Source organism: Panthera tigris, chromosome D4, assembly GCF_018350195.1.
Source record: "Panthera tigris isolate Pti1 chromosome D4, P.tigris_Pti1_mat1.1, whole genome shotgun sequence".
Lineage (NCBI taxonomy): Eukaryota > Metazoa > Chordata > Mammalia > Carnivora > Felidae > Panthera > Panthera tigris.
The window spans coordinates 27,734,735-27,878,913 of NC_056672.1; positions in this window are offsets into that span (position 1 = coordinate 27,734,735).

The window sequence follows — 144,179 nt, forward strand, 5'->3', positions numbered from 1 at the left end:
GGTACTTAAGTGCTGTCTGTCGTTTGCACAATGTTCAGTAACTCCTTCTCAAAGATGTTCGCAGATTCTAAAATAAGAACAAATTATGTACATGTGCATAATGTCTGTACAAATAAAATAAGCACACTCATAACTTCTGTGTAGGAATCGTGCCCATTATGGTGTCTGACTCACTAATGTTTGCCAGCATACGAGTTTATCTGTTTCTCTTAAATCATTTTATTTTTTGCGTATTTCAAGTCTACATTGTTAAGAACATCGAGATTCATCCCTGATCACACGTCCTTTGTGAACTATAAATTTTCCCAAATTGAAATGACTCTTTTTCTCATCAAATGCTTTCCCCAGAGACATTATCTTTACCAGCGATCCGTATTCCTGTGCTTGGCTTTTCTTTGGTCAGAAGCTGCCTGTTCTTTTTCCTTGTAACCTTCTTGGGTTGTTTTATTTTCGGTGCATTCATATTGAACAGCATATGGCTGCATTTTAGTGGTGGTGGTGACCGAGTTTTGCTGTAGTTTGGGTTTGGTCTGCCTTCTCTGGGGCTTTCAGCTTTGCTCAGGAGGACAGTGTCCCTGGTCCTCCATACTTAGCAGTGATATCCTCTACCTGTCTGTGCAAACAGCGACTCTCATGGCCCCATCCTGGATCTTCTCGTGACCTGTAGCTACACCACCTCCAGCAGCTCACGTTTAAACACCTGACTGTCTGATCACTACGGCCACTCCTGGTATCAGTCGTCAACCAGTCCTGACCCCCCGCTAGGACCCCAGACCCCTGAGCACACTCCTTTGTCACTTCTCACCCTTTCAAATGAGACTCTAGACACTGTCACTCTCAACTCTGTGCACACATGGCCCCGTCCTCTTTTCCTGTCTCTCCCCACCAGAGACCCTTGGCAAATACAACCCTGGTTAAAGCCAGCTTTGCTGATCCTTCACCTGCGCCCAAGCATTGAAACTCAGATGAACTTGGAGCATCACCGAAATCACTTTTACCTCTCACAGTGATGTTCTCCTGTGGCCGCTTGGCACCTACATTTTCTGCCGTCTGGTTTCTCTCGAAATATAACCATGTGCTCTCTCACATTCCAGGACCAAAATTTCTGGCTCTCTGGTGATGGAATCTATCCTTGTATCAAAGGAGTTATTATTTTTTTTACATTTATTCATTTTTGAGAGACAGAGACAGAGCACAAGCAGGGGAGGGGCAGAGAGAGAGGGAGACACAGAATCCGAAGCAAGCTCCAGGCTCCGAGCTGTCAGCACAGAGCCCGACGCAGGGCTCGAACTCACAAACCACGAGATCATGACCTGAGCTGAAGTTGGACGCTCAACCGACTGAGGTGCCCCAAAGGAGTTACTTTTTTGTCAGCTTTTCCTACCACTTTGAGAACTGGAAAGGTAGGAGACAGATATGTTCAGCTCATTGCCTTAACCCGTCTTCTATAAAGTCATATAAAGGTTAGTAACACACTAAGAACAAAACAAATGCTTTTTCATTTCAGTTAAAGAGGATGGAACAGATACTAAGCAGGCAGGCTGGATAGTAAGAGCTAACTAGGGGATGGGCTTCATCCCCTGTGGCCCTTTTGGTGACAGAAGCAAAGAGAAGTCCATCTAGAGAAAGAACCAGCAAGGGCCCTATATCTATTCCCATGAGCCAACATACTGTAATAGCAAAATTATTTTGCCCTCAGGGAAAAGAGAAAAGTAACTAGGCCTCTGAAGAAAAATAGAGCAGAAAAACATATTACCCAGCCACATTAAGAACAGTTTTTTCTTTTAAATGATCAGTCCCTAGAATAAACATTAAATTTAAAAGGTTTTATTATTTTACTTGGTTTCACTACCTTAAAATATATCTGCAAAATAGATCGGCTATATCCTTTATTGCAGGCTTAATGGAATTTTGGCATCGAAAGCCTGATCCATTTTTGGTCCTTACCTTATAAAACTTCATGTCTATCAGATCCCTTAATGGACAGAGAAGGTCATTAAAGCTCCAGGCATTTTGCAGGCTGGCCCTGGAAAGTGGCAAAGCCCATTTTTGAAATTTAGTGATAGCCAGTGTGTTATAAGCCAACCCTAGAGATCTAATTGGATTGAGAACCTCATTTCTGCTGAAGGCCTTTTTGAACCTGCTTTTGTAATTCATGGCTCATGAAGGCAAGCCCCCACTCAATGGACATTTTTAGCAACAAGGGGGAAAAATGATTCACCATTTTCCAGCCAAAAGAAGGTGGGTCTTCAGAGCAGGGCGGACCTAGTTGGAAGAGTGGATCCTACAGCCCTTAACGTTCATTAAATTGGGCTTTGGTCAGAGGAGTCTCCACAGAGAGAAGCAGCCCAAACATTCTTTTCCATCATGACTGTCCTTCAGGTACTGGGATAAGGTTGGCCTAATCAGCATGACTGCAGAAACGCCACATGACAGCAGTACAATAAAAAGATCGTTGTGTTTGGGATCAGTTGGTGGCTCCAAGGGTGGCCTTGCAGTGTGTTTCCCGGACAGAGTCTGGAGGAGAAGATTGGGAATCAACACAGCATAACCAGCTTTGGAGTTAGATGTACTGACACCTCCCTACTGCTGCTCATTAGCTGTTGGCCTCAAGCAAGACACCTTGCCTCTCTGAGCTTCAGTACAATGGAGATAGTAGCACTTACATGCAAGTTGTTCAGTGAGATTACAATGGAAAGCACATACTAAAGAATGTGCTCAATCAATCCGTACTCTTCAGTTGACATTTGACCCATTCCAAAGTCTCCAGTAGCCAACAACTCTGAATGTCTCACTTCTTTTTCCTGTGTGTCAACAAGGTGGCAGGAGTCAGGGACTTGCGCACAGGAAATGCTAACGAGTTTGGTTTAATTTAACTGTATCCTCAACCCTGATTAAACTCCCATTATTGCTCTCGGGCATAATAGACTGTGCAGCCTCCAGAAAGAGCAGACTGAGCCTAAAGCTTCCAAAATCAGTCAGGAGATGAGAAGTTTGGGCAGAGGGGCTCAGGAACAGAACAATAAATCAAGAGGAGCACTGTCTGGGGCTGAAATGGGGTCTAATAATTAGTGTCCCAGGAACATGGATAAGGACTAGCAACATCCTCGGTGATGGCCATTCCTCTAGCAAATTCCCCATGACCCACTTTAATTCAGACTTTTCAGAACCCTCTAGATGCCCCAAAATTCCTAAAATTATCCCAGAATTTAGGAGTGAAACTTGATCACCCCACTGGCCAGCCAGTCGCCTAAAATGACCAAAGCCGTTTTGTCATCTACTGGTGAGCTGGACACCGTAAACTGTATGGTCTCCTTTGTGCTGTGACTTAGGAGTAAATGGACCAGTCTGAGGGAGGAATTTTTTTCACATTCTGACCTATAATAGCGGACACATGGAACGATCACATTCACCCATTCTGATTTAATGTTTATAATTTTATTATTGTGAAAGCCAAAGATCATTGCTATGAGAGTCATGATAAAATCCAACTAAAATCAGTTATTTCTTTTTCTAGTTGTGGTCAGCTGAGTTCAGCTTACACTGAAAACTAGAGACTTGATTTCTTGCAGAGCCCCAATCATACAAGGTTAGACAATTAGTGGAGATATTTAATGTTCCCATAAACCTTTTGCTCCATCACGTAGGTTTGGAATCCAAGTAAAAATGAAAAGGAAAGCCATCCCACAGATTCTTTTCAGTCACTTTATTGGCCCCAACAGTTAGCCAGGAACGCAGGCCAGGTGGACACTCCCCTCATGGGAATTCAGCTATCACTCCATGTGCCTTTCAGAACTGGCTGCAGCCCAGTCATGAGGGCTCAGCTTACAAGCATTAGAATTCACACCTGTTATTCGAATGATCACAAAGCAGATCTCACTCTCACCCACAAAGAGGATGGGGGGATGGGGAAACTGGGTGAAAGGGAATGGGGCATATGGGCTTCCAGTTATAAAGGGAATAAGTCAGGGGGGCACCTACCTGGCTCAGTCAGTACAGCATGTGACTCTCGATCTTGGGGTTGTGAGTTTGAGCTCCACACTGGGTGTAGAGAATGCTTAAAAATAAAATCTTTACCAAAATTAAAATAAAATAAAATACAATAAGTCAGGGGAATAAGAGGCACAACATTAGAAATACAGCCAATGATATTATAATAGTATTGTATGGTGGCAGATGGTAGCTACCCTTGTGATGAGCATAGCATCACATATAGAGAAGGTGAATCACTATGTCCTGTTGTATACCTGAAACTAATGTAACATGGTGTCAACTCTATGCAAATAAAAATTAAGACATAAAGTGACTGATGGATTAAAAAAACAAGACTCATCTATGTGACTACAAGAGACTCACTTCAGACCTAAAGACACAGATCAAGAGTGAAGGAATTAAAAAGATATTTCATGCAAATAGAAGCAAAGGAGAAGAAGAAGAAGAAGAAGAAGAAGAAGAAGAAGAAGAAGAAGCAGCTAGGTAAGCAATACTTCTATCAGACAAAGTAGACTTTAAAACAAAGACTGTAGCAAGAGACAAAGATGATCCCTGCAGAATGCTTGAGGGATCAGCTCAAGAAGGGGATAGAATAATTGTAAAGCAAACAAAATATAAAGCAAGCAAACAGACAAAAATCAGACTCTTAAATACAGCGAACAAACTGGTGGCTACTAGAAGGGATGTGGGTGTTGGGTGGGCAAAACAGGTGAAGCGAATTACAAGATGCAAACATCTAGCTATAAAATAAAGAAGTCATGGAGATTAAAAAAAAAGTACAGCATAAGAAAGACAGTCAACAATATTGTAATAATGCTGGAGGATGACAGATGACAACTTACCATGGTGGGCATCAAATAATGTTTAGAATTATTGAATCACTACATTTCACATCTGAAATGGAAACAAAATATGACATGGCATGGCAATTCTACTTCAATGACACATTTTTTAAAAAGAAAAAAATAATTGTATAGCTCATTAGTGGCCAAATATCAGCTTGAGGACAGAGAGTGCTCTTTGGCAAAGTTCACCCCAACCTGCCTTCAAATAAGGGAAGGTAGAAAAATATCAAGTACTGCATAGCTAAATTTAAGGTTATTCAAAGGATGTTAAAATACACATAACTGTCCATTCATCTATGAGAAGTAATGACATCAAATAGTGGTTATGGCTTCTTAAGTCTTTACTTTCTAAAACAAAAAACTGGCAATCCTATGTTATATTCTTACACACCCACACCCACACCCACACACCCACACGCAAACACACACACTGACACATACATGCACACACTTCCATTAAAAAAAAAAACTTGCTGGTCCTTAAAATTCAGAAATGTGGAATATCTGGAGGAAATAAAAAATTGTATGGTGTCCATGTTGTAAACCAGCTGTGGGATCTCAAGCAAACCACTGAGATTCTTTGGTCCTTATTTTCTTCATCCAGAAATTGGGGGTGAATGGGACCAGTGTATCCACCAAAGGTGAACATGCTCCTGGCTTGGTAACATGCGCAAAGTCAAGCCTTGGAATCTCCTGTGGGTCACACACATAGTAAGTAGTAATTTTTTAGACTTTTTGCTGATGAAAATTAATTAGGTAAAATTTCAATATCCATAGCATTAAGAATTTTTCACAAGAGACAAATGTTGAGAGTTTTCTTTTCTTTTTTCTCATACTGCCTGTGACAAACCCCCACCCCGACCTCACTTTGCTATCGCTAGTCTTCTTTTGTTTCTTATGCCAAAAGTGCAGACATTGGCACCAAAGTTTGTGTGCGGAGGCGCAGCCCTGTCTGCAACCTTTCTGGCTGTCCTGTTCTCTGCCCGAATTTTACTTGGGAGCTGGTGATTAATTGGCCCCCGCAGCAGTGCTTGTAGCGCTGGCCAGTTCTCCCCTACTGCAATCAAGAGCTCATAAATCTAACGAGGTAAAGGACAGAGGGCAGCCAACAAACCCCTTTTGGAAAGAGCTGGGAGTGTTGAGGCAAGATCTCTGGGAATATTATGGATGCAATCCTGGCTTCAGCTTTTTGTTGCAATCAACTAGCTAAAGATTCATAATCCAAAATTGGCATCTAAACATGTGCTCAGCACATACCTCAGACTTTCAGCTCTTCAGATCCCAGAGCAGGAGTTCCCTGTGAAGCTTAATATCCTTTGAATCTCCAAGGCCTCAGAATCTTGAGACAGAGCCCAGGAAACAAGATGCACTGGGTTCAAATCCACTTACCACTGGGTTCTGTTGCTTACCAGCCATGTGACCCTCAGCAATTTACTTAATTCGATTCAGGGCCAGTTTTCTTATCATGCAAGTGGGATACAACAATGGTGTGTCTTCAATGAGATGAGATGAGATCACCGTTCAATGAGATGATGCCAAGAAAGCTCTTAGCACAGTATCGGGCATATGGAACGTATTCAAAACATGTGTTGTTATTGTTATCTCAAGATTTGTCTGTTATAAAAGTTCTCAAATTTTTGGTCTCAGTATCCCTTTATGCTTTAAAAATTATGAAGGACCCCAAAGAACTGTTGCTTATAAAGGTTATATCTATAGATATTTACCATATTTCATCTTAAAACTAAAAAAAGAAAAAAAAAGTCTAAAACGCAAAAATTCAGAGCCCACATCCCATTAGCCACAGGGAAATGACATCATCATGTGTCATCTAGCTTCTGGAAGACTCCACTGTGCGCTCTAAGACAGTGGCAATGGAAAAAGCAAAAAAACAGCTTAAAATGATAGCTTTGATCTTCACAGACCTCACATCACACATTGAAAACCATGGGTGTATTATATTCTTCTCTTTTCAGGCAATAATATACTTTAAAATTCCCCACACCGTGCGCTGTCCTGCTTGTTTAAATGTCATCAGGCGAAGAAGCCAAGTCTTCTTTTAATAAGCTATTCACAATTGGTGCAAAGAGTTCTCCTTTACATTGTAATCTGCCTAATTAGGACTATCATTTGTCTCATTTCTTATAATTCTCTTCTTAGTAGAAGTGGGCAACATACAATAACAGTAATTACTACTGCTGTATATGGGGCACTGTACCAGGAGCATAAAAACCAAGTTACCTGATTTGATATTCACAGTCACTCTACAATGTACCCATTGTTATTCCAACTTTACAATTTTTTTCTAAGGAAACAGACAACTGAAGTAACTTACACAAAATCTTATTAGCAACTGGGGCACTCAGAAGGAACCCAGACCTCCCTGACTCTAAACATGCTCTATAATTTATGCTGCCTCCCTGGCTCACTATACAAACACTTCACAGTTGTTTTGTCTTCTTATTTTTTAAGATAAATGTAATAGCAGTGGTTGAGTCATAATCTCTTCTTCTTTTTAAAACAAATGTAATTCACTATCAAGTTCTCGGCTGCCGTTTTTGCAGAAATTGACAAGCTGATCTAAAACTCATATGGAAATGCAATGAATTCACAACAACGAAAGCTATCTTGAAAAAGAAGTTGGAGTCCTTCATACTTCCTAATTTCAAAACTCACTACAAAACTACAATAATCAAGACAGTGTGGTACTGGCCTAATGATAGACACAAAGGTCAGTGAAATAGAATTGAGAGTCTAAAAATAAATTTAGATTTTCAATGCAAATGCCAAGACAATTTAATAGGGAAAAAATAGTCTTTTCAACAAATGGCGCTGGAACAACTGAGTATGGACTACAAAAGACAGAAGGTGGATCCCTACTTCATACAGTATAAAAATATTAATTCAAAATGGACCAAAGACTCAAATGTAAGAGTTAAAACTATAAACCATTAGAAGAAAACATAGGAGTAAATACTCAGGAATTTGGATTGGGCAATGATTTTTTAGCTATGACACCAAAAACACAAAGGACAGGGCTGCCTGGGTGGCTCAGTCAGTAGAGCGTGCAACTTCCACTCAGGTCATGATCTCACAGTTTGTGAGTTCGATCCCCACATCAGGCTCCCTGCTGTCAGCCTGTCAGCCTGTCAGCCTGATCCAGATCCTCTGTCCTCCTCTCTCTCTGCCCCTCTCCAGCTCACGCTCGCTCTTTCTCTCTCTCTCTCCCTCTCAAAACACACACACACACACACACACGACGAAAGAAAAAGTAGATAAATCTGGGTTCATCAAATTAAACAATTTCACGTTTTAAAGGAAACCACTAAGAAAATGAAAAGACATCCCACAGGATGGGAGAAAATGTTTGCAAATCATATATAAGGGATAGTATCCAGAATATAGAAAGAACTCTTGCAATTCAACAATAAAGAGACAAATGACCCAATTTAAAAATGTGTAAAAGATGTGAATAGACATTCCTCCAAAGGAGATATACAAAGGTAGCCAGGGGAACCTGGGTGGCTCAGTTGGTTAAGCAGCTGACTCTTAATTTCAGCTCAAGTCATGGTCTCATGGTTCATGAGATTGAGCCCCATGTTGGGCTCTGCACTGACTGCGTGGAGCCTGCTTGGGATTCCCTCTCTTCCTCTCTTTCTGCCCCTCATCCACTCATGCACTCTCTCTCTCTCTCAATAAATAGAATTTAAAATTTTCAAACAAGAAGATATACAAACAGCCAACAACATATGAAAAGACGCTCAACTCTGTTAGCCATCAGGGAAATACAAGTCAAAACCACCATGAAACACCAGTCCATACACACTAGAATGGCTAAAATAAAAAAGAAAGCTAATAACAAGTGTTGGCAAGGATGCAGAAAAATTAGAACTCTCATACGAACTCCTGGTAGGAATATAGGAGGATGCAGCTACTCTGGAAAACAACCAGACCGTTGCTCAAAGGCTAGAGCTATCTCATGACTCAACAATTCCACCCATAGGTATATACCCAAGAGAACTGAACACATGTTCACACTAAACTTACACTTGGATGTGTGTAGCAGTTATTCATAACCAAAATTGTCCACAAATATCCATCAACTGATAAATTACTCTATAACTTCATTTATAGACTATGTCCATATTAGGCAAATCCATAGGGACAAAAATAGATTAGTAGTTGACAGGGGCTGGGGGAGAAGTGATTGGGGGGGTGTCTGCTAATGTGTACCAGATTTCTTTTTGGGGTGCTGAAATGGGGTGATGAAAATGTTCTGAAATTAAATAGTCGTGATGGTTGCACAACTTTGTAAATATACTAAAAACTACTGAATCATACACTGTTAAAAAATTTTATGGTATGTGAAATATATCTCACTAAAGCTGTTATTTAAAAGATATTAAATGCTATCCTTGAATTGGCTTTTATATAATTGCATTCCTTCTGTTTTTCTTGACCTTCTAGTCCACCTCAGGCAGTGAATCTGGAAACAAGTTATTAATTTTATTTAGTTGAAGTAATCTGTATTGCTAAAGGCTGAAGAAATACAGCTTAAACCCAAGAAAACCATATCATAAATTAAAGCTAGAAAGTACATGTAAATAAAACCAGTAATGATTCAAGATTTCAGCTTGTGAGTGTAGGCGTTATCCAGAGGAAATGTGTTCCATGGGTGGAGAAAAGATGGGCCTGCTTTTCACGGGCAGGGTTGAACCATTTTAAGCAAAGCATAAATAAATACCAAGTCCCCATTTTTTTTTTTTGCCTTCTTGTTGTTTTACACAGATTCCAGTTTCCCCCTGAATTCGCCCATATTCTATAAGCTCCCAGAGACGTTGTTGAAGGCAGCTGATGCCCAAGAGCCAGTGCCAGGGTCCTGCCTTCTGTTAGCAGCCTGGGACCCACTGAGGAGCCATGGACCCGCCAGTCTCTCGGATACCAGCTGTCCCCCAGGACTTCCTGCTGAGGCCAGTTCTCCAAGCCAGCAGTCTGGGAGCCAAACGCTTCCTGACACTGGTCAAAATCGCAAAATCTGGAAAAGTTGAGCAAGTTCATTTGGGAAGGTAGAATAACAGGAGAATGAGATAAAATGAGATATTTGGAAAAATGAAGGAGGAAAAGTCCAATTGCCCAACAGACTCAAAGCTGACGGGTCGTAAATACTCTTGGTATGCTTTAGCCCGTAAAAAATATTACAGATTCTTTAAACTTGTAACTTTGAAGCTAATTTTTTTCAAAGCAATGGCAAGATGGAGTTTAGTGTTTGTGCAGGGGGAAGGAGGGGAGAGCTAATAAGGATGGGAGGGTGGCTAGTGGTGATGTTCTTGTGTCTTACCATTATTTCTAGTACCGAAGCACCCATATTCGCTCTAAGAACTACCAACAAAAAGATGAGTCAAGAAATCAGAGAAGTTGTAAAAGGTTTCCAAGCCCCACCTCTGGCTTCTAAACAGCCCCAGCATTCCTTATGGGAAATGCATCGTGTCCCACTTTGGGAATGTTGATGTTCTGACAAAATCTGAGCCTCTCAAAGTGCAAATATTTTATTGTCCATGAAAGGGACATTCATTAAATGAAAGCCAAAGAAAGGAAATGGAGAAAAAATTCATGAAGTGCAATGAGAATTAAAGAGATGGGAAAAAAATAAATAACTCTGACCAAACACCATTTTGCTGACTTAACATACAAATAATCAGAAACATACTGCACAGATTAAATCTTCCTTTGATTTTGAATAGGCGAAGTGTTCTGCAAAACTAAACCCCAAACAGCAAACATGTATGGGATTTTGCCAGCCCTCAAAATAGCTTAAAAAATTTAAAAAGCTTAAGATTTTGTTTCTCCCAAAATATCTAGATGCCTTCAGGATAACAATTTCCCCTGCCAACGGTGACTAACATAAGCGAAACTGGGAAGCCAAACCTCTCTCCCTATCCAAATCTGGATCCGTTTACTGTGAAAGTTTTCGCTAACCTTATTTAAACTATTTTAACCCATTTGTTTATAAATGTAATGCTTTTTTAAAAAGAGAGGAGCTTCTTTTATGAACTAATACTATATGTAAGTCAAAACAAAAAAAAAGGTGATATAAGTTTCCTTCTGGAGAAGAGAAGAGAAAATTTGTGAAAAAAGTTGACTAGAGACCATATGAGGCCCTTTGGTCAAGATTCCACTTGCCCGTGCTCCTTGAAAATTCCCTTGATCTCAATCACGATGGTTCATGCCTGAGCATACCCAATCCAGTTCGTTCTGCCATAATGCATATTTCTGCAACATATGCTATTTTGTATGTGATTAACAAATAATGGAATAATGTATGCGGGAGTTTCGTGGGTTCATATGTGATTTGCCCCAGCGTGTTAAAGTCAAACCCAACGGAACACCAAGTACAATAACAGCGCTGAATGCTGCAGACCACAAAGGAATACAAGATGTGCAAGATGTCCACTCACCCCACATTCTTCCTCTTTGCTCAGTTTGACCGTATGCTCCTTAAAACAAAGGCATACTGCTCTGTTCTCCCCAAGCTTTGTGCATGGTGCCCCTGTCTTCACAACTCAGCAGGCTTTCCTTGCCTTATATCTCTTTCAATCAAGCCACCTTCATCTTTTTTTGCGAGGTAAAGTACCGTATCTTAGTATTATTTCTATTTTTTTAAAAACAGTGTCTTTAAAATGTTAGTATTGTTATGACGATTATTTGTGTTGTCTAGTTGCAAAGGTGCAAAGGTAAAAACAAGCCCTGTTCTTTGAAGTGCTCAATTCTGCAGAACTCAACCTTCTTTGGAATGACATGACATGTCATGACTCCCATGACAGCAAAAACCTCTGTGCCGGTGAAATAGAAAAATCATTTGCCTATTTATCTAGGATGACATCTAATCTTGTTCTAGGGAATCCATGACATTTGTTGGATTGTTTAACTTGGCACTTTGAGTTTCTATGTTAACTAAAGAAATCAGATTAGTGCCTTTCCCAAATTCATTTTATAGCACACATTTGGTCAGGTGAAAGAAGGCAAAATAGATGAAATGTTCTTTCTCCCCCTTTCCTGCCAAGAGAATTGGTAAAATGCTGGGGAAGAATGGGCAGATAAGGAGCAATCCAACAATGTGTGTTGCAAATTATCCTGGTGAATTTGGAATATTCCTAAGTGCAATGTCTGGAACATTGATAGTTTTGCATACAAACCTCTAAACTGACTCAGCTATTAAAAGGCACTGGCAAGTTTTTTCCATGAGACCTAGTTTAGTCTAGTTTAGCTAATAATTTGGAATTCTGTCTAGTTAGGGGGTAAATATTGCCTCCCACTCTTTCATTGACATCAGTCTAGAGTGGATTGGGAGGTTGCCAACAACAGTGGATCTGAGCCGAAAGGGCATCACCAAACACCCCTTGATATCCCAGCTTGACTCCTGACCCCACAACGCCCTTTTGTTTCAAGGCATCACAGCTAACAAGCTATGGAAGGCAAAGAAGGCAAAGCTACGTTCATATCTAAGGAAGGCGGTGATCTAGCCAGTGGCACAACTTTCTTCGAAACATCAGTCGTTCTGCAGGAGCAGAAGGGTGGGTCTGTTCCCCTATAAATGCAAATCATGTGCCTTACCTCTCGAGGGGGTAGGGCCTGGAAGAAGATGAAGCAGACACAGCTCTGACCAGCAAGAAGCTTGGGATCTCCTGTCTGGGCAGTGACAGATATTGACACATATGTGTCCACCTGTCACGAGCCTGAGTGCCTCCTTACATCGTACCCTCCAGGGGCTTTGCTTGCCTCCCCTGTAGAGTGGATACACACTACACACACACACACACACACACACACACACAACCTCAGCGTGATACGTACTACATAACTTGCCCAGGTTTCTCTTTTTCTTCAGCCAAAATTGGTCCCAGTCATTGTTCTTCATCTCAAAAATGAGGATTGTTCTTCATCTCAAAAAAACGTCTCAAAGGCACCAGGACAGAAAGTAGGGTCTAACTCCAAAGCCTGTGCTTTTCTGCAGCATAGGGTAACTTTTTGTTAACTAATGGCCCAATACATGCATATGTATATAATAGATGTACATAAGATTCTATGCCTATTACACTAGATATGTAAGATATTATGTTTATTATAATACATATAAGATACTATGCCTATTACACATAGGCCTAATATATTAATGTATTATATTATATAGACTATTTTATATATTATATCACATATTGGCTATATTGATATGTATAAATAATTGGTATTATGTTATATAAAATATAAAATAAAATATATTATATTATATATTAATATAGTTATTTATTATATTATATATTAGTTTATATAAATAATGGCCTAATATATGTGTACATAATATATGTATATGTATACATATACAGCCTATGTGTGTATAATATATGTATATGTATATAACATATGTATGTAATGGGTGTATATATATAATATATGTATGTAATGTGTGTGTAATGCATACGTATATGCATGCGCACGTGTGTGTGTGTGTGTGTGTGTGTGTGTATCAGGGCCATTCTTAGGGTAGCTGTCCTCCATGTGATGACTCAGTGTCACTTCTGATGTTTCCACACTTGTTGAAGCAGGGAAAGAGATTGAAGAGGTGACAACCACCAATGAAAGATCTTCTCTGGGAAGAGACATGTGTCACTCCCACTCACATTTCACTGGTCAAGGCAAATCACATGGCATGTCTGACTTCAAGCAGGCAGAAGTGTACAGTCATCCTAGATGCCCAGAAGCAGAGGGAAATCAGACACTGATGAAGAGTAGGAACATGAGCCATACCACTCACCAGAGTGAGAAGTTGAAGGACAGTGCAGTGACTCAGAAAGGGAGGTGGTAACTGGCCATCCTTATTCCCTCTCCCTTGTGCTAATAAAAGAAAGCTTCCCACCCACCCCCCCAAAAAATATTACAACTGGTCTCTAGGCTTAATCCACCATTTATTCAAGCAATAATGACAAGACATATACTGACAACCACAATAAAAACCACAACTAATATTTACAGAGTGTCTTACAATTTACCTAACATTTTTATACATATTAGCTCTATCAGGCAGCATGAGAAGTCTCTCAAAAAACTTTGAAATGTTCCTTTCCTTCAGATTCTCACAATTTGCTATGAAATAAACACCAAGGGCTAGTGTGAGTCCTAAATCTAAGTACAAAGGGATTTGAGGGGAAAGTGGTCAGTGTGAGTCCAACAGCACACAGAGCTTCACAAGAGGACAACTCGAGACCACACTATGGGCTGAGCCCCTGGTCTCCTTCATTCTGAAGTTTGCCAATGGTATCATACAAACCAGAGTTGAAAAGTCATGGTCTCTGAGGTGAATCTGACCTCAGGATATATTTCGTTTGTCCCACAATTTTAATAAATGAATCGCCATCGAATTTTCTTTTAGAATTATTGTACTTTATTTCTTGAAATGTATTTCCATTTTAAAGAGAATTTGAAAGACACTCACCACTCTTACCAATTTTCCCACCTCCTTCCATACCTCTCAATCTTTAAAAAAAAAAATTGTGTGAAAAAATACTATACTTTCATTGCAAGCATAGTGCAACTATTTTTTAAGTTATATACTTGTATAATTTTTAAGTAAATAATTAAATAAAGATTCTTTATGGTTCCAGTGAGGAAATAAGCAGAGCTCACTGGCAGAAGAAACCCTAAAATTCTTCTAAGGGTCAAGGAAAGAAATTGTGACCTAAGACCAACTATACAATCAAGTCCTTATTGCATTAAGTAAACATCAGGCATTCTTAATTATTCCGACTTTCAGGAAACTTCACATGCATGAGACAGTCATAAATAAGTAAATAAATAAGTAAACAACAAAGTAAAACTATTTGAACATAAACTTGGGTCAATTGAGTCAATCAAGTCAATAAACTCGATTGAGTCAGTCAAAAGATGAATATAAAAAAGGAAAGGCAAGGATTACGTTTAGAGTACAGAATGTGAGTGTTACAAGATTTGACAGCAATTGACATTTTAAAATTGGAAAATTTCACATAAGAATTCAGGCTATCCAGCTTCTCTCCTCGACAGCACTGGCCATCCACTCCCATTGGTGTACATCCTACAGAGCATGGGCCACTAGAGTGCACAGACTGTTCTGGTGGGTGAGACCCTCTCGTCCAGGACATGGCTTCAGGCTGCCTTCCCCAGGTCAACCTCACTGGTGTGAATGGCTTCTGTAAGATTTTTGCTCACAACCCCTCCAGCAGGCCAGCAGTGGAACCGTGTTGAGAAACAAATTCACTGTTTCATTTCCATTAACAATTTACCCAAGTGTCCACCTCAGCCCCTGTACAATCGTAGTCACCCTAAGCCACTCTTCCACCAGATGCCTGCAGGCTGCCCGACCATACCTCCTGCAACTCTGCCCAAACATCTCCATTGGATGGGCCTACCACCAAACCCCATGACCCCTGGTTCCTGCATTCTCCACAGCAGTCATCATCCAACTTCCCAATCACTCCCTAAGTTCTTTATTGTCACAATTACTGCTTATTCTCTGCTCCCTGCAGCTGCCACTGATATGCAATAAAAGTTGCACAAAACCAGAGATCTTTATCTACTTTATTTAACCAGTGAATCTCAAGTGCTTGGGAGAGTCCTGGCACAACAGTACGTGCTCAGTCAATATCTGTAGAACGAATGAATGCCCCCAATTTACTTCACATAAGATCTCTATTGTTGTTAACATTTTATTCTGTTATGTTACTTCAATGTACATTCTGCTATGGAGACAGATGTTGCCATTATTACAATAAAAAGTCTTAATACATTTACTATCACTTAAAAAAGGGATATTTCATACATTGATTATTAAGCATTTTTGCATATATCATCCTCCCTGAGTACCAAAACTCGTCCCTGAGGCTGACTAGAGTGATAGGCTGAAGAGTAGCCCTCAAAGATATCAGGTCTCAATTTCTGGAACCTATAAATGTTCCCTTAGGCAGCAAAAACTTGCAGATGTAAGTTAAAGGTCTTGAAGAAAGAGAGTCCCATGGGTTATGAGGTGGGCCCTGAATGTAATCACCAGGGTCCTTATTAGAGGGAGGCAGAGGGAACTTGACACACACGGAAGAGTAGAAGGCAGTGTGACCACAGAGGCAAAAACCAGAGTGAATGTCAACTGCCTCTGGAACTACTGCACATGACAGCAGAACTTCTTGCAGGAGACCATGGGAAGCAGCCTGCCATGATTTACAACAGGAAAAACACACCAAAATCCTTGCAAGTCATGGGTAAAAGCAGGGTGGTGGGGTGGGAACGACTTGAGGGAGAAAGTTCTGGAAGAAACATGCCAGGCTGCTCCTTGTCACCCACAGAGTGCTCTTGGGGAGACCCTTCAAATCCCTGGGCCTCAGTTTCCTCACGAATCACAGGAAGAAGTTGGGCCACATCCCTGGTTCTCAAAGACTCCCAATTTGGGGGTTTTGTGAGGACTGAGGGAACCCCCCGCCCAGGAGGTGTCACCCCTGGTGCCCTTCAGTCTGAAATGACTCTTCCTCAGCTTTCCATACTGCACTTCTGCACCACCTTTCTTTTCAACAGTTGTCTCCACAGCTAAAGTTGAGTTTGAAAACCACTGCAGCCACCATCGCTAAGGCCGCAACTTCCAGTCTCAAATCTTTATGGTTCTAGAAATCCACATGGAACGGCAGCAACCAGTCCACTGTTGCTGTTTGTCCAGAGACGGCGTCCCAGCTAGCAAGACGGAGAGGATCTTCCCAGGAGTCAGAAAGCACTTAAGGGGCGTTAACTGCCAAGTCATTCCACTTTTGTGGTCTGTGTCCATGGCACGTGGAAGAACTCTGTTCACAGGCCCTGGGTCATAGCTCTTTTATCATAAAAGTGACCTGAGCCAGCCCTCATCAGTGGCCACTTAAGGATGCGAGGCACTGTTCTGGGGCTGCACAGGACCGTCAGAGTCCTCCTTAATGCTCGGGCAGGGCCTAGGGCTCCTCAGCTCACACAGGGACATGACCACTCTAGCGAACACACACCAAATCCAGACGGCAAGTGGCCCAGGACAGGAAAGCACACCTCCTTTTCTTGTGACCAGGCCTCTGACGTCAAAGAGAATCTGTTGGTTTCCCTTTAAGTGACGGACCCTGACACTTCCATGGCCATTCTCCCCAGTCCATTCAGACACTGGGGAGAAAGCATATGATTAAAAGCAATCAATGCATTATGAAAATGAATTGAGCAAGCCATAATTTTATTGGTTGTGAGGCCAAGTAATAAAGAGGTAAATGTGAACAGGTGTGCTGGTTAATGTCCCTGGATAATTGAGTAAGTATGGTAACCCCCGAGAATCTGCCTCTGTTCAACTCGTACAATTTAAACTGCAGAAAGTAGGAAGTGCAAAATATGCACACTTTTTAAAGCTCTTAAAAAAAAAAAAAAGCTTATTATATGGTCCCCACCTGGGCCATGATTAAGCACTCATTATTGCAGTAACAATGGCCCCATTGTTTCCTTTTTTATCCTAATAACCATATTTAAATTACAGAAATTTTTGAGAGCTATAGCCATAATGAAACTGGGGCCCAAAAAGGTTGATTGGTTTTCCCAAGGTCACAGAGGGGCAGAGCCAGAGCAGCCTAACACACAGCTCCAAAGTCTCAAACCAGTAATTGCTCTAATACACAAAACAAGGGGTCATTCACTACTGTCCTAACCCTTGAGCTTATTCAATTCAGTGGCACAAAGAATATACGCAGCAAACCTTATTATCTGTAATAGTCTGGGTTCTCCAGAGAAATAGAACCAACAGGCTTATAAACACACACACACACACACACACACACACACACACACACACATGTGTGCATACAGAGTCAGAAAGAGAAAGAGAGATTAAGAGATTTTAAGGAACTGGTTCATACAATTGTAGAGGCTTGGCAAGTCCAAAATCTGCTGGGGTAGGCCACCAGGCTGGAGACTAGAGGAAGAGTCATAGCTACAGTCCAAAGACCATCAGCTGGCAGAATCCCTTCGTGCCCTCGGGAGGTCAGTCTTTGTTCTATTAAGGCCTTCAACTAATTAAATAAGGACCACCCGCGTTATGGAGGATAATCTTCACCCAAGAGCACCAATTTCAATGTCAGTATCATCCAATAAATGCCAGCACAGAAACATCCAGAATAATGTTTGATCAAATATCTAGACACCATGGCCTAGTCAAGTTGACACATAAAACTAACCATCACACCATTTCACCAAATGCCTCCACTTGTTTGGACTTAAGAGTATCCCGAGGCATTATAGGAGGAACAGGGGTGGGGGGTTGTCCATATGGGGTAACCAAGAAGAATTCATGCAAAGTTATGGCATCACTGATGCTAGGTGACCTACAGCTGAGATGCTGGATCCTGGTGAAGTAAAGTTGCCACCAGGATTTATGGAGCTGGGATCAAGTATAGAGGGTGAGATCCTCGGCAGAGGAAGCTTCAGTTTCTCTGCAGCTCCTGGGCATGCAAACAGTGCAGTGTTTTGGTTACCAATTACTGCAAAACAAACTATTGAAATTTAGTGGCTGTCTCATACCAATATTCACTGTATTATTCCTCAGGATTCTCTGGTCAGGAATTCAGTCAGTGTACGGGGGATAGCTTGTCTTTGTCCTATATGATGTCTGCAGGGGCTTGTTCACTCATACTTCTACTGCCTCCATTAGAATGGCCCGAACACATGGAAGCTGGCTGAGCCACTGACAGACATCATAGGTCCTATGACCACAATTCTCATTGTTGGGTTCCCAGGTTTCCTCCACGTAATTTCAGGGCTTCTTCTTCTCCACATACATGGCCCCTCCATGTGGTCTGTCCGGTAGGATACCTACATTTATTATATGGTGGCTCATGACACCCAAGAATACACCATAGTAACTGCCAGCCCTTCTTAAAACTGAGGTCCATCGAGGACAGTGCAGTACCTCTGTATCATCCTATTGGTTAAAGCAACTCCCAGTCTGACCAGCTCAGATCCGATTCAAGAGGCAGAGACAACACAAGTGTGTGAATGCTTTGAGGCCTGGTTCATCGAGAGTCACAAAAGTGATAATAGACTCCATCATCCATGACAGTCTTTTGCTCAGTCCATATACCCATCCAAGTCTTCCCAGGGTGAGGATCCTCATTCCTTGGGTAACATCTCTCAGCTTAGCCCCACTCTCCTGGATACCCCTCTGTAATTCCTCTTCTTCTCCCCCTTCCTCTGACCTCATTTTGCCTTAGAGATCATGTCCCACTTCCAAAGGCATCTGCATCTCAAGCTCACATTTCATCTAGTTCTTTCATACTCGGATGGCCCATTAGACCTGAAACCTCCCTCAAAGCAAAATTCGTTTCCTTCTCCTCGAGAGTCTACAAGATGTACCATCCAAATTTTGCAGAGGGGTTGGGGCAGGAAAGATAGTGCTTTCCATTTTTCTGATGCAAAAACAACGGGGGAAAAAACCACAACAAATGGGTCACCTTTCCATTTTCAGAGACAGGCAAGTAGGGTGGCTAAGACGGCTCACGTCAGGGCCAGATTGTCACAGATCAGCCAGCTCCGTGTCCTCACCGATAAGTGGGAATTGTCCATCCCAGGGGGCCGCAGGGAGGATTACACGAGTGAAAGAAGGAAACGTGCTTAGAACAAAGCACAATTAATTGTTTGCTGTGCTCACATCAACAGTTGTGCCCCATCACACACATCAAGCATTTTCCTCCAATTTCCTGGTGTGATGATTAGGTAACTCAAGGAGATAGAATTTCTAAGATATTCCTCTTAATCCTTTTTCTGGGAAAAGGAAACTCCATCAAGATGCAAAAACTGCTTAGATCCTTCTTCTAGAGAAGGAATATGAGTCAGTATCAGGCTGTCCCAAAAATGTCTAGGTATCAGGTTCCAGAGAAAACATATTTTGGGGTATTTTCAACAACAATAAATGTATATAGAGACATATACATATAAAACATAAATGATAGATTTTCAGACTTGCCCCAGAAATATGTGGAAGGCCTCATGCACCCAGGGTGCACCCACTTGGGGGTTCTCCCAGCCCCTCTTCCCAGCTACCTACCCAGTCATGGGCTTTGGGAGACCCCGGCTCTGAGTCACCACCAGCCACCATCCACGTGGCGGGGGTGGGAGGGCAGCTAAAGAAGGTGAAGGGAGAAACTAAGGTCCATAAGAGGGACCCCCGGGGAGAAGGTAAACTTGAATGAGGCTCCACCACCCAAACCACTTCCCTGCCTGTCCCCATTCTCCTCATCCACAGACTGAAGGTTAAGCTGTTAAGACACTGTTTTAACTTTCTCTTAAAATGCCACTCACTAGACAGACTTTTTTTTTTTTAAGTTTATTTATTTATTTTGAGAGAGACAGAGACAGTGCAAGTGAGGGCAGAGCAGAGAGAGAGGAAGAGAGAGAGAATCCCAAGCAGGCTCTGCACTGTCAGCACAGAGCCCCACACGGTGCTCAAACTCACAAACCATGAGATCATGACGTGAGCCGAACCAAGAGTCAGACGCTTCACTGACTGAGCCCCTCAGGAGCCCCATAGACAGACTTTAAAAAATAATAATAACAACATAGCCAGAGGCACCCGAATGGCTCAGTCAGTGAAGCGTCTGACTCTTGGGTTTCGGAGCAGGTCATGATCTCATGGTTTGTGAGTTTGAGCACCGCGTGGGGCTCTGTGCTGACAGTGCGGAGCCTGCTTGGGATTCTCTCTCTCCCTCTCTCTGCCCCTCCCCCAGTTACAGTCTCGGTCTCTGTCTCTCTCTCTTTCATTCTCTCGCTCTCTCTCAAAAACAAATAAATAAACTTAAAAGAAAAAACATACTCAGATGAGTCCTTTCATCTTTTTCTTGCCTCCATGGTTTCAGGGCAACCATGTTCTCTAACGGGTCTGGCCTCACCATGGGACACGTGTCAAGTAGACAAATCTACAAGCAGTGGACCAGGGGCCCATCGGAGGCCACTTCATAGACATCCTTAGTTGCTGCCTATGCTTTCCAATCCTATTTTGTGCTTGTGGCTTCCATTTCCTTTGGAACTTACTGATGGATGTGGGTTCTCTAACTGTGATCCTCTGTCTCCTGTGACTGAACCTTCCCCTGACCGACTGGGATCTGTCCCCCACCAGCTTCCTAGGCCCCCACTGGCTTGTAACCCCTCTCTGGCCACTCTGGCCCTTCATGAGGTAAAATCAAACTAGGATAAACAACAGGTCACTTTCTGGGCTCCAGCCAGCCAGATGGCCATGCAGTTGACAAAAGTTCCAACACTCTTTCTTATTCTGAGCTGAAGTGAAGCCCGTGAGAAGATCCAAGAAGGCTTCCGCACAAGCAACTGATTCCTGAAACAGCATCTTCCATGGCGGATGTCATTTCTACAGTACCTCAAAGTTAAAATTACATTTAATTATGTGAAGCGACTAACTTCTGTTTTATAAATGAATCACAAACATTGGTTTTATTTCTGAGTAGTAGCTAATGAGTTTCATAGCAATCTTTTCACAGAACCAAGAAGAAGCGATGACTCACAAGGATAATAAAACAGGGTTCTTTCACTCGCCTTGGCAAAGCAGATAGTCTCCATAAGTCAATCTTTCTGAATTACCATGTGTTTTGTTTTGTTTAGCCAAGAAAATAATCTGAAAGTGAACACAGCTACGGGCCATGAGCTTCTCTAAGGCCCACAAGCAAATCTCTCAGTCTCCATATTGCATTTTTTCTCAGAAGAGATCTCTAAGAGACTTTTTCCCTCTCTCTGGGGTTATAAATGACTCATTTACTTTTTTCATCCTTGATATTTTTTGTGTGTTGAATATAGTTTGCCCAAAGTCATTTTAAGTCAGGGAAAACTGGCTTAGTTGTTTTTGTTTTTGTTTTTTTCCTTAGCTTTTTGGATTTATCTGGAGACCTCTTTTATCAACAGGCAAAGTGGGGTTCACATATCATCAAAGCCAAGATAATACAGTAAAGCTAGGGTATTTGAAACAGCTGCGAAAGTGGCAATAAAAAAGGGGAGGAGAAACTTTTGAAGACAATCCAGGAAGATAGGGCATGTTCAGAGATGTTAATAAAAATACGGAGAAAATGAAACCAGTAACAAAGTTCAATTTTGTACAACGCGGCATGTTTCTCACAGATACTATTTCTGATGTCCAGATTCACTTCGTCAGGCTGAAACCGACATCATTATCTTGAGGGCTTTTGACAGAATTCCCCATGTGAAGGCATATTTAAAAGAAGTTCATTTTCATTTCTTTTCTTGTGTCTGTGCTGTAGTCATGCAACTCTTCAGAGGACTAACTTTGACTTTTCTCTCTGGGTCTCAAGTGAAAACACTTCTAATTCTGATCACTGGAACAACTGCCTGGCTATTTTATATCGCGATCTCACCTTGACAGGATCTTCCTGCTTTGTTTGCTCCTCATTCATCCAGCTAAGGCTAGAGGACTCTGCTATCGACAGGCAGCACATCAAGTCTGTGACTGAGTCTGTGGCTTCTAGAGCCAGACTGCCTGTTTCTCACCATCTCTGTGACCTTGGGCGGTTCACTTGCCTCTCTGTGGCTCTGTTTCCCAGCTACAAAATAAGGATGATGATGTTCCCAACGTTGGCTATTCCCAACACTACAGGATCAGGATGAGGTTAAATGAGTCAGTACTTACGACAGACTTTGTACTTTGCAAGCCCTCAATGAACATGAACTATTGCTGTCTGCAACTAACTTTCAGGTGGTTCTGGATAATGCTGAAGGGAGTGCAGAGAGAAGAAAAACAATGTTCTTTACCTTCCCTGGGGAGATGTGTCACCACCTACATTCAACAAGTTAGTGCTTTAAATCAGTGCAGCTAAATGTTTATATTGCCTTTTTGAATGTAATTTTATCTGACTATTATAAAATTATAGTGCATTTAGAAATCTGGAAACCCTGTGCATAAGTAATTTTATCTTTATACCTTATGTTGATGTTGGAGCCTGAACACAAGCTCCAGGGCTCATCTCTATCTTTATTAAGGAAATGGCTCCCCTTAGTGGAATTACTGAGTAATTACACATACTCCCCCTCAAGTTTAAGAGCAGAAGTCCTGCTTGGCGCTGGCCATGAACATCAATAGCTACAGCCATTTAATAGCATTAAGTAAATTGTGTTTAAATTTATTTTCCCAAAGATTCATTTCACCCCCTCAAACCCATTACAATCTCATCCCATTGCGATGTTCTATCAGAAAAGAGAATCAGTGTTTAGCTGTACCAACAAAAGGCAAAGATGGGTTTTCACTTAATTAAAATGACATCTATTCGCCTAAAGGTGTTTGGAAGGCATCAAAGTGGCTTACACATTTAATTCTAAGTATGCTTTACTGTCAATCTGGGCCCTTCAAGAAGCATCTGAGCTCTGGTCGAATGGGTCTACTGACTGCTAGAAAATCAGGGGCAGCAATGAAAGAATCAGCTATTATACTTTTCCAGATGCCGAAACAGATGCGGAGATTATTGTGACTTTCCGTATTTGAATTGGCATTTCATAAAGTATTTGCAGGGTCTTCCCGTTGTTGGCTATGTGAGCTAGGAAATCAAGACATGCCCTCCAGATTTTCTCGTCTTCTTTTGTGGTATTTGGAGATGGGGCGAGATCCCTTTACACTTCTGGAAGGAACTAGAAATGGGTGAATTTTCTACAGGTGTATTAGTTGATGTATACTTTCATGGAACTCAGTCATGGCACAGATGATGGTGGTGATGATGGTAGCTAACACTTAACACAGTACTTACTATGTGTCAATCATTGTGCTACGTACATCACATGGATCATATCATATTACCCTCACCATAACTCCTTACAGTAAGTGCTCTTATATTCTTACTTTACAGATAAGAAACAGTAACAGAGTTTCTTGACAATTTGCCAGAGGGCACAGGGTTAGTAAGCCACTGAGCTGCGGCTGGAACCCTGTTCCTGTCCCTAACTACCACACTACTCTGCATCCTCTCTAACAATTAGAAACAAAAATTTTGAATTGTCTGTGAACATCCATTTGTAGAGTTGAAATTAATGACATTTATTAAGCATATGGTGGGACACTGAGGTGGTTCAGTCGGTCCGACTTCAACTCAGGTCATGATCTCATGGTTCCTGGGTTTCAGCCCCGCATGGGGCTCTGTGCTGACAGCTCAGAGCCTGGAGCCTGCTTCAGATTCTGTGTCTCTCTCTGTCTCTCTGCCCCTCCCCCACTAGTGCTTGCTCTTGCTCTTTCTCTCTCTCTCTCAAAAGTAAATAAACATTAAAAAAAATAAGCATATGGGTAATGAAAATGAAATCTTATTTGTAAGAAAACATTCCAAAAAAAAGAGAGATAACAAGTAAGCCCGTTAAACCATGTTCAACATCATTAATCATGAGGGAAATGCATGGTAAAATCACAATGAAATACCACTATTTATCTATTAGACTAGCTAAAACTTTTCTTTAAATTTGACTGTAACATGTGCTGCAAAAGAGTAGAGCAGCTGGTAAAATCACACATTGCTGGGGAAAATGCAAACTAGCACAGCCGTGGGGTTCCTCGCTCGCTGGCTCAGTCGATGAGGCATGAGACACTTCATCTCGGGGTTGTGAGTTCGAGCCCCACGTTGGGTATGGAAATTACTTAGAAAAATAAATAAAATCTTAAAAAAAAAACTAACACAACCTTTTTGAAAAAGCAGTTTGACTCTTTCTTACAAAGTTAAATTTTCACCTATCATAAGACCCAGCAATCCCACCCCTGGGCATTTTACCTAAGAAAATGAAAATAAATGTCCATACAAATACCGGGAGGCAAAGACTTATAGCAGTTTTTTTTCATAGTCATCAAAAAATTGTAAATATTACAAATATCCATCAACTGGCAAATGGATAGACAAACTGATACATATTCACACAATGGACTACTCCTCAGTCATAAACAGAAACAAGCCACCAGTACATGCAACAACCTGGGGAAATGTCACGTGAATCATTATGCTCAGTGAACGAAGACTGCTCAAAAGGCTACATACTCTTTGACTTCATTCATATGACATCCTCCACAAAGTAAAACCACAGGGAGGGAGAACAGATTGGTGGTCACCAGACGTTGGGGGTGGAAAAGACACAGTGAACTTCTTAGGGTGATGAAAATGTCTTTACCTTGATTATGGTATCATTAATCACATGTTAATTACAATGTAACATAATATATTACAACCATATGTTAATTATACCTCAACAAATCTGACATGAAAAGAAAAAGGAAGGAAGGAAGGGAGGGAAGAAGGAAGAAGCAGTAACAAGAGAATCAATGTGTGGGGCACCTGGATGGCTCAGTCAGTTGAGCATCTGACTCTTGATTTCAGCTCAGGTCATGATCCCAGGGTCATGGGATCAAGCCCTGCAACAACGTGGAGCCTGCTTAAGATTCCCTCTCTATTTGCAAATAACATATCAGATAAAGGGTTAGTATCCAAAAGCATGAAGAACTTATCAAACTCAACCCCCAAAAAACAAATAACCCAGTGAAGAAATGGGCAAAAGACATGAATAGACACTTCTCCAAAGAAGACATCCAGATGGCAAACCGACACATGAAAAAATGCTCCACATCACTCATCATCAGGGAAATACAAATCAAAACCTCGATGAGATACCACTTCACACCTGTCAGAATGGCTAACATTAACAACTCAGGCAAAACAGATGTTGGCGAGGATGCAGAGAGAGAGGATCTCTTTTGCACTGCTGGTGGGAATGCAAGCTGGTGCAGCCACTCTGGAAAACAGCATGGAGGTTCTTCAAAAATTAAAAATAGAACTACCCTACGACCCAGCAATTGCACTACTAGGTATTTATTCAAGGGATACAGGTATGCTTTTTCAAAGGGGCACTTGTACCCCAATGTTTATAGCCATGCTATCAACAATAGCCAAAGAATGAAAAGAGCCCAAAGTCCATCGACAGATGAATGGGTAAAGAAGCTGCAGCATGTATATATGTACAACGGAATATTACTCAGCAATCAAAAGGAATGAAATCTTGCCATTTGCAACATTGTAGATGCAACTAGAGGGTGTTATGCTAAGTGAAATTAGCCTGTCAGAGAAAGAAAAATATCATATGACTTCACTCATATGCAGAATTTAAGATACAAAACAGATGAACATACGGTATGGGAAGGCAAAAATAATATAAAAAAGAGGAGGGGGACAAAATATAAGAGACTCCTAAGTATAGAGAACAAAGAGGTTACTGGAGAGGTTTTGGGTAGGGGGATGGGCTAAATGGGAAAGAGGCATTAAGGAAGACACTTGTTGGAATGAGCACTGGGTGTCATACATAGGGGATGAATCACTGGATTCTACTCCTGAATCATTATTGCACTATATGCTAACTACCTTGGATGTAAATTAAAAAAGGAAGGAAGGAAGGAAGGAAGGAAGGAAGGAAGGAAGGAAGGAAGGAAGGAAGGAAAGCATTTATTACTGCTTTGAACAAATTAAGAAGATTCTCTCTCTCTCTCTCTCTCTCTCTCTCTCTCCCTCCTTCTCCCCACTCCCCCTGCCCTGCTCATGCAGGTGTGCTCTCTCTTGTTCTCTTTCAAAAAAGAGAGAGAAAGAGAGAATCAGAAAAGCAGTTAAAAGCATGGGCCAAAGTGTAGACTTCCTGGGTCCAAATACGGCTCAACCTCTGTGGGACTTGAGCTACATTCCTGAACCTCTCTGTGTCTCAATTTCCTCATCTGTAAAATAGGTTAATAATGCATCTTACTTCACAGTGTTCTTATGAGGATTAATTTAGTTGATATTTTTAAAGCACTTAGAGTAGTACCAGGTATTCAGTAGGTTCTCAATAAATAGGTACCATGAATCATCGAATCATAGACTATAATACAACCCACTCACTGGGCCAGTTACTCCAACTGTCAAGTAGGCAGAATCAGGGCTTGTTAAGCCATCTGCCCTGACCCTGTCCACTAACCTAAGCTGGTAATAGCCATCCAAGTCACATCATTCTCAATCTCTTGAATCTACAGCTAAAATTCTAGCTGATTATCACTGTAACAAACCAATCCCTAAACCAGGATCTCTGTGAGCACCAACTTTGTCTGCTGGAACCCCAGAGCTAAAGCCCAGGAAAGTAAATCTCTATGCTCCAATGTGCGGCATTTACAGAGTGTCACTTAAGCCCCCAGACCTCAATTGATTGTGAGTAGTCTCTCCACAAGCCGTCCACACTCCTCCCACCGTCTTATAAGAATACTTCAAAGCAGCCCCATGAAGCAGATAGAGAGATCAGCCCATGCAAATGCTGCTTCATACACACATCTCTGCCCCCAGCGCCTCCCCCCACCTCCCATCTCCCCAGCCCCCCCCCCAACCCCGCCCCTACCAAGGACAAGCAGTCTCTTCAAAGTGATCAAAGTGAGGCAGGGAAGAAGGGCACCAGCAGGGGTTGCTACTGGCTGCTGGGTGTAATGAGATCACCCTTCTAGAGGCCAAACTGCAGGGCAGTTAGTCCTGAGGGAGAAAGGAGAAGGTTATTCCACTGGCCCCTGTTCTCTATCACCAAAGGCTTGCCCTGTGGGCATCGACACATGTACATTGAGCAAGGGTCTGTTATGCCCACTTCCCAGTCCTGGGCTGCAGGCCAGAGGCAGGGAGCAGAGACAGGAGGGAAGCCTGTGCAAAGTCACTGGAGCTCTCGCAGAGCTGGTCACCATGGCAATCACCAGAAAAAACAGGTCAGGCCAACAGGCTCTAAACTGTGCATACATAAAAAGTATCTGAGTTTCCCCAACCCAGTACTTCTGCTCCCTGGTATATCTTGATACAGAGAAATCACACAGGGACACATAGGCTAAAATATTATTGTTGCATTATTATGCAACACAAAGAAAAAGTTGAAGGAGAAACAGGAGGAGGTAGAGAAGACTATCCGAACTGCTTACCATCCACCAATATGAGAATGGCTTATCAGTGTGCGGTATAACCAGAAAATGAAACACACAAGAGTGAAAGTGAATGAATTAGTGCCTCAGGGACCAACATGTACAATCTTACAAGAATTAGAATCACTGAAGGATCACCAAGGTGACTGGATATAAGAACAAAATGTAAAAATGAATTGCATTTCTCTATAGCAGCACCAAATGATTAACAATGCAATTTTCCCAGGAGCCTGGGTGGCTCAGACAGTTGAGCGTCTGACTTCAGGTCATGATCTCACAGTTTGTGGGTTCAAGCCCCACATTGGGCTCACTGCTGTCAGTGCAAAGCCTGCTTCGGATCCTCTGTCCTCCTGTCTCTCTGTCCCTTCCCCCACGCTCTCTCTCTTTCTCTATCTCAAAAATAATAAAACATTTTTTAATGCAATTTTCCCAGAAGATGCACTTATAATGGTAACAAAATTATAAAACAGAAATAATTCCCATATTTGGTCACCTTCTTTAATTCTGACTGTCAAAGGATACTGTCTAAAGATGACCAATTCAGAAATAAACACGTATATTTTTATTCCACATGAAGATAAACACTAGAATTAAAATACATATAATTAAGGAAAATAGTAGACACTGAGAGAGGAAAAGAGGATGTAGTGTACGTCAATAACAAAGAATGTCGGGGCGCCTGGGTGGCTCTGTCGGTTAGGCGACCGACTTCGGCTCAGGTCATGATCTCGCGGTCCGTGAGTTCGAGCCCCGCGTCGGGCTCTGTGCTGACAGCTCAGAGCCTGAAGCCTGTTTCAGATTCTGTGTCTCCCTCTCTCTGCCCCTCCCCCGTTCATGCTCTGTCTCTCTCTGTCTCAAAAATAAATAAACGTTAAAAAAAAATTTTTTTTTAAATAACAAAGAATGTCATTTGGGAACAACCGCTTGCTAATGAGGACACAATAAATACTGCTTAAATATACCAATCAAGAAAGAGGTATAAATATATTCAATTTATTTCTGCTGGCAACCACCAGCAGATCTGACACCAGAAACTATTGATTGTCTATGGAGAGTGGTGTTGGGTTTTTGAAGGAGGCAGGGCTTAAGCAGAGAGATTTTTATTTTATTATATTTTATTTTATTTTATGTCATTCTGGACTGTTTTAATTTCTTTTAATTTTTTTAATGTTTATTTATTTTTGAGAGAAAGAAACAGAGCTCAAGTGGGGGAGGGACAGCCAAAGGGGGAGACACAGAACCCGAAGCAGGCTCCAGGCTCCGAGGTGTCAGCACAGAGCCCAACGCAGGGCTTGATCCCACTAACCGTGAGATCATGACCTGAGCCAAAGTCCAACGCTTAACCCACTGAGCCACCCAGGTGACCCTGAACTGTTGAATTCTCACAGCACGTTAATCTTTAAAAACGAAGAAGAGGAAGAAGACACACACTGAAATGAAATGAGTGTGGTTTAGGGACCACTGTACTCACAGACATCCCACTATCCCGGTCACGATCAGCCAGAGAATATGCAACAATTTACAAGAAGGATATTTATAAGGAAAGAACCCCATGGTGACTCTTTATATTGCACACCAGTGCTAAATTTGACTTAGGTTCATGTTTTAAGCCCTATTTGTCCAACTTTTTTCCAAGAATTACTGCCCAACAGAAGGAAGCATCCCATTTTTTTCACATTGCATTCTCAGTAGATAGTAAAACATCTATTGCTTGAATGGGAAGTATTAATATGCCTTCGGTGTGCAGGATGAATCAGAAGAAAAGACAATGGGGAGGCTGTAGATATGTGACATTTATCTCCTCCACAATAGAAAATCAGCGCCCAATTCAATGTGATTCCTTGTTGCAAGAGATGATCATTACTCCCCAGCCCTGCTTGTTTCCAAAGGAGACCTGCACCCCCTCCAGTCTCCCCTGCCAGTGTGTACAGCCTCTTCTCCACTGACAGGCAGGCTTTATTCCCCCCCCCCCTCACCCTTTTAATCTGGGCTGGCCCCTTGCTCTGATGGCTCAAATACACCAGAAGAGAATTTGGAACCCAGACCTTCAGCTAGCCATGCGTACCTCCTTCCTCATCAAACATTCCTTCTTGAAACTCAGGCACCGAGTTTTGAGGACGTCTGTGCAGCTACATGTGAGGCCCATATGGGAGAGAACTGAGGTCCTTGGTCAACAGGCCTAACCGAGCTCCCAGCCAGCAGCCAGCACCAACAGCCAGACATGTGAGTGAGCCACCTCGAAGGTTCCATTCATGCACAGCCTTCAGAGGACCACAGTCCCAGCTACCATCTCTCTTTGCAGTCTCAGCTACCATGCTGAGTCCAGTCAACTTACACAACTCTGAGAGATAGTTACCTGGATGGTGTTTTAAGACACTGAGTTTTAAGGCTTATTTTGTTTAGGGCTTATTCTGCAGCAATAAAAAACTAAAACAAAGCCTGAGGTATCGTAACAGAAACCAAAAATATGCAGCTTTGGCTTTGGGATTCAGTGGCAGGTAAGGGCCAGACGGGCCTCCAAGAAACCACAGATGGAGCCTGAAAGGAGCGAGTGAGGAAGTTACCACTGGAGGCTGAAGAAAAGACAGTCCATGCCAAGGTTTAACAACTCTCGAAAATGTGGGCTACCTTGTCCACAGCAATGGATAAAACAGGACTAACAAACAGCACCTGGCTGTAGAGATTTCCAGGCAGAACACTCAAAGGGACAGCTAGTTTCTTCCAGTGGCCTCTGAAGAAAGGCAGAAATGAGCCCCCAAGAAAAGACAGTTCTGTTTGGGAAGAGAATTTAGAAAACACAAGACCCTAGACCCAAGAAAAAGTGGTCAAAGGAAGATTAGCCTTAAGCCAAAGATTAAGCCCAAATTTCTGCAAGTAAAGTGTGGTCTCAGAGTAAAGTCAAGCCAAGAATGCAGCTGTAAGACCCTTCTAAGACCACGGAAAGATCTAAGACAGTGTCTGAAGACCTTCTCAGACAGGCAATAGGACTTGAGAATCAAGAGGGAGTTTTTCCACAGCGTCCTGACTCACATTCCAAGGTTTAGAGGTGCCTGTCTCCAAGTGCCAATGGGCTAGGGAGTTTGTCTCATGGACCTAATGGAGTGAATTTTATAATTTGATACACAGGAAATCTATAAGGTTTTTAGAGGAACTATACTAATTTGTACCAAAAGGAATAGAAATGCTCAAAATGAGAAGAGATTTCTGGACCTCTAACCTCTTAGGGTGAGGAATAAGGCTGAGAAAGCTATTCAAATGCAAGCACAGGTCATTTCCAATGGAAAAGAAAGGACAATTCAGCAGGTTGAGTCGAGTCATAGAGAACAACTCCCTAGGAGGAGAACATCTTTTTTTCTAAAGACTTTTTTTTTCAATTTTTTAAAAGTTTATCTATTTATTTTGAGAGAGAGAGAGAGAACTTGAGTGAGCAGAGAAAGGCAGAGAGAGAAGGAGAGAGAAAGAGAGAATCCCAAGCAGGCTCCATGCTGTCAGCACAGAGCCCGACTCAGGGTTTGACCTCAGGAACTGCAAGATCACGCCTCAGCCAAAACCAAGAGTCAGACACTTAATTGACTGAGCCGCCTAGGCACCCCGTTTTCTAATTTTTAGTGTTTATTTATTTTTGAGAGAGAGACAAAGTGAGAACAGGGGAGGGGCAGAGAGAGGGGGAGACACAGAATCCGAAGCAGGCTCCAGGCTCTGAGCTGTCAGCACAGAGCCCGATGCGGGGCTCAAACCCATGAACCATGAGATCATGACCTGAGACAAAGTCGGACACCCAACCAACTAAACCCCCCAGGCACCCCATCTTTTTCTAATTTTTGAAGAATAAAAAAACCTGTCTACAAATGCATGGTGGGATTTCAGAATCTACGGACGAGTGAAAGTTACTCTTCATGTTGTACTTCCTGCAGTTATACTATCCCTTTCTCACACTGTAAGGTGTGTATGTGTAGGCCAGATAATGTCTTTTTGATTTACAAGACTCTACACCCACGAAACCATGGCAGAGATGCTGTACCCAAGGACCCCCATCCACACGTACACCTGATTTTGTTAATGTGATCCTGGACTTGGAGTTAATTCCATAATGCTGGGGGGTGGGGGGGTGGGATTGGAAAGGAGGAGGTGAGTATAGTTTGCACATGGGAGGGATGATGTAAATTATGGTGGTCAGAGGGCAAACCTTGGAGATAGTGTTCAAAGATGGAGAATTCTTACACATGCATGCCATTCTCACATTAACAATAGAGTTCATGTCCCCTCCTCTTAAATCTGGGATGGCCCCCTGAGTACTTTGACAAACAGAATGTGGTAAAAGTGAATCCAGCCCTAATAGGACTGGCAACTTCTGTTTCCATCCTCTTGAACACTTCACCTGGAGACTGAGTGGCCATGCTATGAGGAAGTCCAAACTGTGTTTAATAAGAGTCCAAGCCTCTTCTTAAACAAGAACTAAAGCCTCCCAGTCAACAGCAGCACCAATGGCCAGATCTATGAATGAGCCATTTTAGACATTTCAATACAACGAAGCACACAAATGATTGCAGCCCCGGTCAAATCATGTGGACTAGAAGCTTCTTTAAGTGAGCTCAGTCAACTTGTAGAATTGGGAAAGACAACAAAATTTATTTTTCTATCTATCTATCTATCTATCTATCTACCTATCATCTATCTATCTACCTTACAATTCAGGTAATTCTTTGTTTTCCTTTTCAGAATTGAAGTATAGGGGCACCTGGGTGGCTCAGTTGGTTGAGTGTCCAGCTTCAGTTCATGTCATGATCTCACAGTTCGTGAGTTCAATCTCTGCATCAGGCTCTGTGCTGACAGCTCACAGCTGGATCCTGCTTCAGATTCTGTGTCTCCCTCTCTCCTGCCACTCCCCTTCCTGCACTCTTTCTCTCTCTCTCTCTCTCTCAAAAGTAAATAAATAAACATAAAAAATAAATAAACATTAAATTAAATTAAATTAAGGTATATTAACATACAATGTTGTATTAGCTTCAGGTGTACAGCATATTGATTCAACAATTCTATACATTACTCAGTTTCCATGGTAAGTGAAAGTGACTTGTTTATTTTATATCTGGAAGTTTATGTTTCTTAATCTCCTTTACCTATTTGACCCCCCACCTACCTCTCCTCTGGCAACATTAGTTTGTTCTCTGTATTTAAGAGTTTCTTCCTTCCTCCCTTCCTCCCCTCCTTCTTTCCTTCCTTCCTTCCTCCTTTTCTTTATTTCTTTCTTTCTCCCTTTCTTATTTGTCTTTTTTCTTTTTTTTAGATTCCACACATAAGTGAAATTCATCTGGTATTTGTCTTTCTCTGCCTGACCTATTTCGTTTAGCATTATACCTTCTAGATCTATCCAGGCTGCTGTGAATGTAAGGTCCCATTTTTTTATGGTTGAATAATATTCCACTGACTATATATACCACATCATCTTTCTCCATTCATCCATCAGTGGACACTTGGGCTGCTTCCACATCTTGGCTATTGTAAACAATGCTGCAATATACATAGGGGTGCATACATTTTTTTGAAATCATTATTGTTTTAAGCCACTAAGTTTTAGGGTGGCTTGTTACTCAGCACAAGATAACTGAAACAAACTTTGGGCAGGTCTCCAATCATTGAGCAGTTGTGTGCCTTTGATCCCAAAGAGCATAATTTTAAGCTCATTTGTATCCCGTAATTGTTTAATTCCTCCTCAGATATAATTACAAATTATCTAAATCATGCTTGCAGGAGAATCAGGAAGAAAAAAAATCTTAATTTCATCAACCACCGATTTATTCACATCGATCTGATTCACATGCCAGTCTTTCCTTTAATGTTTCTTCAGATAGGAGATGAAAAACAAAGCTCAAAGTCAAAACAGTCAGGTAGGAACCAGTAAGTATTTGCTGAGTTCCAACTTCCTACAATGATAGACACTTTGCTTGGTGCTGAATACAGAATCCTTGTCCTCAGAGTTCTTACAATAGAGACAGTGAGCTGGGTTTCAGGGTCAGGGGGCACAGTCAAGCCATCACATTCACTCACTCTCATACACTGAACTTTCACTCGGACTGCTCACCGGCTATTGAGCTGTGACTGCTTACTATTTCCGGGAACATTTCCTGGAGGTCGCAGTGTTGAAGGCATAGGGCACCTGAGAGCCCAGGGCCCCTTCTAGGGTATCTTTTCTGCTAGGATTCTGAGCAGGTGGGTTCAGAGGTGCAGCTTTACAGACAGCTCTATATTTCCTCTGCTCCAGAGTCCTCCCTGCTCACCAGCCTGTTGCCTGATACCTGCTGTCATGTTCCTGGTCTCGGATGTTGGCCCACAGTGCTTGTAATCACCTCCAGACTCCCAACCTTCATGCTCTGTGGCCCTGTGTCCATACCCCTGCCTATATTCCCCAGGGAACTGGTCTCTGTCAACCTTCAGTCCAGCTTTTAGAGAAAGGCTTCGTAGCCCCATTATTTAGTGGCTAGTAACACTGTCTTTTCCTTCACGGCCTATCCTCCGTTAGAGTCCCAGCAATCTAGGGGTGAGTCTGTAGGCTTGGAGGGGATAATGCAAGGGGCTACCTTGACCTTCATAATGAGACCCACCCTTCCTTCCTTCACCCGGGGCTTCTTCCTCTGGTACATCTGCCATTCTTCAGAGCCCGCATCATGACCTGAAACTGTCTTGTGTGCTTAGTTGCACCTTTATTGACAGTTCCCTCTCATGAACACTGGTCCCTCCCTCCACTGAAACGAGGGAGACAGTGGGGCTGTTTGTTATCATGACCTCCAATGCACTGACACATAATAGGTGTTGAACAAATAAGTGTTTAATGAATTGGTACTTCTTCCTCCCTGGTGATTTTTCTTTCAGGAATTTGGTTGTTTTATCCTACAGACCACCAGAGGGCTCACTATGTCTGAAATTGACCAGTATGTAAAAAAGTCTCTTGCTCTTGTCCACATTGCAAATCAAGGAAAAGTATCTGGGAATTTTAGTGTCCTGGAACATCCTGGCATTCCTAGAGCATTCCATGAACAGGTGGAAGGCTGCTGTGTCCGGGACATGCAGAGGACTCTGGGGACAGTATACACCATCAGCTCTGATATACTCTGAGCCTGATCTGGCAGACCCAGCCCAGACACTTCATTACACACAAAGAGATAACTGACAGGCAAGCCATGGCTGCTAAAGGCTAAACAGAATGCAGCAGAAGAGACCTTAAACTTCAGCCCAGATTCTTAACCAGGAATGGTCTCAGAACCACAAAACCCCAATCCCAGAACAAGTGAATTCGATTCTCTGAATCGGAGGCTAGAACATGCATGTAAAATGCTTGCCAGGCAATTCTGATGCTCACCGCAGGTGAAGATCCACTGGCCTCAAGAAGTGCAAAGGAGGGAGAGGCTGATTTGCTAAGGCAAGTTTCACAGAGGAGAAGAGACTTGAAATGGTCCTGGAAGGGCAAATTAAATCTCATTAGCAGAGAAAAGAAACAAATAGATGTTCAGAATAGGGTAGCAGGAAGGGACAAAGCATGCCAGGCTGGCACAGAAAACAGTTCGTCAGCCTACAAGCAACCTACCAGAGGGTAGTGGGAGCTGCATCGGAGGGGAAGAGTGGGACCTTGAAAGTTTCCGGTTCAATTTTTATCCCCTGGGGAGTCTTGAAGGTTTTTGAAAGGAGAACATAATAAAGATGTTTTTGTTTAGAAGGAGTTAATACTCCTTCCCTGTTTGGACTGGATTGTCAAGAAAACTGGTTTTGCAGATTCCCTTCTTGGCCATAGGAACTTGGGTCCCCATTAAAATGCACCGGCTTCTCCAACTCTCCTTGCATTTCAGCTTCCTAAGGAGACTGTCCATGCAAAATCAAATATCAACTGATCTGAGTTTGGTCAAGTCAGGGGAGAAGCATTAAGAGGAAGTAATACTGGGAGCACCTAGGCGACTCAGTGGGTTAAGCATCCGACTCTTGGTTTCTGCTCAGGTCATGATCTCACAGTTCGTGGGTTTGAGCCCCATGCCTGGCTCTGCACTGACAGTGCCCAAGCGGAGCCTGCTTGGGATTCTCTCTCTCTGTTCTCTCTCTCTCTCTGCTACTCCCCCACTTGTGCTGTCTCTGTCTCTCTCAAAATAAATAAATAAACTTCAAAAAAAAAAAAAAAGGAAGTAATACTGATGCCCCATACTTTGCTTTCCAAGTTACTATCTAAACTGAGAAGTTTGCATTTGTAGAATGAATAATAACATCAATGGCATGAAGACGTTTTATTGAAAGACATCGTTGTGCTTTTCAATTTGCATTTCCCAGTATATGCTGTCTCCCAATTCTGCCAGAAACATCCATTTGCCTCTGAGAAGAATCAGAGTAATTACATCAAAAATGCACAAAAATAAAGAGTCAAATTTCTGGCTTTGACTACAAAAATTGTATTTTTGAGTCCCTAGAAATCTGATAGTTTTGACAATTCTGTGAGTGTCTAAGCCAGGCTTGGCAAAATTGGTTCTACAGGTTTGCCACAGGTCATAGGATAGAGAATGCAGGCCATAAGGTGACAGATGCGATGGAGGGGCACCTGGGTGGCTCAGTCAGTTAAGCATCTGACTCTTGACTCTTGGTTTCACTCAGGTCGTGATCTCACTGCCCATGAGTTTGAGTCCCGCACTGGGCTCTGTGCTAACAGTGCGTACAGAGCCTGCTTGGGATTCTTTCTCTCTCCCTCTCTCTCTGCCCCTTTCCCACTCACACTCTCTCTCTCTCAAAAATAAATAAATAAACTTAAAAAAAAAAAAAAGATGTGATGGAAAGGAAAGCCTAATACGCAGAAGAACGTTCTTCCCTTGAAGGAGCCTGGATAGAGAGAGATTAGAAACAGAGTGAAGGGGTTGATTGCCAGCGTTCTCAGTGTCTCTTCTCCACTCCCATGTCTGGGTCCATAAAGGTGGGGAACCTGACAATCCCGAGCACGTCCCGTGCATTAGGTGTGGCACCACCCCTAATGCAGTAGGATTAGCAATAGCAGTGGTGGATATGATGTCTACATAGATAGCCTGAGAGCATGTTAATGGTGTCCCGGCGCCCATACATGATCTGTACAAGGCTGAGAAGATTCCTTAGTAGAGAGATCCAGAAGTTATAAGAGAACTTCTGCCGGCCAAAAGTCACTGTGAAGGAGCCATGGGGTCTGTGGATCACAGTGGTTTGTGAGTCATTCCCAACATGATACCCAGAAAGCCAGAGAGGTCATTTGCCTCCAGCGGACTCCATGCAGGTGCCCAGAGAATGGTCCAATGCATCTACAACAAGAAGAGATTGGGCCGGTGCCCAGGGGCTCAAGTTCTCCTTCCTTACCTCCCCAAGGTCACATCAGTCTCTCATATAGGCAGATGTCATCGAGGCGGCAGCAGAGAGAAGAAATCTGAGCTCATAAACAGGGGCTCCCTTGTCTTTCCCACCACCCCTCACCCCCACCTGACCCCCCCACCCCCGCCTCCAACACATGGGGACTGGTAAAGAGACGCAGATGCTTTATATGAACTACAAAATCTAGATTTTCTTTATATATTCATGGTGGTGCATAAATTTACATACTCATCACAATTCATTTTGCCTACTGTAGGGTATTTTATGGACCGTTTTCCTAATGGAAACTGAGTAGGGGTCATCACACTTGTATATTATAACCAGGAAGTCCAAAGTCACATTGACATATTGACACGTTAACCAAATGGGTACCGCATTTTGCAAACGAATCCATCCTTGACCTCCAAATTATAAATACAGTTGTCAGCCGCAAGGTGGCCCTAGAAGCAACAAAATGCAGCCTCCAGACAGGCCCTGCCACTAAAAGGAGTGGATCTGAGTTGTTTTTGTTTTCCCATTTATGAGCAATTAATTGAAGAGGGGAAAAAAAAGGATTAAGCATTGTGCCAACAAAGGGACCCATGTCTTCGGTGTTCTTTTCCATCAAATACAGCAGAAATTGCAAATCACTGGGTGGAGACACAGCACACCTTGGCTGTGTCAGACCCCAAGGCACCTTGCGCGACTTCGAAGGCTTTTTGCCAAGATTTTAAACATGAAAAACAGTAGGGACAGTAAAGGAAAAGGCCCCAGAAGACTAGCAATTGTGCAAATAGGGTTAAAAAAAAAAAATAATAAAGAACAAACAAAAAAACCCAGGCTTCAGCCAACCCCAAATTCCAGATTGCCAGATTTCTTGATTGTGGCTTTTAATCAAAACACAGCCAGCTGCCTGTATTTAACGTTAATTGTTAAGTTGCAAATCTCAGCCAATCATCCTACTTCTGTGCTGGCAGTGTAGCAAGGACGACAAAAATGTGAAACTCTCTCCTGACCCAGTTTCGTGAGAGGGGGAGGGGTGAAGAGGAAGAAGAATCAATTCTAGGATTAGGTCAGCTCTCCTATGAAGACCATGCCTCTGGCTTTTTAAAAACAAAACGACATCTGCGCCTGGAAACTGGGCCGGCACCTTCCAGAGGAGCAGATAGTGTGTTTATTACCCTGGAACGCCCCTCCCTTGCCTCTTCCTCCCCAACTAAAAGCAGTGTTAGTGCTTCAAAGAGATGAGTATTTTGTTTGTGGTCAGCCAGAGGGATGCCCCCCCCCTCCCCCCCCCAGCAAGGAACCTTCTGGGTTTGTACTCTGGTCCCCTGTTTGCTGAGAACTCACTCTGTGCGGGTGGTTTCTCTCTCCTGGTCCCTTTGTGCGATTTGGACAGAGTTTCTTTCTCCTCCTAGATTGCTAACAGCTCCAAACAGCCTTTTTTCCCCTCAGGGAATGGATACCTTAGCTGCTTTCCCCGTTTGGAATGCAAAGAATGTGGCTTTATTTGAGTGAATGGAGAATTCTTGGTAAAAAGAAACAACCCCCCCCCCTGCCCCCTTCTCTCTCCTTCCATCTTTTCTCTCAGAAACCATAAATAACAGGCAAGATGGAGGTCTTCCTGACAATATCTACAAACACAGCTGGTCTTTAATCACCCAAGCACAGACTTGGTAGCTGGAGTGTCTCCCTCCAGAGAGCACAAACTCCCACAACCACTTCGATTTTGAGCCTGACCTTGAGATCTGGCACGAGGTTAGCCGGCAAGAATGGCAACGGGAATTGGTCACCGCGCCTAGCAACAAGTTTCCCTCTCTCCGGTCATTTACATATAGACGACAGCTAATATTCAAATCAGTGCAAGCAAGCCCGCAGTTGATTAAATTAAATCTCTTCTCTAGCTTGATTTGCATAACTTGCAATAATCAGAATGGGAAGCGAGAACCTAATTGAAAGGAGAAAATATATACTGCAGCTATTTGGAATTTGGCAGAGTTGAACTAAGCTGGGTAAGTTCTGATATTCTTGAAGGCAGAACTGGCCTAGGCTAACTTTAATGTTAAAATATCGAGGTCAGTGGGGAAGCACCTTTAATTAACAACAAGAAAAATGTATTTTTATTTTTTATTTAAATCCAAGTTAGTTAACATGTAGTGCAATAATGATTTCAGGAACAGAATTTAGTGATTCATCACTTACACATAACACCCAGTGTTCATCCCAACAAGTGCCGTCCTTAATGCCCATCACCCATTTAAACCATCCCCCACCCACCTCCCCTCCGGCAACCCTCAGTTAACAACAAAAAAAGTTTAATTTGTTTTTAAATGTTTATTTATTTTTGAGAGAGACAGAGACAGAATGTGAGTGGGTTAGGGGCAGAGAGAGGGAGACACAAAAACAGAAACAGGCTCCAGGCTCCGAGTGGTCAGCACAGAACCTGACGCGGGGCTCGAACTCGCGAGCCAGATTATGACCCGAGCCGAAGTCAGGCGCTCAACCGACTGAGCCACCCATGTGCCCCCAACAAAAAAAATTTTTAAAGACACAGTATGGAGCTGGTGGTTCAAAAGTTCTGTGCATGTTTTATGGGCCTGTGAGGAATGATCTCTGCATACCTTTGTTCTGTCCTAGCCCTTGGAAGGAAAGTAATTCAGCCAGTATTTTCTTTACTTTATGGCAAAGATTTACTCCAAGATCCTGCCAGTGGCTCTACCAGAACTCCAGTTTTCTTCTCTTAGGGCTTATGTATGACACCCCCACACCCCGCCCCCTGCCCACGTTACCTTTATATAAGAACAAAACCTGAAAGGAAAAGCCCGCCCTGCCCTGCAAGGATGGACACCCCACTGGCAAGCAATGCATTTGACAGATCCGGCCTACTCCCTCCTCAATTTGCCTAATTCCACCCTGCCTTGCTGTTCCCGTCACCTAGGGTCTGAGAGAAGAAAGGAAAAAAGCAAAGGGGCACAGCAACAATGCCTGCAACCCCAGCGCATCCTCCCCACCCCACCCTGCCGTTATCTCCCACCCATTTCTCAAAAGCACGGGCAGCAGCAGACCCAGCCAGGAACCCCAAATGAAGCAGAAGCAGGGGACATTGCAGATGGGGACAGCCTGAAAGACAGAGTCCCCTCACAGAAGCTCTTCATGTTATGCCCAGAATTCGTGATCCCCAAAGACCACCAGGGAGCTGAGTCCGATGCAAAAGCAAAGAGCCTTTATTCGAGCTAGCTCGAGCTCAATCCCCTACCTGCACTGACGCAGCGGTGAGATACCAGGGAGAGAGAGCGAGTTTCAAAAGGACAAAGGTTTTATTGGGACCTAGGGGCAGTTGGTGAGGTAATGGCTATGGCTTCAGCCGATTGGCTGGGGAAGGGTCCTGGGGAAGGGTCCGAGTCCTGTTAGGCAGGTGAGGGGGGGGGGGTTACTCAAGGGGAGGAGGTGTGGTCAAGGTGAAGGACACAGAACAAGATGGAGTCGGCCGGTGTAGGCCCGCCCTTTCATTCCCCCCCTTGTCATGTAGCTTAGGGACCCAATCATGGGACCGGCTGCATTTATGGTGACAAGGGGAACAGAGTTTGGAGGTTTACGCAAAGTTCTGGGAACCAAGTGTCCCTGGGGTGGCTCTGGGACGTCTGATTAAGTATTGTCCCCGAGCTGGTGTCTATGATCTGCCAGGTGATGTTTTGGGGGGCGTGGGGACTCCTGGCAGCATGAGCAATGACAAGCAGAGTTAACAGAGTTACCAATATTAGGTAGGTCGAATGCGCTGTAGCTTGAGCTTGAGCAGGTTGTGTTGGTCCCGACTGATGGCCCATCGCATGACAACGTCCTTCCGGATCGAGGAGGGGTCCGCTGCCTGAGCGTGGGTGTGATGGACCCAGGTCGCGATGTCGTCTACCTTGAGAGCGGTGGGAGTTGTCAACACCACGATGTAGGGTCCCTTCTAGCGCGGCTCGAGAGTCTCTCGGTGGTGCCTCTTGACGTAGACCCAGTCTCCCGGCCTGTACTGATGAGGTGTCGGGATCGGGTCAGCTTCGTAGATGGCACGGAGGCGCAGCCAAATGTCCTTGTGCGCCCTCTGAAGCCCGCTCAAGGAAAAAAAAGTTCTTGATCTTTAAACTCAGCAATAAGTTCAGCTCGAAGGCTGGGAATAACAGGGGGTGGCCTGCCAAACATGATCTCGTAGGGAGTAAAACCCAGAGTGTAAAGAGTGTTTCTAACCCGGTAAAGGGCGTACGGTAGGAGAGTCACCCAGTCCCCGCCAGTCTCCATGGTTAATTTGGTAAGGGTCTCTTTTAGGGTTCTATTCATTCTTTCTACCTGTCCTGAGCTCTGGGGCCTATAAGCACAATGTAATTTCCAGTTTGCCCCCACCGCCTTGGCTACTGCTTGTGTTACCTGTGAGATAAAAGCTGGTCCATTGTCTGATCCTACCATGGCAGGAAAACCATACCTGGGTAAGATGTCTTCTAGTAGCTTCTTAGCCACCGTCTGAGCCGTTTCATGCTTGGTTGGGTATGCCTCCACCCAGCCAGAGAAGGTGTCTGTAAATACCAGGTCCTCGTGTAGTGCCTCGTCAAAGATGGTGGGTGAATTTTTGAATCCCTGAGGTAGCCGTGTCCAGGTGAGTTGCCCACTGTAACCCTCCTCCGGATCATGCCACTCGAAGGCGAACAGGGGTTGGCTCTGGGGTGCCAGCGGCAGACTGAAGAAGGCGTCCTTTAAATCTAGTACAGTATACGAGACCCTGGAGGGTGCCAAGGAGCTCAAGAGAGTATATGGGTTGGGAACAGTTGGGTGTATGTCCACGACCCTCTTATTTACTTCCCGGAGGTCTTGTACCGGTCGGTAGTCATTTGTGTGAGGCTTTTTGACCGGCAGTAAGGGGGTGTTCCAGTCAGACTGGCAAGGAACTAGTACCTCTAGGCTTTGTAGTCTCTGGATGTGTGGCTGGATCCCCTTCCGGGCCTCCTGAGACATGGGGTATTGTTTGATCCTTACTGGACTCTCTCCTGGCTTGAGCTCTACCAGGACTGGGGTCCTGTGAGCGGCTAGTCCCATCCCCCCGTCTCTGCCCAAACCGAGGGGAATTCTTGTAGCCATCTGTCTATATTATCCTCTCTCGGGAGCGCCTCCTGGTGGAGGAGGTATTCATCCTCCAGTTTCATGGTCAGGACCTGGATGGGGTGGCCCTTGCCATCGGTGACCTGAGGCCGCCCTTATCTGAAAGTTATCTGAGCTCCAATCTTGGTCAGTAAGTCCCGTCCTAACAGCGGGTAGGGGCATTCCAGTATTACCATAAAGGAGTGGGATACCCGGCCCATTCCCAAATCTACTGTTCTTCGGGTAGTCCACGAATACTGGCTCATACCAGTTGCCCCTTGTACCCAGGACTTCTTGCTGGCTAGTTTTCCTTGTGGGGTGTGGAGGACCGAATGTTGTGCTCCGGTGTCGACAAGGAAGTCAATAGGGGTCCCCTCCACTTTAAGAGTTACCCTGGGTTTGGGGAGAGGGTCCGAACCCCGACTCCCCTAATCACTTAGTTCATCTAGCTCTAGGACTTTTACTCGATCAGTCTTGCTTCCCTTCCCGCCGGCCCTTTTTGGACAATCGCGGGCCCAATGCCCTATCTCCTTGCAGTATGCGCACTGATCCTTCTGCAGCCTCTGCTTCCCCCCCTTGGTGGTTCCTTTACCTTTTCTTGCGTCGTCTGCCAGCTGCCGGAGACGGCGGTCTCGTTCCTCGGGGAAGTCGGCAGTGGTAGCTAGTAGTATTCTGGCCAGGTCTCGAGTCTGCTTACTGCTGGCAGCTGCCATGGCGCGAGCCTGCTTGTCCTCAGGAGGCTCCCGGTTATTATATACCTTTTCGGCTACCACCAGTAAGTCCTGCAGACTTTTTTTCTCCTAGTCTATCTATTTTTTGTACTTTTCTCCTAATGTCTATGGCCGATTGGTTTACAAAGGCCATGATAACAGCTGCCTTGCTTTCTGGAGCCTCTGGATCCATGGGGGTATAGGTACGGAATGCCTCCATGATCCGTTCTAAAAAGGCAGCCGGAGATTCATCTTTTCCCTGTTGTACATTTCCTACCTTGGCCAAATTGGTTGGCTTTCTAGCAGCCATTCGGAGACCCCCCCATTAGAGTCTGGCGGTAGACCCGGAGCCTCTCCTTACCTTCTGCCGTGTTGAAATCCCACTGGGGCCGAGTTAAGGGGAAGGAGGCATCTATCTGAGCCTGGTTGGTGGTGGGATTCCCGTCTGCACCCAGAACTAGTTTTCGGGCCCCATTGAAGATTCTTTCTCTTTCTTCAGTCGTGAACAGGACCTGCAAAAGCTGCTGGCAATCGTCCCATGTGGGCTGATGGGTAAAAAGAACAGAGTCTAATAAATCAATAAGCCCTGCCGGTTTCTCGGAAAACTTAGGATTCTGAGCTTTCCAATTGTAGAGGTCACTAGTGGCGAAAGGCCAATAGTGATGGGGCTGATTCCCCTCCGCGTCTGGGGGTCTGGTGGCTCGCAGGGGCAGAATAGTGGAGTCGGTGGCGGAGGCGGATTGCTCCCTCTGAGCCCTTTGTCTGGTAAAGGGCGGACTTCCCCCTGGAGCGTTTCCGCCTCCCGCTCTCGGAACAGCGTCTGCCTCCCCCGGAGGGGGAGGATGGTGCTCTTGCGGCATCCTAGAGGGGTCACACTGGGGAGGAAAAATTAATTCTTCTTCAGTACCCCCCTGTAGGACAGGGTAGAGGGGTGCTGAAGGCTGGGTAAGACTTTTCCTCTTCTCTGTCTCCTGCAAAGCAAGAATGGGTTTTGGCTCTGGAGGGAGCAGGGTTAGGAAGGGCTTAAGCCAAGAGGGTGGGTCTTCTACAAGGTCCTGCCAAGTGATAATGTAAGGGAGCTGATCAAGATGGCCCGTCTTAGGCTGAGAGATGATACTCCTGACTCGGTGGATGGTAGGGAGGTCAAAGGTCCCCTCTGGTGGCCATCCGACATTGAAAGTTGGCCACTCGCTAGAACAAAGAAACTGCAACCGACCCTTTCGGACTTCCACACTGAGGTTGTTAGCTCTTCCCCTCACATCCTTAAAGTGATCAATCATAATACTTAGAGGAGTAGTCTGAGTCTGTCCCATAACGTCCGTCCAGTAAGTCCACAAAACAAAACAGAGAAACACAAAAACAGACAAACAGAGGGCCCCTAGAAAGTCTTCCAACTCCATGGAAGCAAAACTGCAAGCTAGCTTAGACCTTTGAGGGGATTCCACATCCCTCCAAAACCGATGAGGGGATTCCACGTCCCTCCAAAGACGACGGCCTCACGCCGACCAGCGGGAGCGACCCACCTCATCTCAGACCTTTGAGGGGATTCCACGTCCCTCCAGAAGGGAGAATCAGAACGTCTTCCGAAACTCCCGGCCCGTGGTCCTCTAGTGCGTCCACTTAGACCGCGTCGGGCACTACCAGAATTCCAGAAATGAGCTCACACAGAAAAGACAGAACAAACAGACACTAACCGTGGCCAGTCAGGCTCTCCGGGTCAGGGGTCCCTCGGGGGTCTTGGGGATCCCGGACGAGCCCCCAAATGTTATGCCCAGAATTCGTGATCCCCAAAGACCACTAGGGAGCCGAGTCCGATGCAAAAGCAGAGAGTCTTTATTAGAGCTAGCTCGAGCTCAATCCCCTACCTGCACTGACGCAGCGGTGAGATACCAGGGAGAGAGAGCGAGTTTCAAAAGGACAAAGGTTTTATTGGGGCCTAGGGGCAATTGGTGAGGTAATGGCTATGGCTTCAGCCGATTGGCTGGGGAAGGGTCCTGGGGAAGGGTCCGAGTCCTGTTAGGCAGGTGGGGGGGGGGTTACTCAAGGGGAGGAGGTGTGGTCAAGGTGAAGGACACAGAACAAGATGGAGTCGGCCAGCGTAGGCCCGCCCTTTCATTCATACAGGCTCCTGACAATATCACAAAACGTTTGCCCTTGACAAGGGTGCGTGTTTGATGCGGAGCGAGTCCCCTTCCCAGTCGTCAGGGGCTTCCTTCTCCCACTAGCTTGGGCTGGTCACCTTCTCATCGACCGGAAACATTCCTTTGTCACAAAATTTAGGATAAATGCCCAGAATTTGTTGTTGAAATAGATGTTCACAGACATCAACCAAAAATTAAGACTGTAGATGTTTGAGTGTCAGTGCGGACAAGGATTTTATGACAACGTGGATCAGGGCTTGCTTCCCAATAAGCCAGCTACAGTGATGGCTGATTCAGTAGTCAGCACATTTAAGGAGACAAGTGTGAATGTTTTCCCCACTCCACAGATGAGAACACTGAGGCTGAGCGAGGCAAAGCAACTTGCCCAGGACAGGCTACTAGAGAGAGAGAAGCCAATCGCAATGCAAACCCAAGCAGTGGAGTTACAAATCCCCCCACTCTTAATGGGCACATGATGCTGCCTTTCTGAAGAGCATGATTAAATTATTCTGGGTATTTGGAAACTATTTTACTTCAATAGCCAAGGTGGAGAAAATAGTTCAGAAATAATTGTTTATTCCTCAACATTTGCTCCATCTTCCAAGCCTTGCTTTGTTTCATCTCCATTCAACTTCCAGAGCTGCAATCAGTATAAGATGATCTTCCTTCAAGGAAGCTTCTAGAAGGTTCTGTTCTTTTCCTCCACTGAAAATTGCAGGGAACTTGAGGGGGAAATTCTGAGCATCCTGGAATAAACCAAGCAGCTGAAACAGAGAACAAGGAGACCCCTCTAATAAGCAAGTGTGAGGTGGGTGGAGGCGGGCCCCGGGGCTACTCGAGGAGAATGCTGAGTCCTATTTCTCACCCACACCTTGGTCCAGTTTCCTGCTCTTTCTCTTCTACTGGCCTTATCAGTGCCTTTCTTACCACTGCCCCTGCCTGCACACAGTCTCCTGACCGCAGTTTCTTCTCTCTGACTCCCCTCCCTCTGAACAAAAGCCCAGAACAAGTCTTCCTGCCTTCCTTGAATTCTTGGTGGCCCCCAAATGGAGTAGGTTTCCTCCTTTGTCCCTTCTCTCTTCCACACCCCTTTGCTGGTCCACTGGTTCCCAGGAAGCCTTCCCTGTCACCATCACCTTCACCCACTGAAGGTCTTAGTGCTACTGGGAACTGGCCTTGTCCTGGCCCCCAAGGTGACTGTGCAGCATAATGGAGACCTCATCCAGTGCTCCTAGAAGCTGGTGGTCCAGAGGGTGGACTCGTGGACAACTGCCAGGGGAGTAAGGCTCCTGGCCAGTTTCTCAAGCTGTTTTGGGTAACACGGGAAGCATGGATCCCACCGGAATTTTTCTTCGAGCCGCATTCAGATGTGGGAGATTCGATGCCTGAGCCGGTTTCAACTTGTGCCCATACTCCAGTCCCCCTCTCATGAACATGAGACGCTGGCAGGTGCTTCCGGTAGGCTCTGGTGGTGGCTGATACTCATCAGGATCCTCCTTGCTCTCCATTCTAGATTGCCCTCATGCTCAGATAACAGCCCTACCCATTCTGGGGGATTGCCTGGAGGTGTGACCTGTCTCAGCCTCGGCTCTCTGGCCCCTCTCAGGCCCTGTGGCTGCCATTGTCCATTTGCTGTCAAATTTGGGCTAAGGAGTATCCCTGGGACCTGGGACCTGCCAGCCCCCACCATGTCACTGCGTGACAGCAGCCCTGCCTCCTGGCACTGATGGCCTGTCCCCTCTGCCAAGATGCTAAGTCCCTCTGCCTGCTGGTCTTAAACACGGGACCTCACGGCGCTCAGACAGCAGCTGAAGCTTGCAGTTCAATGGTAATCTTGTTGCTGTGTCCTTTGCCGGAAGTCTTCCCTGTGGGACAATCACATTAACCCTGTAGAGCTCACAGTCACAGGATGGGAAACACTTTCCTAGTTAGTCACTGGGCATGATGGGAATCAGGAACATGCAGCTTCTCCTCCCTGGGTTCGTGACTCTTGTATTCTTATGGGAGACACAGAATTGTATAAGGTTTTTTGGTTCGAAGTGTGGACGGCAGCCAGAGACGACACTCCATCCTCACCACGTCTTGCCTGGAAGCAGGCTCCTCCAAACCTTGACCGTGCCAGCTGATGAGTGTTTTTGGGGGTGACAGTGGGGCTCGCGCGGTCCAGAGCTGACGACCAGAAAAGAATTGTTGAAGAAGTCTTTGGTGCAAAAAGGTGATCTTATTAAAGCACAGGGACAGGGCCCGTGGGCTGCAAGAGCTACCCCCGGACCAAGAGGAGAGATTGGTTTTATACTATGGAGTTGGGGGAGGTAACGGCCAGCGGAAGTTTCCAATGAGATTTTCATGTGCTAAAGAAGACTCTCAGGATAGTGGAAGCCTAGCTACTGTCAAGGGAAGGTGGTTTTCCCTCTAGCAAAGCATTAGCGTTAAGACAGTAGGGAGTTCCTGGAGAAATGTTTTACTCTGCCAGCCTCAAGTATCTGTCAATGGGCTGCTGGTTATAAAGAAATTTAGTTCTATCTGCCATTTCCTTCTGCCTTTGTTGCCTACATCACTATGGAAGGGCGATGGAGACTTAGGTCCTGCAGGACTACGATCTATAAGCTAACCCTTTGTTTACCCCTTTCCTTTGTTCTTGGGCAGCCAGGAGTGCAGAGGAATATCACACACACCCCACCTGCAGGTTGCAACCTATCAGCTCGCCTTATGCTCCCTCATCACCAGCTACTCTGGCGTGGTGGGTCTGTGATATCATCACTGGACGGTGCTCACCCGGTCTGCTCCTTAACATCTCTTTTGATGTTAAGGTGCATCCCCCAGTTTGACATATTGTTATATCTGACCCTGTGCTGGAGGATAAGCCTCTAGAACAGTGAGTGTCCCTGGCTCTTCCAGGAGGGATAAGTCACTTCTGCAGGCTCTGAGCGCTTGAGGGAATCTACGCATTCAAGATTTTCAGGAGCATAAACCCAGTCATCCCATCCATGTGTCAGGGTCCCATTCTCTCCCAGCCACGGCCCTGACCTTGGCAGAGCTGAACTGCTTTGTTGGAGTGTAGCTTCTTTGGAGCTCAGGATTCTGATGATTAAATCTTGGGCCAGAGGGGCGCCTGGTTGGCTCAGTCAGAAGAGCATGCCACTCTTAATCTTGGAGTCGTGAGTTTGAGCCCCACGTTGGGGGAAGAGTTTACTTAAAAAATAAATAAATGAAATAAAATCTCTTCCTTTATTTAGAAGAAGAAGGAGAAGGAGGAGGAGGAGGAGGAGGAGGAGGAGGAGGAGGAGAAGGAGAAGGAGAAGGAGAAGGAGAAGGAGAAGGAGAAGAAGGAGAAGGAAGAATCCCGGGCCAGAGCCTTAGCTCTCCCTGCGTTCCAACTACAGGAGATGAGACCTCTTTATAAAATACCAAGGATGGCCTCTGGCTGTCACACTCGTCCTTTCTTTTCTTATAGTTTTCTAGAGAGTAGGTAGAATCTGGCAATCGCCAACCAATCCCAGTACTGTTATTATTTCCTCTTTCCATTGAAACTCCTGATACATCACACCCATACCTTCCTTTCCAGGTTACCCCAGCTCACCGTGGGTGGAAGGTTTCATAACTGGACAGCCACCTTGTGCTCCATGCCTATCTGTGTTCTAGCTGCAATCGGTGACGAAATGCTAGTGCTCAGTTGGATGGCTGTGCCATGCTAGAACCAACTGCCACAATTCAGGACCTCTCAGAGGCTGACTCGGAGACAGTTTGATGCTTAGGACACTTAGGACAGAGAGTACCCACAGAGCAGTAACTGTGAAGGGATTGGAAAGAAGAAGAACTGTGACAGCCCCAGTGGCCTCAGCCACCCCTGTTGAGATCCTGGAGTGGAAGAAGCCCATGACAGTGGTCCTGCATTGGACTGTGTGTATAAAGAATTTGGTTGGCCCTTGTTCCCTGCTCCTAGGAGTGAGCCTCTAAACCTTGGAATTTCTCCTGGGGTTAGAATGTGTTTGTTATTCTCGCAGGGCCCCTAGGCCACACCTGATTTATGGGAATGAGGTGACTGAGGATGAGGGCTGGTCACACCAGACAGACCAACCATGTGATTGGAGAGTTAGGGCTTTGCTCCACATGAATCAGCCTGACCTTTGGGGGAATAGAGGAGGCCTGGAGATCAAGTCACAAGGCAAGTGATTCAATGAACTGTGTCTACATAATGAAACCCTGATAAAAATGATGGACATCAAAGCTGGGACTAGCTTCCCTGGTTACCTCGGTGTCTTGTCCCAAACTGATGTGCAGAAGAAGATATCCTGAGGACAAGGAAGCTTCACACATAGGACCCTTCTAGACCTTACCCTATTTGTCTCTCTGTGTGGCTGGCCCTGATTTGCATCCTTTTTGCTCCTATAATAAAGCTGTCATCAGCAGTATAGAGCTTTCCTAAGTTCTGTGAGTTCCTCCAACACATTATCAAACCTGAAGGGTTAGTGCAGTCAAGGTGGCCTGGGAACCCCCAAACTTGTGGCTCGTGTCTGAAGTGAGATCAGCCTTGTGGGAAAACGTTCCCTTTACCTGGGTGGTCTGGTTCAAGTCTAGTTTGTTGGTGTCAGAGTCATTGCAGGCTGGGATGGCCTTTATACTCTTGTCTCCATCACCTGCAATATGGCCCATCTCTCAGGCAAGGTAGCTGTCTGCAGCTGAGGCAGACCCACAAGGAGCTGGGAGCTGAGCACTGTTTGCTGATACACGTCCTCCCTTGAATGGGGATGTGGGTGGCACATCTCCAGGCCCCCTGGACACCCATCTCTTACCCAAGCGCTCTGAATTCCAGGATGTCACTCCATAACAAGGGTTAAAAAAAAACAAAAATTCAAGTGAGTAAATACGTGAATATCTAATTGGCTTTATTAAAAGAATCATGAATCCAGCAACATCCCATCTAGCAAATGGGAGGGAAATCAGAATTGTCCAAAATGGGAGGTTTTTACAGGAGGGAGGGTGGAGCAAGAAGGCAAAGAGAAGAGAAGATTGTTTCTGCCAAGGTCACCTTCCTGGAAGAGCAGAGGGTCGTATTTGGTGGATTACCTCATCTTCCTTTGGGAGAATAGAAAGGCCCAGATGACTGCCTACCTCATTGCTGCTTATCAGAAAATTCCTAATCGACAGGGTAGGACTTACATTTCTGGTGGAGGTTGAAACTGTAATTAGGGTTTAGGCATTTTACTCTGGTTTAGTGACTTGGCCTAACCGATAGCATTTGGAGCCAATGGTTTACTTTCTAACACAAGGAAAGCTGACGTTTTGTCCTGGGTTCCTAGAAAGTCACCAGCTTTTATAATTATTTTTGTTTTATTTTAATGTTTATTTTTGAGAGAGAGACAGGGCATGAGTGGGAGAGGGGCAGAATCCAAAGCAGAGTCTAGGCTCCTAGCTGTCAGCACAGAGCCCGATGTGGGGCTCGAACCCACAAACTGTGAGATCATGACCTGAGCCGAAGTCGGCTGCCCAACTGACTGAGTCACCCAGGTGCCCCGAAATTCACCAGCTTTGACACCATCCCTGGTTGTGTGACCAATAACTTTGTCCATTTCTGGCAAGTGGAGTTCACCCTGTCCCAGGGGGCTTCTGTGTCTAGTCAGGGCCTAGCTGGGCTTCTCTAGCATCTTCTGGCTTAATCTCCCATATGTATGGGCGAAGATAGTGAGATCACCCAGATTTGTTGACAAGTCCCAGGTCTGGGACAGATAATGGAGGAACATTTCATTCTTCCAAGCCTAAGCCCTGGGACTGCTGAGTTGACCCTGAATTGCACAGATGGAATTTTAAGTACTCAAAATACTGAAGCACTTATGCCAGAAAGCTAGCTTGAGCTGCAGTCTTGCGCTGCCCCAGCAAGGACAATGGGGATGAATGAGTGGATGTCTCTGCAAGATGGATGTCTATCTATTCTTGTACCTGGGGAGACACAGCTCCTTAGAAGGCACCTATGGAGACTCCATCATGCTGAGGCAGATGACACAGAATGGGAGCAAGACCTAACTTGAACTTTGAAGTTGGTTCCTCTTGACCCACCCACTCCCAAGAGAGGGGCTCTTACTCCTCCACCACAACCCGCTCTACATATCTAGGATCCACTCTCCATCTGGAGAAAATGGAAGCAGAGATTTTACATGCAGGCTAAGTCCAATGAAGGTTGAAGGGAAAAACTCGGACCCATACATGTGACACTCCTACTGGAGTGATGTCAAAATGAGTTGTGAACACTGTCTAAGTGAGATCCCCACCAAAAGGCAGTGAGAAGTGTGATCGTTTTGTGCTATTGCTCTCAGGTGCTTCTTAGTTCCCATGTGGGCCCGATGCTGGCAACTGATGGTGTTGGATCCAGTGAAGGCTGGTGATCTTTCCATATTGATGGCACTCCTCTGCTTGGGGTCCCCTAGGGACCATGCTCTTGTTTAGAATATTACAAACCTCTCTTCCTTCACATTTTCCTCTCTCTCTTTCTCTACATTCCCTTGGTCCAAGACGTTTTTTTTTTCTAGTGGAAAGAAAGAAAGGAAAGCTTTATTCTCATATGATTTTCATTGCCCCAAATGTATTCTATTGCCTAAGATGCAGAAGAGAACTTTCACGTTAATTTTTTATGTCACCCTAAGAGCCCACTCTGTTGAAATTTAAAAGCCAAGAGGAAAGAAGATTCTACTTTCCCCATTACTGCTGCCTCACTTTTCCTGTCATGATAAGCAGAAGTGCCTTTGCGACGTGGCTGCCACATCAGAAGGGAATGGCTCCAGGGGAACAACCCAAGGAAACCTGGGCCCAGTCACAGACCCCTGAGGTGGGGCCACAAGTGCGTTGTCTTCCTTCCTCAGCTGGACACCATTGAATCCCTTCTCTTCAGCATTACAAATCAATCATAACGCATAAACAAAAACCACTCTTTGGTGGGAGGTGCACAGTCTGAGCTAAGCTAAATTCAAATCCCAAGTCTGCCCTCAGCTTAACTTTGGTTCATTTGCTTTACCCTCTTGACATCTGTGTCTTCTGCACTAATACCTGCTACACGGAGCCAATTCAAACAATAACTGCAGTGCTGGCTCCGGTTCCCCCGCACACCCAGGACAGGACACATGGGTTGTTCTGTCAGACCAATGATTCCCTCTTAAATTAACCACTCACCAACCGCTGCCCCATTTTTCAATCGAACAATACCATCCACCCACACCAGCAGCCCTCTGAGGGCAAACTTAAATAAGAGCAAAGCTCACAAACCAAAAAATAGCTCCTGATCCTTTTCCAAAGTTAAAAAAAAATTACAGGCTGCCTCCCCGCTCCCGCTTGGCCCCAGACTGCGCATAAAGCGCTTGCTCCTAGGACGCTGCCTCCCACTCTCCCTGCCACCAGCCCAGTCCCAGCCTCTTCCCAGGTCCTTGTTTGACGTGTTCCCATTTTCTCTAAATTGTAGAGTGCATGCATTGGGAGCAAAGAATGTGTTCCTTTGTTCTGTGCTAAGTGCCTGGACGCTGTGGAGAACTTCTTACATTACAAAACCCAGAGGGATCCAAAAAGAACTATAGGATCCTGGTTGCATGGGAAGATTTATTCGTCTGTTTTTCTTTAAGACTTTCTCTTAACCTGGTACATTTTCAGAAGGCAGACACCTCGGGGACTCTAGGGACTACAAAGGCAAGCGTATACAGGTATTTGGGGACAGAGGAAGGACATCTCTCAATATCTACCACCAAATGCTTCCTCCAAGTTTCCTGCTAAGTAATTCAGGGACCCTTACCACTTACCGTCATCAGATTATGTCAAGGTACTTGAACAGTTTGCCTCTATAAGGGTGGGTGTACTGGTCCATTCATGTCAGCCTCCCTTTCCCACTATACAGTGTCTGGCAAACAAAACCCAGTGGGTGGATTGAATGAGCCATAATACAACTTGCCACAGCACACCATACTTAGAAGGTCCACATATGGACAGACAGTGGCTGAGCTCTGTTGGTAAGGATACTGGCATCGCTCTCCAGCTGGGAGTAGCTTTAAGTGGCCCAGCTTGAGAAATGATTTTGTGTTTTGGCATTTAAAAGTAGAGGGAAGGTCTCCAAGAAGAAAGGGAATATAAGAAAGGGAATAGCATATCCTATTAAATATGGGAGAACCACATAGTCACAGAAAGGATATTGTTTAGGTAGTTGGAAGATCAAATTGAATACCCCTGCCTGAGACTTCTTTGAAGTATCAAAATTGCTTTATCTCAGAAGAATGGAGCCTGAATGTTTTAAGTGTTTGGCCAGATCTTCTACCCCTAAAGTTCAATGGTTTAGACTTCCTAGGATGGATTCTTAGTGTTTGGTCAGTATATTCATTTCCTAGGCTGCCATAACAAAGTACCACAAACTGGGTGGCTTAAAAAACAAAAATCACCTCAGTCATGGAAGTTAAAAGTGCAAGATCAAGGTGCTGTCAGGTTTAATTTCTTCTGAGACCTGTCTCCTTGGCTTGTATTTAGTAGCTGTCTTCTCTTTATACTCACATGATCTTCACCCTGTGAATTCCTGAGTCCAAATTTCCTCTTTTTATAAGGACTCCAGTTATATTATATTACTGCTCACCATAATGACCTCATTTTTTACCTTAATTACCTTCCTAAAGGCCCTATCTCCAAATACAGTCACATTCTGGGGTACTGAGGATTACAACTCCAACATATGAATGGGTGGGGGTGGAGGGTGACACAATTCAGCTGATAACAGCCACTATTGCCATGACCACTATATGGGCCACTATGTATGTTCTTACAAAGTCCTAAAAATCAACCTGTGTCAAAAGTGAGCCCTTGACTGTTACCAGGAATCTTTATTTTAATAAATGGACAGGAACTAGTGAGGACATCACCATTCCGTAAACAATAATCCATTTACTTAAGAACAGGGTAATTATCCAGATATACTCTACTAGTGTGCTCACAGTTAAAGATCATATTTCTGTCACCTAGAAAATGAATATACATAATTACAAAAAAGCTATACATTGCACATGATCAAAGTTAAGATCCACTCATCATCTTCCTAAACCAACTACACACAGATAACTCATCTGTTTCCCCAGACAGTATCCAATTGGTTGATACACATACAAAAAGGTGACTAACCTCGTTAATCATCAGAGAAATACAGATGAAAAATCCAATAGCATACCACTGCATATTCACCAAATTGTTTAAAATTAAAAAGAATAACAGCACCAAGGATAAGATGCAGAACAACTGGAATTCTCACATATAGCTGTTGGGAGTATATACTGGTACAACCACTGTAGGAAACTGCTGATATCTCCTATACTGCACATACCCATACACTGTGATCTAGGAATCCACTCCTAGATATATACCTCGCAAAATCACATCGTGTGTTCACCAAAACAAATGTATTATGATGTTCACTGTAGCACTATTCACAATTTCCAAAAACTAGAAATAACCCAAGCATCCAGCAATGAACAATAAGTAAGTAACTTGGCTGCACACTTGTACAATGGAATACTATATAGCACTGAAAATGTAAGCAGTACAACTACATTCAACAACACAGATAAATCTGGCATGTAGACTGTAGATTGAAAGATGCAACACCTAGGTACTACATACTGTATTATTCCATTTATGTAAAGTATAAATTTAGGCAAACCTAACTAATAGTTTACCCTTGGTTTTAAGAACTAAGAGGGGGCTCTTGCACTGTTGGTGGGAATGCAAACTGGTGCAGCCACTCTGGAAAACAGTGTGGAGGTTCCTCAGAAAATTAAAAATAGACCTACCCTATGACCCAGCAATAGCACTGCTAGGAATTTACCCAAGGGATACAGGAGTACTGATGCATAGGGGCACTTGTACCCCAATGTTTATAGCAGCACTCTCAACAATAGCCAAATTATGGAAAGAGCCTAAATGTCCATCAACTGATGAATGGATAAAGAAATTGTGGTTTATATACACAATGGAGTACTACATGGTAATGAGAAAAAACGAAATATGGCCCTGTGTAGCAACATGGATGGAACTGGAGAGTGTGATGCTAAGTGAAATAAGCCATACAGAGAAAGACAGATACCATATGGTTTCACTCTTATGTGGATCCTGAGAAACTTAACAGAAACCCATGGGGGAGGGGAAGGAAAAAAAAAAAAGAGGTTAGAGTGGGAGAGAGCCAAAGCATAAGAGATTCTTAAAAACTGAGAACAAACTGAGGGTTGATGGGGGGTGGGAGGGAGGGGAGGGTGGGTGATGGGTATTGAGGAGGGCACCTTTTGGGATGAGCACTGGGTGTTGTATGGAAATCAATTTGACAATAAATTTCATATATTGAAAAAAAATTTAAAAAAAAAGAACTAAGAGGGGGCTAAAGTCATGTTGTATTTCTTGAATCGGGTGGCGGTTAGACAGATGTGTTCACTTTATGAAAATACACCAAGCCAATCTTATGATTTGTATACTCTTTCACACATATAATTCAATAAAAATTTTCTCACCACCGCCCTGAAAAAAAAGGAAGGGTCAAAACACTTTGAAATAAGGCTTTATAATGGGTGTTAAGTCCATATGATGAGCCAATAATTAAACAAAACAATGGTCCCGATGGAAGATACATTAAAAAGACAATGAGAATCTTGCTTTGATGAGTAAACAATAGAAAACTGTACTTGTTTTTCTTTGATTTAGAATCTGTACATACAAGGACTGATTAAAGGAAAAGGGTGTGTGTGTGCGTGTGTGTGTGTGTTGTTTAGTTATTAACTCAATGAACTCAATGGTTTTGTTCAAAATCATTGGCCAAAAGGAATCCTGCTCCATTCTCGGCTAAGATCAATCTTCTAAAAGGGCTGGTGTCAAGCCTGTTTGTCAGAGCTGCTCCAAGCCCATTGAAGAGCAGCATTTGAGGATGGGGTCTCTCCTAAGGCACCCCCACTAATGGTTAGTAAACAACTACAACCAACATCACTTTCCACAAGAGGATCAAGTTGTTATCCTGAAATCAAAAGGAGTCACTGATGAGTTTGTTTCTTCCTGCTATTTGATCTGAGCTGGCTTTGTCACTGAGACACACACGGGCCCAGGCACAGCTACTCCCATCTATAACTTCAGCTGACACATGAGAACAGCTGTTGGAGAAGCACACCTCCTTTCACTTTGTTAGACTGAGCTCTTGGTTTACCCCAACTATGGAATCCAGGTGATACTCCCTAATTGGTAAATGTGATGGTTAATTTTATGTGTCAACTTGAATAGGACTCAGAGTACCTAGATATTTGCTTAAGTATTTCTGGTGTGTCTGTGAGGGTGTTTCTGGGTGAGAATAACATGTGAATCAGTAGACTAGGTAAAATAGATTGTCCTACCTAGGGTGAGTGGGCCTCATCCAATCAGACTGAATAGGTTAAAATCTGAGTAATAATTCTTTTTCTTCCTTCCTTCTTTCCTTCCTACCTTCCTTCCCTCCTTCCTTCCTTCCTCCCTTCCTCCATCCCTCCGTCATTTCTTTCTTTCTTTCTTCCTTCCTTTCTTTCTTTCTTTCTTCCTCTGTTTCTCTCTGTCTCTGTCTCCGTCTCTGTCTCTGTCTCTCCCTCCCCCCTACCTGAATATCCTCAAGCTGTGACATCAGTCTTCCTCTGTCTTTAGACTCAGACTCAGACAGGAACTAACACTGTTGGCTCTCCTGATTCTTCTGGACCCATTGGCTCTCCACCTAAGTCTCTAGCTTGCCAATTGCGTATCTTGAGCTTTTCAGCCTCCTTAATGACATGAGCCAATTCTATCTCTCTCTCTCTCTCTCTCTCTATATATATATATAATATCTCTCTCTCTCTCTCTATATATATATATCTATATATAGAGAGAGATAATGTATATATATATAATATATAATTATATATCTCTATATAGAGAGATATATATAATATATCTATATCTGTATCTATATCTATATCTATATATATACAGATAGATATATATAGAGATATATCTATCTCTATATATATAGATAGATATATATAGAGATATAGATTATATAATATATATATCTATATCTATATAGATAGATATAGAGATATATATATAATATCTATATCTCTATATATATAGAGATACATATATTATATCTATATATATAGAGATATATATATTATATATATAGGAGATATATATGTATGCATTCCATATATATGTGTGTATGTGTGTGTGTATATATATAGATATAGATAAAGATGATATAGATATAGATATAGATATAGATATAGATATAGATATAGATATATGCAAATGCTGTTTCTCTGGAGATCCCAGACTAATACAGATTTTGGTACCAAGAATGGTTCTAGAAAAACAGAATTTTAAGGATGACTTTCTAAATTGACCCTGAGGTTTCTAGAAATATCTCTCCAAACTGATTAGACTTTTAAAATGCTATTGACTCTATTTCCAATAGTGAAGAGAGCACTGCTAGTCATAATTAAATGTATCCACTGTATACTTTTCATCAACCATTTATAAGAAATAAGGATCTAGATGATAGTATATGTTACTTTTGAACCTTTTTGGAACCCTGACAAAGATAATGAGGTTGGCTGGTTGTTCCTAATGTTTCTGGACAGAGTAGTAAAAGAAAAGGATGAGCTCAGGGATTCTAATTCCAAGCTCAAGCACCGCATAAATGACCGGAAATTTTCCAGGTGTGCCCTAAAGGAGCTCCTCGTCTCCCGTAGGGGCAGTGCTAAGATTGCCTGAAATCAAATGCAGAGTCTCATCCCATGACTGGATAAACCACAACTCAAGTTGAACCTCCAGCCTCACTGAGTGCCTATTATCTAGAAAGTAAAGAGGACAGCTGGATAGAAAGCTTCCAACCCCTCAGAGAATACATAAATAACCATGAACAGAATGTTGGTAGAAATGTCAAATGGAAATGAGGAACATGTAGTGGACACTGAAAGAAAGATGGTCCTTGCCATAAAGTGACAAAAAAAAATGGCTGAATTATGTTCAGGTTCTAGTGTTTTATGGAAGATAGAGCTTGTGGCTGATAAACTGGATATTTAGCTGAAGATATTTCTAAGCGAAGTGTTGAAGGAGCAAGTTGGTTCCTCCTGACTGTTTATGGTAAATATAAGAAGGGAGGAATGAGAAGGAATTTTTAAGTGAAAACAAGGCACAATTTAAAGATTTCAAAATTCCTCAGACTGTCCACATTGCAAAACAAAGCAGGAGTATTTGGGAGAGAATACCAAGGCTGTGGCAGGGCCAAGTCTCAAAATAGATTATGGGATTATATGAACAGAGACACTGCCAGTTTGAGCTGAAGGGGACAGAGATGGACAAAATGAAGAAAGGCTCTTGGACTCCTTACATCTTATGGGATGGGGCCATGGAACTAGTCAGCTGGGCACATGCACTGTTCTTCAAGACAAGGGAAGACTCTGAAGGCAATCTAGACATCATTAAGGCTTCCTCCTCAGTTTCAGGTAGCTGAGAGTGGGACATTGCTTTGCTTTCAGATGACAATCACCCAGACTCTTGGGGGAGGAACTTGGAGATGGAACCACCTGGAGATTTGGGGGCAGGACCTGCACCAGAAGTTGTGGAGACAGGACTGTTGTCCCAGGGGGTCTGGAAGGCAGCATCAAACCAAAGACGGTTATTCTTAAGCCTTAAAATCTAATGAAATTCTCCTTTCTACATTTAGGATTTGCTTGGGGACCATCACTCCTTCCTTCTTTCCTATTTTTCCCTTCTGAAATGGGATTATCTACCCTATGCTTGCCCCATCATTGTATTTTGGAAATATATAACTTGTCTGTTTTCACAGGTTTACAGCTGAATAGGAATTTTGCCTCAGGATGAATTATATCTTGTCTCGAGTCTTGCTCATAGCTGATTTAGATGATATTTAGGTGAGACTTTGGATGTTCACACTTCAGAGTTGATGTTGGAATAATTTAAGGCTTTTTAACCTGTTGGGATAAAATGACTGTATTTTGCATGTGAGAAGGACATAAATCTGGAGGGATCAGGGAGGAATCTTACAGACTAAATGTTTGTTTCTCTCTGATATTCACATGTTGGAAGTCTTAACTCCCAATGGAATGGGATTTGAAGGTGGGACCTTTGGGGGATTTTACTGAAGGGGGTTTTAAATGAAGTCATGAGAGTGGAGACTCCATGGTGGGAATAATATCCCTACAAAAAGATGAAGAGACACCAGAGTCTCTGTGCTGTGTGAGGACACAGCGAGAAGACTGTTCTGTTGCTCAAGCCTCCCAGTTTATGGTATTTTGCTATGGTGGCTCCAGTTGACTGATACAGTATATACTAAGATCAGGAAATCTGCACCAACAATCACTGCGTTCATCAGCCATTTAAACAATTTTCTTTCCATCTTACTGGTCTCTTTATGTAACACATGGCTAGCATGTCCTTGAGAAGCTGTGTGGTAGCTGGCTTGTGCATATACACTGTAACTCGTGCATTGATTGTGTGATTCAAACAAACTCAAGTTTAATAGGTGAAGCCATTTACATTCTCAGCATAGATTTTTTTTTGTTTAATTTGGTTAAACCTCAGGGGTACTTTTATTTTCCGAAATTAAAAAGCTGTCTTTCTAAGAAAGCCAAATACAATAGAGCGCCTAATAGGGAGTTTGGGGGCATCTGTTACTGTTGAAAATCTATTTCAATAAATTTTTAGTATTGGCTTAATTATTTAAATAATGAGGATGTGTTAAAAGGAAAATCTGTTTGGGGTGAGGTTTTTGTTTTGTTTTTTTTTAATGTTGGAAATGAAATAAGTCAACCAAATGCCATATCGATCTTTGCTCAAATAACAAAGCCTTTACTTTAGAGAGTTAAGTACAACTTCATAATTTCTTCAAGGCAAAAATCAGTGTGATGGATTAAACTGTGTTCCTTATACTGTATAACCAGAAAAAGAGATAAACACCCATTCTTTTCCATGTAGTTTGTGAAAAGAAAATCTAAAATATTTGCAGCAATGAGTGTCCTTTCTCTTGGTTTCAGCTTCCATTATTATAAGCTTTTAATCATCTCTGGGTCTTCACAGAAAAGGCCACCAGTGCTAACTACACAAGACATCTATCAGTTTGTGTTTCAAGTTTCAAGATCCTTATTTAACAATACCTGAAGGCTGTCAGCTTCCCAGAAGAGCATATCAAAATGATGAACAAACCAGGCATGGCAAGAAAGCTTTTGTTGGGGTGGGGGTGGAGTAGAGGAATTTGTGGAGGAAGGGGAGAAAAAAGTGAAGTGGTCTCTCAGAGTCAAGTTATCAAAGTGCAGGAGACAATGGTGGAACTATTTACAATCACTAAAATCTTTTAATTTATTTAACAATAAATAATTGAGACCTATCAAGTATCACACACTATTATGGGCTCTGAAGATACCATGGGAAGACAGAAGGATCTCGCAAAAGGCAAACACAGTGGTAATTTCCATTCACATGAGCCAAGTTATTTTTTAGTTTCAATGTGAATTGCAACATTAAAAAGAATCCAGACCCAAAATTCAATCTGCAATGATCATATTCATATTCATTCATTCAAAAAATATTTTGAGTGCCAACTCTATTTAGGACTTTGGAGTGTTTTTTAAAAATCCATTGCTTAAAATCCAGATGCTTTAAAATTAAGTGTTTCTGAAATTTATTATGACCTCTTTTAATGTATTCTTTAAGAGAAAAAAAAAACCCTTCATTTTTATCATTGTTTCTATCAGTGATCATATTACCATGACTGTTTGGCCAATGGCATTTCAGATTTATTTGTCCCTTGATAATTTTCAAAAGATTTAACCAATTTTTATGACATTTGTTGTACCACCAGATCTTTCAAGATTTGTTTTATCATCCCTTCCCACAGAAATAAATTATAATTTAGCAGATGGCAACAATTTTGGAATGCACAAATCTTGTACACAGAGACAATACTTTCATCCATATGCTTTACAAGTGTATTTATTTTCCAACTTGACTATTTTTCAATGGATTCCCATATTTGGTTGTCCTTAATTACTTATAATGGCTATTAGATATTTTAATGTTTATATGGTTTCAATGATTAAAGTCTCTAGTTATAGAAATATCAGTGCCTTCCTTAAACCCTGACTGAGTTCCTATATCATAGTCTTTTGTTTCAAGCAATTTAATTGAGATATAATTGACATGTTAAACTGGAAAGGTTTATAGTGTAAAATTACATAAGTTTGACATATGTGTACATCTGTGAAACCATCACCACATCAAGATAATGAACATATCCATCCAAAAAGTTCCCTTGCATTCCTTTGTAGTTTCTCCCTCCTGTCCCTCTCTGACCCTTTCTTTTCCCCACTCCTATTTCCAGGCACCCACCAATCTGCTTTCTGTCACTATAAATTAGATTGCATTTCCTAGAAAGTTATGTGAATTGAATTTCACAGTATAATCTCTCTTTTTTCTAGCTTCTTTCATGCCACCTTATAGTCATAAGATTCATCCACACTGTTATGTGTATCAATACCATATTCCTTCTTATTAGCATGACTAGGATTCTACTGCATGGACGTACCACAGCCTGCTCGTCCACTCACCTGGTAATGGATATTTTGATTGTTTCTGGTTTGGGGCTATTACAAATAAAGTTACTATGGCCATTTGTGTACAAGTGTTTGTGTGGGTATGCGATTTTATTTATCTTGGGTAAATACCTAAGAGTCCATATGTTTAACTTTTGAAAAAATTGCCAAACCATTCTTTATTTTTTTTTAATTTTTTAAAGTTTATTTATTTATTTTTGAGAGAGAGAGAGAGTGAGCAGGGGAGAGGCAGAGAGAGAGGGAGAGAGAGAGTCCCAAGCAGGCTCCACACTGTCAACGCAGAGCCTGATGCAGGGCTTGAATTCACAAACTGCAAGATCATGACCTGAACTGAAATCAAGAGTCAGATGCTTAACTGATGGAGCCACCCAGGCGCCCTGCCAAACCATCTGCCACTTTACACTCCCATCATAAGTGTGTGAGAGTTCAAGTTATTTCACATTCTTATCAACACTTACGATGGTCAGTTTTGAAAAGTGAAACCATTTTCACAGATGTATGTGGTACTTTGTTTTGTTCCTTGGCATCTCTCTAATGACTAATGATGTTGAGCAACATTTCATGTGCTTGTCAGCCCTGTCTCTCCTTTGATGAATTATTTGCTCACATCTTTTGCCAGTTTTTTATTGAGTTTTCATTTTCTTAGTGAGTTCTGAAAGTCTTTTATTTATGATGGATAAAGTGCATTTTTTTTTTTTTTAGAGAGAGAGAGAGATCATGTGTACAAGCAGAGGAGAGGGGCAGAGAGGGAGAGAAAAAAAAGAATCGTAAGCAGGCTCCACACTCAGGATGGAGTCTGACGTGCAACTCGATCCCATGACTCTGGGACCATGACTTGAGCCGAAATCAAGAGTCATATGTTCAACTGACTGAGACACTCAGGTGCCCCCGGATACAAGTGCTTTATCAGATATATGATATGCACATATTTTCTCTCAGTCCGTAGTGTGTCTTTTCAATGTCCTAACACTGTTTTCCTAAGAATGAAAGGTTTTAATTTTGTTGAAGTCTAATTTAGAACTTTTTTCTTTTATAGATCCTTCTATTGATGTTATTTATAAGAAATTTTGCCTTATTCAAGAAACCACAGATATTCTTCTATGTTTTCTTCTAGAAATTTGGTAGTTTTTGGCTTTACATTTAAGTCCACAATCCATTTTAACTTAACTTTTTTTGAATGTGGTGTGAGCTATGAATAAAAATTCATATCTTTGCATATAAATGTTCAGTTGTTCCATCTTTATTTGTTCAAAACACCATCATTTCTCCACTGAATTGTCTTTTACATTTTTGCCAGAAATCGATTGACCATACTTGTGTGGATTTCTTCCTGGACTTTCTGTTCTATTCCGTTGATTTACGTATCCATCTTGACAACAATACCACAGTGTCTTCATAAGAAGACTTGAAGTCAGATAGTACAAATTCTCCAACTTTGTTCTTTTTTTTTTTTAAGTTATTTCAGCTGTTCTAAATTCTCTGCATTTCTATAGGAATTTTAGAATCAGCTTGTCAATTTCTAATAAAAAAAAGTTGACAAGATTTATTTAGAAATTGCATTGAATCTATAAATCAATTTGGGGGAACTGACATCTTAACAATCTTAACAATTCCAATTCATGAACATAATATAGCTCCCTATTTATTTAAGTCATCTTTAATTACTCTCGTATGTTTTGTAGTTTCCAAGACTTGCATATTTTTGTAAGATTTATCCTTACATTTTGCATATTTCATACAATAAATTATGCCATTTTTAAAATTTCAGTTTCTGATTTATGTTGCTAATATACAGGAATACAATTGACATTTTCATATTGATTTTATTTAGTGTAACATGGTTAAACTCATACAAATCCTAGCAGCTTTTTGTAGTCTTACTACGATTTTCTGTGTAGACAATTATATTGTTAGCTAATAATAACTGTTGTAATTCTTCATTTATAATTTATATACCATTTGTTTCTCATTTTTGTCTTATTGACTGACTAGGCTCTTCAGGATAATGTTTAATAGAAGTGGTGAAAGCAGACATTCTTGACTTGTTCCTGCTAGAGGAAAATTATTAGTTTTTAACCTTGAGTATGTTAAATGGAGGTTTTTCATGGGTGTCTTTTATCAGGTTGATGAAGTTCTCTTCGACTCTCAGTTTGCTGACAGTTTTTGTCAGGAGTAGGTTTTGGAGTTAACTGAATGCCTTTTTTACACTTACTAAAATGATCATACAGTTTTTCTTTTTTAGCCTATAAACATGGTAGAGATTACATTGGTTTTTAATATTAAGCCAGCCCTGCATTTCTGAAGTAAACCACCCTTGGTCACAATGTATTATCTTTTTAATGTATTGTTGAAATGGATCTGCTAAAGTTTTAAGGATTATTGCATCTATGTTCCCAAGAAATATTGGTCTTCAGTTTTCCTGTCTTGTATTTTTTTTTTTTTTTTTTTTTTTGGTCTCGGCTTTGGCATCAGATTAATGCTGCTTTTTTTACAATTAGTTAGGAAGTATTATTTCTTGTTCAATTTTCTGCAAGAGTTTATATAGAACTGATAATATTTATTTCTGAAATATTTAGTGGATTTCACTAGTAAAGATTTCTGGCCTGGAGTTTTTTTTTGAGGAAGGTTTTAAACTATTCTATTTCTTTAACAAACAAAATGTTTATTTTTTTTCTTGGGTAAGCTACGTTAGTATCTGTCTTTCAAGAAATTTGTCCATTTCATCTAAGCTGTCAACTATTTTTGACACAAAATCATTTATGATATTTCTTTACTTGGCCTTTAATATATACAAAATTTGTCAAATCATTGGTAATTCATGTTTTTTCTTCCCTCCACCCCCTACACCACCCCGATCATTTTGGCCAGGGGTTTATCAAGAACTAGCTTTTGGGTTTGATTCTCTCTCTCTCTCTCTCTCTCTTTATTTTCAAGTTTTTATTTCAGTGATTTCTGCTCTGATCTTTATTATTTCCTTTTTCTGCTTCATTTGGATCTAATTTGTTCTTTTTTTTTTCTGTATTCTTAAAATAGAAGCTGAGGTCATTGATTTAAGACCTTTCTTTTTTTCTAATGAGGGTATTTAGTGCTGTAGTTTCCCTCTAAGTACTGCCTTAGCTGCATTTCATAAATTTTAACGTTTTGTTTCCATTTTTACTTGGGTCAAAATACTTTCTAATTTCCCTTTTGATATCTTCTTTGACAAAAGGATTATTTAAGCAAAATTTTTAAATGTTTATTTATTTTTTGAGAGAGAAAGAGACAGAGTGCTAGTGGAAGAGGGGGCAGAGACAGCGGGAAACACAGAATCAGGAGAAGGCTGCAGGCTCTGAGCTGTCAGCACAGAGCCTGACCCTGGGCTTGAACTCAGGAACAGTGAGATTGACCAGTGAAATCAAGACCTGAGCCAACATGGGACACTTAGCCAACTAAGCCATCCGGGTGCACCTGACCAAAAGATTATTTAGAAATATGTTGTTTAGTTTCCAAGTGCTTGTAAGTTAAATAATACTGATATCTTCCTGATTTTGATTTCTTTTTTTTTTTTAGGTTTATTTATTTTGAGAGAGGGAGAGAGAGAGAAAGAGCACAAGCAGGTGAGGGACACAGAAAAGGAGAGAGAGAATCCCAAGCAGGCTCCACACCATCAACACAGAACCTGATGCAGGGCTCGAACTCACAAACTATGAGATCATAACCTGAGGTGAGATCAAGAGTTGGTCGCTTGGCTGACTGAGCCTCCTAGGCACCCCTGGTTTTGGTTTCTAATTTAATTTCATTTCAGTGAGGGGACATACTTTGGATGACATGAATCCTTTTAAATTTTTTGAGACTTGAGAATGTGGTCTATCTTCGTGAGCATTCTCTTTATACTTGAAAAGAATATAGTCTCCTGTCATTGAGTAAAGTGTTCTATAAGAGTTACAAAGATAAAGTTGGTTTATAATGTGGTTCTAGTATTCTGTAACCTTAACTGATTTTCTGTCTCCTTCTACCAATTACTGAGTAAGGGACTGTGGACTTTTTCTTTTTTTCTTCTTGCAATTCAATCAGATTTACCTTCAAGTATTTCTGAAGCTCTGGTGTGTGTGTGTGTGTGTGTGTATACGCACACCTAAATGTTTAAACTGGTTATATCTTCTTGATGAGTTGACACTTTTATCATTATGAATTTACCCTTTTTATCCACAGCAATGAATTTTTTTTCTGCAAAATAGACTTGGATATTAATTTAGCTGCTATAGGGTTTGTTTGTTCGTTTGTTTTGAGGGGGATTGGACTAGTGTTAGCATGGGATATCCTTTACCATTCTTTTAACCTATTTGTGTCTTTACTTTCAAAGTTTATTGTAGGCAGGATAAAGTTAGGTCTTTTTTTTTTTTAAATCCAGTCTGACAATCTTTTATTTTTAATTGGGATATTTTGACCATTAGCAATTATATAGCTAATTACAGGTATTTTTTCTATTTCCTCATAGTCTTATAGGTTCTTTATTCCTTTTTTCTTTTTCCACCTTCTTTGGATGAATTGAGCATATTTGTGATTCATTTTATTTTTTCGTGCTGGCTAACCTATAATTACTTTTTTCTGAGATTTTTGTGGTTGAAGTATGGTTCATAACATACATCTTGAACTTATCACAGTCTACTTTCAAGTGATATTATACTATTTTATACATATTGCAAGAAGCTTGCAACAATATGCTTCCATTTCTCCCCTCCCAGCCTTTCTGCTATTATTATCATATATATATTTTTACATATGTTTTTAAACACCAAAATATGTTTTGTTGTTTTTGTTTTATTTATTTATTTTTTTTAATGTTTATTTTTGAGAGAGACACAGAGCATGAGCGGGGGAGGGGCAGAGAGAGAGAAGGAGTCACAGAATCCAAAGCAGGCTCCACTCTCTGAGCTGTCAGCACAGAGCCTGACATGGGGCTCGAACCCTGGAACAGTGAGATCATGACCTGAGCCAAAGTCTGACGCTTTGAGCCACCCAGGCACCCCTGTTGTTTTGTTTTAGTCAATTATTTTCTTAAGAGGTTTAAAGAGACAAATATTTTTATTTACCCCTGCAATTTTTATTTCCAGCACTCTTCATTCCATTGCATAGATCCAGGATTCAATCTGGCATAATTCTCCTTCTGTTTAAAGGACTTGCTTTACTATTTCTTGTAGTACAGGTTCGGTGACAATAAATGCATTCAGCTTTTGTATAACTGAAAAAGTCCTTATTGTGTTTTCATAAAGATATTTTTATTGCTAATGAATTTTAGGTTGACAGGTTTTTTTATTAATTTCAATACATTGGGTTCTAGCTTGTAATGTTCTGACAAGAAAACTATTGCTCTTTAATTTTACCCTCTGTGCACAACGTATCTTTTTTCTCTGGCAGCATTTAAGATTTTCTGTTTCCCTGCTTGTAAGCAACATGCTTATGATGTGCCATAGTGTCTTATGCTTGAGGTTTGAATCTCTTAGATCTGGGCTTATAGTTTTTATCAAATTTGGAGAAATTTTGGTCATTCAAATATTTTGCATCCCTCTCTCTTTTGGGGACTCCAATTACATGTATACTGTTTATGCTTGAACAATACAGGTTTAAGCTACACAGGATCATTGGGTCATTTATACATGTTTTTTTTTGTTGTTGTTGGTTGTTGTTTTAATAAACACAGGACAATACTGTAAATGTATTTTCCCTTCATTATGACTTTAACAACATTTTCTTTAGTATATAATACATATACAAAATATGTGTTAATCAATTGTTTATGTTGTTGGTAAGGCTCTTGGTGAATACTAGGTTATTGGTAGTTAAGTTTGGGGGGAGTCAAAAGTCATACAAAAATTTTTCAACTTTATGGGGGGTTGTTACTCCAGTCTTCACATTGTTTAAGTGTCAGTTGTATTTGGTTGCTTAAATTTGTCCCAAGGTTCACTGATGTTCTCTTCACTTCTTCTTTACTCTTTAAGTGTATCTTGGATAGTTTCAATTGTTATGTTCAAGTTCACTAATTCTTCGGCAATGCCAAAACCAATATTAATCCTATCCAGTGTATTCCTCATTTCAGACATTGTGTTTTCAACTTTTGAGGTTCAATTTGAGTCTTTTTTTTCTCTTCCATATTTCTATATAACATGTACACATTTTCTTCTAGCTTTTTGAATATATGAAATATTGTTGTAATAGCTGTTTTAATACCCTTGCTTACTAAAAGTGTGGGGGTTATTTTTCACTTTTTTTGGTTGTTAACAGATGCCATGGTTAAAAAGTTCAAACACAGATAAATCAGTAACAATACTTCCTTGAAATAGAAATACTTTTATTTCTTTTGTCTTGATGCTTAAAATCTTGTGAGTTTAATACTGTTGAGAAAGAAATGTTTCTCACCCTTTCAGAAGCAGGTAAGAAGCCAGCTTAGGGGAGGATTGGAAATTCAATCTTTATCTTTTGGATTTGCAGCTCTTAGGAAAGGCACTATCCCTGCCTCTAACTGGTTCTGCTGCTCTGTCTCCTGTACCTATTACTGGTGCTCAACTAACACGGACTAAAAACAAGCTTCCTTTTTGTTGCCCATCTACAAATTCGATAAGAGTGAAATTTGAGCAAGCTTATGATTTTAATCAGTGCTATCTAAGGCTTTATTGACAGGCCATCAGGCATTGGGCCAAAGAGACGAAATCTGCCCAGACCTTCACATCAGTTTAATTGTTTTTTAAAGGCACAGAATAACAACGAGGAGGATACAATGTTGGCTGCATTTTGGGTTTCTTTAGATTCTGTTGGTTTATTTTAGGGAGAAGGTATTAGGTTAAAACAACATTGAGGACATTCCTGAAGGAGGAATTCATAACCAAGCAACTCACAGCTAAAGAAGAGAAAGGGTATATGGAGGAGAAAGGGAGAAGAGCTGACCACCACATGTCTCTATCGAGGCAGGGGCAGGATAAGGACAGAGTCTGATCTGGCACATGTGTTAGACCCCTGGTTGTTTGCAACTCACCCAACAACCAGGCTACATATAGACAGATGTGAAGGAACAGATGAAGTCTGACTCAGCGTAAGCAACTGGCATCAAGTCGTCCATGAACAAGTGAGGGGCAGGTGAGACAGATCATCCCGGGAACAAAGTCAGGGACAGGGGTTAGGCTGGTGGAAGAGTTACACATGCAGGCAAAGCCTCTGAGCCATCCATTTTTCCAACCATTCTGACCATTCTCTTGCTCTGGGCCAGGCACTGTGCTCTTCATGGAGGTACAGATGAACTAGAGTCAGTCCCTGCCTTCAGGTGAAGTTAGGGAAGTTCCAGGAAAGAAATGTTCCCTCTGTGATGTAGTCACCTTTTCTTGGTGAGAGGAAAGGCAGCATGAAGTGGCAAACATCAACAGAAAAATCTAGTGTGGGCTTTGAGGATGAATCTTACTGGAATTTCTCCTCTTCTGAAATAACTCTCCAATTCTCCAAGCTCCATGCTTTCTTCCTTTGACTCTCTCTTTCTCTTCCACAATCGTACATGTGTATGCATGTGCGTGCACACACACACTAGCAAAAATGAGTCATAAACAATTAACTATAATGTAATTGGAGATCTCTAAAACTAATACAGGGAAAGTTGAAGGGAAACAGATGAGGAAGAAATCAATTGTTAGAGAAGGGAAGAGAGACAGAGAAGTTTCTAAGAGGGGGTTATTTGAGCTACACTTCAAAAAAAATTTTTTTTAATGTGTATTTTTGAGACAGAGGGAGACAGAGCATGAGTGGGGGAGGGACAGAGAGAGAGGGAGACACAGAATCTGAAACAGGCTCCAGGCTCTGGACTGTCAGCACAGATCCTGACCTGAGCTGAAGTTGGACGCTTAACCGACTGAGCCACCTAGGTGCCCCATGAGCTACACTTTTTAGAAGAAGGGAACCCACTCAGTGGTTAGAGGAAGAAAGAACACTAAAGGGAGACAAACAATGCGATCAAAAACTCAAGGTCATGTAAAGGCCTAGAGTGGTCTGTGAGGCTGAAACATTTGGGGTGAAGAAGCTGGGGGGTAGAATTGGCTATGGGGGACCTTTAAGCCTCCAAGCTCTCTGACCTGTGCGATTACATGTTTTAGAAAGCTGGCACATACACTTAAATGGAGAACAAAGTATCACATATGGAGTGACAGAAAGTAAGGAAATCAATACAAAAATTACCGTAATAATCCAGGCAAAAGATATTGATGGTTTTTCACATTCCGGAATATTCTTGGCCTGAGAATTTTATGAGCAAATTAAATTAGAGCTAACATATATATGTTCATAAGCCAACAGAATTGGGAGAAGTGAGCTCAGAGTTCTCTCCATTTCCCCTTAATTCCCCTTCCCACACACAAAAAAATTTCCTTCATTGGTTTAAAATTTTCAGAAATTCTACATCTCTACTTTTCACAATACCTAGCAGGAATGTGGGCAAAGAGAAGGTGGTTAATAGATAACGTTGCCCTTAGAAAAAAGTAACACAGAACAAAATATAACTCTGAGTGACCTGCTGTTGCTCCACAGAAGTGCAAACAGCACACTCCCTACAAGTGCTATTAATGCAACCAGGGAGCGTGAACGAGGACCATTACCGCTGCTGCTCAAGCACCTACACCAAGTGCATTCTTCACTGGCAGATCAAACCTTGCATTTTGCCTCCTCCCTTTGTCCCTCATAACTGGAAAATGCAAAGAGATAAAACAAAATGTGCATAGGGAGACTGCCATTTAATCTTTAACTCCTATTTCCAAAATGCACTGAAACCTATTTCGGAGACAAGGAGCTGTAAAAGGACTGTCTGAAGCCTTAGCATGAGCCGTTGCTCTGCTGTCAACCAACAGGGCATCGAGAGCAGGTTTCCCTCCCTCTCTTTAAGGATATACCACTTCCCTGCTTGTTTTTTGTATTTTTTTTTCTACAGGGTAATAAGTGACAAATATGATCTGGGAGATGGTACTTTAATGCAAAACATTAACAAATAAATATATGTAATGCAGCATGTGACTTTAAAAAATAGAAAAAGCTTTCCTTTATCAATAGCCAACATATACACACTGAATCCTAATATGTGTTAAGATAATATAACATCTTATTTGTTTTTCTGCATTCTCCTCTCTTCCTTCTCTCCTTTTTCTGTCTATTTTTACTTCCTCAAAAATCATTCTGAAGAACTGAATGATCTGAGAATGCCTGCTATTGAATTTCCAAGCCATCTGACTTCTTTGTTGGCTCTTCACCTTTTCCCTCTACTCTTTTTGCCGTGTCTCAGAACCAGTCTGAAGCTGGTTAACTTAAGATAGAAAAGGCTAACTTAAGATAGAAAGATGGTGTCTTAGGACAAGATCTACCCAAGGAAAGAATTCAGGCCACAAGAAGCCTCTGGGTGTCCCCTACATTTGTTCATCCCCTGGAGAAGCACAGCTCTGGCTACCATTCAGAGCTGTCACCAAAGTTTTGCTAGTTAGTCTAGTCTTTGCTAGCATGTCTAGTTAGTAGACTAGTTAATCTGCTTTTCTACTTCACTGGTTGGAAAAAATCAGAACTTAAGACCTTTATACTTTACCCACAGAGACACCCAGATGATCATGCTTCTGTTGTTGGCCACCAGGCTCACTACACAGGCACTTTTACAAATATAACTTTTGGCCAAGCTGTTTGCTTTCCTGGGAAACTAGAGCATGACTGAGGGGGCAAACGTTTGCAAAGCTTATAGAGAAGAGCTTATCCTGAGGCTGAAGCATGACTTCAAAGCTTAAAAGCCAAACATTGATGTCTGGCATGGATTTCTCACATGGAAACCTCAAGTTTAAGATCAACAGTTGGTAATATTTAGTGAGAGCCTAGCTGTGTAGTGGTCTGCAGTTAAGCATCACTCTTATCAAGGGGTTTTAAAAACACACACTAGAGAAATATGGAGATGCATGGGCAGGTATGCAGGGTACTTGAAGATATGGCAACAGGTTTAAAACATAATTGGAACCCCAAACTCAAATGTCTTCAGAGCTTATCAAGTAATGTAAATGGGGGATGAGAGCAGGGAGAAATAGGACCTGCAGCAAGGTGGAGAACACATGCTCTGCTGTAACTCTTCGAATTTGTATTATTTTAAATACTTATTTTGAGACATGTCCCTAGACTTCAATGGCCTGTGGACCACAGCCCAAGACCGCAGATTTTGAAATGCTGCCATAACATTTATTTCTCTACTGTTCTTGCTGACACTAATCTCATCACCAAGGGTGCCAGCCAATCAGTAATAGGGTTTATCAACACCTGTTGGCCTCAGTGGTTTGGGGCAGAGGGTGGAGAGGGGCTGCAAAAAGATGTCATCCATCCATGTGCACCATCACAGAAGATGCAAATCTCTATGTTCCAGAAGGTAAGGGACAATGCAAAGAAATAAGGTTAGTAAATAAAGGGCCAGATTATAAAGCAATGCCAAGAAGATTGGTACAGGCAATCCACATCACAGAGTGTCAGAGTGGGAGAGGTTCCTTCAGATGTGGTTAATTGGAAAAAAGTTACAAAATATTTGGAATTTTCACTATGCTTGAAGAATGGGTAGAACTTTGAGATACAGAAATGGGGTAACGTAAGGTCAGTCTTTTCCCTTACGATAAAAAAGTTAACTTCAAAAATTAAAATTACAAACTGATATCCATGCTGCCTCCAAAGACTAAAGAGTCCATCTCTGGAGCTTGATGAAGATGACAAAGAGAGACTTTGGAAAAGTCTAGAATGGATTCTGGAGATGGGCTGTAAAAGCATAAATGATCCAGACCTAAGGAAAAGAACACAAAGGCTGGGTGGACAACCCCTCCCCTTCATTGTGAAATTTTCCGGGGTCCGTATAACACTCCACAATTCCAAGCTATATTGACAATACCAACAGCTTGGATACCTCCTTCAAAGGAGAGTATAAGTTAATCCAGAAAAAAAAATATACTTGTCAAAATATTTGTGTTAGCCCAGCACTTTCAAACTACTTATTAATATGCTTTTTTCCAGCTCCATTAGTTGTGCAAGATCCCATAATTAACCTTCCAACAGTGATTCATTTGGGTTGGAATTAAAAACCTTTGCAAAAAAAATGAATTTCTAGTATGGCTATCATCTGAGGACATCTAAATTATTCATAAGCAATATCTTGTCTTCATTATTGTATCCACTTGAGTTCTTGGGTTGCAAACAACCCAAACCAGATCGAGTTAATTTAAGTAAAAATGAAATTTATTGAATGGCTTACAGAGTGAGAGGTAGGGCTGAAGAAACAGATTTCATGAGTGAGTAAAAGTTAAATGTTAGTCTTTCTGGAGAAATAACAATCCATGAATGAATGAATGAATGAATGCTAATTGTTTTCCATGTCTTCCTAACATTCAGATTCCAAGGGGACAGTGTGACTAAACTTGGGATCACAAGCTCACTCCGTGGCAGGTGAGTGAGAGACATCTTGACACCAGGCTAATAGCATTATCCAATAGAAGAGGTATTGTTTTCCAAAGGAAAATTGAGGTGGGATTTCAAAGGATAGAGGATGGATCCTTGACTCAAAAACAACGGAGCATCAATTCATGAGTGTAGCATCACTATAACTATTGTATGGAAATAGGTAAGATTTTTGAATGTTAAATCAACTGTAGTAATGTCATGTTCAAGTATCACCTGAAAACTGCCTGGCTGTTGATCATGAGCCCTGTCTTAACTTAAAGCAATGTAAAATAGGAAGATAGCAACAAATGTGGTGTCACGATCTTCCAAATAAGATGATACTTGCAAACATTAGTGAATCTTCCTAGCATCCAAAGGATCATTTGGGTGAATTTCAAGGAGCAGGCAAAGAAAAGAACATGATTTTGCTGATACTTCTGACCGTGGGTTGGAGGGAAATCAGTATTGTGAACATTTCTCTTTATGCCTTTCAGATTCCTGTTGACTTGGGACTCATGTCATCTATCATTCGTTTTTAGCTTAATCCCTCAATCATTAGAAGAGTTGTATGTTATGTTTTCTTTCTTAAAAAAATAATTCTATTTAAGCATAAAAATCATAAAAATCTAGAACAAAAACAAACCAGAATGATTATCCTAGCAGGGTGGTGATTTCTTCCCCGTGAAAGTTGCCAAGCAAAGGTAGCTATTGACCAAGGCAGAGACATCCTGCATTGTGTCACTAATGGCTAGATCTTATAACCAATGATAAGAACTGTAATTCTAAATCTATTTAGCACCAATATGGAATCTCAGAACACAACCAGACACTTATATAAAAGAAATACATTATCATTTTCACCCAGAAATTGCTTAAATCTTAACACCTGAAGAGGCTAAATTGAACTTATGTATGAAAAGTTATAACTAATGGAGAGCGTAATATGTTTCTCCAGCATAAGGAACATCACTTTGAACCAGGCTCCCAGAGCAGTTGAAGGAAGTAATTCTAGTCAAAACAAGGATCTTCAAATGGAAATTACCTCATTGTTAACGATATTTCTAAGTTCTATATTTTGATGTAGCGAAAGAGCATGAGAGCACATCAGAGTAAACTATTAATTGCACCGAAACAGACAATATCTAAGACAGCAAAAAGAGGGAATATAAAAACTTTAGGAGGCTATCCGAGAGAGAAAAAAAACTCATAAAACCTCATGAAACTCTAAATGTAATAATCAGTGCTAAAGTATCTTGTAACATGTAAAATCAAAATCCTTTTTAAATAAACTAAAATGCTGTTAAAACAATACCAATTGAAGTTCAAGTGTTTATATGTTATTATCAAACTGGTAGTTCTAGAGATGAAGCTCTTCAGAGGACCCTAGCTCTCCAATCTGTTTTTTTTAAGTGATCTCTATCCCTCATGTGGGTCTCGATCTCGCAGCCCTGAGATCAAGAGTCACATCTCTTCTGACTGACCCAGCCAGGCACCCTTCCAGTCATTGTTTTAAAGTGCTTAATGAATGGAAACAATCCCAAACTCCCTGTCAATAAGAACAGATTAAATAAATCCTGATGAATGCATTCAATGACATACCACACAGCCATAAAAAAGAATAAAGGTTTCCATCATGTCCTGGTATAAAAATCAAGGTCTAGATCAATGTATTTTAGCCACCATTTGAGGAAAAAGAGAAATAAGAAAGAGAATGTTTGCACATTTGCTGCCATGTGCAGTGACTATCTTCAAAGGATGTATCAGAAACTGATAACACTGGTTGCTTCTGAAAGGATTTGGGGAACTGGGGGCAGGACTAAAGAAAGTGTGGTTTTTACTCTACATCCTTTTTTCTTTTTTTAACATTTTTTTTAATGCTTCTTTATTTTTGAGAGACAGAGAGAGACCAAGTATGAGTTGGGGGGTGGGGGAACAGAGAGAGAGACAGAATCTGAAGCAGGCTCCAGGCTCTGAGCTGTCAGCACAGAGCCTCACATGGGGCTTGAACTCATGAATGGTGAGATCATGACCTGAGCCGAAGTCGGATGCTTAACGAACTGAGCCACCCAGGTGCCTTGATCCTTTTTTTCTTGTGGATAACAACATGTGAATGTACTACCTATTCTTTATATGAAGAAAATCCATTCTCTCTCTCTCTCACCCTCCCCTGCTCACTCTCTCTCTTTCTCTCAAAACTAAACATTAAGAAAAAAGAAAATACATTAAAAAATTTTTCAAGTCATTAAATTGCTTTAAAAATGGACAAAATTATGGTATATCAAATCCAGACAGAAGTACCTGATAGTGCTAAAGAAATCTGGTTAATTTGGTAGAGCACCTTCATAGTAAAATGGTGATTGGTCTTAGCCTTCACTAACACCCTATTGTTGTTTCTTTGGGCCCCTATTAAGAACATTAAAACCCTCAGTTACCAGGTGGTAACAGGCAAATCCATTGGTACTGAGCAGAGCCAACAGCACCACCAGAGATAATCTTCATTATTCTTTCAGCCGGAAGACAGAGCCAAACACAAAGTGTACACATTAGAAGCAGATATGTAAGGTATATAGCATTCTTAAATTTTCATAATTCAACCTAAAACTTCAGTTCTGAGATCCCTCTGCCAAAGGGTAATATCTCCCCTTCCTTCCCAAGAATGGCATCTAAGGTCTAGGAAGCCTTCATTGTGCCAAGAGACTAGGGCAGGAGAGGAAGGTGGCATCAGATTGTGCATGAAGGCGTCTGTTAAGATGTCCATCACCCTACCTGGTTCCCTATCACAGTCTATCCCTTGTGTCTAATAGCGTCTTCAATTACCCCCAGATAAATAAGTCTCATCACTTTTCTTCTAGTTCTCCCATTCACCTTCCTTGCAGCCTAAAGAATCTCTTTTCTATCCGGGGAGAAGGAATCCTTGCTGCGACTCATGCTATCTTCTGCCAGATCTTCTGTTTGCCACCTGTCCTCTCCATTCCCCTACTAGTCAACTGAAGCCCAAATGCCAAAAATATACTTCTTTCTTTTTTAATGCTTTTTTATTTATGTTGAGAGAGAGAGAGAGAGAGAGAGAGAGAGTATGCAAGTGGGTAGAGGTACAGAGAGAGAGGGAGAGAGAACCCTAAGCAGGCTCCACACTCAGTACGAAGCCTGATGTGGGACTCAGTCCTACAACCATGAGATCATTATCTGAGTTGAAATCAAGATTTAGACACTTAACCGACTGAGCCATCCAGGTGCCTCAAGAATATATTTCTTTTTTTCTTTTTGAATTTTTATCCCTTGCAGGAAGTTCAGTCACTCCAGTGCTGTTCAAACTTGAGTGCATGTAAGAATCCTCTGGAGAACTTTTCAAAAACACCCATGTCTGGCCGGGCCCCCAGAAATATTGATTTATGCATTCTGGCAGCAAAGCCCCAACAGGGTTAATTTGTAAAAGATCTCAGGTGTTTCTTATGCAAGGTCAGGTTTTGTTTTTGTTTTTAGAATATATACTCTCATTTTTTCCAACTTTTTTTGAGGTTCTTTTTTATTATTATTAAAGTATAACTGGCATACAATGTTGTATTAGGTGCAGGTGTATAACATAGTGATTCAACAATTGTATCCATTACTCAATGCTCACCTCCATAGGTATAGTTAGCATCTGTTACCATAAGACGCTATTGCAATATTATTGATCATATTCCCTATGCTGTACTTTTTATCTCCATGATTTATTTACTTTATAACTGGAAGTTTGTAGCCCTTAATCACTTTCATCAATTTTGCCCATCCCCCAACCCCTCCTTTCTGGCAACTACCATTCTGTTTCTGTTTCTGTTTGTTTGTTTGTTCTATATTTGTTATTTGTTCCTTAGTTTTATGTTTCAGATTCTACCTGTAAGGGAAATCTTAGATTCTACATATAAGGGAAAGTATATGGTATGTATCTTTCTTTGTCTGACTTCTCTTAGCATAACACTTTCTGGATCCATCCATGTTGTCACAAATGGCAAGATCTCGTTCTTTTTTTACAGATGAGAATATTCTATTACATATATGTGTGTGTATATACACACACATATATGTAATCACATCTCTTATTCATTCATCCACCAGTGGACACACTTGGGTTGCTTCCATATCTTGGCTATTGTAAATAATACACAATAAACATAGAGGTGCATGTGTCTTTTTGAGTTAGTGTTTTTGTTTTCTTTGGATAAATATCCTGTAGTGAAATTACTAGATCATACAGCATTTCTATTTTTGATTTTTTAAGGACTCTCCATACTGTCTTCTACAGTGGCTGTACGAATTTGCATTTCCACCAAGAGTACATGAGGGCTCCCTTTTCTCCACATGCTCACTAGCATTTGTTATTTCTTGTCTTTTTGATACCAGCCATTCCGATAGGTATGAAGTGATACCTCATTGTGGTTTCTATTTGCATTTCCCTGATGATGAGTGACGTTGAACATCTTTTCATGGGTCTGTTGGCCATCTGCATGTCTTCTTTGGAAAAATGTCTTTTCAGATTCTCTGCCCATTAAAAATTTTTTTAATTAGCATTGAGTTGTACATGTTCTTTATATATTGTGGGTATAAACCCCTTATCAGATGCATAATTTGCAACTATCTTCTACCATTCAGTAGGTTGCCTTCTTATTTTATTGATGATTTCCTTTGTTGTGCAAAAACTTTTCATTTTGGTGCAATCCCAACAGTTTATTTTTGCTCTTGTTTCCCTTGCTTAGGAGACATATCTAGAAAAAATATTGCTAGAGCAACGTTCAAGACATTACTGACTGTGCTTTCTTTTAGGAGTGTTATGGTTTCATGACTTACATTTAGGTCTTTGTGCCTGTTCAGCCTGAGCACTCAATGAAGGGGAAGCTCAGAGGACAGAAAGGACCAGGCAAAGAAAACTTTGGTTAATATTTCATAATATTATGCAATCATACACAAATGCAGAGGATGGAAAAGTCCTTGAGAATGAATTTGAATGTGAGTCTGAAAAAAAAATTAGAAGAGAAACTTTACCTATCACAGATGTCTGCTAACTTCTCTCTCTCTCTCTCTCTCTCTCTCTCTCTCTCTCTCTTTTGTAGCTCGGGATATTTGAATGCTAAACACTTCCTGACAGAACATTTGGAAAATCTTTGCTTTCCAATGTACATATTTTGGTTGTCTTACATTTTTTTTCCCCTCAAGTACAGCATCCAGTTAGGACAAAACTAGCTTAGATTCTCATGGAAAGGTGAGGGTTCTGGCTTGACTATGACCCTAACAGGCATCTGAGAACAAATCATATCCCATCATCAGCTACAAAGAATAGGATACAGATCCAAAGTCCTAAGAATTTGAGAGTGGGTGCAATTTGGCCCCTTGTTCCAAGTTCTGAGAAACTGAGGGCTCTGACTCATGTGCATAAGAAACACCCAGCTTCCTTCTCCAGAGACGTTCTTGAGCACTACCTGGGACTCTCTATTGATGGAAGGTTCAAACACACAACATGCTTCCTCAGAATGAGTCAGTTAAACTGAGAGTTCATTACTTGAGCTGTTAAATATTAAGATTAGGAGGGACACTGGTGTTCAGTTGGAAGCAGAAGTATATGGAATGTGGGCTCTGGAATTGGGCCCAAATCCTGGCTTTTCCATGTGCCAGCTGTGTGAACTTGAGCAAGTGAACAAGCCTCTCTGTGCCTTATTTGACACATCTGTAAAAGAAGGATAACAGAAGTTTCTTAGTAGGGTTTTCATGATGATTAAATGAGAATATATTGAGAGAAAGCTTTACATGGTGCCTCACCCAGAATGCCTCAGTAAATGTCAACTTATATGATTTTTTATTTAGTTGCATGGACAAATCCCTGCTATGACATTCCTAAGAAATGGTGCAAATCACCCTAAAAAGTGGTAAGTGATGAGACCAGGGTATGATGCCAGGAAAATGAAAAAGAGACAGAAGGGGTTGAGCAATATTTTTCAACAGCTGGCATTCTGACCCATCAGTAGAAGTGGACTTCCTTAACCCACACCACGGACAGCCCTCCACTCCCTCCCGAAAAACAGAGAATGATGAAGGACAGGGGCCAGGGAATGTTCTCTCTCGTTCTTCAGATGGACAGAGCCCTCCAGGTCCTGCTATCTTCCAGGCCCCCTCTCTGAGCTTCCCAGGATTCTCCTCAGGGAATGTAGCCTGTTGGCAGAGGTGATCCTCCTTCCCTTTCCCTGTTTTTCTAGAGGAGTTCACTCATGCTCAAACCTTCCTCTCTAAGGAAACCAAAAAAAAAAAGTTATTTCTTCAAAAGACACGGCTGGTGCCTGAGGTATTGCTAAGAGTTCCCTACCAGCTATAAAATAGCTGTGACTTTTATGTAATTGCAAATTTAATGATACATAAAATTCATTATTTAAAGTAAGAAAAGTGGTTTTGAAAGTCTTTGAATCTTGCTCACAGGGTAAAATATATATTGTGTAAAGAGAACAGTGTGACAACAGGCATAATGGAAGTTAACAGGTATTACTACTCACTCCTACGTGATTTTCCACTTTTCTTCTTGACCTTGCAATCTACAGCTTTCTTCTACCTCACACAAACCTCCCTCAGAAACTCTGTGTTTGCACACTGCCAGGTGATACCCCGCAACCCGACCCCAAGTCCAATAATAGTCGTGGAGAGAAACTGTGCCAAAGCACATGAATCATAATCAACTTAAGAAACATAACAAATACCCACCTACTTATTAACTGATATCTCACCCCTTATTAACTCATATCTCACGCCTTACCTGAGAACCACCTTCTCAGAACATGGAGAGGTTCTGAAGAGGCATCTTCTTGGATGTGCAGCTTCATAACTGGCCCTCCCCACAGTTGCAGATGGATCCTGCCAGCTTAGATAGTCATGGGCCCACTGTCAACATTTATTCATTCAACAAACATCAGCACTCTTTGAGCCAAGGCCTAAAGGAAGTATGAGTCAGCTGACAATCATCCTACACCCAAACCCCTTCTCCTAGCAGCTCAAAGTTTCAAAACAATGGAGAATTCCACTTCTCTCCATACCAAGACTGAGTCTCCTGCAAGAGTTTAACTCACTCTCCCAGTAACTGAAGGGAGAGTTGACTCTCTTCTCAAGTTAAAATCCTGCCAGAACCCACAATGGTGATTCATGGATTCACAAAAGGAGAAAAATGGAAAAATGGAAAAGCAAGTAGAAAAGGTGGAGGAAAAAGAAAAAAGGCAGAGGAGGAATACCCACATGGAACAGAGACACCGTATATCAAACCCATGATATGTAACCTTGATCTCGGAACTTATATCTCTTAATGAGCCAACGTGAATGCATACTCTGGACATGGTTCAAGATCACTGAAGTATCTCAAGAGGCAAAAGAAGCAAGGCTAAAAGTCTCTGAATCAACAATGTGTTTTGGGCCACCTGGGTGGCTCAGTCAGTTAAACCTCCTACTTCGGCCAGGTCATGATCTCGTGGTTCACAAGTTCAAGCCCCATGTTGGGCTCTGTGCTGACAGCTCAGAGCCTGAATCCTGCTTTGGATTTTGTGTCTCCTTCTCTCTCTGCCCCTCCCCCCTCGCACTCTGTCTCTCTCTTTCTCTCTCTCTTTTAAAAATAAACATTAGGGGGGTGCCTGGGTGGCTCAGTTGGTTGGGCGGCCAACTTCAGCTCAGGTCATGATCTCGCTGTCCATGAGTTCGAGCCCCGCATCGGGCTCTGTGCTGACCGCGCAGAGCCTGGAGCCTGTTTCGGATTCTGTGTCTCCCTCTCTCTCTGACCCTCCCCCGTTCATGCTCTGTCTCTCTCTCTCTCAAAAATAAATAAACGTTAAAAAAAAAAATAAACATTAGGGGTGCCTGGGTGGCTCAGTCAGTTAAGCGTCCTACTTCAGCTCAGGTCACGATCTCACGGTCCGTGAGTTCAAGCCCCGCGTCGGGCTCTGGGCTGATGGCTCAGAGCCTGGAGCCTGCTTCTGATTCTGTGTCTCCCTCTCTCTCTGCCCTTCCCCCGTTCATGCTCTGTCTCTCTCTGTCTCAAAAATAAATAAACGTTAAAAAATTTTTTTTTAAATAAACATTAAAAAAAAAACTTAAAAAAACAAAAAACAATGTGTGAACATGTAAAACACAGCACTACACAAACACAGGCCCCAAACACATCGTCTCAACTCTAACACTTACAATGATTAAAGCAATCACATCTTTGGTATCTGTGCAAACTAAGGCAAGCAATTTTGCCTAAGTAACTATAATTTTGTCTCTACAAAAATGCGTTTGGTTAAATGACAGCTACCCAGTTAAAAAGAGTTCATTTGGGGATGCCTGGGTGGATAAGTCGGTTAAGCATCTGACTCTTGATTTCCGCTCAGGTCATGATCAAATGGTTGGTGGGCTCAAGCCCCTCATCAGGCTGGGAGCTTCCTTGGGATTCTTCTCTCCCTCTCCCTCTGCCCCTCCCTGCTCTCTCTCTCTTTCTCAAAATAAATAAACATTTTTTAAAAGAGTTCATTTCTGTGAATTATGAAAAAAATACATATTTTATTTCTTAATCTTTCTTAAAAATCTACAATCAAAAACCTTTCCCTCGGATCTATTTTTATATGCATTTCTATACATCATAGTATTTGTATCCCATGAATCATTTTATTTCAAATATGTCAAATAAAGCCATTTCTTTAGCATATTTCTAATGTCGAAAGTCTTTTTATTACATGCAGAAAGATCTCTTTCAAAATAGCATCCAGGGTTATTTGAAATTTACAAAATTAAGGATAAATTGGATGAACAAATACCAAAGTCTTTATTTGATAGTAAAGTCTTTCTATGATGTTTCTATGAAACTTTTTATTTATTTACTTTTTAATTTTTTTTTAAAAATGTTTACTTGCTTCTGAGAGAGAGAGAGAGAGAGAGAGAGAGAGAGACTGTGTGAGCAGGGGAGGGGCAGAGACAGAGGGAGACACAGAATCCAAAGCAGGCTCCAGGCTCTGAGCTGTCAGCATAGAGCCTGACAGGGGGCTCCAACTCACAAACAGTTAAGATCATGACGTGAGCCGAAGTCAACCGACTGAGCCACCCAGGTGCCCCCTATGAAACTTTTCAAATGGCCTATACCAAGGGCTGCAGGCCCTTCACATACTCTGAATCCCATCCTCAATACCAGCTGTCATTATAGGGAGAAGGGATTCTGGGCTCCCAGGAAGTGCTGAGCCCATATGAAGCACTTGACAAAGAGGTACTGATTGTGGGGTACCTAGGTGGCTCAGTCAGTTAAGTTCTGAATCTTGATTTTGGCTCAGGTCATGATCTCAGGATTCGTGAGGTTGAGCCCCATGTCGGGTTCTATGCTGACAGCGTGAAGCCTGCTTATGATTCTCCCCCTCCCTCTCTCCCTGCTCTTCCCCTGCTCACACTCACTCTCTCTTTCTCTCAAAATAAATAAATAAAACAAAAAAAAAGTAAAAGAGGTACTGAGATACCTACTCACTCTGTCTTGGGCTCAACCACCTGGCAAAGAAATGGTTGCACCAGGTTTTCTGACTCAGCTATGATTTGGCTGAGAACTTCTCACCACCCAAGGGGCTTTATCTGGAAGTTCTGACATAAAATAATACGAGGAATTCATCAAAGAACAACTGCTCGTGATTTTTCTCATGTTATCAATGCAAAAGATTTGCACTCAAAACCTGGGATACTGAATTTAACGTTTAACCTTGGATTTTTCTGGATACTTTTGTATACAAAGAAAATAATTTCTCAGGTATTTTCTGAACATAACTGGAAGCACCAAGTTATATTTAATCACCTAAAGAAGTGTTCTGTGTGCCAAGAACAAAAATCTAAAATCGAAATCTAAATCTAATTATTCAAATGTCAGGATTGACAGCAGCTGAGAATGTGGCCACTGAAAATGAATAGGTAGGTCAGTGGTGTCTATGTTTCCAGTTAAAAATGGAAGGATGACTCGACTTCTCTTAAACAAGCCACACGTTTGGGTGCCTGGGTGGCTCAGTCGGCTAAGCGTCTGACTTCGGCTCAGGTCATGATCTCACAAGTTCAAGCCCCACATCAGGCTCTGTGCTGCCAGCTCAGAGCCTGGAGCCTGCTTTGGACTCTGTGACTCCCTCTCTCTCTGCCCACCCCCATGCCAACCATGTTCTGTCTCTCAAAAAATAAACTTAAAAAAAAAAAAAACAAGCTACATGTAAATAGGGGAAAATATATCTAATGCATTTTTAATAAAACTAGAACTGTTTTTAATAAACATGTTTTTAATAAAACTAGAACTATGTCATCATTTTGAAAGCAAAAACTGAATTGAAGGGAAAGGAGGTGTGAGGGAGATTTCTCCGTGTTCACAAGACTCATTTCCTTTTCCTGCTTAGCCGACAGCCAGACTACATTTCCCAGCTTCCCTTGCAATTAGCTTCAGCATGCTGCTAGGTTTTGACTCAGTGTGAGAGAGAATGTGTCACTTCTGGATGAAGTGTTTAAGAAAAGGTTATGCGTTCTTACTCTCTTTTCCTCATAGCCAGTATGCTTGGGCTTGGGAACCAAAAGAAAAGAGTAGAAAAGGCCACTTAGAATTTTATACCAGAATACTTGACAGGGAAAATTTATTTCCCTCCCAAATCTTGAGATCAAGGGATTTAGTAGTCTAAATGATCAAAAGAGAAATTTTCTACCAGAGAACACAGATTTGGTTCTGTTACAACAGAAGCTGAGACTGGGGTGCCTGGGTGGCTCAGTCAGTTAAGTGTCCAACTGCAGCTCAGGTCATGATCTCATGTTTTGTGGGTTCGAGCCTCGCATCAGTGTCTGTGCTGGCAGCTCGGAGCCTGAACCCTGCTTCAGATTCTGTGTCTCCCTCTTTCTCTCCCCCTTCCCCATTCCCACTCTGTCTCTCTCCCTCGCTCTCTCAAAAATAAATAAACGTTAAAAATTTTAAAAAAAGAAAGAAAGAAAGAAACTGAGACTATGCCATGGCCATTCTGCGTTGTTCACACAATTGACCCAGCAAGCGGACAAGAGGGTCTCTGTACTGGCAAACTGACAGGGAGACATGGATGTTGTGATTCAATCAATAGATACAAAGAATCCTAAGTCTGGAACCCAGGGGGTGCCTAAGTCTGGGCAATTCTTAACACCTCCTGGCCCAATACTTCTGGTCAATGAAAAACTGAGACAATACTATAAAGGCAAAACAACTAAGGGCTCAGACCCCACACAACTGAAGGTTTGAGTCATCCTGACAGATAAAAGACCCTGCGCAACCTAGATGTTACTAGAAAACAGATAAACATGGAACATGTGTGCCCTTCAACCCTTAATTGCCATGCTCTGCCCTCCATTCTCTTCTGCCCTTAGAACTCTGCCCATGCTGGCTTGTGGCAAAATGGTTAATGCTCACGAAATATATCCACGTGCTTCTCCACATTGAGTTGCCAATATCCTACCTAATTTAACTTTATGAATAAACCTGCTCTACAATTAAGTGGGTAGCACTTCTTTCAAATTTTCCCTATGGTATTTTGTTTTACATGAGTCCCATTTATTGCATCAAGTTAAATAAGAAAGAACCATATAATCATCTTAGTAGTGACAGAAACAAAGAGCCTTGAAAATATTTATGCCTTTTGACCCAGTCTACTTCTAAGAATCTATGGAAATTATAAATAAAGACAAAAAGTGTACACACCATGGTATTTGTGACAGTGTTACACATAGCCATCAAAACTACAAATAGCCTAAACAACAACCAGTGGACCCCTGGTAAATAAATTATAGGAATTCCATATAACAGAATATTATACAATCACTAAAAGTATATTTGCAAAGAAATATGAAAGCCATGGGGGAAATGGTTATGCTTAAATAAGTGAAAAAACTATATACAGCACAGCCGATATTAGAAAAAATGTCATAAAAACTAACTCTACTTGTTAGAAATGTTGGTTTTCAGGGAGTGCTGTGGTCTGAATGTCTGTCTCCAACCCCTGCCAAATTCCTATGTAGAAATTCTAATGCCCAGTGTGATGGTGTTAGGAGGTAAGGCCTTTGAGAGGTGAGGACGTCATGAGGGGGGAGCTTTCATGAATGGGATTAGTGCCCTTAGACCCCTGAAAGCTCTCGAGTCCCTCCTACCATGTGAGAACATAGTGAAAAGGAAACAAGAAGCCTTCACCAAGCACTGAATCTGCCGATGCCCTGATCCTGAATTTCCCAGCTGCCAGACCGTGAAATATAAATGTTCCTTGTTTATAAGCCTCCCAATCTGTGGTGTTTTGTTATGGCAGCCTGATCAGGCTAAGACAGTGAGCATGAGCCTATGCTACTTGTAGAAATCAGGTATGAAAAGGGTTTTAAGGGTTCTATCATATATAATTTTTATCTCAGGCATCCAACCCTGCCACATGGAACATCACAAAGTGCTGAGTGCCTTCGGATTTAGCAAAACAATACTCTTTATCCTTTAATTTATAAATTGGGGCTTTAAAAAATCTCAAGAGAATGCAAAAAAAAAATAGACTTTTTAGGAACTTTAACCTTTCCACTCAAGACCTCGTCATGACCTTAGCAGAGAGCAACAGAGCTGAGGCCTGGATCTTTTCCACGGGTTGTGTTTCTCTGACTCTCCTGACTTAAAGAAAAGCACACAAACAACAACACCAAAAGGACCCACAGGCACCCGCCAGCTCTTTCCTTTACAACCTGAAAAAAGGTAAGGAGATGCCGGGAGCAAGAGTCTGCCAAAGAAGTTTTCAATGTGTTGCCTTCATATAGGACTCCAACTATTTGAAAATAAACAACCACAGGAACTCTTTCAGGAGAAGGCATACTACAATATGTGAAGCTCTCGAGACCAACTGTATTATATTATTCTTAAAAGTAAAGATAAAAATAAAAATATACCAGACCCTTCCATGGAATAGGATGCCCTGTGGTCCAATCAGGTAGGTAAGTCATTACCCTGCATGAGAGGCTAAAAGGTTCAGAGAGGTTGGGAGAGTAGGGAAAGGGGCAGATAAAAAAAAGACTGGTTCCCTAAACTCTCATCCAGTAATCTGATTATTTTTCCTGGACTATGTAGCAAACATGCCTTAGAAGAATGCATTTACTTCCGGGGGTGCCTGGGTGGCTCAGTCGGTTAAACGTCTGACTTCGGCTCAGGTCACAATCTTGCAGTTTGTGAGTTCGAGCCCTGCGTCGGGCTCTGTGCTGACAACTCAGAGCCTGGAGCCTGCTTCAGATTCTGTGTCTCCCTCTCTCTGACCCTTCCCCACTGTGCTCTGTCTCTGTCTATCAAAAAATAAATAAATGTAAAAAGAAAAATAAAAAAAAAAAGAATGCATTTACTTCCAGTGGTATCTTCTGGAAGATATTTACATCACCCCACTTTCCTTCTAGGCCTACAGAGAAAATCTGAGGTTGGGTCTTGCTGTGTTTCCTGCAGTCGAGAGAGAATGCAGGTAGCAAGTGATTACTCAAAAACAGATACAACACAGTGTCAGAGCCACAGGGCGGCTAGAATCTCCTCTGAGTTCCAATTATCACTCAAATTCCAAATTTTTATGTTGATTTCTTCCATTGTGAGGATATCCTGTGCCAAATCAATTAAACACAGGTTTACAGCCTCCTTTTCCCTTCCACTCAAAATTAAATGGATTTCTATCACATTGGAACTGCAAGGTACTGTTTCTCTATGAAAAAAATGGTCATGCTCCTATAGCTTACGTCTGAAGTAAAGATTCAGTTTTGTTTCTTGAACCATGATTAAGTTAGCATTCAAAAGAAGTATTAAATAAAGCAGATGACTTCAAATGTGCTTAGTATCATGTTCATGTTGAACTCTTAAGTATTTGCTGTCAACTAACGATCAAGAATTCAGTAGCACTGTATTTTGTAGAATATCAACATGTTGCATTGTTCTTTCTACCCAGTCTTGCCCTCTCCCAACACACTATCCAGGATAAAACCAAAGCAATCTTCTCAAAGCCACAGGGGTGCCTGAGTGGCTCAATCGGTTAAGCTTCTGAGTTTGGATCAGGTCATGATCACTCGGTTAGTGAGTTCAAGCCCCATCTGTGTCAGACTCTGTGCTGACAGGTCAGAGCCCGGAGCCTGCTTCAGATTCTCTCCCTTCTCTCTGAGCTTCCCTTTCCCTTGCTCAGGCTCTCACGCTCTCTCTCTCTGTCTCTCTCTCTCTCAAAAATAAACATTAAAGAAAAAAATAGAAGCCACAAATCTGATCTCAACACGTTTCCCTTTTAACCCTTTAGTGGCTCTCACTGTCCTTTGGGTGAAACAAAAATTCCCCAACATGGCTCCCAAGTTCCCAAATTATCTCGCTCCCTGTCATCCCCTCTATTCATAACAGCTGTCCCTTGACCCTTCATATCCCATGCTCTTGCCCAGCTACACAGCATGACCTCCTGTCTAAATCTTTGCATGCGTTGTTCTGTTGTAGCAACTGTTAGTGCTCACCGTGTATCTGTGTTTTCCTATTTCCCAGACCCGAAGCATCTAAATGCGTCACACGACTGTGTTTTTTTGGGTTTTTTTGCCAATGATGTGTAGGCAAAAGTGATGAGTCATCTCCAGTCCTGTACCCCAAGTCATCCTCTCTCCCATCTATGCACCTGGAAGTGAAGGGTTGCACAGCTGCAAAATGGAATAGCCTGGGTCCCGGTATCACCACTGGAAGAAAGTCATGCAGAAGAGCTAACTCATCCAACCTTGGACTGAATAGGACCTTAATGAAATAACCCTTTATTATGTTACATCACTGAGATTTGGGAGTTTCTTACTGCAGCAACAAGCACTGATGAACCCAGTGACCTCTCAGCCTACAAAACACTCTCCTCACTTTTCCACCCATTCCTCCCTCTACCATCAATTTTCACCTAATGTCTACCCTCTTTAAATTTCTCTCACAAGGAACCTTGCCCTCTCACAGCAGATCTCATATTTCTTCAATGAATTCACTCATCATATTTCATTATAATTATTCAAAGTTCTTTATTTCTCTAGAAACTGTAAGCTCCAAAGGGACTCAGCTTACATTGTTCCCCACTAGTATCCCCAGTGCTGACATGATGTATGACATTGAGCAGGTGCCTAAGCAATATCTGAGAGTGAATGAAGGAACAGGGACTTGGTTTTCAGCTATTGCAAATCTCAATATGATTCTGCTAATTGAGGCAAAAACTTTTATTGAACATCCAAGAGCCTTAACATGCAAATGGACAGTGGCCAAACAAGATGTAAAAATAGCACTCTGATCTCCAATTGGCAGCAACCAATTCAGGAAACCAACCCATTATCTACACTAGCCAGCCCAAGAAACCAGGCAGTCTATAAATCTGTGTGTTAGAATCATAGGATGTCAGACCATTGTCTATACCAAATAGAGCAGTATGGCAAACAATAACAATGATAGGCCCCAAATAGCCAGGACTTAATAACTGCCAGCATTTCTAAGAGAAAGCCAAATATGTACCCCAAACTAACCACATAGGACGCCCACTTCTAGTTACCACACCTATAGCTTCCCCACACCAACAGTCCCCAATCAGAGTATGCCTGAAGTGTGGGGAAAGGTCTCATGTACAGTCTTTTGACCCCCATTCAGCCACACAAGAATGGGCCTTGGGTCTGGAACACTTCCTTACCAAGAGTCCACACAGCCTGTAAAGGGTGTATTAACACAATCTGTTTTAACAAGGTCTCCAGGTGCCAAACTTTAGGATCCATAGAATATAATCAGATCTGAACTACCTTCTGTCCCAAAGGCATTTACCCTTTGGAGTCTATTCATAAGTGGCACCAGAAGGTTCCTTCCCCATGAGAAGATCCTACCAGTCTGTTATTCCCCCAGTCATTGCTGCCGAGCACCAGACAAGCCCCATCTGAACAGCAGGGACGGCACACGCCTTCTTCTGGGATCCACGCCTTTTGCATAACGCAGCAATCCCCTTTGAAACATGCTACATGCGTCTTCTTCCCTTCTTTTTCTATGCCACCTGGTATTATGATCTGTTAGAAGACAAACACACCGATTTTGGCTATGCCCAGTTACTAACTGTTCTTAAGAACCAGCCAAATGATTCTTATGACATGGCTTCCTTCCTACTGAATGTTGCTTTGTATTTTTAGAGACATCTGAGTGTTGGTGTAGCATGTGGTAATGGATGTCCTCTAAGCTGCACTCCTATTTCATAGGAGCCAGAAAAGTCTGAGTGCAGATTCAGAGCAGCACTGTCCCATATTAAGAGACTTCTTGCCAGGCTCATGCATATTGGTTACAAGTGCCCTGGAACACAGTAGACTAAGAAAGATAAATAGGAGGGATTTTGCCTTTGAGGTTTTAACTTATGAGTTGAAATTTGCTGATTTAGAAGACTTAATGAACAAATTATTTTTTCGGAACCGTCACAGTGGTTTCCAATAGTTAAGAGCAGGGATTGATCTATGTGTTGAGACCTCTAAAGCTTAAACAGTCTCAGGAATCTTCTTCTTAAAAAGGATGAAAAATTAGGTACAATGCAAGGGAAATCAGAAATCACAATAAAATGCAAATTTTGGAAAGCTGACAAATATCACGTATATCATAAAAGACGGGAAAATAATATAAAAGTAAATAAAACATTAAAAAAATTAAAGTCCTAACACATCTCAAAAATGCTTTCCTTCCTACGTTTTTGGCTGTGGTGTCTGATCATTTCTTCATGTGACACAGATGTTGTAACATCAAATACAAGGTCAAAGACCTTTTCTCTAGCATGGTTGACCACGTTTTTAAGTTGATAGTTTAGAAAACTCTTTTAGCAACATGACTGTTATTAATAATGTTTTAGCAATTGTTTTTAAGGTATTGTCAAATCTGGGCAGATTTCTATCAAGTTTTCTCCACATATGAGCTTTAAAAATTGGAAGAGACTTTCACAGACTAGCCTCAGGCTCCATACCCTCTAGACTTATGCTTCTACCCCACCTCCCCCATAAGAAGGGGGTGGGCAGGACCCTGGACCATCCCCTTCCTGTCTCCACACCAGGAGAGCTGGCAGAGTGAGCCATTGTACCACGAGGACAACCAGCACTGACTGAACTGTACACACATGAGTGTGAACCAAGTAAGTCTATTCCATACAAATCCACATTAGATGTGCCCCCCCCCCCCGCCCCAGCCATTCAACTTTCCCTCAGAGATTTCCCAGAAATGGCCATGGCCGCTCCAACTCCAGCCATAGGTGGGGAGAGATACCTGAGAAGTTGCAGTAGACGGAGGCTAAGCTATCGGATATTTGTGCATTTTCAGTACATGCCCATGTGAACACAGCACTAGGGCAGTGCAAGCTAGACTGGGCTCACAGCTAAGCTTCCTCAGAAAATCCATCTCCAATCAAGCAGGAGAAGCTGACTTTGAGTCCTGATGTGTCCTGGCAGGTGAAGCTAAGTTCCGCGCCTTTAATTGACAACTGAAGAAAAGGGGAGAGTAGAAGGGATGGAAGATGCTGGAAGGAAAATGATGACAAAATACCAGTGGCCTGAGGCTAGTGTATACAATGAGGGAAAAGTACATTGAAAAATATGAGCGTTTTTAAAAAGACAAATGCGCTCGTCTGTGCCTCTCCAGCCATCTGCAACGTATCAGTGCACGTATCAGCCAAGCAAATTTGTCATAAATGATTAACTTCTGGAAGAACAAATCATTTGACCTCTCCAGCTGAACAAACACAGAGCGGCAGTGACTAAAAAAGCCAAAGGCAATGCTTCAGCAACACTGAACACATTTTCATGGAAGTCCTGCCATTTTATGGCACGGGAGCCTGAGGGGAACTTGGATAATGGCCTCTCTTTAGTTAAAGGGAACGAATTCTCTGGGCCTCAGGTTGCGAATGGAATTAGTGAAAGATGCAGAGGGAGACTTAAGATCTCAAAGGTTGATTTTGGTGTAGCTTTGAAAACATGGTCCACAAGTTCTTAAAAGGAGAGTTTGATTTATGAAAAGATTCCAATTTCCGGGACACCAACAAAGAAACTGAATGAAGGTAGCAAAATGGTGCCGGGAACCATCCAGTAATGCCGGGGTTTAAGTTTCAAGTGACTCTGTGCCTCTGAGGTAAGCACTCAGCTATCAAAATTTTCACAAATGAGCCAGAAGAGTTCATTGGGACACAGATTGCAAACATGCAGCCACATTAATTGCAAGTTTCCCTGTTCTGTGATGCTTTCCACCATAAGAAGATTTTAAAATAAGGAGTAAGTATGCCTGTCCCCAGGGAATTTTTGTTTAATTCAGATAAAGCCTAGCAGGGACTTTCACAAATAAAATGCAAATGAGAATGAAGAAAATTAATTAGAAACCAAGATCAGAATTCTTTTCATTAACACCTTGAAAACCACCATTCCTCCCAAAGAAAACTTGAAGAAATGTTAATACACTAAAATTAAAATTCAAGTCACCACTTGCTTTTTCTGGATTGTTTTGTTTTCTTTTTGCCATGACCTTGCTAAACTCAAGTTAATGATCTGGTCAGCCCAGAGACCACATCTTAAAGGGCATTTTCCTCTATAAAGCAGAAGGTCAGAATTCTGTTCTGAAGCCTGTGCCTGACCCATGGTTATTAAAAAACCAGCGCTCTCCCTCAGGCTCTAGAAGCCAGCACCCATTGAACAATGAGACAATAGCCCTGATGCATTGTTGATTTCCATGGACCAGGCATCAAATACATGGCAATTCCCACAACATGTGAAAAGACTTCTTACAGCTTTACTTTAAATCATGACTGTAGAATACACACACAAGGACACCTATGGTTTTGTCTTGAGTTTAAATAGTTGAAAAGATGGAAATAACTTATGAATAATCATTTGACAAAATGCACTCGTGTTTATAGCACTTACATTATGTCATTTGCAATGCATCCTTTAAAAACATGAGTGTTTTTAAAGCTTGAAAGAAAAGTTTAGAAACTCATCACAGAAACAAAAACTAAAAGTAAAAATAAAGAAAGAAAACAAAAAGAAAGAAAAGCTCATCACAGAATACTTGAAAAAGAGAGAAAAACAGAATAAAAAAGAAAAGCTCCAAAATATATGCCATCTAGAAACAACCATGGTTCCTATGGGTTCATCTTCTTCAGTATTTTTGCCATTCATAGTTCTTTTCACATAAATTTTAAATATGAAGTATTCAAGATTTTATATGCTGATTTTCAGTCTTCTCCTAATTATAAAAATAATACCTGCTTATTGTAGATCATCTGAATAATATAGAAAATCATGCATCTACAATGCCACCACCCAGAAACAACTTTTCAAATATGTTGGTGTAATTCTTCACATTTTTTCCTTTTTTTTAACCTAAGCAACTAAATATGTCTACATTCTTGTTTAAAAGATTCTTTGGGGGGCATGTGGATGGCTCAGTAAAGCGTCTGACTCTTGAGTTCGGCTCAGGTCATGATCCCAGCGTCGTGGGATGGAGCCCCATGTCCAGCTCCACATTCTGCGTGGAGCCTGCTTAGGATATTCTCTCTCTCTGCCCCTCCCCTGCATGCATATGAGTGTATGCATGCACAGATGCACACAATCTCTCTCTCTCTCTCTCTCAAAAAAGAAATTTTTTTGAAGATTTTTTTAATGCATTTACTTTTTTTAAATTTTAAATATTTATTTATTTATTTATTTATTTATTTATTTATTTATTTTTGAGAGAGAGAGAGAGAGCAAGGACAAGCAAGGGAGGGGCAGGGAGAGAGGGAGACTCAGAATCTGAAACAGGCTCCAGGTTCTGAGCTGTCAGCACAGCAGAGCCCAATGCAGGGCTGAAACCCACGAGCTGTGACATCATGTCATGACCTGAGCCGAAGTCAGATGCTTAACCGACTGAGCTACCCAGGCGCCCCTAAAAGATTTTTTAAAGATTAGTATAAGAAGTAAAACACGAATGGCCCTTTTCCCCTTCTGTGTCAACATCTGCCATCCCCATTCCATCTTGGTGGACATTTATATTAGTCCTAATTATTTTTATTACAAATAATGATGCAATGAACATCTTTGTATACACATTTGTGTATATAGGCAAGTATTTCTTCAGACAAACTCCTAGATTTAGAATCCCTAGATCAAAGGAATTAAATTATGATAATTTGGCCTTCAAAAGATTTACAGTTTACACTCCAGTCAATAGTGTGAACCCTTGCTCCTCTAATTCTGGCCCACAAATTATGAACGACAGTTAAAATTTATACTTTCCCAGCTACTAGCAAGGTTAAGTATATTTTCATTTGTTTATTGATTATTGAAAGGGCGGGCCTATGCCGGCCAACTCCATCTTGTTCTGTGTCCTTCACCTTGACCAGCCTCCTCCCCTTGAGTAACCTCCCGCTCACCTGCCTAACAGGACTCGGACCCTTCCCCAGCCAATCGGCTGAGGCCACAGCCATTACCTCACCAACTGCCTCTAGGTCCCAATAAAACCTTTGTCCTTTTGAAACTCACTCTCTCTCCCTGGTATCTCACCGCTGCCCCCCTGCAGGTAGGGGATTGAGTATCCATAAAGTATCCATAAAGTATCCATAAAGGCTCTTTTGCTTTTACATCGGACTCGGCTCCCTGGCGGTCTTTGGGGATCACGAATTCTGGGCATAACAATTATTTGTAATTTTTATTTCATAAATTTCTTATTCATATCTCTTTTGTTTGTTTTAAGATATTTTTAAATGTTTGTTTATCTATTTTGAGAGCAGGAGAGAGGCAGAGAGAAAGAGGGAGAGAGAGAATCCCAAGCAGGCTCCACACCACAGCACAGAGTGACAGCCCTGACTTGGGGCTCCATTTCACAATCCGTGAGATCATGACCTTAGCCCAGATCAAGAGTCAGTCACTTAACTGACAGAGCCACCCAGGCGTGCCTATTTTGTTTGTTTTTATATTGATTTCTAGGAACTTTTTATATTTGCTGGTCACTAATCATTTTTCTTCCTGTCTGCTGAGTATCTTAACTTTTTACAGTGACATTTGTCATAAAGACATTTGTTATTTTCTTTGTAGTCAAATCTATAAATATTTTCTTTTGGGGCTCTGAGTTGTGTATGTTTTGGAAGTCCTTCTCACATCCCCAAGATTATTTTAAAAACTAAGAGTATTTTCCTCCTGATACTTGTATGGCTCTGCTCTTGAGACTGAGCTCTTTAATTCTGCTTCTGATGAAATAAGGGTGTGATTTTATCTATTCCAAATAGACTAAGGTCCCAACAATACTTATCAAATTGTCCACGTGAGTGTTCTGTATCTAATGGCACACTTTAAATTACTCCAGCTTGGGGTGTTGAGGGTCTTCTCTCCCCATTGTTCTTGTTTGCTGTGTCAGTATCCATAACTGTTCTCTGTTTTCTCTTTAAAAGTGAATTTTATCATTATTTTGCCCATAAATTCTCTTGGAATTTGATTGGGAAATGTCCTGAATTTATAGATTAATTTGGCAGATGTGAAAATCCTTATAATAGTGAGCGTTGCCATCAAGAACACACTATATATGTCCAACTTGTAACTATTATTTGTATCTTTCAGTAAATATTTACAGTTTTTAGGGCGCCTGCATGGCTCAGTTGGTTAAGCATCTGACTCTTGATTTCAGTTCAGGTCATGATCTCCTGGTCTTGAGATCAAGCTTCAAGTTGGGTTCCATGCTGGGCTTGGAGCCTGCTTAAGATTCTCTCTCTCTTTCCCTCTGCCTCTCCCTGACTTGTGCTCTTTCTCTCTCTCTCTCTCTCTAAAAAAAAAAAAAAAAAAAAAAAATTTGCAATATTTCTCATGTAGTTCTTACACATGTTTGAGGTTATTTCTGAATTTTAACTGGGAATAGATTTTGGATTTGGCAATTTTCATTTTCCTAGAAAGTTATTTTATTCAAACATGTTGGCTTGACTTGTACAAACTATTCTCATGTATTTTTTAAATTTCCTGCCTATCTACAGTGATGTCAAATTCTTGTTTCTAATATTGTGCTTTTACTGTGATTGAATTTGCTATAAGAGTGCCTTTTTCACTGGTGTTTTTTTTTTTTTTAATCAAGTATAGGGATTTTTTTGTTTACTATTTCATTAATCCTACTTGCCTTTTTTTTTTTTTTTTTGTATTCTTTCTTTGGATTTCTTTTCTTGTTATTGTTCACTCTTCAGCTTCTTTCTCATTTTTTAATTTTTTTAATGTTTTATTTATTCTTGAGAGAAAGAGAGAGCATGAATGAAGCAGGGGCACAGCAAGAGAGGGAGACACAGAATCCGAAGCAGGCTCCAGACTCTGAGCTGTCAGCACAGAGCCCAATGTGGGGCTCGAACTCATGAGCTGTGAGATCATGACCTGAGCCAAAGTTGGTCACTTAACCGACTGAGCCACCCAGGCGCCCCTCATTTTGTAATATATACGTGTAACACTACACACTGTCCTTCAAGTACTCTTTTGACAACTTTTTACATGGTTTATATTTGGAGACTCCAATGTTAATTGTGTCTGTTCCTCTACATCTGCTTCCCCCACAGGGTATCCCTTATATCTACGCCCTTTCTTCAGCACCGTTACATCCTGCCACATCTGGAACTGGGTAGTTACAGTTCACTATCAAGAAAATACTGACATACTGAAGACTGATCACTGGTTTCTCTGAATGTCCAGAGTCACATTTTTCAACCCACCTTTCTCATCTTTTGCTAATTCTCTGTTTCCCATAGGGTGGGCTCCATACTGCTACTTGCCCTTATGAGTCACTGAGACTCTTTCTGCTTGATCCTGAGAAAAGCTGGTTCCTCATATTTTTCTAAATTGGTCACCCATGAGAAACAAACCCTTCTCTTACTAATATTAGCCACCTTTTTTGCATATTGTTAATGCATCATTATGCTCTACATATAAGGAGACACACAACCAGTGTTTTTTAAGGTCATCAAAAATTAGATGGATTTTCTAATGTCCTTTTAGAGAGAACTTTTCTGAATCCTGACTGAGATTTTTTCACCCCTTAAAAGTATTTTTTTACCCTTTCTTCCTCAATGTAGAGTCCACCCTGGACATATCTACTAAATCTCCTGTGGGCTAGAATTCTGATGACCCATCCTAAGGTCTACCTGAGGAGATACTCCCCTTGCTTTGGCGAAGTAGAAGTTGGACTTCCCCTGCACCCCAGAGAGAGACTTACTAGATTCCCTTTCCTTAGATCACTATTTCCTCCCCACCAACACTCTGATGATGCTTTGAGGATGGAGGGACTCCTCTTTTCCCTAGTTTTTTTAATGTGTAAGAAGTAATAGTGATAATCAACAATTGATCATTGTTTTATAGAGTAAAATCATGACTGTCATATAAAATAAATGTGTTGGAGGTTTTATTTGACTCATTAATTAATAAGGAAGCCAGAAAAATATTGTAGCCAACTTAAGGAGAAAGCAAAGAACAGACAACAATGTAAGTCCCACAAAGTGCTGAAATGAATTGGCTTAATACATGCAAACAATGCTTCTTTCATGAGGATGTAAGGGGATCAATTACCTCTCCACCAGACAAGGTTTTATTTGCATGCCTATGGACATGAATCATTTTTATTGCTATCAGTTATCTATAATTTACAGAGTTATAAAATCACTCAAAGACAAGGAAACTGTAGAGATAATCACAAAAATTATGCTATCAAGACATCCAGTCATCTGCTTTGTTCACTTCAAAGGCACTTTGAAGACACTGATATGCATCCCTTAACAGCTTCAGTTTCAGCTTTACCCTATAAACTGGTGGGGGTCCCCTTCCCATGTCTGGTAGTTCATGACTACCTGGGATTCCCAAATAAGACATAGTCTGGGCTCCTGACCACCCAGGAATCATAGGGTCCTCCTTTGTATGAAGCTTCCATGGATACCAGCCAGTGGGCCACATGGAGCTCTCCCTCAGATCAGCTTTATGCTGGATGAGTCTTTTCTTCTTCTGCCTTTTAACCACACACAAAAGTCACTGGGTATCTAGGGACCCTTCAGATACCAAGAAATAGGGTCTGAATCATATTTGTGATGACTGCATGTGGCCTACTGCTTTTTTTTATTCCCAATTTGTATAACAAATTTGTTGTAGTCCCCTTCGGGAGCCCAAGAAATAGTTGTAGATTTTTTAAGCCTTGAAATAATCCCAGCACTAGCCAGTTCTCAGGATCTCCTCTTTGGTGCACATGGATTCAAGCTGAATTTACAAGCCAAAAAGAATGCCCTAGCCCTTTTTCTATCAAGGAGTCTTCAGAGATTGAGTGAGAAAATACATAGTAGGAGGAAACTGGTCTTTCTTCACAAATGGGCTGCGGACTATGATTGGAGACCCTTCACCTGTTAGTGCCACTTACAATATGCTTGCTCTTTCAAGGAATAATAATTTAAGAGGTTGTACTAATTCTAGTCTTAATCAAAGTCCTTTTAAGGTCAAATAATTCTCCCACTTTACAAGTGAAGAAATTAAGGCTCAAAGAAATTTCTCAAAGAAATTAAGAAACTTGCTTAAAGTCCAATAATTATTACGTAACCATGCTCTGATGCATAGTTGATGTGACTCAACATACTGAATGTCTTCCATCACACTATGTTGCCCCTCTATATTCCAACATTCTGCACATATACACTCAGGGCCTACTATGTGTAAGGCGTTTTTTAAGCAACACCATTTATCTCGTCATGCAGGAAAGAAACTTCTACATTAGCCTGACTCTACCATCTGCTCCCCCATGCACATTCAGTGGTGTTTTCAGCTCTATGAATGTTATTTTGATGTATTTCTCCACCGCATCCCTTACACTCTATGCCTCCACACACTGGCTTATTCATATCATGTCCATCTCTGTTCACTGGAATAACACAATGTTGTTTTCTGGCCTCCCTAATTCTAGCTTCTTCTCATCTCTCTTTCCTACCCGTGTACACTTCTTATTTGCAATGAGTAATACTGCTGATCTATGCATGTCCCTCCCTTGCTTAACAAATCTCAGTGGCTCCGCAGTTACTGTAGGATAACGTGCAAACTCCATAGTGTGGCCCATAAAAATGTTAAAAATATATCAGCTCATCTTTCTGGTCATTCTTCATCGCAGCCACTGATGAATCTATGACCTAGCCACAGCACATTAGTGCCTGTATCCACAGCATCTCATCAGACCTCCATGCCTTTCCCTTTAAGCTGTACTTTTGAATTACAAATGTCCTGAAAAAAAAAAAATGTCCTTCCCTGATTCCAGGTCAGATATCTCCTCTTCTGTGAGACATTCACTGATATCACCACCATTCCCCATTCACCAAGAAAAATAATTCATTCAGGGTGCACGTTCCTCTATTAAAGCATATACACACACAGATTCTACACCAGGTGTGTTTGTATTTGCACCCTTGGCTAGACTGGAGTCTCCTCATGGGCCAAGGTCATTCCACATACCTTAACGTTTGAGCATACAGCACAAAACCCAGTATGAGGAGTCCCTCAACAAATGTGTTGTTGAAAATCTGAATTAATAAAAGAACATATGTTGAACTTGAGGGTCCCATTTCAGACTCTTTGCCACATTCTGTCACTTTCAGACAGAAGAAACAGGGGTGCCTGGGTGGCTTAGTCAGTTGAACATCCGACTCTTAATTTGGGCTCAGGTCATGATCCCAGGGTGATGGGATCGAGCCCCACATCGGACTTTGCACTGAGTGTGGAGCCTGCTTAAGATTCTCTCTCTCTCCTTTTGCCCCTCCCCCCACTCATGAGCTCTCTCTCTCCCTCTCAAATCAAAAATAACATTAAAAATCCTTAAAAAAAAGGGAGGAAGAAATAGTAATAACAGTAAGCAGAAAAACAAGAAAAATGGAAATTCTAGGGCTAGCGCTCAGGGAAAGCTATATAATCCTGAATGTCTCCCTAAACCCCAGTGGTTAGGAAACGAATTGCCACACAGGAAACCAGTGCTGTGTGAGAGCCTGTGCCCTTCCAGGCTGCATTCAGTGAAGCCACGTGGGCAGTTTGGAATCAGCCATAATGGGGTGGTTTAAACCATGGAAATTGGCAAATGGTGTGAATAGTGTTGTGGGGAGGTGGGTCTTGTGTTGTTGTTTCCATTTTACATTGTACAATTCTGTGGTCTTCAGTGTATTCACTGCTTTGTGCAACTATCAAAACATCCAATATCAGAATATTTTCATCATCCCCCGAAACATCCATACCCCCTTAACAATCATTCCCCATTTCTTCTTCCCCTAGCACAGGCAATCAATCTTTGTTTCTTCTTTCCTTCCTTCCTTCCTTCTTTCCTTTTTTCTTTCTTCCTTTCTTTCTTTCTTTAGAACTAGTTTTCAAACATTCACAATATGCCACTGTTGGGAAACCATCTGTTTCTATAATAACAGTTACTTTTCTCTTCCCCACTCAATGCTTTGATACTTCAAGTACCTTGAGGCCTCCTAAACCCCAAGGTTTATATAACAAAGATTTATATACATTTAAAAAGAAATTATTTTAGCTCTTGCTTAATTCAACTTACCCATCACAGAATGAGATGAAAAATAGTCATGCGTAGAGAAAAGATCAGGAGTTAATAAATCTTTAAAAAGGCTAGATCACTTTCTGCCAGATTAGTATATGGGATTTACTTTTGCATGAGACAATGGGCTCTTGTCTATTTTTAGATTAGATAATGCATTTCCTAGGACCCACAGGAGTCCTTGGCTTCTCTTATTACTGAGCACACATGCAGAGACCAGAGGTTTTATGAAAGGGAAAAAGAAAAAGACAAGGGGAAAGGATTGGTGGTTTGCTCTTTTGATCACTAATGCAACTCCATCAGGAAAGAGGAAATATAATGCCCAAGAATTTCCTCAAAGAAGTTCACCACAAATGCAAAACAATACACATGTATCAACAGATGTATATGCATTGCACACTCACACAAGAGCACTTGTACCATGAGATCATTTGTTAATGTCCTAATGACCTGCGAGTCCCAGAACTGTCTCCCCAGATGTGGGCTCCCAGACACCAGATGCGTATTACTTATCTAATTAATGCCTGCTGATTGAACTTGTTTCTAAATCTTTCATATTTGTAAAAGCAGGGAAAGCTGTGCTGTCCTCTAGGGAAGGCACTGTAAGCTTTGAACTCCAAGTGTGGCCCATGGACCAGCAGCAGCAGCATTATCTGGGAGATGTGAGAAATGCAGAGCCTCGGGCCCTACTCAGACTTAATGAGTTTGATTTATATTTTATCAACATCTCTAGTTGATTCACATGCACAGTGATGTTGAGAAGCACTGGATGAAAACCAGTGGTGGATCCTTTGATTGATGGCTTTCTCACCTCACTGTCTTGAGTTTGTGTGAAGGAAGAACTCGCTGAGACTTACTTGGCATTCATCCAAATGATCTCTCACCAGAGCTTAGATGTCTTGGGAATCCCCATCCCATCTCAAGCTTTGGAGCTGAGACAAGAGGCTTATTTTCTTCCCAGATTGGAACCCTACTGACCGCAGAAATGTCAATGGCCCATCTTCAGAGATCATGGATAGTTTCACTTCAAATCAAGTTTTGGTAAAAGACACTAATATGCTCATTACAGACAATCTAGAGAACCAATGAAAAACAAATTAAAATCACCTGACTTTCCACCACTGAGTGTTAAACACTTAATATTTTTGCACTTTTTTTTTTTTAACATGCAGGTGTTACATCCTATTTCCAGTAGAATTCTTTATTCTACACAACTGGGAGGATAAAGTATATGGAGTTTGTATCCTGGTTTTTTTTTTCCCCCACATGTCATGATTATTCTCTTATTGCTAAAAATTCTTCAAGAACATGATTTTAACGACCTTATATTCTTATGTGATTATATCAGATTGTATTGAAATATTATCATTTTCTTGAATATTTTAAACATTTGTTAACCCTTATAAATGACATTGTAATTAAGATTCTTGTGCATAAAAATTTTTCTGACTTTTTTTTAAGTAGACTCTATGCCCAACGTGGGATTTGAACTCATGACTCTGAGACCAAGAGTCTCATGCCCCTCTTTTTCTGACTTTCTGATTATTTCTTCTGTATAGATTTTCAGAAGTCCACTTCCTGGGTCAAATGATGTGAATTTTATAGGTATTGATACATAATGTGGAAATGTATTACATATCATAATATGGGGCTCCCTTCTAGAGCCCCAAAAGGTGGACCACACCCTCACCAGCCTTTTGGACTCCTCAGCTCCCTAGAAAACCATTACTATTGCACAGTTTACTTTTGAATTTTTTTTTTTTTTGATAAAGCAGTGTGGTTTCATTTGCGAACTCCTTATACTCCTTGATCTTGATCGTTTTTTATTATTGGGCTGCTACCTCAACAATATGTGTGTTGATTGAAGTATTTTCACATAGTTAATTCTTTATCTAATCATTTGCTCTATTTTCCCAGTTTCCATTTAACGGTGTTTAAAGTCATATAAATGTTTTACATTTTAAATTGAATATTGTAAAAATCATGAATCTTTTATTCCGGATTTCTTACATAGTGCTTATGGTTAGAAAGATCCTCCCCACTAAGGAGGGCACAGTTAATCTATATATATTTTCCAGAACAAGGTAAAATAGCAGGGCTGCTAGTGACTATCCTAACCTCATTCCTGATGAAGTATGATGTTGGCTTTTAGCTGGATCACTTCCTGAATACTTCATTCCTTCCCATTTTTTGTGATGTTTCCTTAATCATATGTTATCTCCTAAAACATACTCAGGAGCCTTTTTGACAGCTGAACTATCTTACTGATCTGTCAATTCTTGCTCTGATATCATATGATTTTAACTACATTACATCCTGAAAATTTTGTCTGATCAGCTCAGTTTACAAACTGAAAGAAAAGGTGACTTTTTAAAAATTTTACTTTCTAACTTCGACCTCCTATGGAATATATGAAATTTCCAACCCAAGAGCTCATATGCAGGTCCAAATTTTCAGCAAAGAAGCAGTCATCTCTCGTTGTTTTAACATAGAGCATTAGATATTAATAAAGGTAATCTCCTCAAAGATAGCCTTGCCTTTCCAAAAAAGAAACTGGAATATGCATAACTTCCTGGTATGAAATCTGAAGTTTCATTATATTTTGTCATGCAAAACAATGCCCACTCTCTGTTTCTTGACATATCTGACTGTTTGGGCATATTTAAAAGCCACTATAAACAGCTGGGAAAAAATCTTTCCTCTTTGTGGTTATTTTTGTGGTTGAAAGTGTGAAGGTCAAGTGTCCTCTATTTTCCTGAAGAAATCTTTTCCTTTTCCTTTTGGCTTATCTCACATTGACTCTCTTTTAAAATTTCTCACAGCAGTTATTAAGTAAACTACCCAAGGGGTATAGAGAGTCATGAAGGGTTTGCCCTCTGGTGTCCAACAAACTGGGGTTCACCTGTTCAGTTCCTTAGCTTCCATTAGCTTCTGCTTCATCATCTGTAACATTAAGAAAATAATAGTTCCTATCTTGTGGAGTTGGTAGAATGGTTAAATGAGATTAAAGGAGCTAACGCAATGCCCTAAATCAACACTAAATAAATGTAGGCTTAAAACATAGACCCCTCTCTCGCCATCCTCCCTCATCTTTGCAGTTGATCTTGCCTGACTTTTACTTGCCAAGAAGATGAAATTCTCAGTCTATCCTTTCCTTTATGCTCATCCTTGACTCTAACAATCTTATTCCTTCCTTCTTCCTATCTCAGAAGAAGGTCCTCCTCCCTGACATGGCTATTCCTAGATGTGTGATCACCTTCCAATGCAGAAGCTGTAATGCCTGTCTGAACTAGCTTTGGAAGCCATACACTATTATTTCTGCTTTATTCTGCTGGCCCCACATACCAGCCCTGATTCAACATAGAAAGGGACAGCAGGAGCACTTGAACACCACAAGATAATGATCAGAGGGGCCATGTTAGAGGCTACCCCAGTACATTCTCATACTCCTATCATTCCACATGCCTTTGGAAAGGTTGTATACACTGCTCACAATTTCTTATCCTCTACTCTCTCAGGCAGAGTTCCTATTTGCAAGCAATTGAACTTGACTCCAAGTATTCAAGAGAGGAATTTACTTAAGGGATATTTGGGGGAGAGCTGGAGACCCAGGGTTGGTGAAGTTACATTTCTAGGAACAGTGCCCAAAGTCTGATCACAGAACTGGCCCAATGACAGAATAGTCTTTTGCTGAAGCTGCTGTTACTGCTGCCCTACTAAGCAATATAGGGGACTACCACCATCAATGCCACCCCAACAATGACACTTTTTTTTTCCAGTCAGGACCACAACCTCACAACCACTGCTCTTCAAAAAGCCAAAACCTCTACTGCCACCCAACCAAAAGAAACATAAAGGATTCTTCAAGTAGGTCTCTTTCACAAGTTGTGCTTTTCTGAACAGATGTTTAACATGGGTGTGTCTGGTCAGTGCTGTGTGGGTCACATTCTTGCATCCCAGCTTTGAGAAAGCCTGGGAATTTCAATTTCTAAGTTCTGCTTTGATGAAGCAAGATGAAAAAAGGCCAGAAATACCCAAACACTGCAAGAGTTTCCAAAAGTGTAGGACATCCAGAGAGAATGACAAAGTGTCCACAGTACCTACTTCTTTTAATCCTTGCAATTTGGCTTCTGTGTCACTTTTCCACTAAAGCTGTTCCTCAGGGGTCCTCAGTGACATTCAATGGACCTTCCCCTTGGATCAGTGCTGCACTAGTTGAGCAAGTTAAAGTAGCCCTTGGCTGATACAGGAGTACTGATGCATAGGGGCACTTGTACCCCAATGTTTATAGCAGCACTCTCAACAATAGCCAAATTATGGAAAGAGCCTAAATGTCCATCAACTGATGAATGAATAAAGAAATTGTGGTTTATATACACAATGGAGTACTACATGGCAATGAGAAAGAACGAAATATGGCCCTTTGTAGCAACGTGGATGGAACTGGAGAGTGTGATGCTAAGTGAAATAAGCCATACAGAGAAAGACAGACACCATATGTTTCCACTCTTATGTGGATCCTGAGAAACTTAACAGAAACCCATGGAGGAGGGGAAGGAAAAAAAAAAAGAGGTTAGAGTGGGAGAGAGCCAAAGCATAAGAGACTCTTAAAAACTGAGAACAAACTGAGGGTTGATGGGGGGTGGGAGGGAGGGGTGGGTGGGTGATGGGTATTGAGGAGGGCACCTTTTGGGATGAGCACTGGGTGTTGTATGGAAACCAATTTGACAATAAATTTCATATATTGAAAAAAAAATAAAAATAAAACTCAAAAAAAAAAAAAGTAGCCCTTGACTAGTATCTTAGGACAGGTTCCCCAGAAGAGGACATGGAAACAAGAACTCATTTCCAGGTGGTTTATTAAGGAAGTTTCTCCAAGGAGACTGGCTAAGAGGTGGGGGAAACAGAAGAGGAAGAGGAAGAGGAAGAAGCTAAATATGGGCACAATTTCAGGCAAAGTCCCAGGGAGTAGATTCAGCCTGATCCTGCAGGGATCAGAGTTTTGACCTGAGACCAGGGAGCTTGCACAATTTACCCCCAGAGGGGCCAGGGAGGGACACCAACTATAGGAGCTACTAGCTCCTTGATTTTGCAGGTAAAGTGACCATGGTAACCTTAGGACAGTCTTCTGAGGAGAAAAAAAAAAAAAAGAAGAAGAAGCAGACCTGGACCACTGGAGATCAAAGCACACAGGTTCCTTCAGGACAAAGATGCACAGACATGGTAAAAGAAACCTGAGGTTTTCTGGACAGAAGGCCAACAGAACCCAATAGAATCAGGGATTTAGTATTCAATTTCAAATCTGCCTTCCTGTGAGTACCACTCCAACCTGGGTCCACAGCCTTGCCAATGGGGTCCTGTCATCAACCAGCCACCATTAAGCCCTGTTTCTCAGTAATCCCCTGAACCTCCCTCATGCTTCATCCAAATTTACTGTCAGCTTACACCAAATATCTTAACCTTTCCTCCCTTAATAGCATCCCTTTTCCTATGCCAAGGGTACCCTCCCCTCAGTTCATCTACTGTAGAATTTCCTGAGATCAAGCTCAAATACCGTCCCAACCAGGAAGTCTTTCCTGGCCACCCCAGCACTCAAGGACAGCTTTCCCTTGAGTCAGGACAAGACGGGTTTTAGCTCTTTTAAGAGTCTCATCAGGCTCTCTCTAAAGTACTGTAGACATATTCATCCCTTGTCTTCCTTGATGAGTTTTAGGCTCCTGAGGACAAAGACTGCTTCTTATAAAACTATGCTTACTACACAGCATCTTACTAATAGTGTTCACTTACATGTGTTTGTTTGAAAAAATCCTACTTCTGAGTTCATAAAACATCAATAATATTGCAGTTTACTTTTAAAATAGAGCATTTGCAGCCACCTGGATAACTCAGTCAGTTAACCGTCCAACTCTTGATTTTGGCTCAGGTCATGATCTCATAGATCATGAGATCAGCCCCTGCATTGGGCTCTGCACTGATAGCGCAAAGTCTGCTTGGGATTTTCTCCTTCTTTCTGCTTGCTCTCTCAAAATAAATAAATAAATATTTTTTAAAACACTTAAAATAGAACATTTCCTGAATTAGAACCTCTAGTGTATTATCTTCAATATATTCCTCTGTTGAGAGCAGAACAATATAACACACATTTGTGTAATTATTCCTGGTCTAAAAAGTAAGTACTGAAATAAAAGGTTTGGCTCTGGATCCCCAAACAAACAAACAAAAAAACAAAAAACTCTAGAAAATTGTCCTGACCCTTTTTGATGATTTTCATCAAGTGAACTTATCTCCAGTTCCTACTAAGGCAGGGCTGATGCCTTCTTAGCTGTTGGGAACCAGGTGCTCTCTTGTGGCCCCATCTACTTAAAACTCCTCCATAGTGTTCCACTGGTCTTAGAACTCAATCCAGCATTCATAAGTCCCTGCATGATCGAGCCTATCTACCCCACCAAACTCATCTCACCAAACTTTCCCTTTGCTCACAAAGCTCCCTCTGCTCTACGCTGCTCTTGCAACTGCTGTCTACCACACTTTTCTTTGCTTTAGAGTTATTGATTGTCCTTGCTATTCTCTCTGCCAAAGTACCTTTTCCCCTGCAGGTGACGCACTAATTGACTCCTCTTCATCTTTTAGGTCTCAGCTGTTCTATCTCAAGTGGCCCTTTTACCCCTTCCCCTGGGTGGTGTCAACCATGTCACTTTGTTTATGCCCTTCAAGGCCTTTATGGTAATCCGAAATTAGTATTAGCTCAAATGATACTGTCTCCCTTCCCCGGCTAAAATTGCATGTTACCCAAAGATTACCTTACATATATGTTCAGGGCCTACAACAATTCTACACTCAGTGTGGGCACTCCATTAACAGTTGTTAAATGAGCAAATGGAAGAACATGCTTTGGTAAGGAAGGTTTTCTTGTGCAAGACAAAACACAAAATTATAAAGTAATAGATAAATTTTACTTCATAGAATTTTAAAAACTACAGAAACCAAGTAAAAAATGGGAAAAAAATACTGGGAAAAAAAGTAGATGATGGAAAGTTCATGTTATGGGCACAGTAGTCAATAATTCAGGTGCCATTAAAGGAAATAATGAAGAGAGAAGGTAGAAAAAAATAAAACTCTAACATGCAACATGGATCATCTATGTGGTTGTGGAATTCTCCGAGAATGGAGTGAAAAGGTGAGTTTTGAAGAGTTGAGCCATCAAATGCCTTTGGGATGTGGAGAGCATTCAATCCCCTCAACAACTCCACATGGCATGACATTTTTATCCCCACTTAACAGAAAAAAGATACCTTGAATAACTACCTAACTTTACTCAAGAGAGTAAGTAATTGAGCTGGAATTTGTCCATAAGTCTTTGTGGCTTCAAGGTTTATTATGTTCTTTTTATGCCAGTACACATCTTCCATTTTTCATTGGTGAGACTAAGCAAAAGGGAGTTAGGACATGATCTGTAGCATTCTTGGGCAGTGGGCTTTAAGCCCAGAAGAAAAAATAAAAAGTAGGACTGCAATGCCTTGGGGAAGAAATACCAGAGTCTAGAAACTCTTAAATCTCATAATCTTAGTACATTAATCTCTGCACACTCCAATCACAGTTGGAAATGTGACTTGACTGCCCAGGGGAATAAGTGAGGTTCCAGAATCAAAATTACACAAATAAGCCATAAAATCTTAGGACTATTATATAGCTTCTAAAACTATTTTCTTAGAAACCATTTTGTCCAACTCCTTTTCTTCTTAGAAAAGTGACATTCAGAAAAGTCCAGTGCCTTGCCTAATGTCACAAAGCTAATTGGTAATATCAGTCTAACCAGGTCACAGCCAGCCCTATGCATTGCATAGACTGTGGCTTTTTCCTCCCGCTCGAAGAGGATTTTGAGACAGAATCTTTGAGACTGTATACCTTTTCTTAGATCATAGTTCCCTACAAGTTAATTCCACTTTGCTTGGGAGTCCTCTCTGCAAAGCTGGACTCTCTCCGTTGGCATTATTGGCCCTTTTTGCTCAAATTTGCAGAGGCTGACCTCCTCTCAGATCCAGAAACAGCCTCCTTCATAGAAACCATGACTATAATATGCTCTGAACTTGTGGTCAAATCTTGCCAGAGGCAAAAGTCCTCTTCCTGATGGGCACTTTCCCACAACTGGTATCTTGAGAAACTGGAAGTTCAGGTATTTGTTGCCAAGAAAGAAGCCTGAATCATTGAGCACTAAACTGTGAGATAATAGAGAACCAGCCACTCACCAACTGAGATTTGGGAGGCTGAGAATGCACTGAGCTGTCAGCTTCTTCAGTGAAGCCAGATTCAGCAACTGGGTGCTTTCCTGTACCTTCCAGCCTGATGCTCTTCCTGTGGTTGGGAGAAAGGAGCTGGGGTGAATTGACCCAGAGGAAAAACAGAGATGAATTAGAAACTACTTCCTTTTCCACAAACATTCACTTGGGGAATAGTGGATCAAGGCGTATCAACATTAGTAAACATTGTGTTCACCTTCCTTTGGCTCAAAGACATCAGCTTTTTAAAATGAAGGCTATTAAGGAGAGTGGCTATATAGGGACTCATAAATTATGAATTTACTAGTCATGGATGAATACAGATAACCCTGTAATCAGGAGACAGCTGGTAATTAGAAGCAACTCTTCTTCTGATTTAATTAACCACCTGAAGAAATTGGGTTTTGATTTGGATTTGCATTTGAACACTATAATCTCCTTTAAAACAAGGAAAAAGAATAATTTCAAAGTACAGACATCTCTTTCAGATTTATAGTGGGAGAGCTCTCTATGCCATGATTAAAAAAATCAATGAATTAAAAGAAAATTAACCACCATGTGTTATTGTTGTGAACAATTGTCATTGATCAGCTCAGGAGGGAGGATGGGGTGAAGTAACCTCAATTTCTGAGATCTGATCTTCTCCACTTGGAGACAGACTCCTTTTTTAACTGGTTTGAGGTTGGGGGAACCTAAGTTTGGGCAGTTGCCCAGTAATCACTGGTGAGTAGGTGGCAGGCCCAATATTGAAATAGAGCTCCTCATTTTCCAGTCTATAATATTGCTTGCTGTCCCCCACATGTGTTTGGGAGCAGGGGAGGAAATTCATGAATACTTCTGTGTTTGATCCTGTGGTCTTCCTTGAGCCTCTGACTCGACTGACAGGTTAGACAGGAACAGAATGTGTTTTTCCACCTCCACCCCAACCAAGACAGGTGCTTTAATAAAATCTAAGAAATGTGGTCAGCATTTCAGAAGAATGGTGTTGCTTAGTGGCAGTGACTTTTACAGAAAGGTCAAGTAGATTTTTTCCTAAAGGTTTTTCAGGATATTTGGAGCCAAGTTTCCTGATGATTCATCTAAATATAGTACTGAAATTTTACTACCTGCATTATTAAAAGGGGTCTTTCAATCCTCAGGCTCCACAGATAAATATTAATAATGGCCATCACTTACTTGGTGTATTGTTTCACAAAGTATGGTACAGATACTTGTTCAGATAATACAGGTGGTATACAGATTGATTTTAGGTTCTAAGAGATGAATATTTATTATTGTAAACATTATTTATTTGCTTAAATAAGTATTTGAAGACATAACCAGTTTACCAACTCCATGCTTTAATAAATATAGATGCTTAGAGTAAAGATAAGTCTTTAGAATAATTTAAGTAAAGCTAATTAAAATATTTAAATAAATAAGAATACATACAGTCAGTATTCAAATACAGCTGAAGTTTTAAAAGTAATAATTTGGGACTTACTCTGTTCCAGACACTTTGCTGGAGGATTGTGCCTTCTCTTCCCTCCCCTGTTTCTTCAGATGCTCAAGTTAGTATTATCTGTGGGTGAGTGGAACCGAACCCACTTGGGTTTGGTTTTGTTTCCTGAACACTTTACCCTTTGAAGTAAATCCTCTTGGGATTTGGATTTTGCAGGATTATTGGCAGATGTCTGAAATTCTGCTTTAAACGTCAAGCTGTAGAACTCTTTCACTGGTGTGACAGAGCAGTTCATGTCAGCTCTCATGAGTTACACGCATCTCTTCCCAACTCTGCCTTCAAGGACAGCACATTGGTAGCTTGAAATCAGCTTCAAAGAGAGTATTCACACCACGGATATTGGCAATTTGTTTTCTTTCTGGAGAACCAGTTATTAAACATTTACTAAAATAAAACTGTATTCAACTTTATTTTAAAAGTGTTGGTGAAGATGTGGAGAAAGGGGAACTCTTATGCGCTGTTGGTAGGAATGCACACTGGTGTGGCCACTTTGGAAAACAGTATGGAGTTTCCTCAAAAAGTTGAAAACAGAAATACCCTATGATCCAGCAATTGCACTACTCTTATTTACCCAAAGAATACAAAAATGCTACTTCAGAGGGACACACACACCCCAATGTGTATAGCAGCATTATCTACAATAGCCAAATTATGGAAGCAGCCCACGTTTCTATAGACAGATGAATGGATAAAGAAGATAATATATAGATTATACATACATACATACATACACACATACACACACACAATGGGATATTACTCAGCCATAAAAAAGAATGAAATCTTGCCATTTGCAATGATATGCAATGATGGAGCTAGAGAGTATTATGTTTAGCAAAATAAGTCGATCTGAAAAAGTCAAATACCATATGATTTCACTCCTATGTGGAATTTAAGAAACAAAACAAACAAGCAAAGGGAAAAAGAGTGAGAAAAGCAAACCAAGAAATGGACTCTTAAGTGCAGACAACAAACTGATGGTTACCAGAGGGGAGGGGGTGAGGGATGGGTGAATGATGGGGATGAAGGAGAGCACTTGTATGATGAGCACCAGGTGATGGAATGGAAGTGTTGAATCACCATATTGTACACCTGAAACAAATATTACACTGTATGTTAACTAACTGGAATTGAAATAAAAACTTAAAAAAAAATTAAGTCTACCTGCAACATATCACCAGGTCCCTGCACAACCAGAAATGTCTGCCTAAACACCTGCTGCAAACAGGATATCACAGTGTGTGGTGGAGAATGGGCCCTTCTTAAGGGACAGGGTTTTTAGGCATTTCCTTTTTGAAAACTCTTCTTCCAATCAAAACTTGTGTTAAATGTCCAAACATGGGCTGTTAGCCTTTCAAAGACCTACCTGGATTACATATTTTCCAAATAACACACTAGTAAATCAATCAATCTGTTCTCTATCCTTTTATGCTTCATACAACTGCTAAAATATTGTATAAGTGACCAAATATTGCGCTAAGATCAAGAACAAAGTGAGGATGTCACAAGAAGGCAATAAACAAGATGGTGTGGAACAGGAGGGGGATAATGAAACCCTTCATAAGTGAAACCAAAGAAGCAATTACCAATGATTTATATGGAAAAAAATTTTGAGTGTTCCCAGTCCTCCAAAATAACCTCTCTTAGGTTTTTCTGATACCCTAAGGCACATCTTGATAACTGATGCACACAGCAAAAAAATGAAGATAAAGCACAGATGCTCACAGACAAGTTCAAAGATCTGATGGCTGGATGCTGTGATGCTAAGTGTGGTTCCTGGAGAAGATGCTTAGTGGGACCACTCTTGCTGCTGCTCAGGGTACATCTCTGTAATGGCTCACTGCAAAACAAATGCTGAACACTATTTTCAATTTTTGCCTTTCTTTGTAAAAACAAAAATCCTCTTTGGATTTCTTTTGGTTAGCAAAATCAGGTACTAATGTAGGTCTTCCATAAAAGCCAAGTGGTATAGCATGAACTTTCATAAAGTGGGGAATACCTGTATATGAGAGCCACCAGTTCTTCTCAGCATTGGTTGGCCCTCCTGTTTCTGTCCAATCTCCTTTGATGTTCCTACAGCCTGCCAGAAAGTATCCCTGGGACTCCTCAAAGTTCAGAGTTCAGGACCTTGGTGGTCAACCTGTTTGGCTCCCCCTGTAGAGATTAGAACTTCAGAACATGTGTAGGCATTCTGCTTCCCTCTTACATTTACATTTGCTGCTTCCCACTTGACAAATAATACAAACTCACGAGCATAAAGCTTATTACAGCAGAGCTGGCTAATTCCTGACATGCATTTCATCACTGATTTAAAGCATGTACCATTGACTAATGGATTGCACCTTGACAGTGGGAGGGGCCATCAAACAGCATTGACTCCAAGCTGAGAACATCCCAATTAGGCATGGGCCCCTCCATTGTGGGAAGTTAGCAACTGCAGGCCTCCCACGTTTCACAACTCTAGGGGATATACTTTACATTGTCACCCATGTCAACAGTGACACTTGGAAGCATACATTGCATACAAATGACCAAACCCTCCACAGATAAGAAAGTGAGGACCTCAGAGAAGACTTCTCCAAGTTGCTTAGCTAGCTTCTAGCAGAACCAGGATTGCACACCAGGCCTCTGGATCACAGTCTCTCGAATACACCATACTGCCTCCCATACTTTGCTAATAATAACAACAGAAAAACATGACTATGCCATCTTACTACATCGAACATTTCCTATGTGCCAAGCCCTGCATATTTAATGAGTTACATACATTTTGTCATTCATAAACATGATGAATGGAGTAAGCCAGGGACTCCAAGGGGCCTAGGTCTATACCATGTTGGCCAAGTCATAAGTAAGAATTTGGCAGAATTCTAGAAAGTCTAAGATGAATGCAGCAGGACTCAATGTTTCTTCTTGCTTTAAAGCATAATACAGGTGTCTCTCTGACTCTCAACCACTTTGCCCCTGAGGAGGAAGGTGACTTCACTGGATATACTGGGCATGTGTAGTTCTGTGCATTGGTTCTCCTTTGTTTCTCCATGCTATAAGTCTTCCAAGAGGGACCCTCATGTACAGAGTCCAGAATGTGCACGTACATATAGTTATGGCTGATTCTGGACGGCTTGCTACCAAGAGGCTTTGGTATCATTTAATTATTTGTTGTACTGACTGCATAAAAATAAGTCCTCATCTGGGTGGCTCAGTCAGTTAAGTGTCACTCTTGATTTTGGCTCAGGTTATGATATCACAGTTTATGAGATCAAGGCCCGCATTAGACTCTATTCTGACAGGGTGGAGCCTGCTTTGGACTCTCTCTCTCCCTCTCTCTCTGCTCCTCTCCCATTCATGCTTGCTCCCTTTCTCTCTCCCTCTCTCAAAATAAATATATAAACATTAAAAGAAATAAGCCCATGTCTCACTAAATAATTCCAGTTGGTGTTTTTTCCTTTATGCATATAATATCACCTTCTCATCATGTTCCAGGTACAGCAATGAAACACTTAGAATGAAAATTGGTTTAACATTTGGAGACAAGATTCTAATCCTTCAAGCCTCTATTCATATTTTTACCTTCCCCCACAGAACTTTTTCAGTTAGGGTTGCATTGGGCTACATGAACCAAATACTCAACTATGGTGTCTTAAACAAATAAGGGGTTTATTTTTTCTCACTAAATAAGACATCCAGAGGTAGGAAGTCTAGAGTAGGTGTCGTGAATTCGGAAACCCACCAAAGACCTAGGATCCCCCTTTCTCTTCCACCATCCTTTGCATGAAGTATTCATCCTTAGAGTTGCAAGATGACATCGTGATAGTGTTCAGGCAGGAGAAAGGGGGACAGTCAATGGGCAAAAAGTGCATGCCTATGCAGTCTTTCTTTTCTTCAGGAAAAGAATAGCTTTCCAGAAAACACTACCAGTGGATTTTCATATTTGTGTCCCATGGCTATTGTTAGGGAGCCTGAGAAATCAGGTGATTTGGGACAGGGTCACATGTTACTCTGAACAAAAATTGAGTTATGTTAGTAAGAAAAAAGGAGAAAATAGATATTGGATAGTGGAAGATTGGAGTCCCTTCTGGAGCCCCAACCATCAGACCTAACCAGCTGTAAAGCCCTTCTGTAGAGGTCAGAGTTCCCTTCTCCAGCCACAGTCCTAGTTATTAAGTAACCCTTTTCTGGTACTCTTATCTGATTCTGTACTCCCACAGATAAATAAGCCCACTATGTCTTGCCTCTCTGTTAGCTTTGGTCAAAACCCAGAATATAAGTCCCCTCTTAAGCCTAGAGTCTCCTACACTAGACTGTGCTCTCCCAATGCAAATCTCACTCTTTTCTTCTCTCCTGGAACTTTTGGCAGTTCCATATATCCAGAACATCTTTACTGATTATTACCTCCACCTCCATGCCCTTTCCTGAGGTTGAGGGTGTCCTATGACCTTCTCAAGTGAGGGTACTCTTTATCCTTTACCCAGGGAAGCTCAGGACACTTCCCTTAGTTCTCCCCAACCATCCAAATGAGAAATAAAATTTCTCACATTCTGGGCCCATTCAGAGAAGGTTGTGCCTTCTCTAGACCTCCTTGTCCAAATCTAATCTTTCTCTTTCCAAACTGCTGATCATCTTGCCAGAATCGCCATATAGATCCGTATCACTTCAGATAATCCTCCCTTCCAGGAAAGTTGACAAAGAGATACACTGTTCAAAATTCTGCCCACTGGGAAGATTTTCCTTCCTCACTACCCTCAGTTGAAATGCTCTAATTGCCCATTTCTGGTGCAGGTTGGCAAGTCTGGGAGGAACATCTGTGTACAGGATCAAATTGTTTTGCTTTGTTTTGTTTTGTTTTGTTTTGTTTTGTTTTACGAATCTTCAGTCATGGGAGCTTTCAATGTGGTTACCAGTGTGGGCTGAAGGAAAGACAGACGAGTGGCAGGAGTAGGCACAATGAGAGTGTGAATCACATGGTCACGCAACCTAGCTATGACTTCAGGGACTACTCAGGCTACTCCTATGATGGCTTCTTATGCTTGAAGACTGAAGACCCGACTTCATGGCTGGGTGAGTCAGATAGTATCTAGGTCATCATCATGCATTTAGATCAAAGCACAGTAGCATCAGATAATATCCAGGTCATGATCATGCATTTAGATCAAAGCACAGTAGCAAGTCAGGAGCTGTTTCTCAATGGAGTATCTGTGCTCCACCACAGATATTTCAAGAACTGTCGAATGTTCTGAACCAAAAGAGAAAAACAGGATCAGGCTTATTGTAAAGTCATATCTTATTCTGGGCTCCATACAAAGCTGACAGCTTTGGAAGCCACATGGTAAATTGGCCCAAATAGGACACCCAATACCCAAAGAGGCTCATTATGTATCCTGCCGCTTTTGGGTGATGGGAGACATAATATTAAGTAACATGTGTTTCCTATTGAAAGATGGGAGACATAATATTAAGTAACATGTGTTTCCTATTGAAAAAGAAAATGACCTGATATTCCCCAGATTATAGGAGCTCCAGAAATGATGTTTAACTTGTATCTCAGAACAACCAGAACAACCAGAGAATCTGCTACTTCCTATTCCCCAGCGTCCATCAACATGATGTCATCAGAGCAGGCAGTAGTGATATACGATAGAATGATGGTTTGGGGATGCCTGGGTGGCTCAGTCGGTTAAGCGGCCGACTTTGGCTCAGGTCATGATCTCACAGTCCATGAGTTCGAGCCCTGTGTCGGGCTCTGTGCTGACAGCTCAGAGCCTGGAGCCTGCTTCAGATTCTGTGTCTCCCTCTCTCTCTGACCCTCCCTCGTTCATGCTCTGTCTCTCTCTGTCTCAAAAATAAATAAACATTAAAAAAAAAAAGAATGATGGTTTGGTTCCAATTTTTATGAGCCAGATTGTGGCACTGAGTCAGAGTCGATACATCGCTGAGGCAAAATGGCAAATGTATATTGCTGACCCTGTCAGGTGAAAGTAAAATATTTCTGGTGTTCTCCATTTATTGAAATAGATGAATACCTGTCCGTCAGTAAAAGATCTTCATAAATTTATTAATTTGTTCCAGGAATAAAAGTCTGTGTGAATGAGCATCCACAATGGAAATTACCACCTAGTTATGTTTATAATTAAACTGTTATTATATAGGATCAGACTGTTTCTGGTTTTTTGTTTTGTTTTTAATTTGCCAAACTGAAAAACGCATCAGAAAGCCATAAAGAACCATTAGCCATTCATATTCAAATGTTTCATTATATCATAATCTCTGAATTTCCCCCAGAAACAGAAATTTGCTTTCCATTTACTCTTCAATGGATTTGGCCAATTACTGTGATCAGCAAACTACAATGTTATTCTATATCACTAAGAATTTATTTAATTTTGGTTTATAATATTTTCCTCAATAAAATAGTCACAGTTACTTTGAGGGGATTCCAGAAAACTTCTTAGATACATGTAGTAATATAGCACAGCTTTTTACCCATGGTACTCAGTTTCCCCTTTATTCAAGAGGCTCTAGATTTTTTAACTGACTCACATTGTGGAGTTGTATAAGAAGTCTTAATTCCTAATATAATAATTCGAGTCATATTTCTCTTTCCTTCCATTCATGGGCTGTCTGTGGATTTCATTTCTGAGGACCCCATAACTTAAAAACCACAGCCAGATACTTATGCATGTCTGATAATCTCTTACATTCTTCACACCATGTTTTCCCTGCTGCATAATGAAATGATTATGCCACTTTGTTTCTGCTGTCATTTGGATGCAGGCACTCTGGGCTTCTTTCAACTACACTGAGATCAAGGAGCCCTATAAGCATTTTACATCAACATTTTTGATCTTTCAGGAACAAACTGTAAAGCTCTTTTTAAATATTGTGTTACTTCTTTCATCAACATGTCTTCATAGCAAAAGTAGAGTTCTCCCTTTTCTTACCCTGCTTACATATAATGTACTTTGATATTCCATTATATGTTATTTTTAAACTATTATTTTCTTTTAATTTTTTAATGTTTATTTATTTTTGAGAGAAAGAGAGAGAGTGAGCGTGCACAAGCAGGAGAGGGGCACCGATAGAGAACACACACAGAATCTGAAGCAGGCTCCAGGCTTTGAGCTGTCATCATAGAACCCAGTGTGGGGCTTGAATCCATGAACCATGAGATCATGACCTGAGCCAAAGCTAGAACTCAAACTGAGCTATCTAGGTACCCCACTAGTGGTTTTGTTTTAATGTTTATTTTTATTTTTGAGAGACAGAGAGACAGAGAGACAGAGAGACAGAGAGTGGGGAGGGGTAAAGAGAAGGGGAGACGGAAGATTCCAAGCAGGCTCTGCTCTGTCAGCACAGAGCCCAACACAGGGCTCAAACTCACAAAACACGAGATCATGACCTGAGCTGAAGGCAGACACTTAACCAACTGAGACAGCCAGGTGCCCCTAAACTATTGATTTTACCAGCACAATAATGGGTTTCAACCACAATCTCCTAAAAATTCTGAATTTTATGTTCATTTCAAAGTTCAATACAGCTGTTAAAATATCCAGTGGTATTAGGAGAAACCATTGTACACTTGTGCTCTCAGTATTTCTCATTCTCTTCTTGGTTATTTCTGAAGATATAACAAGTGGGCCAGTGAGGCAAACATGACAGATTCAGTTCAGCCTCTGTTAAAAAATTCTTGAAATTATTACTCTTGCATTATAATAAAAACTTTATTGGTCTTTCTGTGTCATTTAGTATGAGCCAAAATTTAATCCAAAATTATGTGAGTTAAGCAAGAAAAATGTTAGAATCACAGCTGGTTAGCTAAACCTAGCCCAGTTCATGCTGAATCTCTAGTAAATATACCCATGTAAGTAATTTGAGTCCCATCCGTGGAGAAATATGCTCAAAATTCATCTCAAAACCTTTGTCTAGGGGCGCCCGGGTGTCTCAGTCAGTTGCGTGTCTGACTTCGACTCAGGTCATGATCTCCCTGTTTGTGAGTTCAAGCCCTGCATCGGGCTCTGTGCTGACAGCTCAGAGCCTGGAGACTGCTTCTGATCCTGTGTCTCCCTCTCCCTCTGCCCCTAACCCACTCATGCTCTCTCTCTCTCTCTCTCTCTCTCTCTCTCTCTCTCAAAAAATAAACATTAATTTTTTTAATTTTTCTAGATTTTTAATGATAGAAATTCACAAATCCTTTTAAGTTCATGACATCTGAATTTTGCTCTGCATCTTCCTGAGCATATTATGTATAAATCCTGATTATCTTGAGAGCGTCAACAGTATATAGAGCATGTGGAAAATTACTCTGTCTTCTACATAGGAGATGTGGCTTCCTCATCTGCAGACAGCATTTTAGAAAGTTTTGAGTATCTGAAAAGCCCATCAAATCTTGCCATATATCCCATTCCAGTCACTAGCCCTGGTCAAAGTCTTAATTTTCAGTTAGAGACCTGGTCAGATTGTGAATTAAACTGATGCATAACTTAGCAACCTGCAAAGTCAGGCTGTGATTTTCTTTTAGCTATTTTAGCTCCACATCTATAAGCCCAAAGCAAGTATAAATGGTCAGTGTTTTTTCCAGCATTTTTGAACATAACCTACATTATCAAGTAAATTTTATATCACAAATGAATTCACATATGCATACAATTGAATCAAAGATTATATGAAACATTTCTTACCCTGACCACATAGAATGTACTTTGATATTTTCTCTTCTCTTCTATGTTATTTTTAAACTGTTGGTTTTAACTACACGATAATGGGTTTCAGCCACAATCTCATAAAAATTCTGAGTTTTATATTTATTTCAAAGTTTGATACAGCTGTTAAAATATCCAGTGGTATTAGAAGAAGCCATCCTCGTCTTGGGCTCTCAGTACTTCTCATTCTCTTTAAAATGATTCCCAGGGGTGTCAGCCTAGCTCAGTTGGAGGAGCGTGTGACTCTTGATCTCGGGGTTGTAAGTTCGAACCCCACATTGAACACAGAGATACTTAAAATCTTAAAAAAAAAAAAAACTGATCCCCAACCATACCTACCTACTCCTGAAGAGCTTCTCCCTTAGTGGTGCTGTGTGCCCTACCTGAACACAGGTGATAATTAGACTAGCAGTTTTCCAGGCCATACCTTGCCTCTATATATTTTGGCACATAAATGGGAACATCACCATATTTTTCCCCATACACATTCAATAGCTAATTCTAATAAATCACATTTTCTTGAGGATCTACATCCTGCAAACCATTCTTTCTCTTGTCAATGTTCATATGATCAGAGTTCTTGGAATGCAAATAACGAAAATCAATTCTGGCTGAGTCAACTAAAGAAAACATTTTTTGAGAGCATACTCAATACCAGGCAATCAAAAAAAAAAATTATGACAACCAAACTTTGGAGAAAGTGAGAACAGTAAGCTTCAGGAACCTCAGTTTCATGAATGTGTAGACTCTGTCCTTCAACCATATTTACTAATGATTCAAATTTGTGACAAAGAGAGTCCAGATGACCCAGCTTGATGTGACACGCCAAGCCTCTGCTGGGCATGGTAACAGGCTCTTCTGATGGGCAGCTGTATCAGAGCCACATTGATCAGGAGGAATATGTCCCAAAGGAAGAGACACTCCTAGACACAAATAACAGATGTTCTCCACAGTCAATTGTAATATCAAGGTAGCCACCCAGTTTAGAACCAGGGTTCAAGGAAAAGTCTAATTCAGCAAACTGTACATCCCTTCCCAGCAACTCAGACAGATCTCCCCATTCTCTGAGCAGAGACTCCTCAATGACAGAGCTCTGGGATTCAGGCACTGGTGGACTTCCATATATTCCAGTATTCCATCTTCCAGCAGGCACTGCTACCCTGGGTGGGTTAATGGGAATTGGGATGGGTAGCATTCTCCATGCTAGGTCTCCCTTGGTTATTTGTAAGATGAGAACGAAGCATTAAAAAAACTTCCCACATTACTCAGAAATGTCTAAAAGTAGTAGTTTCTAACACCGAATGCTCCCCAGGATGAGCCAGGATGGTGTTTCAAAATATGCACAAGCATAATACAGCCTCAGAGATTGTGAGGAAATCCAGATACATACATTTTGAACAGAAAGATATTTTGATCCTCGAGCACGGTCAGAGTTAAAACTCACTGACTTGGAAATCAGAGCGGCCGGAAGCCTGGAGGTGAGGAGGTGTCATTTGACCCAGCTCTGAAAATCACAGGAAGGGAGAAAGGAGGCTAACAAATCCACAACACTTGGAGAGGAGGTGACATCCAGCGTGGGGCTCTTTGTTGGAAGCGTATTTACCTCGTAATTTCTCCTCCTACACCCCCCTATACCATCTTCAGATCACCACAGTTACCTGACATTCTGTCATTAGTAGTTTCTCGCAGAAGTAACCCTCTCATTCTAAGCCCTCAGGCCACTAACATGTTAGCCAAAAAAAAGAAAAAAAGTCTAGAAAAAGAGCTGGAAATCAGAGACAGGTGAGGTCAGGAAAGCTTTGATACAGAGTAGGGAGACGTAGGAATGAAAGCTAATAACGAGTGTGGAGGTGGCATGTGGAAGAGATCACTAGTTGCCCATGCAATCCCATTTTCCCTTCCTCCTCACTAACAGAATGGTATCATAGCCTAAAGACTACATTTCCTAGATTTCCTTGTCACTAGAGGTGGCCTGTGAGATGTACAGGGAGTCCTTGAGTGGTGCTCCCATGCTCCTTCACTGGGAGGCTGACTCAGTTGAGAGGTGTACCCTTTCCACCCATCCCCTTCTCCTTCTTGAGACCACACTGAACTCAGAAATGGGGGCTAAAGCTTAGATCCCATTCAGAGCCCTGAAATAATGAGCATAGAGGCTGCTTGCTGAAATTGGAGGAGCAGAAGTAATGATGGAGGCTGGCTACCTCCAGAACCTTCTTAGGTAAGGCAGAAACATACCCTTAGTTTGTTAAGTTGCATACATGCATGTAACTGAATCCTGGAAGAGAATCTGGAATATAGTCCTATGCCCAAAGAAGACATTTTCAGGAAAGGCTCTCAAAAAAGAAGGCTCTGAAAGTCTTAATGTATAAAAAAGGAATTTTAAACTTCCATCAAGTGGGAAGGAAAAGCAGCCTGTGGTCTCTTATTTGTGGCATGTCCAACCCACAGCATAGGACAGGCACCCACACTCACCTCAGCAGGTCACCCATCCCTTGCCAGCACTCGTCTCCCCTCTCACTGGTCCTTCCTGCTCCACTCTCACTGGTCCCCTCAGACCTGGAGCTCCTGAAGGTCATCCCAGGTGTGGCTGACTGTTCTTCTCAACCACTCATGCTGCTTTGCATGAGTGCCTGCCGAGCCCGGCATCCTCCCACCTACTCATGGCACAAGACCTGGACAATATTCAGCAAGAAAAAGTGAGGGTGGTCCTGGATGAAGAGCCACAGATCAGAGCTGACTTATTCTCTTCAAAAGCTTAGAGCTGGAATTAGAGTCTATAAGTGAAGATCTTGACATTAAAACAGTATTTTTGAGATCATTGTTTTGTTTGTTTTACATGTTTTTAGGTATCTTTCTCAAGGCCACATCCTGTAGGAGGCAGTTAGGAAAATGTCCAAGATGGTCGGAGGTTTAGTACTAAAGAGTTAAGTTATTAAACTTAAATTAAAGAGTTAAGTCATTAAAGAGTTAAGTGATCAATGATATAATTCTATTGCTAACAGTTGTAAGTCCCAGTCTCTTCTCAAATGTTCATGAGAACCCAGCCATTGACCTCGCAGCCAGCAGGGTCCAGAGATCGTACTATCTACACAAGGAGCAGATATCCCTGAAAATGGACAGGGTGGCAGCTGGACTGGCAGGCATAGTCATGTAATCCCTTGGGTACGTGGGGTTCCTCAATGTCCCCATTTCTGGCACCATGAGAGGGCCCCTTTCTGGTGTGCTTGCCAGACCTGTTTCCATGGCTGGGCTCTATTTGCATTCTTCATTGTCCATCGGATGGATGCATAAACAAGACTCTCTTCGTGCCCAAAATGTTCCACAGTCTTTCTCTACACCTCGGCAGCTATAGTCCCTAATCAGTATCCCACCACCACACAAACACAAATGCCCAACTCCCTGCTCTGGCTCTCAAGGCCTGTCTGAATCTAGCCTTATATTTCTGCACCTCTACCTCGGGTCTCTACCTCTGCTCACATACCCCCCTCCCACTCCTGAAGGTCTGACTACGTTGAGTGGTATTGACTTTGGCGTTGTCCAACTGGGGGAACTTGAATGAATCCCTTCGTGCCGCCCATCTCAGTTTCTTCATCAGAAAATGATGGGGTTCTGGGGCATACGGGTGGCTCAGTTGGTTGAGCATCTGACTCTTGATTTGGGCTCAGGTCATGATCTCAGGGTCATGAGATCGAGCCCTGTGTTGGGCTCCACACTGGGCATGGAGCCTGCTTGGTATTCTCTCCCTACCTCTCCCTTTGCCCCTCCCCCACTAGCACACAAACAGAAGGAAAGGAAAGGAAAGGAAAGGAAAGGAAAGGAAAGGAAAGGAAAGGAAAGAAAAGAAAAGAAAAGAAAAGAAAAGAAAAGAAAAGAAAAGAAAAATGATGGGGTTGAACAGTGAACTTAAAGATCCCTTCCAATTCTAAAAGCCTGCCGTACTTTGTACACAGATTCTCTCGTGCCAATATCCTTCCTGATTAAGACTATTGATAATAACAGTAATAGCTGGCATGTACAGAGCACCTGCTATGCACCAGGCATGGTGCTAAGTGCTTGTCAAGCGTTTTGCTATTTGACTGCTCCTAACTAACATGTAAAACTTGAACAAGATAACCCTCCCTGTTCTGCATCAAAGAAAGACCAGAATGTTAGCATAATATGCCCAAAGTAATGAAGACTACAACCAGGACTAGACGTTGAGGCTGACCCCAGAGCTCACAACCACTGCGCTATTCCAAGGGAGCGTCATGAGCCCGATGGTGTTGCGTCAGTGCCAGAGCCTTAGGTTCAAACTCTGACATCACCATTTACAAAGACAGTTTGGGAAACAGTGTCAGCACTTAGTAAACAATCAATTATTATCAGCTATTATTCTTGTTGTTCCCAAAATTCTTTCCTAAGAAAGGAGCAACAGATTCCTTTTGGCTACAGGATACAGAGATCACCTCTTAAAAAGGAACACTTGGTCCAAAGCACACAGAAGGGAGGGCTCCATGAGAAAAGTAACACTAAGTAAGTCCTTGGGAGAAAAATTCTTATTTCAAATCTTGACGGAATTCGAAGAACGGATTTAAGAAGAATTTGATTTCCAATTACTAACCCTGCGCTGGTAATAGTATGTTCTGTAGATAACCGCGCTATTGGGTAAGGAAGTATAGCACCGCTGTTTCTAGGCAACAGACCAGCAGCAACACAACTAAGCAAATAACTCAAGCTCAGGGGCTGTGGATTCCACCTCTCACTTTGCTTCTGTGATCTAGAGCAAGTAACCCCCTCCTCGAACCTTCTGCTCCTTATTATGGGGATAACAAGTTCAACCTGTATGGAGAAAGCCACTTCTAAAAGCAACCTGCCAATAAAATGCATAATTAAAATGTGTAATAGAATGTTATTTAGCCATTAACCTAATTGTCTATCCATTAATATACATGTGTGGTCTTGGCTTTCATGCATTAATTATTAAGAATTCTTCAATCAGAATCTGCCTGAATATAAATTGGGCCAAATTTGTGTTCTATATTAAGATTGAAAAATATGTAAATCTCAAGGGATCCTAGGTCTGAGAGCTATAATTTGTATGAGGACAAATAGCTTTGATGTAATTGTTCCACTGTCTATAGTTATTTCAGACTAAATTAGCTTTAATTCAGATAAATCCTGAAAGCTATTTAACATCTCAGCAGGAAGGGTGACCTCTTATGCCTTAAGTTTCATGTATCACTCCTGCATGACTAATTATTATCATCATCCCTATTATCAACCATAAAATAACAAAGACCTAACTAATTACTTAATAGAGTAGTCGAGCGTCAGTAAACATTATTTGATTCAACAGTGAACATAAAGTTCAACCTCACAATACAACTGCTTTCATTTGGATGGAGATGAAAGGAAAAAAATTCCGCCGAAATTAGAGATAAGACCTGCAGACTTCCTGCCCTTTTCATCTGAGCAATAGCCGTTGTAAAGCCCGCACGGGGTTTGACCTGGTTATTTCTGCATTTGAGAGACTGGAGAGGAGAGACACTGAAAATGATCCAAAAGAAAACATTGATTCCTAAAGATGAATGGCTAGCTTATCTATTTCCTTTAGTCATGGGAGTAACTCGGATTTTCTTGGATTCCTCCTCCTCAAAGACACATGTGGTGCTTATAAACACCTTTGGAAAAAGACTCTCAGGCAGGATGTTCACCTTAAAATAGATGGTTGAGTGGGATCACCTCTGAATAGTGATTGAGAACAGACTGTGCCAGGAGTTCATTTCCTGTACTCATTTTGTTTGTTTCTCTCTTTTTTTTCTTTTTTTTTTTTTTTTTCAAAATGAAGCCACACTGATTTGGAACGCAAATCAATACGCAACCTTGTATTTGGAGATTTCTCACTCCTCATTTTAAAGATCTCTCTGGTGAACAGAACGCTGCTTGAATCAAAGCAGGGAGGAGAATGTAAATTATTATTAATGGAGCTGTCCCTTCAGTTACCCAAATATAATTCATAATGGCCACTCAAAACAGATGCTCTGTCATTAGGAGGTTAGTAATATATATGCTGGAGGTATCAAGTTGAACAATGAAGTCAATATTTGTCTTAGTTTACACATCAAACTGGAAAACAAAGCAAACAACTCCTGTTATATTAAGTGACTTGGTCTTGGTAATTTTGTTACGCTATTTTGTTAGGGGTCGGTAGGGCCCCAGAGGGTATTTGCCAAAGAAATCATATACAGACAGAGGTAATACCCTTTTCATAAGACCGCAAGTAGTAAGAGTACATGATGCATTACAATCTGCAATCCAAACATCCCATTCTTTAGGTGTCGACAGAAAAAGACAACCACAGTGTATATAAGGACTGAGGCCGCTGCACCTGTTTACCTTCAAGTACAACGGGTGATTATTTGCACGCAGGTGGAAGCAGGTATTTCTAGGAGTTGGCGTCTGTCTCCGAGAGGGGGAGCTGAGTTACCTCCCCGGAAACGTCCGCCTGGCTTTCTCCCTTCCGAGTGAAGACTGACCTCATGAGATTAACTAGTGTTCAGCTAATGACCTTTCCCTATAGTGAAGGCTCTTGAAAAGACTCACTTTGCAAAGAAGCAATTCCTCTTTTTCCTAACAAATTCGCTCAACATTACAGCTCGGCCCAAGCCACATTCGTGAGTTTACCCAGAGACTCTCAGGTGGGAGGATTTAGGATTGTGCAGCACTTTGGGTGACCTTGAGACATTTTGCTTTGCCTGGATATGCCAAGCAAAGGACGAAGGAGATAATACTTGGTATCCTTCCTTCACCTGGGGTGCACAGCCGCTATCTCCAGGTGTTTCCCCATAGCATTTTGGATTAATCTCCGTTTTGCCCAAAAGATGTTTTTCTAAGCTATCCCTCTATTTTCCTGTGCATTCTTTTAAAAAGTTTATTTATTTATTTTGAGAGCGAGAGAGAGAGAGAGAGAGAGAGAGAGAGAGAGGAAGGGAGAGAGAATCCCAAGCAGGCTCCACACCATCAGCAGAGTCCAACTCGGGGCTTGATCTCACAAACTGTGAGATTATGACCTGAGCTGAGATCAAGAGTACAGGTGCCCCTCCTGCAGCCTTTTTAATTGAAGTGTAATTAACATAGTATTATATTAGTTTCAGGTGTACAATTTAATGATTCAACAATTCTGTACGTTGCTCAGTGCTCCTGAAGATAAGTGTACTCTTAATCCCCTTGATCTTAATCCCTTTATCTTGATCCCACCCACCTCCCCTCTGGCTACCAGCAGTTTGTTCTCTGAATTTAAGACTGGTTTTTGGTTTTGTTTTTTGGTCTTTTTTTGTCTTTGTTTCTTATTTGTTTCACATATGAGTGAAATCATATGGTATTTGCCTTTCTTTGACTATTTCACTTAACGTTATACCTTCTTAGTCCATCTATGTTCCTGCAAAGGGCAAGATTTCATTCTTTTTTTTATGGGTAAGATCACATCTTCTCTATCCACCCATCTGTGGATGGACACTTGGATTGCTTCCATATCTTGGTTATTGTAAATAATGCTGCAATAAACATAAGGATGCATATATCTTTCAAATTAATGTTTTCATTTTCTTTGGGTAAATACCCAGTAGTGGAATTACAAGATCATATGGTAATTTTATTTTTAATTTTTTGAGGTTTTCCACAGTGGCTGCACCTCTGTTTTCCATACTGTTTTCCACAGTGGCTGCACCACTTTGCATTCCCGTCAACAGTGCACAAGGGTTCCTTTCTCTCCACATTCTTGCCAACATTTGTTATTTCTTGTATTTTTTTATTTTAGCCACGCTGACAGATATAAAATATCTCAATGTGGTTTTGATTTACATTTCCCTGGTGATGAGTGATGTTGAGCCTCTTTTCATGTGTCTGTTGGCCATCTGTATGTCTTCTTTGGAAAAAATGTCAATTCAGGTCTTCTGCCCATTTTTATATTGGGTTGTTTGGTTTTTTTTTTCCCCAGTGAGTTGTATCAATTCTTTATATATTTTGGATATTAACCCCTTATTGAATATATCATTTGCAAATATCTTCTCCAATTCAGTAGGTTGCCTTTTTGTTTTGTTGATGGTTTGCTTTATGCAAGATACTCATGGGCCCCAAATAGGTTGAAAAGTTGGTGAAGAAAATGGGGCAGAATAAAAAATATATATTCCAGCATTCCAAAGAAAACTTTCTGGTGTCTCTCCTCCATCAACCACCAGGAGCCATCACCTTTTCTTCTTTTCGAAAAACCATAAAGCTTTACTCTCCATGTATAAACTGCATTAATAACCTTGACATTTTTCTTTAGAACCCATATAAAAGTATCACTGTTCAAATGAAATGCTTTTCTACCTGTGCATATTGTTTAAGCACTGTGGCCCTGGTCTGGAACACACTCTAATTTTTCCTATTAAAACTAATGGATTTTTTTTTTTCACTTCATAGTTTTTCACTTAACAGCGGGATTTTCAGGAATGAATGATACTAAGTGAGTCTATATAAATGCATTCTTGTACCTCCTCAGTGGAATCTCTTCTGTCTAATCCCTGACCTGGAATCTTTCATGGGCTTCCCCAAAATGGCTCCATTTCCCCTGCTTCCTTCCCTTAGGTAGGTTATTCCTGTTCCCTGGAGTTCTCTTTCCTTGAGAACACCCTATCTGAATCATGCATGTGCTTCCTTACCCTACTGGAATGCCTCTAATGGCCCCTGCTTTCTCTGGCATCCTGACTGTCTTATTGGCTGCACTATTCATTTTCTTACACAAGCACATCTTGTGAATATTTCCAGAAACCCGGAGCACAGCTCCAAGTCCTACCCCCAGTTAGACTTCAAATTCTAGTGTTTCCTCTCCAGCAACAACCCTCCCAACCCTGCCCCGCCATCACCACCCACCCTCATAATACCCAGCAGGGAGCTGGACAAAATATAGATGTTCAATAAATACTTATTGAATTGGAATTCATTGAAAATATTGTTCTCTTTTTTTTTAAGATTATTTATTTATTTATTTATTTTAAGACAGAGAGAGACAGTACAAGTCGGGGAAGCAGAGAGAGGGGAAGAGAGAGAATCCCAAGCAGGTTCCATGCCTTCAGAAGGAAGCCCAATGCACGGCTGGATCCTATGAACCCTGAGATCATGACCTGAGCCAAATCAGAAGTTGGATGCTTAACCAACTAAACCACCCAGGTGTCCTGAAATTATTGTTTTATAGTGCTGCATACAAGAGAAGCCAAATCTATGCATACCCAAATCATTTTTAAAGAAGTGCTCTGTTGTACTTCCAGATAATCTGAAACATGCAAAGATATTTTGCCTTATAGACATTGGCAAGGATAATAATAATACAGTGCTTGAGTGCTTGGCATTGGAGATGGCCCTGAGTGTGAAACCTGGCTCCCCTACTTACTAACTATGGGTCATTGAGCTACTTTTTAAGTCTAAGTCTCAGATCCTAAATTCACAAAAGAACAAAATGACACTTCCTTTCCTAGTTATTGCAAGGTTTCGATAAATGCTTGTCCTTCCTCTGTCTCTTAATTTGAAACATACTTACCTTAAAGTCGTTTTTGGATTGCTCCATTATTTTCATGTCCTTAGGAGCAAATTTCTCACACAATTGTTGAGAGTATTCCCCATCCTTTTTAGTGTCAGCTTTTTTAATGTGCCTTGGACTTGGAGCCTGTGAGCAACTTATGAATAGGAATTTTTTTTAACGTTTATTATTTATGTTTGAGAGAGAGAAAGACAGAGAGAGAGAGTGCAAGCAGGGGAGGGGCAGAGGGAGAGAGAGACACAGAATCCGAAGCAGGCTCCAGACTCTGAGCAGTCAGCACAAAGCCCGATGTGAGGCTCGAACGTGAGATCATGACCTGAGCTGAAGTCGGACACTTAACTGACTAAGCCACCCAGGCGCCCCAGATTTTTTTTTTTTTGTATTTGTCTTTCCTTCTTTCTGGTTTGCCTTCTTTACTAGCAGTTTTATGGTATCTTCCACAAGCCACCTGTGTTCTCCCAGGGAGATCCAGATCTTGTAGGAGACTCTGAGGGCTCCTGAATTAAGACGGTAGTGAGGGTATTATAGAGGCATATGGACTAAGCCACCTATAAGCAGTTGACTCTGCTTCCTCCCGCCACGAAGGTGCAAAGCTTTATACACACTGCCCTTCTAGACAGTATCAGCACTTCCTTCACCTCTGTTTGCAGGCCGAGGATTTAATAGAATTTCTCAGTTCTAGGCAGTATGCCTGATTCATATTTCATTAGGTATTTTGGTTGCAATTACTCCGCTGACGTTAAGTTGTTCTCTCACACCCACAGACCAGTTGGCCTGTAGTTTCAGCCCTCCTCACTGCTTTGTATATCTGTCCTGTGTTCAGATCTAGAGAAGTCTTTGTCTTGTTTGCGGGGAGAGGCATGTCTTTATCATTTATTTGTATACTTAATAGTTTGATATTTTCATGTATCACTGGTGTGCATTTGAAGCTAGAGATAGAATGAGACAGAAAGCCAGGGGATCGTGGATGTTTGAAATCACAATGTGACCTTTACCTGTAGGAGTACCAAGAAAGGTAACCTAGAGATGTCCGCTGAACTGGGCCTGAGACAATGGATTGCTAGTGATGAAGGAGGACGAGAGCCCAACACTGGGAAGAGCCATAACTCCAATCTGGAGGAAGAAACACATAAACCATACGTCAGAGAGGGTAAAGAGATTCATTTTAGTTGGTACACTGTGTGTGTGTGTGTGTCTGTGTGTGTGTCTGTGTGTGTATAAGGGGTTGTTGTGCAAATTTAGCCTGAGAAGGGAGACAAGAGGAAACAGCAAAGCCCGAAGAAATGAAATGACCTACCCCAGGTTGTTGAGCTCTGTCCCCCTGTAGGCACCTGATTTTGAACAAAACCACAGCAAAACCATGGTGGAGAACAGACAGCCCTACAAAGAGGAAGAGAGGCAGAGGAAGAAGCAGAGGAGGAGAAGAAAGAAGTAGAGGGCAAGGAGCAGAACAAGAAGGAGGAATAGAAAGAGGAGTGGGGAGAGCAGAGGAAGGGAACCAGGGCAGTACTCTTTCTGCAGGGACCTTAACCTTCATAGCCGAATGGGCAACATTGATAAATAGGATACATGCAAGTTTGATTCTCAACATCTTTTACCAAAGTTTGATTCTCAACATCTTTTACCAAGCAACAAATGGTGATAAGAAAACTACGATAAATCATGTGTGGGGTGGGGTGTGCCGGGAAGAACAACCGCCAGACATATTGGAGACCATGAACTCTCACCTCCTTACTTTATAGCTGCAGAAACTCAGACCCAGAAGGACAAAGTGACTTGCCTGAGGTCCCACAAATTCGGACCAAAGACTAGCCTCCCAGATTCAATATTTGTGCATTTTTCTTCTCATTTTATCCTCAGGGGGGAGTGGGGGTAATTGAGAAATACTCATGTGAACAGATATGTTTTAAACCAAATAAAAGGAAGCAGCATTTATCATGTTGGCTTTGTAGAATACTAAGTTGGTGGGTCTAATGATTTGTAAAATGTAATTGAAATGTCTTTTGAGCAAATAAAATTTGCATTCTGTGTGAATACTCTGTATTCTGGTAAATGGCATAATGAGAAGACTTCATGAAATAAAAATGGGATGGCAAGAAGCCATCCCTAGTCACAGAGAATCAATCATTATGGTCATGAGTAATGATAGACCAAAAAGGCAGTTAACTCCTAACTGGTTTCTGACAACCCTACGTTGGCTGTTGACCTTTGGACTGATCTCCTGAAGAAGCAAATTAACTTCAAAACTAGACCTTGCTTTCCCCTCAAATACAACCTTCTTGAGTAGATAGAGAATCTTTTTGCTTTCTGATCAAAAGCTGACCTTCTCTACAAAGCTTTTATTCATCGAGTGGTATTGATTTTTGACATTTCATTAAACTTTGATTTGGTTTCCAAAGCAAAATTCAACACTTAACACCTCCTTTAGGAGACACTAATAAAATAAAACAATTTGTTGCCCTGTCCTATCCTTGCTACATTTCTGGAAATAGTGTTATCAAGAGGATGACCTTTTCCCTGGAAAGGCTGTGTGATTTTTGTCATTTTTCAAGTTCTATTTTTTTTAAAGAAAGAAGTTTAGGTATTTGAAGGTAATAATTATGTTTCTAGCAATCCTAAGGCAACAACCAGAAACTCAGATTCATATACAGATATACTCATCACTTAATCATCTATCATAATAAAAAATTAAAATCAGTCTAAATGTCAAACTATAGTATAATGATGATATTATCACATTTACAGACACTGGAATATTAGGTGCTGTGCAATCATCTTTTGAAGAATATTTAAGGACATGAAACGATATCTCCTATAGAACATAAGCTCCATGAGAATAGACACCAAGTCTGAATTTGCTCAATATTGTATTCCCAATGCCTAGCACAGTGGCTCAATGAATATTTGTTGGATGAATGAATAGATAGATGAAAATAATTAAGTGCAAAACGAGAGAAGAATTCAAAGCTATGTGTATATTGTAGATCATACTATTTCTTCTCAAATAAAAGATTCCAATGAGACACTGTCACTATTATCACAAACAAAAGCAATATTACCAAAAGCATTTCCATCTTGTGGCTTTGTACCATGTAAACATAATAAAAAATGTGTTTGCTTTTGAAAGCAGAAATATGTTTCTTGGGTGCTCAAGTACAGTTTTGATGCATACAATAAATAAGTTGAGACTAAAACAAAAGACGGTCTTTTTTATCCTAATCAACTTTTTTCTCCCCTAATTCTATTATATAGAACCTTATTTTTCAAAATTTGTTCTTTGTTGCCATAGTGATCAGCTCCCAAAGTGAAATTATATCACACTGGCTTTCTTTCAAGTTTCAATAACGTGCTGTCTCCACCCACTTCATTTTCAAAATGTTCAAATCCTCTAATCTCTGAGTACCTTAAGAGCCTTACTTTTGGGGAGTTCAAGTGGAGCTGGGGGGCGGGGGTGGTTAGGAAAGGGTTATGTATGAAGAATGAGAACAAAATGAAAAGAAAAAGTGAGATTTGAAAATAAATGAACTTGACATATAAAATAAAGTTTGACCTTCTCCATATAGTGATCTACTCTTCCCACCTTCTTAAATTTCCATTTTATAAATGATATACCAACAGAGGAAGGGAGCCTAAATTTAAATGAGAGTAATTTGATAATAAAGGTATATGGTCTGTATTAGAATTTATAGGTTATCCTTAATATAGAAAGAGTTTTTACAAAGCAATAAGAAAATGTTTTCTAATAGAAAATTAGGGGAAAGATAGAGATAGGTAATTTACAAAAGAAAATAATAAAATGCTGAATAAGCACATAAAACTATGTTCCACCTTGCTAATAGTCAAGTAAAAATTAAACAAGATGTTATCTTTTGCCTAGCAATTGATAAAAATTTAAAAAGATGATAATGCCAGTATAGCTGGAGTTCATTGGAGAATTGGGCATTTGTCTACACTATGGTAAGAATGTAGCCTTTCTGAATATCTTTTGATTTTTTTAAATGTTTTTATACATTTTTGAGAGAGAGAGAGGGAGCAGTGGAAGGGCAGAGTGAGAGGGAGACACAGAATCTGAAGCAGGCTCCAGGCTCTTAGCTGTCAGCACAGAGCCCGACATAGGGCTCGAACTCACAAACCATGAGATCATGACTTGGGCCGAAGATGGGTGCTCAACTGACTGAGCCACCCAGGTGCCCCTTTAATATCTTTTGAATTAGGATTTCCACTTCCAGGAGTTGATCTTAAAAGGGGAAAAATGGAGAAATAGGAAATATATTCACAAAGACAGATATGCAATGATACTTAGCTTTGTTTCCATACAATAAATGGAATCAAACTCATGCCTATCAATAGGGTGTAGTTATTCCAAGCATGATTTAATTATGTACTGGAGTGTTCTGAAGCCATTGAAGATGATGATGCAGATCTGCATTTGTTGACATGAAGTTTTTTTTTTTAACGTTTATTTATTTCTGAGAGACAGAGAGAGAGAATGAGTGGGGGAGGGGCAGAGATAGAGGGAGACAAAGACTCTGAAAGAGGCTCCAGGCTCTGAGCTGTCAGCATAGAGCCCAACGCGGGGCTCGAATTCACGGACTGTGAGATCATGACCTGAGCCAAAGTCTGATGCTTAACCTACTGAGCCAGCCAGGGGTCCCGACATGAAAAGTTTTCATATTGACATGAAAAGATATCCACATACTATGTGCTGAAAAAAAAGGGGGGGACTTGGAGGCCTTCTCTATTTTTTTTTAATTATTATTTTTATTTTGGAATGAGAGAGCAGGAGAGGGGCAGAGGGAGAGAGAGAGAGAATCTGAAGCAGACTCCATGCTCAGTGCAGAGCCCAATGTGGGGCTTGATCCCGTGAGCCTGGGATCATGACCTGAGCCAAAATCAAGAGTTGGGAGGCTCAACCGACTGAACCACCCAGGCACCCCTGGAAGATGTCTGAAAATACCCTAAGAAGAATAAATGCAAGAGTCTCCACAAAAACAGGTTGAGATGTTGCTACACCAAAATATGGATTGTGATTATTGCTGAGACAGATGTTTTGAAGTGATTTTTATTTTCTAAATTTCTGTGTTGTGTGAATATTTATAATTGGCAAGTTGAAATCAGGAGAAAACAATAGGGATGTTTCTACTTTCGTTACACACCAAGTAAATTTCTTACAGAATTTTTGAAACCTAAGTCCCCAGACACATAAAGCAGTTAGGACTGAAATGGACCTTGGAAATAGAGATGGCCCTGAAATGAAATAATGATGATTGGGTTCGGGAAGGTTTGTGGAAACGCCTGGCACAAATCTGTGACTCAACAAATAGTTATCGAATTAGAACCTGAATTTAGCCCCTCATTTAACTAATGCAGGAAGCCCAGGCTCAGAAGCATGAAGGTGCTGTCTCCATCCAGGTCACGCAATGAGTGAGAGAGGAACTCAGGTTTTCCCCGTTTCTGGGTCTTTCGGTTTTCCCACCCGGACATGCCAATCCCACTACATAAACTGAATATGCCCTCCATTAATTTCAAGTGTCTGCCTACTTTGCATAGCAAAAGATGATTTTTTTTTTCTTAGTAGTATGACAAATCTTGAACAAAGAAAGATACACAGCATGACTAAGTGAGCTGAGTTTACATAGAAATTATAGGCTGTGCTGCTGTTTGGTAAGAGTTTGGATCTAATTGCAAGGTATTCCCAAAACAACACCTCTTTGGGTATCATGTGCATTTCTGAAGATTTCCTTGGCTGACTGCTGGCCAAGAGTATTTCCTCCCTGAAAATCCAAACATTGCTTGTTTATTGTTATGCTCTAGTGCAAGACTTCTAGGAATGTTTCTAGGAGCCAAAGACTTAACAGATGTGTAGTCTCTCACCACTGACCTGCCCCACTTAGGGACCTATCTGGCTAAGGAAGCATTTCCATTGCTAGTATAAATCACCATTTCTGAATCCAAGTGATTCCAATTTTGCTGTCTTGAACACATGAGATAAGTATAAATGGAGTCATATTAATGAGAAAAGCCCACATTTCTGCAACTCTTGACCTGACCTATACTAGAGACTCTCAAAGGATATGTTTGAGTGTCCTTGACTAGTGGCTTGACCTTCTCCATATAGCAATCTACTCTTCCCACCTTCTCATATTTTCATTTGGTGTCTCTTCTGGGCTCCCAAACCTGACCCTCAGCTACATCACTCAAGGTGGACCACCTTCACTTCTTCCTCTCTGCCTGGTCTCTCCTCTGATGCTCTCTGGCCTCAGAGACCCTTGCCCCTACTGTTAGTGCCAACCAGAGGAAGGTCAAAGTCCATTCTCTGGCTCCCTCTGGATGTTGCCTACTGTACCAAACTTCACTGGGAGTCTGATGACATATCCTCTGAAGATTGAGGACAAAACATCACAGACTCTGGGCCACATTTTGTCACCAGGAGCTGAAGGGAGCCAATTCATTCACCAATGACTCCACAGGTCAGCAAGGTGAAGGCCTGGCAGGCACCAGACCATCCTTCCTACATTTCTCTCTCTCCCCTAGGCACACCAGAATCTGCCTCACCTCTCCTGAAATAAAAATCAGACCCAGTGCAGGTCACCTCATGCAAATCACCTCTTAATGACCAGTCCTCTGATCTTCAGAAAGGTCTGAATCTTGTAATGGGCTCAAGAAGGGACCTTGGCTACATGCACTCTGTTGTCATTTTAGACTGCAAAACAAAAAACCTGTTTGGGGAAAATAAAACCAGTTTCCATGGTGCTAAAAAAATTTTGGCATCCGACTACTCTAGAAAGGTCTATTGGTTCGAGTACAGTTCATTGGGAAAGAAATGCAAAGCAAAACACGCACCCAGGAATGTGAAAACCAAGAAAGACCTCAGAACCAAACAATGAAAACATCCCTTCCTTTTTGCTTAATTTCCTCTTTTGGCTTCAATCTGTCACAGTTGTCAGAGCAAATCAAATCACTGTTTAGACAACTCTTAAAAACTTAGCAGCAGTTTAAGCTCAATTTTATTTCAATTTTCAAAATGAACTTAAAAACTGCCTTCTGGGGCTCCTGTGAATGGACGGAGCACTGAGCACGGCCAGCGGCGGCTGAGAGAGAAGGCCAGGCTCCATTCAGAAGATGTATGGTTGGGCCCTAGCGAACGCACCCAGATCAATCTCAAGCACCAGAGATCATCTACGCAAACACACAAAATTTAGCACCGCTGAATTTGACTACTCAGACATAAATGCAACTGTTCTCAGAGAAGATCAATGTTTATAGCCTTAAATTCATTCAATATTGAATTTAAATGCAAACTAGTTAATGCCTGAAGCCAAAGCCTGATATTTCAGGGGTTTTTTTGTTTGTTTGTTTTTTGTTTTTTGTTTTTTTTTCAATGTTGATAGGTCAACCCAGCAAAAAGCATCATGCAAATTCCCAGGTGCTAAGGTGCCGGGGCCTCAAGCACAGGACCCACCTGACCAGAGGGGCCCAGGAACAGGGTGGGAAGGCACACCCACATATCTGACCTGGTCGTGGAAAACCTGCTCACTGGCAGGGCCAGCTGATTGTTTCCTCTGCTTCCCTCCTCCCGGCTGGGGTCTCTTCAGGGGGACCTACGGGGCCAGCCTTCCCCTGACAAAGACAGGAAACACTCAACCCACCATTCAATTCAAGGCCAAGTTAAAGACCAAGGAAAACATTGCCAAAGAGCAGAGCAGACATAATTGGTTGAAAACCCAAAGTGGAAGTGCTCCTGCTGCCCACCCCCCACCAAAACATCCAAACAAATCTAGATCCAACTTTTTTTTTTTAAGTTTATTTATATTTATTTTAAGAGTGAGCACGGGTGGGGAAAGGGAGAGGGAGAATCCCAAGCCGGGCTCAAACTCACAAATCATGACCTCATCGCCTGAGCCGAAGTCAGACATTTAACTGACTGAGCCACCCAGGTGCCCCTGGATCCAACTCTTACATTCTTTCGTTAATTGCATTTTGTTTTATTATCTTGCATTTCAAATGCTGTGCACTCTTATCACCAAACATTCGGAAAACAGAGACCAGCAAAAAGAACATCTTTGTATTCATTACTTGGGTATCCTGGGATTCTCCCTGGTGGGCACGCATATATTGAGATAATATTTTCTACAAAACTGAACACCTAAATTATGTGCTGTTTTGTTACCGCAATTTAGGTCAGTGGTGCTCAAACCTAGCTGCACATTATAATCTTCCGGAGAATCTTTTAATGCCTAGATAGACAGGCCTCACTCTTACCACCAAATTAGAATTTCTGGAATGAGACCCGGGCATCAGTATTTTTAAAACTCCCTAGGTGTATCCAAGGTACAAAGAAGTTTGAGAACAACCGTCTTGTGAAGGGTAGCAGCCTTTACCATCCCTGGTACCATATGTATCTCTGGCATAAGGATTATTTTGAGAAAGTGCAGACACAGGCAAAGCTTGGCAAACAGGGTAGAAGTTACTTTTCACTAAGAAAGTAAAAGTAAAAAATGTTACTTTTGTAGGGGTGACCCCCTCACTGTACCAGGAAGAGCTGACTAACCCGAATGACTCTTATCAGTGGACAAAACACTCCTGAGATCTGCATAACACTTAGTGACCCTTCACTAAACTTTTCCTGGTAACCCCCCATAACCAGCTCCCTTCTGGCCTTCGTCCCCACCCCCAACATCTTTCTTTTGCCTTTAAGATGGTATTGAAGGTGGTGGCTTGGGCCACTGTGGGGAGAGTAACTCAGCTTTCATGGGTCTCTCCCGTGTATATGTGAGGTATGCATGTCAATAAACTTGTCTGTTTATCTGTTGTTAACCTGTGTTTTATTACAGGGGGTACACAGCCAAGAACCTATAAGGATCGGGGGAGAATTCTTTTTCTTCCCCTACAATCACACGAAGAGCTGGGAGTGAGAAGATCAGGTTTGGGGCAAGGTAGGGCAGTGGTTGTCAAACTTTGCTGTGTATCCGGACCCCTGGGGAACCTGGTGAGCATGTGCAGTCCCTGGCCAGCTCCTACCTGCATGAGCCTTGGACTTGTGTTCTTTACTAGCCCTCTGGGCAACTCAGATATACACCAACTTGGACAACCATCAGTTTAGGTGACCAATCTTCTATTGTGTGATTACCTCGTAGGTGACATGCTCCTTCCTCCTCCTCACCGGACTATAAACTTCAGGAGCTGCTTTCCTCTATAGTGGGAGCTTCTACCCATGTGTGGCTACGGAACACTTGAAACCGTGGCTGGTGCACATTGAGAGGTGCTGACAATGTAAAAAGAACACTGGATTGCAAAGCTTTAGCATACATTGAAATCACGGTATTTTTGCTGCATTGGGTTCCTTTCTTTTTATTTCTATTTTCAATGTGGCCACTAGGAAATTTAAACTACGCATGTGGCTCACTTTATATTTCTTTTTTTTTTTTAATGTTTATTTATTTTGCGAGGAAGAGATAGCGCGTGCGTGAGCACACGCACAAGCAGGAGAAGGGCAGAGAGGGAGGGAGACCCAGAACCTGAAGCAAGGTCCAGGCTCTGAGCTGTCAGCACAGAGCCCGACACGGGGCTGGAACTCACATGCCGTGAGATAATGACCTGAGCCGAAGTCAGATGCTCAACCGACTAAGCCACCCAGGCGCCCCTCACTTTATATTTCTATGGGACAGGCTGCTCTAGGGGACAGGATCTATGTCTGTTCCCCACTGTCTTTCCCGCATGTAGCTCATGTAGTGATGTTGCATCAAATAGGCACTCAATCACTGTATTTCTGAAAGACAGGATGAGTCGATGAATGAATGAATGAGTGAGTGAATGAATGAATGAACACAGACATTTGGCAGACCAAGCACTCACAGTGTGATTCCACAAAGGAGAAACTTTGGGAGAATAGTTGCTATTTTGATTTGGATTCCCCCAGACAAGGGCAGTCTGCAGTCCCCAAGACAAGGATTCCAGCACACGTGATCTGTTCGGGGAGGGATCTCCAAAACCCCGAGAAGGGGTGAAATACCATGAAGAACTGGGAAGAAGGAGCAGTATGTTCTTGAGCCAGTTACCACTGTGGGCGACTGCAACTTGGTCCTGCAGGGAGAATTTTAGGGAACAAGACAGCATTTGTGCCTCAGGGTAGTCTCCCCCTCCAGAGTGAGGGAGCCAGGGCTTCTGTGCTCCACTTCCCATCAGTCATTAATTGCAGTCTGCAGGGAGGGCTGGATGTGTGAATCCCAGGCACCCTTGTCTCACTGTGTGGAGCAGACAGAGAAAGCCTGCCAGCAAAGAGCTGTCAGTGCTCGTCGTAGGTGGCACGTGCTAAAATGCGATGGCTGCGGGAACCAGGGCATAGCTAGTCACAGCTAATGACACTTCCTTTCTAAGCAAGCCTATTCAATGCAGCATCTAATAATTAAAACTGGCGCCATCATCACACAGGTCTACACCTCCCTCAAGGCGGTCAGTAAAGCCCTTTTGGGATTATTAGCCAGCTCCTTCCTTGTTGACCCCACTTCCTGGTCTCCTACCCGATGCTAGAGGCGCCTAACATATTGGGGAGGAATCTTCCAGCAAGGAGCCCAGGGTGGCTTAAGAGTTGCCCAAAATGGGGCATCTGGGTGGCTCAGTTGGTTGAGCACCCAACTTTGGCTCAGGTCATGATCTCACGTTTCGTGGGGTGGGTTTGAGCCCCATTCCAAGAGCTACCTTGACAGCTCAGAGCCTGGAGCCTGCTTCAGATTCTGTCTCCCTCCCTCTGCTCCTCCCCTGCTTGTGCTCTGTCTCTTTCTCAAAAGTAAATAAGTATTTAAAAAAAAAAAAAGGTTTCCCATATTGGCACCTGCATGCCTCAGTTGGTTGACTGTCCAGCCTCATCTCAGGTCATGATCTTACGGTTCATGGGTATGAGCCCCATGTCACCATCTATGCTGTCAGCATACAGCCAGCTTCAGATCCTCTGTCTCCCTCTCTCTGCACCTCCCCCCCTTCATGCTCTCTCTCTCTCTCAAAAATGAATAAACATTAAAAAAAAAAAAGAGTTGCTCATATTGATTAAAGGTGGCCCCAGCTCCTCTGACACCGAGGTCACAGTTTTACCCTTCATTGCCTGCTCGTTAACCCTAGGCGGAGGCTGCTAGGCAATTTTCTTTCTTCTGGTTTCTCCATTTTGATGCAAACTCACCCAGGGGTGTGGCTGGCCCTTGTCTTTGAATTGGCCAAAATACTCGCACGCAGGCCTGAAATGGCGGCAGCTGCGGGTTTGAATAAAGCATCTCAAATTTCTAGTTTCAGAAAATATAACTTCATATTAAGTCATTTCACAGAAACCAGACCATAGCAGTTCTGTTTGGGGAGGTTAATTCAGTCTGGTTCTAATTTGAAAGGAATCGGGAGAGGCTCCAGAATAATTTCATTAAGCACAGTGAAGCAAGGCTAATAAGCTTGAAGAGGTAGTAAACAAAATGTAACTGAGAAATGGTTGCTGTTGGACTCAAAGTAGTCCTGAGTTTTTACAGCAATTCAAGGCCTTGATTTCATGCCGGTGGGGCCAAATCACTGTCACAACGTGTCATTGCTGGCGTTCTACATTCAAGGCCGTTGCCCCAATCTAAGATTCCGGTGTTCACTTTCTCTCTGGAATTCGGATAATACGAATAGTTAGGTTATTTAAGAAAGCATTTAGGTTATAAATAAGTAGGTTATTTAATTTAGATAGATGATGGAGGGAGAGAGAGAGAGAGAGACATGGATGGAGAGATAATCTTAGAGTTCTGCCTGTAATCAGGCCACCACAACTCTTAAAAAAGCAAAACTGGATATTCCAATAAAAATATCACAGGGGTTCCTAGGTGTCTCAGCTGGGTAAGCATCTGATTCCTGATTTCGGCTGGGGTCGTGATCTCATGGGCGTGGGACGGAGCTCCAGGTCGGACTCTGCCCTGACCGTGGGTGGCCTGCTTGAGATTCTCTCTCTTCTCTCTTTCTCTCTCTGCCCCTCTCCCGCTTGGGCATGCCCTCACTCTCTCATTCTCTCAATACATAGATTAATTAATTAAATTAAAAATATCACTAAAATAAATGAATCCCCCGCTCCTTTTTTGTTTGTTTGTTTTAACAAACACAATATGAAGCATCCAAGGGCGGCAAACACAGATGTCCATAACTGGATATGTTGGATAACAGCTCTTTCTGAGCAAACAGCCCCCATGAGGTTCTACCCAATTGTTGCCGTGAGGAAATATGAGCCCCCAAATCTACTGACTTTACAAGAGAAGCCAAACCCTCAAATTTTTATCAGAAGTCTTTTTTTTTTTTTTTTAACATTGACAACTAATTTTTTAGAATGTGTAAATACTGTAGAGACCCAAATGAAAAGGGCTAGGCAGGGTTGTGACTTTGGATCTACCGTGGAGCAGATACAGTCCTAGGAACCCACTGGGCCAGATACAAAGATCTGCTCTCCAGGAGAATGGATGTCACATACAACTAAAATGTTTATACAAGATTAAAAAGGTAGGAGTGGGGTAGGATGTATTAAGGTTTTCCAGAGAAACAAACACACACACAGACACATGCATAGATGCAAGGGAGGGAGGTTAAGATTTATGCTTTATGCTTTATGCTTTATGCTTTATTTCAAGCAGCTGGAGCAAGGACTGGTTAGCTTGAAATTTATAGGACATTCTGGCAGATTGGAAATGCAGGCAGGAGTTGATACTGTAGTCTTGATGTAGAATTTCTTCTTTTCCAAGAAATTTTAGTTTTCACTCCTAAAGCCTTCAACTGATTGGCTGAGGCCCACCCATATTATCCAAGGTAGTATCTTTACCTAAATCAACTGATTGGAACTCTCGGCCACTTCTATAAAATACATTCAGAGCAACACCTAGACTAGTGTTGGACTGAAAAACTGGGTATCATAGCCTAGCCAAGCTGACACACATAAAACTATGCCACGGAATAAGAAAGGTACAAAAAATTACTATAGGAGTTCAGAAGAATGAAAAATCAGAGAACTATAGAAGGTTGAAAAATAATCCCCATGGTAAAAGACTAAAAAAATATGGACTTCTCAATAGGGAAGACCAATAAGAAATAATATTAATCAATAGTGGCCAAGTTGTGGGGCGCCTGGGTGATTCAGTTGATTAAGTGTCCGACTTCAGCTCGGGTCATGAGCTCGCTGTTCCCTAGTTCAAGCCCCACATGGCACTCTGTGCTGACAGCTTGGAGCCTGGAGCCTGTTCCAGATTCTGTGTCTCCCTCTTTCTCTCTCTGTCCCACCCCAACTCATGCTCTGTCTCTCCCTCTAAAAAATAAGCGTTAAAAATGTTTTTAAAAAAATAGTGGCCAAGTTGTTATTATGTATTATTTCATTTACTCACCTCAACTCATTGTAAGAGGGTAGCAATGATCGTTACCTCTGTTTAAAAAATTTTTTAAAGTTTATTTATTTATTTTAAGTGAGACAGAGACAGTGTGCTTGGGGGAAGGGCAGAGAGAGAGGGAGAGAGAGAATCCCAAGCAGGCTCTGCATTGCCAGTGCAGAACCCAGTGCAGGGCTTGAACCCATGAAATGGTGAGATCATGACCGACCTGAGCCGAAACCAAGAGTTGGACACTTAACTGACAGCCACCCAGGTGTCCCTTATTACCTGCATTTTATTTGTTTATTTAAAAGAAATTTTTTTAATGTTTATTTTCGAGAGAGAGAGAGAGGCAGACTGCAAGCGGGGAAGGGGCAGAGAGAGAGGGAGAGATGAAATCGGAAGCAGGTTCCAGGCTCTGAGCTGTCAGCACAGAGCCCAACGTGGGGCTTAAATCCACGAACTGTGAGATCATGACCCGAATCGAAGTTGGACGCTCAGCAGACTGAGCCACCCAGGTACCCCAATTCCCCCCATTTGATAGATGAAGACACCAATTCAGTGTTTTCAGTATCTCATAACTAAGAAGTAAAGGAGATGGGGCTCAGATTCAGGCAGTTTGAAATCTCTGGAGCCTTAACCACTACTTACACTGCCTCTTCAGTGAACTCATACCCCATACATGACCTCATTAATGCTCACAAAAGCCCCATGAGCTAGGTATTGTTATTTTCTCCATTTTACGAATGGGGAAACTGAAGCTTGGAGTACACCTGGCAGTGGGTTGGAACCCACTGCATCTGGTTCTGACCTTGGGCTCGGCTCTCACTACCCCCAGCACACCACACACCTCCCTCCTCAGCTCCAACTATACAAAGAAGAATGTGTCAGAGGGTCTAGTTTATGGTCAAATGTGACCTGCAAATGGGGCTTTAAATTCAAGTAAGAAAAAGTGTTAGGAGAACATTGGAAGTAACTTCCTGATTTTCCCAAGGGAAAATGCCTACCTCAGCTGGAGAAAGATACGTTTACCTTGGAGATCCTGCTGCTTTCAACATTAAACTCACCAAAGACCAGAGAGATTTCATTTAATGGGAATGTGTATGGAGACTCCGAATTTTGGTTATTGATTGGCAAGAATAAAAACACAGCACTTTGCACCCACACAGAAAACAACAGCAAAGTTGGCTTCCCTTAAATGAAAATATTTCCTTGGCTTCCTCTTAACTACATATTTTTAGCAAAAATTAAACATACACTGCAAATCATGCCTTCGTTTCTTGGGTAGGGAATAGACTCATCGCAATTGAACTTCAAAGGAGCAGCCGGAAGACTTTTCTTTCCTAGCCCACTTTGAAACACTCCCACACTATTTTATCCTTTCCCTCTGTGACTTATTTTTTTTTCCCCTCCACAGAACGTAGAGTATGTGAGAAATCTGTACTGTTCTATTTTTGCTGAGGAATGAGTTTTGAGCTCAGAAATTGTTAGCTATTCGATTGTTATTTCTTCTCTAGACCTTTATATCAGAGTCAGTGCCGGTCTTTCCTCTTCCTGTGATTGTACCAAAAACGTGAGTTACAGCCTAAAAATTTAGCTGTTGTCTAAGACTAAATGATGCCCTGTTACTGTAAATATCATTTTTTATTTTGATTATATCTCTGGAATAGTAATTATCTAACCCCACATAATTTTGTGTGGCGATCATGACATCACAGAGCAAATAATAAAGATAAAAGCTATATATAGTAAGCCTTACTCTGTGCCAGGAGTGGGCTATCCATACCATTAAGACTCACATTAACCCCATTAGTTAGATGCTAATAGCTGTCCCTATTTGTCTAAGGAGAAATCTAAGGTACAAAGGACTCAACATGGGTATCCTGCCCATGTTTACACAAGGATATTGCTGAGATTTAAAGCTGCAGAGACCATCTGTGGTTCTAACGATGTGAACAATTCCCACTAAAAATGGTAACGTTTTCTTTTCCAGTTTCACTTTTCCTTCTTGGGAGTTCAAACAACATTCTATGGAGACAGACCAAATAAACACAAATGTTCCAAAGGGAAATGCTGAGATCAAGTACGTGACCTTGTCCATCATTCAGGGGAGATGCCAGCCACAAGGTTAGCCGTGAATCTACTCCTGAGAATAAGATGCAAGGTGGGAGGTGCAGACTTGGGGGGCCCTTTACTCAAACCACCAAACCTTATTGACCCCAACAACATTTCTCTAATGTAGCAAACTTTATGAGAAATCGTACACACAGAATTTGACACCTGTCTTAGTCCGTTCAGGCTGCTATAAGAAAACACCAAGACCAGGGGGCTTATAGACAACAGGAATTTGTTTCTCCCAATCCTGGAGGCTGGAAGTCCAAGGTCAGGGTACCAGCATGGTGGGGCTCTAGTGAGAGCCCTCTTCCAGGTTTCAGAATGCCAACTTCTTGCTGTGTCCTCACATGGTGGACGAGAGGAGCTTTCTCAGACCTTGTACAAGGGCACTAATCCCACTCATGACCTAAGCACGTCCCAAAGGCCCCTCCTCCCAATACCACCGCCTTAGGCATTAGGACTCAATGGTATAAATCTGGGGGAGAGGACACAAATTTGAGTCCATAGCAACACTCCACACAATTCCCTCTTTTTACCTAAGTAACAACAAAAGGCTGAAGTAGGGAAGTGGCTTATTCAGAACCACTTATCCATGTAACCAATTTCTCTGCATCTTGCAGCTCAAGTTAGACAACAGCGACAAGAACATCAGTGTACCAGGCGTCCACCTTCTACGTGGCTTTAAAGCAGGTTTCAGCAAAATCTTAGCACCTCTAAATCTCTGGTAACAGGAACTTCTTTTTTTTTTTTTTAATGTTTGTTTATTTTTGAGAGAGAAAGACAGAGCATGAGTGGGAAAGAGGCAGAGAGAGGGAGGGAGGCACAGAATCTGAAAACAGGATCCAGGCTCTGAGCTGTCAGCAGACAGCCCTCTGCGGGGCTAGAACTCACAGACCGCGAGATCA